The following is a 114,061-nucleotide window of genomic DNA, read 5'->3' as shown; positions in this document are numbered from 1 at the left end:
GCCATGGTCCTGCAAACTTTATTCTGTAAAAATGTAATTAGAAATCTTTTCTTTGGGATATTCTTGAGTTTCAACAAGAAAAAATTCTGTTACCAAATAGTCCAAATATCAAAGCAATAAACTGATGTGGTTTATGTTTTTGGTTATATCTTCAGCCCACTTGCCACGCCCCTTTCTGTGGGAAGCACACCCACATATCACATCATTGGAGTGGTTTTGCTATCACCTGACTGCCTTCCTGGCCATGGCTCTCTGTAGCCGAGGTGGACATGTTGCCCAGGGTGATGATTACAGTTGTTTCTTTGGAGGATTTAGAATTGGACTGAAACATAATCAATCTGCAGTTGACTGGTGTTTAAACATGTAAATTGGGAGTTATACAGCAGTCATATTCTGCCTGTAAAGCAGATTGGGGCGGGCGGTGAGAGTGGATCTGAAGAAAAGAAAAGGAACGAAGCAGGGAGGGAGAAGTAGAGACTCAAGACTGCTTCACTGTTCTTGGTTCCAGATCTTTTCAGTGGCCTTGCTTCATACCTGGCCTTTGGTGCTGAGAAAGCACTTCTCTATCCTTTAAAAATTGTCCTCTCTCCCTTTTTAAGCTAGCTCAAATGGGTTTCTGTTACTTATAACGAGAGTCCTAACTAATACACTAGAAGTAAATTGACTTATCGTAGAGTAGAAAGACATGGCCTCGAACTGCCTTACGGGGATTTAAAAAGAGCTGACATTTTGGTGCTGTAACTGGGAGACAAAAATTCCTCCCCTTTGTAAAATAAATTGCATGAAAGGTGTAGGCCAGCTGAGTGAACGTCAGCTTGTACAATGAGAACACGGGAGAGTATTATCCAGGTTAAACTATCATTTGTTTCCAACTGGGAAGGAGCAGGGAGGAGGAGGATGAAGAAAAGAAACTTGGATGAAAGGGAAGCCAGTGGAGGAAGAAAGGATAAGTCTGACATGGATGGGTGCCCAGAAAAATTTTATACATTCACATTTGGAGACTCCTTTACCTTTGAATTAAAAAACATACTGATCAACTGCCAAGTATTATTTTGTTAATTAGATTTTCTCCATGGAATTAGTCTTCTGACACATTTCCAACCACTTCTCTGAAGCAGACCCTCTGAAATTCTGACTCTCTCTTTTCAAGCAAGATTAAATGTTACGGCCTTGCGTTCTTCTCCTCACCCAGACTCTCAAGTTTCTTTGCCTTGTTCCTGCCTTTGTCATTCACTGTGAAGAGCAGAATGCGTGGTGCACAGAGGCTGGTGGGACAATGGGGCTGATTCATGCTTTGGGAAGACAGGGAATTGTCTCAGAGCAAACACTGACCCGCCTTTTTGCTGGGGGCACTACAATGTTTAGCTGACAGCAGCTTGTTTGGATTTGTCCAACCAACGGATAAGCATCTAAATGGCAGGGGCAATATGGGGTTCCTAAGGTCCCTGGGGGCCCTTAAAATAATCTTGGAAGATGCTGGTAGAGTTTGTGCTCTTTATAAACAAACAGAGAGATTATTCAAACAGCTGCTAATTTCATTAAGAAGCCTCATTTTAAGGTCCCAGAACGAGCATTTGTTTTTATGTTAGGATTATCTCTGAGTTTTATATTTGCATCTACTTCCGGTAGCTTAGCTGAGATGTCAGATACTAAGCTTACATTTGGATGGCTGTTTTGGCTTTGCCTTCAAGAAAGAATTTACCTTTAGAGGAGACTAAATTTGATAAAAATAAATTTGCTGGGTAATTTAGGACTATTTATACACATTTTTATTGGTATCATATTTATATACTATTTTGTGATCTTTTAAACTGAGCACTATAATATGAAGACATTAACTTGTCAACAAATTTTGATGTACATGATCACTTCTAATGGATGTGTTGTGCGTAACTGTATGAATGAACCATCACTTAACTAGTCCCTTGTTTTTAGACATATAGGTTGTTTGCAAGCTATAAGCCATGCTTCAGTAAAAATTATTGCAGCTAAATCTTTGCACATTTCCTTATTCCTCCAGGAAAAAAATCATGGGTTTTGATTGCTGGGTCAGAAGAGATGCATGTTTTTAATGTTTTTGACTCAGACTGAGAAACTGCCCTCCAAAGTACAATTTATACTTCCTGTAGGTATGAAAGTGCTTTCCTTCTCACACACCTTGGCTCTTTGGTCAAAACTTAATTTTGTTGTTGTTGTTTTTTAATTAACTTTCTTGGTTTTCCCAGGTAAGTAATCATGTAATCTACAAATAATGACTTTTAGTTTTTATTTCATTTACCAGATAGTCAAAAGTTGCAAGAATTTATAATATTTCATTGTTGGTGAGAATATGGATAAATAGATGTTCTCAAATCCTATGATTGTAAATTGGTAGGTAAATTTGAAGGATAATCTGAGAGCATCTGTGACAAGTTTTAAATTGCAAACCCTTTGACCTAGCTATTTCAACTCTAAAAGAAAGGTATTCATTAAAGTACTTGGTTTATGCCGAACCGGTTTGGCTCAGTAGATAGAGCATCGGCCTGCAGACTGAAGGGTCCCAGGTTTGATTCCGGTCAAGGGCATGTACCTTGGTTGCGGGCACATCCCCAGTAGGGAGCGTGCAGGAGGCAGCTGATCGATCTCTCATCGATGTTTCTAACTCTCTATTCCTCTCACTTCTTCTCTGTAAAAAAATAAATAAAATATATATTTTAAAAAGTACTTTGTTTATAATAGCAAAAAATTTTAAAATAACTTAATTCATCAGTAGGGTATAGTTAAGTAAGTTATGGCACATTTCTGCTATGAAATTCTGTGCAGCCATTAAAGAGAATAAAATAGATCTCTAGTACCAATCTGGAAATCAGTCCATGCTATTTTGTTAATTTTAGAAAATATTTTGCAGGATAATAATATATTATGATCCTAATTTTATTTTTTTTTCTGCCTAACTTCCAATTTATTTATTTTTATTTATTTATTTTTTATTGCTTAAAGTATTACAAAGGGTATTACATATGTGTCCATTTCCCACCCCCCCCGACCTAGACAGTCCCCTAGTCTCCCCTATCCCCCAGTGTCCTATGTCCATTGGTTATGCTTATATGCATGCATACAAGTCCTCTGGTTGATCTCTTACCCTCTACCTCCTGCCCCTCAACCCTCCCCGGCCTTCCCGCTGCAGTTTGACAATCTGTTTGAGGCAGCTCTGCCTCTGTATCTATTATTGTTCAAAAGTTTATAATGGTCTCTATTATCCACGAATGAGTGAGATCATGTGGTATTTTTCCTTCATTGACTGGCTTATTTCACTTAGCATAATGCTCTCCAGTTCCATCCATGCTGTTGCAAATGGTAAGAGTTCCTTCCTTTTTAGAACAGCATAGTATTCCATCGTGTAGATGTACCACAGTTTTCTAATCCATTCATCTACTGATGGGCACTTAGGCTGTTTCCAGATCTTAGCTATGGTGAATTGTGCTGCTATGAACATAGGGATGCATATATCCTTTCTGATTGGTGTTTCTGGTTTCTTGGGATATATTCCTAGAAGTAGGATCACAGGGTCAAATGGGAGTTCCATTTTCAGTTTTTTGAGGAAACTCCATACTGTCTTCCATAGTGGCTGCACCAGTCTGCATTCCCACCAGCAGTGCACAAGTGTTCCTTTTTCTCCACATCCTCTCCAGCACTTGTCGTTTGTTGATTTGCTGATGATAGCCATTCTGACAGGTGTGAGATGGTACCTCATTGTTGTTTTCTAATTTTATTTTTCAAAATCCAAGTATATACACTCAGAAATATATATATCTGAATATACATAGAGAAGTTTTGTTGAAGGTGCTTACCTCTGAGTCAGTGTCTTCCCATGCACCAAGAGGTCGCCGGTTAAATTCCAGTCAGGACACATGCGTGGGTTGTGGGCTCAATCCCCAGTGGGGAGTGTGCAGGAGGCAGCAGATCCATGTTTCTTTCTCTCTCCCTCTACCTTCCTTTCTCTCTCTCTCAAATCAATAAAAACATATTAAAAAAGAAAAAGGAAATAAACGACTGAATATACCCAACAACTTAGATCAATCTCCAGATGATTACGCTGAGTAAAAAAAGCCAATCTCCAAAGGACTGGCTTACATACTATTTGATTCCATTTAAATAACATTCTTAAATTGACAAAATTCTAGAGAGTGAAGAACATATTAGTGGTTGTCAGGGGTTAAGGGGCTGGGGTGGGAGGGAAGTAGATGTGACTGGTTATGGAAGGGCAAGGTGAGGGGTCCTGTTGATTGAAATGTTTTGTATGTTAATTGTATCAATGTCAATATCCTAGTTAGGATATTGTATTATAGTTTTGCAAGATGTTACTATTAGGTAGAGTATAAGGGTATAAAGAATCTTTCTATTATTTCTTATATCTATAATTGTGTCAAAATAAAAAGTTCAATTCAAAAATAAAAAAGACTGTCCCATCCAAAATACCTATAGAGGCCTTTTGAAAAACAAATACAATGAGATTTTTTTTAAATATATTTTTTATTGTTGCTAGTATTACAGATATCTCCCATTCCCCCTCCCCCAATGAGATACTTCTTAACCATTAAAAGATGGTGCTTTTGAAGATTATTTAATGACATGGGAAATTTTTGACTTTTAACCTTCAGTTAAAAACTATTAAGATTTAGGCCCTTGCCAGGTAGCACAGTTGGTTAGGATTTGATTTCCAGTCAGGCACATACAAGAAGCAACCAATGAATGCATAAATAAGTGGAACAATAAATCGATGTTTCTCTCTCCCTTTGTCTCTCTCTAAAATCAATAAATAGATATTAAAAGAGTAAAAAACAGGGAAGTTCTGTTTTTGTTTGTTTACTTTAAAAAACGTATGTGGCATTTTGTACAATATTTTGTTTGGAAAACTAAGCTTTTGAAAAAAAAAAAAGGAAAGTATGAAAACCATGATTTAGGGTATGTTTTATATAACTTAGCATTAGTGGTTTTCTGGACCATCATTTGGAGAGCTGGAATTCAGTCCTTCCTTTCTCTGTACAGTCAATAGTGGAAGGAGGGACAGTAGAAATAGCAACCGGGAGGGGAAAGGAGTGTGTTATTGAAAGGAATAGAGAAAGTTCTCTTTGGAAAAAGAAGGTTATTGGTTTATGGTCTTACACAAAGACAATATAGGCAGCTCCATAGCAAACAGGACAGACTAGCCTCAAGATCATCAAAACCTTCCAGTCCAAATGATCTTCCCAGACTTACAGCCCCCTCCACAACCCTCCATCTACCTCCACCCTCTCTCATACACTCTTTTTCAGCTACTATACTGGAGCCATTTCTTGTTCCCAGAATATGCCTTCCACATTTTTAACTTCATACCTTTGCTCAAACCATTCTTTCTATCTGCATTGCCTTCCCCCAGACCTGTACTATCCAATCTGGTAGCCACTAGTCACATGGGTTATTAAACACTTGAAATATGGTTAGTGTGGATTTGGATACACTACAAGTGTAAAATGTATACATTGGATTTTAAAAGAATATAAAAAAGAAAATTTCACCCTTTTCCTTTTTAAAATGTGGCTACTACAAAATTTCAAATTATAGTACATTCATGTTTCATAATATATGTCTATTGGGCAGTGGTGCCCTATACTATGAAACATAGTTTTACTGTTATGTATTGACCTCAAGGACATGTTGACTCATCATTTGTGAATCCATAAATTTTTTTTTTTTTATTGATTTCAGAGAGGAAGGGAGAGGGAGAGAGAGATTGAAACATCAAGGATGAGAGAGAATCATTGATTGGCTGCCTCCTGCATACTCCCTACTGGGGACCGAGCCTACAACCCAGGCATGTGCTCTTGGCTGGAATCGAACCCTGGGCCCTTCAGTCTGCAGGCCAATGCTCTATCCACAGAGCCACACCGGCTAGGGTGAAAAGTTTTAGTCAGAATTACACTAACTTCAGTGAATTTTTAGGGAAATATATTTATTAGCAGTTATACCACTTCCAACTTTCATTTTTATTTTAACTAAGTTATTCTCATTGAGATTGGTTTTCTTCCTGTAATAATTTTACAAAGGAAATTTGAAATATTTATCATGCTTTCTTAAGTCTCTTTTTTATGGTTTCTGTTACTGTGAAAGCCTTTTGTGGTCATGATTTTGACTACATGCAATTTTCCTGGGTTAAGTTTTGCAGATAAAACATTTTACTGTGTGAAATTTTAGCTGTTGACACTTATATGCGGTGCAAATCAGTTATAATAGTAATATTAATTTCAATTGGATAAAAGACCAATTGTTTATATTAATTTTGTTGTTAATCCTCACTAGAGGATAGTTTTTTCCATTGATTTTCTTTTTTAAAAATATATTTTTTATTGATTTCAGAGAGAAAGGGAGAGGGAAAGAGAGATAGAAACATCAATGATGAAAGAGAATCATTGGGCTGTCTCTGCACACCCCCGACTGGGGATCCAGCTGCAACCGGGACATGTGCCCTCCACAGGAACCGAACCCGGGACCCTTCAGTCCGCAGGCTGAGCTCTATCCATTGAGCCAAACCAGCCAGGGCTCTTTTTTAAAAAAATTTCTTTATTGATTAAGGTATTACATATGTGTCCTTATCCATTGATTTTCAGAGAGAGTGGGAGGGGGAGAGGGAGACACACACTCAGAGACTGGTTGCCTCCTGCACCAAAACCCAGGTATGTACCCTTGGCTGGGAATCAAACTCGCCACCCTTCGTTCTAACCACTAAGCAACACCAGCCAGGGCTATATTAACCTTTTAATTTATCCATAAGAAAATTGTGGGCCAATCTCAAATAATCCAGGATATCCTATTATCCAAGATTGCTTAATTGTATTGCTTGTCCAGTTTCCCCATGACTTTGTATCACTCAATGTCTTTGATGAGGCAAAGATCAAATATCCTTAAGAAATTATTGTTATCCTTGTAGGTGTAATTATGGTGCTGTGATTGTTTTTAAAGTTTTTTAAGGAGAGGTATATACTAAACTGTTAATGAGTGAAATAATGTGATATCTGGCATGTGCTTCAAAATAAGGGGAGACCTGGCTGGTGTGGCTCAGTTGGTTGGGCATTGTTCTGTGAACCAAAAGGTTCCCAGTTCAATTCCAGGTCAGGGCACATGCCTGGGTTGGGGTTTGATCCCCGGTTGTGGGTATGCAGGAGGCAGCCGATTGATGTTTCTCTATCACATTGATGTTTCTATCATCCTCTCCCTTCCTCTCTCTCTAAAAATCAATTAAGTAATCTTTTAAAAAATAATGAGGGGGAAATGAGTGGGAATATAGATTAAACAAGTTAGGCATGAGTTTATAATTGTGAAATCTGAGGATGAGTATATGAGGTTTTATTATTTAACTAAAGGCCTGGTGCACAAATCCGTGCATGGGTGGGGTCCTACGGCCTGGCCGGTGATTTGGGTCAATCAGGGCCAATCGGGGTCAGCTGGCTGAGGGACTGTGGGAGGTTGGCCTGCTGCGGGAGGTTGGCTGCGGGAGTGCACTGACCACCAGGTGGCAGCTCCTGGGTTGAGCTCCTGTGGTCAGTGTGCATCATAGCGACTGGTCAACCGGTCATTCGGTCGCTTAGGCTTTTATATACATAGATTCCGCCTACTTTCTTATATACTTGAAATTTTCCATATTAAAAAGGTAAAACAATATAACTGTTTGTTAAAAGCTCTTTCTTTTCTCCCTCCGTTCCTCCCTCCTTTCTTCCTTCCTTTCTTTCTTTCCTTTCTTCTTTCCCTTCCCTCCTTCCTTCCTCTCTTCTTCCCTTCCTCCCTCCCTTCCTTTCTTTATCCACAACTATAAAAATGAAATCCAAACTCCTTACTTTGTTCCCAAGGCCCTGCATGATCTGATTCCTATCTGTCTCTCTGATCTTATCTCCTGCTTTTTTCTCTGCTGGATTTTTCAGGGAGTAGAATATGAATGATGTCTCCTGGACCAGTCATGAGGCCTCCTTCCTCACCGTCATTTCACTCCATCTGCCTGGGCATTCTTTCATTTCCTGCCTCAGGGCCTTTGCACTTGCTGTTCCTTCATCTGGAATCCCTTGGCTACTCAAATATCAGCTTAAATCTCACTCATTCCTCAAAAATGCCCCTTACCACTAAGGTAGTCACTGTTTTTCTCCACCTCATTACTGTTTATTGCTTTTATAGCTTTGTCTCCTTTTCCCCTCATCCTCTGCCAGAATATAAACTCCAGGAGCTCAGGAATTCTGTTTGGTTCATTGTGCATACTCAGCATCCAGCACAGGGTCTGGTACTTAGAAGGCATTCAATAAATATACATTGAATGAATTAATTAAAATTTTAGTCATTTAAAAACTTTAGTCATTTTTAAAGGTCTGCTTTAAATCACTTCCTTCATAAAAACTTTAGGTCCATTAAGTAAAAGTTAATCTTTTACTTTATTAGGTATACAGGCACAAAAGGGAAGAAAGTTTTACTCCTTTGCCTCTTCTACTGTAGTGAAATCTAGAATGAATTTGATACATCTAATTCTTTTTTAAAATATATTTTATTGATTTTTTTTTACAGAGAGGAAGGGAGGGAGATAGTCAGAAACATCGATGAGAAACATCGATCAGCTGCCTCCTGCACACCCCACACTGGGGACATGCCCACAACCAAGGTACATGCCCCTGACCGGAATTGAACCCGGGACCCTTCAGTCTGCAGGCCGACGCTCTATCCACTGAGCCAAACCGGTCATGGCAATACATCTATTTTTAAAATATTTTTAAAATTGATTCTGGAGAGAAATGGAGAGGGGGAGAGAGAGAGAGAGAGAGAGAGAGAGAGAGAGAGAGAGAGAGAAACATCAATCATCAATTGGTTGCCTCCTGTACACGACCCAACCGGAGACTGAACCTGTAACCTGGGCATGTGCCCTCACCAGGAATCAGATCGGCCACCTTACAGTGCACTGGATGATGCTCAACCTACTGAGCCACACTAGCCAGGTTGATACATCTTTTTGTATTGTTTCTTTAAGTTAGCACTTTAAAATTATTTCTCTATATCTCTATATATACATACATATATATGTATATATATATATACACACATATATATACATATATATGTATGTATATTTAATTTTTTAGATTACAAGCTGCTGTTTCTAAATATTGCTTCAAGTCCAGGCTGGGAGTTTCACCTCTATTCTTTTTTTTAATGTTTTTATTTATTTCAGAGAGAGGAATGGATGGGGAGAGAGAAATAGAAACATCAATGATGAGAATCATTGATTGGCTGCCTCCTGCACAACCCCTACTGGGGGTTGAGGCCAAAACCCCAGCATGTGCCCTGACTGGGAATCAAACAGTGACATTCTGGTTCATTGGCAGATGCTCAACCACCGAGCCACATTGGCCAGGCTCACCTCTTTTAATACTCTTTGTTTCTTTGGCCTCCCAATGTTTATGACACATAAGGATGTCATGATGCTGAGATGGAGAATGACTGATTTAGTTGGACTTGCCCTCATTTACATGTCCATGCTTTGGGAAAATGCAAGTACATAATCAATTAGCTAAAATCTCCTGGAGTGAGTCTCTTACCAGTTGGGTCATGGCCTTCTTTCAAATGATACATATAACTTGTAGGCCTGAGAGCTACCTTCTCACCATTCAGTAATTGCTTCCTATCAAATATACACACACAACAATGTATTTGTCTATAAACAGGAGACAGTTTAATTATCAAAACAATATTTTAACATTTGTGTTCATTGTAAACAGATTTTAGCTCTGGAGCTACTTTTAGAAGACATTTTGTCCTCTCCCCAATAGCAATATTTTTGGAGTGTTTCTTCCAATCAGCTTATTTGCAGCACTGTTTAAACTAACACCAATTTTACTGCAACAATTAAAACAAATGTTTCCATTTTGGAAATGTTTACTTGAAAAATATAGATTTGCAATTCAAATGAATGGGGAGATTGTTAGTTTCAGATCTTTCCTTGGGCTGTAAGTAAAATGGATGTTTATACTTTTTTTTCAAGAAACATCATCTAAAATATTCATTATTAAATGTTTCCTGGTGGATGCATTCTTGTAGGACCTGTGTAAGTCCTTATGAATTATGATTGATAGCATAGATGTCCTAATTCTCCAGTCTCAATAGACAAGTGTTCAATAAGATAGAGCTATTATTTTAGCGACTGAAAAGAAAGTGCACAGAAGCAGAGCACATTGCTCCATATCAAGCATATAACAGTTTTATTTCTGTTCTGAAAAATTATTATTGAGGAAGAAAGTTTTTACACATTCCTTCCAAGCAGGTTTATTGGTGTATGTTTCTTAAGGATTGTTATAAAAATAAAACCTGGTCTCAATTTAGTACATAATTACATAATACAGATTTTAAAATATTCTAAACATATGAGTCTATGAACTCAAGGTTTATAGGGATTAGTGCTACCAATTTGTATTAAATCAGTGTTTATTAATGTGATCCTAATGTTATTCTGGACAATTTGTGTTGGCTTTTGGAACATTCATTTAAGACAACAAAGAGCTCAATGGGAGGATAAGGACACATATGTAATTCCTTAATCAATAAAGAAAAAATAAAATAAAAATAAAATATACATATTCTGGCTTAAAAAAATGAAATAAAGAACTGATTTACTCAGCCAATTAAATATTAAGAAGTGTGATATCAGGCAACAATAAATAATATTTTAAAAGACAGAAATGAACCGAAGGTAGATTTTTAGAACAAGAGATGTTAATTTATTTCATGTTTATTTCCTGTTACTGGATGTAGCACAGACTTCTTTATCCCTCGTTTTGTCCTTATCTAACTAGAGAACCCCTTAACTGTAAATCTGAAAAAGACCTTGCAGAGACCATTTGATTTCCTTCTCTGCCTTCATCAAGGAGAAAACCAAACCCTCCAGGCAATTCACTCCTGTTCCTCTTGAACACCTCCAGGGATAGAGACACCTTTTTTGATAAAAGGAAACCTGTTTTGGTACCAAGCTACAGTAACTGTTACACAAGTTACCTGTGATTCCTAACTAAGGCAGTCTACTGTACACATGCAGCACCCCCTAATTCTCACAAAAGCCTTACAAATTAGTTATTTACTAAGTCTATTTTATGAGAAGCCCAGGCCAGAGAGAGTAATTTAGCCAAGGTCATACTTCTGGTAAGCGGCTCATCCAGGATTCATACCCAAATTATTTCATTAACTCAGCTGCTTCTCCGAAGGCGGTGTATGTATTTACCGACATAAAGGGAAGTAATAAAATCAATGAACATAAACTTACATGTTTCAGGAAAAGAGTTTCCTTGGACAATGAAAATTATTGATGAAATAACCACATTAGATACCTGTTATTAAAAGAATATCCCATGTTAAATAATTCAGAACCTCCAACCTGGCCTCTTTTAAATCATACGTCTCTGTGTGAATAAACTGACTACAAATTCCCAGACTTCTTTGTTATCAGCATTTCAGCCCATAATTTAGCAAACACACACACACACACACACACACCTCGTAGGGGTAAAGTTCCAGATCTTTTCTTGGGCTTCAGTTTTGAGACTTTCAGATTCTCAGATGTGTGTGTGAGTGAGACTAAGGAAAAGAATAGCTGAATCACATCTAAAAGCAAATTGCCCCAATTAAAAATCTATAATAAAAATGAAGACAATTGGGCATTCCATCAGCCTTTTCACCTCAACGGCTCTTCTCCCCAAGCGAACCCAACCTACTTCCAACGCACAGCCCCAAACTAGGTAATAAGCTCGAAAGCTGGAGGTAGAAGGGTCGACGGCGTGGCCCAGAGTCGGCTTTATTTCGACTATCGGGGCCCCGGACTCCACGGATGCTCGAGGGTCCCGCTGTTGGTGGGCGCAACTGGGGAGATTGTTGTTTATCGGCAAGAACAGGGCGGGGAGTTCGTCATGGGCCCGAACAATCACACCAGGGTCTAGGGAAAGAGAACCGAGAGACTATTTCGAAGGTTACGGAGGCGCGCAGGGCGCGAGAAGCAGCGGCTCGTGCGCCACCTCGCTCACCGGCTCCAGGGTACCGCCGGCTCAGCGGAAGGCAGCGCTGCCCGGAGCCCGGCCCAGGCCGGCGCATGCGCCGCAGCTCCGCCTCCTCTCCCGCCCCCCTCCTTCCCGACGGGTCTGGGGCGGCGGCGGCAGCGGCGGCGGCGCGGTGACGTCAGGGCGTTGGGGCAGCTCCTGTGACAGACGGAGCTAGAGCGGCGGGGCGGCGGCGGCGGCGGCGGCGGCGTCTGTCGGCCGAGATAGCGAGTGAGCGAGCGAACGAGTAGCGACCCCGGGGTCTAGGGAGCGAAAAAGAGAAGAAGGGGAGCGCTCGGGCGCGAGCGAGAGAAACCGCGAGCGCCGGGCCTGGGTTCGCGCCCCGGAACGGCTGAGGAGCTGCCGCTCCCCTCCCCCTCCCCGGGCCCGGGCCCAGCGCGCCATCCTCCCCTCCCTCCTCCCCTCCCTCCCTCCTTCCTCCCTTCCCTCTCCCTCTCCCCCTCCCCGCCGGTGGATGGGAGTGAAGGACGGAAGAGGCCCTGCGGAGGCGGCGGTGCAGCGCTCGGGTAAGGCGACGAGGGTCTCCGCCCTTCTCTCTGTCTTCTCCGCTGCGCTCGGGCGGCTGCGGGCCGAGCCCGGCGGCCTGACGATGTGGCTGCGCCGGTCCCCTCCCTCCCATTCTCCCCTCCCCCTGCCGCCGCCTCCTTCTTCTTCTCTCCTCGCTCTCAAAATGGCGGCCGCGGCGGCCGTTGAGTGAGACACTCGAGAGGAGCGGGAACAGGCCGGGGAGGGCGCTGCCCTCGCTCCCCTCCTCCCCGACCCGGGTCCTGGGGTGCCCGGCCGCCGCCGCTCCACCCGCGGCCCTCCCCGGGAAGGGATCGCGCTCCTCCCTCGGTGACTTAGCAAGAAAAGTATTCTTGGGTAGGAAGGGCGTGGAGAGCAGGTCGCCCTCGGATCCCGGAGAAAGGGTTCGGCCCTCGTGTCCCCGGCCACGGAGGGCCCACCCCGCTTTCCCCACGCCACCCGCGGCGGGCGGCGGGGAGGGGCGCGGCCCCGGGCGCCGCGGCACCCACCGGCTTCCCGGGAGTCGCGTCCCCACCTGTCCTCGGGATGGGGTCGGGGATGGCCAGCCCCTTCCCCTGGCCTCCCGGTGCCGTGGTCCAGCCTCTGCATCCACTGAGCAGACAGCGGCCCGACCCACCGAACCATCTGCAGCATCCACCCACCAAATCGGGCAGGATTTTTTTTTTCTTTTTCCCTGCCACTGGCTCCTGAAACGGGAGTTGCCTTTTGACGTGGTAACCCTGAGCTTGGAGGCCCTCAGCTAGTCCCCTTCCTCCGGCCTCCCCATCCCTTGAGCGAATAGCAGTGCCTTCTTCCTTAGCCTCCCCGGGGAGAAATGCCTAAGAGGCGGTGGGCACATTTTCACTCTGTCTCTAAGCCTTCGAGTGGCGAGGAGGAGGAGGAGGAGGTTTCCAGGTTCTGAGAGGAGAGAGCAAGGTGCCTCGGCTTTATTTGTTGTTTTGCCTTTCTCAGTGACTTAGCAAGAAACTCCTTGGGAGGAGGGCAGGAGGTTTTTCTCTCGGGGTTGGGATTTGGGTCCCATTTATATCCGTGGGTTAGGAAACTGTACTTTTTAAGAGAAGCACCAGATTTGTTGTCTCGTTCTCAATGGGCGATGTCATGCCAAGGTCTCCCCCTCCCCCGTAGGAGGCAATCGGGAGAGAATAAAGATATTACTGTTATTCCGAGCGCTGCTTAAACACACAATCCTCGAGATTCATCACGTTTTAAAGGCTAACCCAAGAATGCGTGCCGTTTTGGGGAATTATATTTTTGATGGGAGGTGGATTGTTTTGTGTGATTTCTCTTCATTTTGAGGCTAGGGCGGAGGAGACAGTGCTTGGGCCTTTCATACCAGTAATGTCATCCCTCCCCATTTGTCACAGTAGTATTTGCTTAATTTTTATATTTTTATTTATTTATTTTATGGCGGGGCTTGATTGCTGCAGGGTTCAGCCTCTTAATCAGGAACATTTCCTGCTTGTGTATGTCGGTGGTGATATGTTAAATATATAAAAAGCTTTTACTTAAATTCTGATTTGGACCTAAGGCATTAGCTAGCTTTTAATCTCATGGGGATCTTTGAGGACACAGTTTTGAAAAAATAATTGGCAGTTGCAAATTGCAGTTTTTATTAAAGCAAAAGAGCAATTTGTATTTAGGGAGATTTATTCTTTCATGTTCTATTATACATTGTTTGGATTCTTCAGAAGGGCAGCATCTAAAACAAGTTTGAAGCTGTTATTTTTAAAATAAATAATTAAGAGAATAGAACCCAAATTTTCACAAAATATTTCTGAATATATTGATTTTGACGGAGCTAGCCCTATTTTGGCACCTTCCTGCCCCCTTTTTAAAAAACGGGCTAATATTTGTGGAGGCTATGAACAGCCATTGAGCCTAGGAGACTGGGTGGAGTAAGAGAGCAGAAGCTGTGAAATGCTAGATTTAGGTTGCCCTTTCATTGCATTTTGTTTCTGGCTTATGTTTCTAAGGTTATTTGGTACTAATTTATGCTACCACAAAGGCATTTCTCTGTGGTAAATCTTAAAAATCCCATGATTTTAGTTTCCACCTTTTTGGCAAGGTGGGAATTGAATAATTGAGGTAAAAAGCAGTGTCCTTGCTATAAAGCAGGCACTTATTGTCTGTATGTATCTGTAGATACACACAGACACACACACACATACACCCTTATTAATGTTCTTATTGTTTTAGTTAAGTAAGTATAAATTAATGAATGCCAGAAATATTTGGCAAGAATTAGTGGAAATATTGCAGAAATCTAATGAGAATACTACAGATGTTTTCTTTTACTTTAGTTTGCATTAAAACAGTAAAGCTGTGATTAAAAAAAATAATATCAAAAAGGAGTAAAAAGGATAAGATAATTAGTGTTAAAGGCTCTTGTGTTGTCCCCTTGAAAGGGTCCTTTCTGTAAGATACTACCATTAGAGAGGGTAGGTTACTTTAATATTTTGTATCAAGCATTCCTATGAATATACCTTGAAAAGAATGTCAAGTTGATGTGGTAATTGTGACACACTTATAACTGTCAGTGTGTGTTATATTTTTATGCTTTTGTTACTTTTAATGTGATTAGAAAAAAGTAGGAGGGTTCGTATAGTGAGGAATGAGTAAGGTTAAGAATGGCAAATCACTGTTAAATGTCTGACATATCCCTATCCCTAGTATTTATAGTTATAAAAGTGCATCAAGAGCAGTTTTTTGTTTGTTTGTTTGTTTGGTAGATTATTAGTGTATCTGATATTTGTGGAAACTTTTGCTTAATGTGATCCATTTTTAAAATTCTTCATAATCCTATATTCATAAACTTTTAATGAGATTGGGATAGATTTCATTTTTTAGTAGAATTACTTATTGTCTGTTTCTCCAGATAAAGAAACTCGAGTATATAAGAGATTTGGATATGTATCGTCATTTTTTGTTTTCTAGCTAGAACAACCATATTTCACAGTCTGCATTTTAGTCTTGTTCTCATCATATCATGTTTCATATGTACTGAATTACATATATAAAAAAGACAAAATATATATCAACTATATATGACTACTTTTTGTTTACATGTGGTTAGTATTATTCATAATTTATCTTGTTTTTTTCTTTTAATCCTCACCCAAGGATATTTTTCCATTGATTTTAGAGAGAGTGGAAGAGGGAAGGAAAGACAGAAATATCGATGTGAGAAAAACACATGGATTGGTTGCCTCCTGCACAGGTGTTGCAGGGCCTGGGCAGGGGAGGAGCCTGCAACTGAAGTACTTGCCCTTAACCAGAATTGAACCCGGGACCCTTTGGTCCACTGGCCTACACTCTATCCATTGAGCCAAACCGACTAAAGCAATGGAAAACTATGGAAGTTGTCAACATTGGGATGGAGATGTCTTAACAAATCCCAAACAAAATATTAAATATTAGTGCAATCAGAGTGAATTTTCCAATCCTTCCAGTTGAGTTCTAAAGCAGTGAATCATGCACACTGTTGCCAAAGGGACTTGAAACTTGGTTTTAAACTCAGCTGGCTATGTTGGCTGTGGTTCTAAAAGAGATTTTTTTTTTTTTTTACTTGTCTTTAAGTCTCTGTTGTGAAAATATTTCATAATGACAGTAACCTGTTTTATGTACATTGAAAAGAGAAATGTTAAGTTTGAATTGGAAATTCTTTGCCACTGTTCTATCTTATAAAACTGTATTTTTTAAGTTCTCTATTTAAAACTAATGGTATACAATATAAGTTTTGAAAAGAAAAAGAAAATCAGTTCCTGAAGATACTTAGTTGTAGAAAGACAAAATGTTTTGAGAATGTTTCTTCATGAAGAAAGATGCTGTGTTATGTAAGCCTAATAGCTAATTGCAGTGAAGGCTTTTTGCATTGTTTTAGCTTTGTTGCTGGTTTGGTACGACACTTTGGGCTAGTCATTTAAATGGAACTTTAATTTAGCTTCTGCTATAGGTATAATTTTTAAACTTGCCATGGCAGTTATAGCCTTAATTGATATTTGTGTAATGTTTCATACTCATAGGATATAGACATCATAAGGGCTTATTATTTTGATTTATTGTTTTTCTCTTTAAAAGATTGTGGCTTTTGGTGAAATTTACCTAGTTAGTATTGATATGTGCATTTGTCAAGGATACTTCTGGAACAGTATCCTCTGAAGTTGTTATTTAGCATTGTAATAAGCATTTCCCTAGAACTTTGTAAATATATTTAATGTGGTACTCATTTTCATTTCTTATGTCATCTACTTTTTGAGATAGGTTAGTATTTTTGTGGATGAGACTACTGAAACTCAGAATTTGGTTTACCTAAGGTCTTAAGACTTGGTTAGTAGCTAGAGATTAGTAGCTAGAATGAGGTAAATATTATAGGCACTGAACCACTTGGGTATTCCTTGTATGATCAAGGAAACTTTTTTTTTTTTTTTACAAAATGAACTTTTATGACTATTCATATGTTTGTTCATTTCTTTTCCAAAATGGTGCAAATCAGTGTCATTTATTACTTGCATCATTTAAATTGGCATTTTTCTTAAACATATGGTCTTGTATTAACTCTTTTGCCTGCATAAGGCCGTAGGAACTCTCAGAAAGTGCCTCATGTTGCTTTACAGTAGTAATAAGTAAATAAAGACTTGTTGCATGCATACAGCAGTATTCAGATAGTGTGAATAAAATAGTAACATTAATATTAAATTAATATTTAAATAAGAGTAGTGTTATTAAGTAGATACTTGTTGCATTTGATTGAGTGCAGGATTATGTGAAAGGAAATATGCTATCCTGTAGTTCTTTGCAAAAGCTAATTTCTAGTGATCTCTTGGGAAGTAAAGTGAAGGAGGGAAAAGTGTTTATACTTCCTTTACAGAGACTTGATGTTGTCCCAGGAAGCAGCAGCACACTTCTGACAGTTATATCAAGGTCACACAATTCCCAATGTTATAAAAAGTTAATTAGCCCTCACCAGTTTGGCTCCGTGGATAGAGTGTGGTCGGCCTGAGGACTGAAGGGTCCCAGGTTTGATTCCGGTCAAGGGCATGTACCTGGGTTGCGGGCACATCCCCAATAGGGGTGTGTAGGAAGGCAGCTGATTGATGTTTCTCTCTCATCGATATTTCTAATTTCCTATCCCTCTCCCTTCCTCTCTGTAAATAATCAATAAAATATATTTTAAAAAAGTTAATTAACCCAACTGAACAAGTTAAGTTACATTTGTGTTTTATAATTATTTGCTCTTTGCATTTTGATTATTTGCTCTTGAGCTCTTAGGTGTTGACAAGAATTTTTTTTTTTTAATTTTCACTTATTGATTTTAGAGAGACAGACATAGATTTGGTGTTTCACTTACTTATGCATTCATTAGTTGATTTTTGTATGTGCCCTGCACAGCGATCGAACCTGCAACCTTGGCGTATTGGGACACTGGTCTAACCAACTGAGCTATCTGGCAGGGCCTTGACAAGAGTTATTTTTTTAAAAAAATATATTTTATTGATTTTTTGCAGAGCGGAAGGGAGAGGGATAGAGAGTTAGAAACATTGATGAGAGAGAAACATCGATCAGCTGCCTCCTGCACACCCCCTACTGGGGATGTGCCCGCAACCAAGGTACATGCCCTTGACTGGAATTGAACCTGGGACCCTTCAGTCCACAGGGCGATGCTCTATCCACTGAGCCAAACCGGTTGGGGCGGCAAGAATTATTATTATTAAACTTTCTACAAAATTGATTGAGAGAGGAAGGTGGGAGGGAGGAGAGAAGAGAGAGAAACATTGATGTGAGACAGAAATATTGATCAGTTGCCTCCTTGTATGTGCCCTGACTCGGAATTGAGCCTGAAGCCCTTTGGTATATGGAAGATGCTCCAACCAAGTGAGCCACTCGGCTAGGGTTTGACAGGAATTATTGATAGTTAAGTAAGGCTGTTAAGGAATTTTCTGCAAGACTGTCTTTTGATAAGAGTGAAATTAAAAATCAGAAAAATTTTTAAGGAATTTGATTTTTTGAAGGCATTATACAAAGTTTTATGTTTAAGATTTTGCACATTGGTGATTAATCCACTATTTTTTAAAAATGTTGAAATCTTTTTTTTAATAGTTTATTGTTTTTTTTTAGAGAGAGATAAGGGGGAGGGGGAGCAAAAGAGAGAGAGAACCATCCATATGAGAGCTTAACATCCATCAGCTACCTCCTGCATCTCTTACCAGGGATGGAGCCAGCAACCTGGGCATGTGCCATGACTGAGAATTGAACTGGCAACCTTTTGGTGCACAGCACAACCAACCAACTGGCCAGGGTGATTAATTCACTTTTAATCTGTGGCAAAGATTAAACTGGTCAGGGCTTAAGGAAGAGAATTTAGCATACAGTTTAAACATATAAATATGGTTCTTACAGTTTTAAGTATATTTCTTAAGAATTAGTATTGGGGATCCTTTCCCCTTTGATATCAATTATGTGTATTCCAGTGATGGCTTCAGAGTTTCTTAGTAGATAAGAAGTTCTATGTAAATCAATGCCAAATGGAAAAATTCCATTTTAAATATAAAATTATACTGCAAATAAGCGTTTATTTAAACTGCAAAGTACAATTTACAGTTTTATTTTAGCGATCAGAAAATTTTTGTTTATACTTTTAAATATTATTTAAGAAACACATTTTGCTTTTTTGTTTTTTAAGAAACAGATATATGATTTAATGAATGGTTGTAAATGAATATCGGTTGAGCTATCACCCAGGTCAAACAATACAAGATTGCCAGCACCCAAGAAATCCCTCACATTCCCTTCCAGTCACAGTCCTCACCCAAGGTGACCACTAACCTAACTTTTATGTATTCATTTCTTTGTGTTTAAATTTTTTAAAAATCTTTATTGTTGAAAGTGTTACATAGAAAACATTTTTTAATCTTTTATTTTGGAATAATTTTAGATTTACAGACAGGTTGAAAAGATAAGGCAGTTCTTGTATATACTCTGCACCCAGTTTTTCCCATTCTTACAATCTTACATTTCTGTGGTACATTTGGAAATCTTGGTATTTACTATTAGCTAAACTCCAGACTTTATATGGATTTCACTAGTTTTTCCATTACTGTCCTCTTTCTGTTGCAGATCTGACCCAGGGTACCACATTGCATTTTGGTTATGTCTCCTCATTCTTTTCTAGTCTGTGACAGCTTATCTTTTTTTTTTTTTTTTTTTTTTTTTAATTACCTTAACAGTCTTGAGTAGTACTGGTCAGATAACCTATAAAACGTCCCCTAAACTGGGTTTGTCTGGTTTTTGTTTTTGTTTTTTCGTTTTTTTTCATGATTAGGCTGGGGTTATGGCTTTTTGGAAAAACTGTTATAGAGGGGAAGTGCACTTCTCATCATATCATGGGAGGGGCTATATGATACCTATAGAACATCACTGGTAGTATTAACCTTCATCACTTGATTAATGTAGTGTGGCCATTTTCTCAATTGTAAAATTACTATTTTTCCTTTCTCCTATTTTATCCTTTGAAAGAGAGTCAAGTTTTATGTCCTAGAGAGGGGAGTGTTTACATACATTATTTAGAATTCTTCAGTAAGACAGACTCATCTCCTCTCCCCCATTTATTAACACAATTTACATCTTTATTGTCAGAAAATTTTCACTTAGAATTTGAAGTACTAAATTAAATAACCCCAAGATTTTTCTAGTTTATAATAGTTTGGAAAATAAAGATCAGAGAGTCTTTTTTTAAAAAAAATATATTTTATTGATTTTTTACAGAGAGGAAGGGAGAGAGATAGAGAGTTAGAAACATCGATGAGAGAGAAACATCGATCAGCTGCCTCCTGCACATCTACTGGGGATATGCCCGCAACCCAGGTACATGCCCTTGACCGGAATCGAACCTGGGACCTTTCAGTCCGCAGGCGGGCGCTCTATCCACTGAGCCAAACCGGTTTCGGCAAGATCAGAGAGTCTTTGAAGAAGCTTATTTAATTGAATTATATATATCCCTCTAGAAGTTATTCTGAGAGTATTTAGTGTTGGAATTTTAAAGAAAAGCTCCCTATATTGGGGCTGGTTTAGGGGGTGACTGCTGTGATCTGAGAAGCAAGGTAAATAGTGTATCTTACTCATTGGTTCAGATCTAGTATTTGAACATACTGTCTTTCCTTCAAAAAGTTTTAAATACTACAACAGAAAACAATATCTTGATTGATTAGACTCCTCTTTTAAAAACAACTAGTTAGGTGCATTAGGTTGGTTTTTTTTGTTTTTTGTTTTTTTTTTGTTTTTTAGAAGGCACTATTATAGTTACAGTTGAGTCCTGGACCAAAATCTTTCCAATTCCATTCCCCTCCTCCACCTTCCCAGTGATAAAGTTCCTCTTAAAATTTGTGTATTTCACCCTGTTGAATGTTGCTCAGTTGTGAGAGCTCAGCTGCCTGCTGAAGAGTTTGGGTTTGATTCAAGGGCATGTACCTGGGTTGTGGGTTCCATCCCCACTTGAGGCAACCAATCAATGTCTCTCTCTCACATGGATGTATCTCTCACATCCATGTTTCTCTCCCTCCCTGTCTCCTTCTCCCTTTAGCCCTCCCTTTCTAAAAAAAATGGAAAAAATATCTTTGGGTGAGGATTAACAACAACAAAATTTGTATATTTCCCTTTTGTTCTGTTTTTTACCTTTTTATGTATCCGTAAACATTGTATAATAATGCTTAAAATTTACAGGAGTGTTACACTCTGTAATTTTACTGCTGGATTTTTTTTTCCACTTAAAATGTTTTCTAGATATATTACTGATAATGGTAGATCTAGCTTATTGTGTTGTATGGTTTCTTATATATGGTTATACTATAGAAAGATATCTGCAGAAAAGATGATAAAATTGTTTTTGCATTGCAGAATTCATTCTAAGGTTAATTAGTAACTTTTATGCTTTGAATTGATTAAATAAAATGGATAATATTGTTGACATCAATTTTAGACCATAAATTCAGTCTCTTCAACTATTCAAAAATCTGTATTTATTTACTCAGTACTGAGCCAAGGTTTGCATACTGGCAGTCTGCAGGCCAAAGTAAGTCTGTAAATGCATTTCTCTTGGCTGTGCATAGTTTAAAAAAATTTTGAGTCAATATTTAAAAATTAGCTATTTAAGTCTCTGTTTTTGGATTATCCTGAAAAATTAGAAGCTCTCACAACAGTGTGTCCCACATTTTGCCATGGCAACTATTGGCCTCAGCTGAGTCACAGCTGCCCTCTTATAGATGGGCACAAACTCTCCAGGGAAACAAAGCCCTACCATTCCCTGTTACTTTTATTGATTGTCCTTCTACTGTTGTTTATAGTGAAGAAATACTTCTTTATAGATATTTCTTTTTTTTTTTTTTTTTTTTTTTTTTTACAGAGAGGGAAGGGAGAGGGATAGAGAGTTAGAAACATCCACGAGAGAGAAGCATGGATCAGCTGGCTCCTGCACACCCCCTACTGGAGATGTGCCCGCAACCAATGTACATGCCCTTGACCGGAATCGAACCCGGGACCTTTCAGTCTGCAGGCCGACACTGAGCCAAACCGGTTAGGCTAGATATTTCTATAAAAATGGAAAAAATTACAGCTGAGCAATTGCAATTTTCAAGAAAGGAAGAACAGCATATTTCTCTGCAAATGAAGAATATTGTAATATGATTAGTATGCAAACAAAATGAGTCCTGTATGGAAAGATTACAACCTTGCCTGCTTTGCTCATTTATATTACCTGTATTGTTTTCTGTAGATAATTCGTAATCTCTCCATTTTTGTGCAAATAGGTCTGAGGGATGTCACACACAGTGCAGTTGAAGATAAAAAAGATAGGAAGAGAGTTGGTAAATTATGAAATTCCGTGCAAATGCAAGATGTTTACCTGCCCTCACTGGTTTGGCTAAGTGGATAGAGCATCAGCCTGGGGACTGAAGGGTTCTGGGTTCGATTCTGGTCAAGGGCACATGCCCGAGTTGCTGGCTTGATCCCCAGTAAGGGCCGTGCAGGAGGCACCTATCAGTGATTCTCCCTCATCATTGATGTTTCTATCTCTCTCTCCCTCTCCCTTTCTCTCTGAAATAAAGTAATAATAATAAAATAAAAAGATGTTTACTTGTTCTTTCAGCTGTGATATAAATCCTTGTTCCAGAAAAGTTTTAAGCAGAGGGGTTGAACACTGGTTTAATCTACATACACTGGTTTAATCTCCTCGACCATCCTACCTTTCAGCACTGTATTTTTTATTTTTACATTTTTTATTGATTTTTGAGAGGAAAGAGAGAAACATTCAATACTGTATTTAAAAATGTTTTTAAAGCCCTAGCTGGTTTGGCTCAGAGAGTCTCGGTTTTTATTACAATCAAGTGCACGTACCTGTACCTTGGTTACAGGCTCCATCCCTGGCTCTGGTCGGGGCCCATGTGGGAGGCAACCAATCGATGTGTCTCTCACATCAATGTTTCTCTTTCTCTGTCTCTCCCTCTCCCTTCCACTCTCTCTAAAAATCAATGGAAAAATATCCTTGTGTGAAGATTAACCCAAAAAAGTAAAATAATAATGTTTTTAAATTGATTTTTTTAGAGTGAGAGAAACCTTAATTTGTTGTTTGACTTATTTATGCATTCATCGGTTGCTTATTGTATATGCCCTGACTGGAGATCGAACCCCTAACCTTGGCGTGTCAGGACAACACTCTAACCAACTGAGCTACCCAGCCAACGCGCAGCACTGTATTTAAGTACCTTATCCAGAGGCTACAAGTGGATGGTGCAGAATCCAGACCGCAAATATGCTTAGTAATTTTTAAAAAATATGTATTTCTATTGATTTCAGAGAGGAAGGAAGAGGGAGAGAGAGATAGAAACATCCATGATGAGAGAGACTCATGGATCGGCTGCCTCCTGCAAGTCCCCCACTGGGGATCGAGCGCACAACCCGGGCATGTGCCCTTGACCAGAATCGAACTTGGAACCTTTCAATTTGCAGGCCGATGCTCTCTATCCACTGAGCCAAACCGTCCAGGGCTGATTTTATTTTTAATGGAATTCACTTAAAAAACTGAGTTCTACCACTGTTAACCTTATTTTTAGCTGATTCATACTTTTACTTGCCAAGTTAGTCTCTGTATTTGATTTGTAACCCTTTATTTAAGACAATTTATAAGTATAAACTACAAAATGCCACAGATTAAAAGTGAAGAGAAAGAAGAAACAAAAAGGATAAGGCTAAAATGGAATTAGAATCTAGGCCGAATAGCAATATTTTTGCTACAGGCACAGCACAAATTTGACTCTGAGTTTTCTATGAACTAGCAAGAGGAAAAAAACCTGTTAGGTTGTTTTCCAACAATGTTCTTTAAGGTAAAAAGAAACCAGTTAGTTCAGAAAGACAGCTACCCACTTGGCACTATAGACTAGAATTTCTCAGAGGAGTTCTCATAAAGAGGATTATGTGAAATTATTACCATTAATATCTCTAAGGTAGATGGATGTCTAGTATTTAACAACCCTCAATATGGAAAGACAAACTACATCATGTGAGGTCAGTCTGAAAGAGTAGATAGATTGTCCTCTGATGTCTAATCAGTGGATATAATTTCCCTCGACCCAGTTCTTGATATGAATTGAAATTATGCTCCTTGGCAAGTATCTAAAGTGTGGATATTCTATACATCAAGTACAGACCATTTATATATTATTTGTGAAAACCTAGTTTTACCCAAGTAGAATTTGTGAAAGTGCTTATAAGGTTGTTCTTAAAAAACTAGAGGCCCGATGCACTAATTTCATGCACGGGTGCAGTCCCCAGGCCTGGTTGGTGATGTAAGGGTGAACCTCTGGTGTGGAAGGGCAGGTCCCAGCTGGCCTCTGGGCCCTGGGCAGCACCTGGGCCCTGGACCTCTGCGCGCCCCCCTCTGCCTGAGTCATCTGGCCCCTGCCCAGCTCCCTCAGCACCTGGGAGCTGGGTGGTGGCCCTGCCCCCCACCGCCGCCGCTGGCTGGTCACCATCAGCAGGGCAATCAGGCCCCACTCGCACGCGTTGGCCTGGCGCCACCTGCTCACCTGCTCCATAATCCCTCCGCAGTCCTGTGTCCCGCTCTCGTTGGGGCCCATCGGGGCCGGCAGCATCTCCACTGTTGCAATCACCGACGCCTGCAATGTTCCACGCCGCCCCTGGTGGTCACTGCATGTCATAGCGAGTGGTTGAAGGGGATAGTTTGCATATGAGGCTTTTATTATATATGATGATAATTTTGACCATAGCCAGTTTGCCTCAGTGGTTGGAGGGTTGGCCTGTGGACTGAGGGTTGCAGGTTCGATTCCAGTCAGAGTGCACGTACCTGGGGTTGTAGGCTAGGACCCTGCTCCAGTTGGGGACCCTGCTCTAGTTGGGGCACTTGCAAGAGGCAACCAATTGATGTGTATTTCTTTTTAAATATTTTTATTGATTTCAGAGAGGAAGGGAGAGGGGGAGAGAGAGATAGAAACATCAATGATGAGACTCATTGATTGTCTGCCTCCTGCGTGCCCTCCACTGGGGATCGAGCCCGCAACCCAGGCATATGCCCTTGACTGGGAATCAAACCCGCCACCCTTCAGTCTGCAAGCCGATGCTCTATCCCCTGAGCCAAGCTGGCTAGGGCTGATGTGTATTTCTCAAATCCATGTTTATCTCTCCCCCTCCCTTCTCTCTAAAAAATCAATGGAAAATATATTTTGGGGGGAGGATTAATAATTTTTTTTTTAATTTTGAATTTGCTACATTCCTATCTTTTTGTTTGTCTTCTTTACCCATAATGGTAAAGTCATTAAGAAATATACACTTAAAGAAAAAAAGAGGCCACTACACAATCCTGTTTTATGCTCCTGGAAATTAATTGCTTCAGGAGAAGACCATTTCTATGCATCAGGACTCATGGTAGTTTTCAGCGTAGATTAAATGTGAGGAGGTATTTTTATTTATGTCTGTAATAAATATGGTCTCTACCCTCAAGAAGCATACTAATATACGGCTCTGCCTCTTCTTCACATTGTGCTCAAGACTCCCCTTTATTTAAAAGTAAGGAAGATTTTTTTTCTTTAGTCCTACTAGAATTGCAGCTCTTTATCTTATTGATGTCTGCTTTTTTTATTTCTCAGTTTGCCATCCTTAGCCTCAACTTTTCAGCAATACTGTATTTTCCAACTAATTAAAGTAATTTTGTGCCCTGACTGGTGTGGCTCAGTTGGTTGAGCATCGTGCCATGCATGGAAAGGTTGCAGGTTTGATTCCTGATCAGGGTACATATGGGAGGTAACTGATTGGTGTTTCTCAAATCCGTTTCTCGCCCTGTCCCTTCCTATCTCTCTAAAAAAAAAATCAATAAAAACATTTTTTTTTGAAAAAGGAAAAATTATTTTGTATTTGACTATTTTGTTGTCGTGTTATATTCATTATTTTCTCTTTATCCAAAACCTGCCTCAAAAAATTCCCAATCGTTTGTTTCCATCTTTCTTAGTCTTTCAGTTTTAAAAGGTGACTTGGTCAGTGCTCAGTTCATGTTATATTCTCTTTGTCACCTTCTTTCTAGTCCCTACCCTCACACCTCACTCTAACTAGATTATATATTTCCTTAGGGGTGAATTACATTGTATACATTTTTACTTATTTTAAAACCTTACAGACAGAACCTAGCGTAATAGTCAATGAATGAAAGGATATGTAAAGCTCACATCTTTTATTATATTTTAAGTTTCTTATGGACAGAGACTAAACATTGTTTTTATGTTACATGTAGGTTTCCATAGATGAGGCATATGGCATACAGATAAACGTTCTTTGGATGAATACTGGGTACTTGGTACATCTTCAGTAAATAAATGAATATATTGAGATCAAGAGTATACTTATTTCTCAGTTGCTGTTTCATTGGAGGTAGGTATTGGTGTGGATAATAATATAAACTAGAAATTAGTTCAGTTGAGATACTGCAGGTTTTCCAGTTGGGTTGCCATAACAACCTGGGCAGTTGTCCTTAGATATAAACAAGAGATCTGCCTTTAGGACTAAGATCATATCCTAGAGAAAGCCATCTTCCAAGAGCAACTAGTAAACTCTGTAAAAAAAAAAAAAAAAAAAAAAAAATCAGCCTTGGCTGAGTAGCTGAGTTGGTTAGAGTACTGTCCCTATATATCAGTGGTTCTCAACCTTCTGGCCCTTTAAATACAGTTCCTCATGTTGTGACCCAACCATAAAATTATTTTTGTTGCTACTTCATAACTGTAATGTTGCTACTGTTATGAATCGTCATGTAAATATCTGATATGCAGGATGGTCTTAGGCGACCCCTGTGAAAGGGTCCTTCGACCGCCAAAGGGGTCGCGACCCACAGGTTGAGAAGCGCTGCTATATACCAAGATTGTGGGTTCAGTCTGTGGTCAGGGCACATACCAAGAAGCAATTATTGAATGCATAAATAAGTGGAACACAAATTGATGTTTCTCTCCATCTCTCTCTTTAAAATCAATAAAATTTTAGAAATTCCACTTTTGCATAATTGCTATTTGACTGTAAAGCTTCCCTCCCTCCCCCAAATCATTCCAAATGCTTCCATCCTAGTCCAGGCCTCTGTCATCTACTTCCAGCCTCTCCATGCTTTAATATCATATATTATTTCCAAAATAATCACCATGAGCCCTATCTGGTTTGGCTCAGTGGACAGAGCATTGGCCTGCAGGCTGAAGGGTCCTGGGTTCCATTCTCTTCAAGGGCACATGCCTGGGTTGAAGGGTTCTATTCCCAGTAGGGGGTGTGTAAAAGGCAGCCAACCATTGATTCTCTCTCATCATTGATGTTTCTATCTCTCTTTCCCTCTCCCTCTCTGAAATCAATAACAATATATTTTTTAAAAATCACCATGAGCCCTGGCCGGTTTGGCTCAGTGGATGGGGCGTCGGCCTGCGGACTGGGGTCCCAGGTTCGATTCCGGTCGGGGGCGTGTGCCTTGGTTGCGGGCACATCCCCAGTGGGAGGTGTGCAGGAGGCAGCTGATCGATGTTTCTCTCTCATCAATGTTTCTGACTCTCTGTCTCTCTCCCTTCCTCTCTGTGAAAAATCAATGGAATATGTTTGAAAAAAAAAAAATAAAATAAAAATAAAAATCACCATGAAATAACCAGTTTTAGGACATTGTTCCCTTTTTTAAGTATTACAGTGATTTCTGCCTTGTAATTCCTTTGGGCTAACTGCATAGTATTCACCATACCTTATGCTTTAAAAATGCCCCTAGAACAGTATGTCTTCTGTTATTGTTTGTATGCTTGGAAATATTAGCAAGCTTTTTTTTTCTTGTTTTAAGGCAATGGATTTTTTTTGTGTGACGTGGTTTGACTTAAAAAAAAAATCAGATCTAAAAAAATAAAAATAATAAATAAAAATCAGATCTAAGAGCTGTTATAGCTATGTTTGTTTGTTGCTTGAAAATGTAGCATTTGTAGGCAGAAACCAGAAGGATAATATCAATGTTAAGGGAGGGTAAAAGTTCTTTAAAAAAAAAATTTTCAGTATAAAGTTAAGACAGCCAATTGATTTTTCTACAGGCATTAAAAATTGGCTTACTTTCTCTTATGTTAATTGGTGTTCAATCTGTATGTTTTTTGTTTTTGTTTTTATTTCAGAGAGAGGAAGGGAGAGGGAGATAGAGATAGAAACATCAGTGTTGAGAATCATGACAGCTGCCTCTTGCATACCCCCTACTGGGGATGGATTCCCGAAACCCAGGCATGTGCCCTGACCACCCTGACCGAGAATCGAACTGTGACCTCCTGGTTCATGTGTGGATCAACACTCAACCACTGAACCACACCAGCCCGATGGTGTTCAAGCTTTAAAAAGAAAAAAGTTATATCAAAACCAGTCCCATACAGCTGGGCTTGGATGTTTGCCCATATTTCAGATTTTGATTTTTTTTTTAATTTAACGAAAAGGATGAGAATAAAGTGATATTTTGCATCTTTAGTTCTGAAAACACAATAAATTTTTAGTTTTACTATGGTGTTTATTGTAGTCATTTAAAAACACTAGATATCTACTTGTGTGTTAATTACCATGATATTTGGTAGAAATACAACAAGGAATAAAGATGTTGCAGCTTTGGAGGACAGTTGTTGAGGAGACACTGTTAAGGCAGATAGTTAATTACAGTGTACTGTGAGAAGTTTTAAATATGTGTATGTACAAAGAACTATGAAATCACAGGAGGGAGTTACTCTGCTTAATTTTTTTGTCAAAACTATATAAATAACTCCTAGTTTTGCTATTTATGCTAGCTGCTGAGAACTTTGCTAATGCTGTTTAAATACCATTGATAAGTATGAGGTTGAACCTGTGTAATTACCGTTATTGGCAGTTTTATGGTTTAACTCTAATCGTATTTCAGTATGGCAGTTAAAACATTGTTAATTTCTTTTGCCAATGCTGTATGTCATTGTTGGATAATATTTTATTAAAATCAAACTGTGTTGACTGTACCATTTTTGGAAAGCATTTTTAAAAGTTTAGCTTGGTTTCTCTTTTGAAGAAGATAATATATATGAAAGAATTTATGAACTAGAAATTGCTATGCCCTTATAAGTTAGTTACTAAATTGCCTATTATTGTGGAAATATAATTATTTGGAAAGTCTTGCTTTCAAAGTTTGATTCCTTACAAACATTTATTGAGTGCCAGAACAACAAAGAAATTCAGTTCATGTTTTCTCCTAAGGAGGTCAGTCTGGTACTAAGCATAGCATGTATCTAGTTACAAAGAATGTGGGAGGCAGCACAGGATAGAATCAGTGATTTTTCAAATTTATCTTAGCACTGTAAACTTTTACCCAAAAACTCTTGCACAGAAACCCAATACATAAACAGATAAAAAGGGAGTCCTGCCTGTTTGGCCTCCTTTCTGTTCTCATTCCTGTTGTTTGAAACCATTGATGTGGGAGTAAAAACTAAACCTGGCTTAAATCTGGGTCCTGCTACTGCCTAGCTATTTGACCTTGGATACATGACCTGACCTTAGTGAAGTTGTTTCCTCATCTGTTAAATGAGGATATTAGTTTCTTTGCTGGGTGTTGGAAGAATTGAACATTGTAGAAGAGGGACTTAGAATGTAATGGCATTCAGTAAACATAGCTTTTAGGATTATATGGACATGACATAATGAGACTAAAGAAGAGGGTGCCTACCTCTGCCAAAGGGAATGGGCTGGCCAGGGAGGGCTTCACAGGAGGTGATTGGCCTCCTTCAGGTTGAATCTTAAAGGGGAATGGAAAATTGCAAGATATATGGGTGAGGGATATGTATACCAAAGTAAAACATTTTAATAATGAAGACTTCCGCATGTGGAATGCTACTTCATTATACCTGTCTGAAATAAATGGCCTCTCCTGCATTCTGTGTAGCTTTTCCTTAACATTCTTTGACTCATACTTTAGTATTAGGCTGGGTGAGAGTCTCTATTTACTTTTTTTTTTTTTTAATTTCTTTATTGATTAAGTTATTACATATATGTCCTTATCCCCACATTACCCACTCCCCCACCCCCCATGCCCTCACTTCCCTGTTGTCTGTGTCCATTGGTTAGGCCTATATGCTTGCATATAAGTCCTTTGGTTGATCTCTCCCCTTTACCCCCATCCTCCCCTACCTTCCCTCTGAGGTTTGACGTCTGATTGATGCTTCTCTGTCTCTGGATCTGTTTTTGTTCATCAGTTTATGTTGTTCGTTATATTCCATAAATGAGTGAGATCATGTGATATTTATCTTTCTCTGACTGACTTATTTCACTTAGCATAATGCTCTTCAGTTCCATCCATGCTATTGCAAATGGTAAGAACTCCTTTTTTACTGCAGCATAGTATTCCATTGTGTAGATGTACCACAGTTTTTTAATCCACTCATCTACTGATGGGCACTTAGGCTGTTTCCAAATCTTAGCTATGGTGAATTGTGCTGCTGTGAACATAGGGGTGCATATATCCTTTCTAACTGGTGTTTCTAGTTTCTTGGGATATATTCCTAGAAGTGGGATCACTGGGTCAAATGGGAGTTCCATTTTTAGTTTTTTTTGAGGAAACTCCATACTGTGCTCCACAGTGGCTGCACCAGTCTGCATTCCCACCAGCAGTGCACAAGGGTTCCTTTTTCTCCGCATCCTCGCATCCTCGCCAGCACTTGTCGTTTGTTGATTTGTTGATGGTAGCCATTCTGACAGGTGTGAGATGGTACCGCATTGTCGTTTTGATTTGCATCTCTCCAATGATTAGTGACTTTGAGCATGTTTTCATATGCCTTTTGGCCTTTCTTCTGTCTTCTTTTGAAAAGTATCTATTTAGATCCGTTGCCCATTTTTTGATTGGGTTGTTTATCTTCCTTTTGTTAAGTTGTATGAGTTCTCTGTAAATGTTGGAGATTAAACCCTTATCGCTGATAACATTTGCAAATATGTTCTCCCATGCAGTGGGCTTTCTTGTTGTTGATGGTTTCCTTTGCTGTACAAAAGCTTTTTATTTTGATGTAGTCCCATTTATTTATTTTCTCTTTAGTTTCCATTGCCCTAGGAGCAGTATCAGTGAAGAAATTGCTTCGGCATATGTCTGAGATTTTGCTGCCTGTGGATTCCTCTAGTATTTTTATGGTTTCCTGTCTTATGTTTAAGTCCTTTATCCATTTTGAGTTTATTTTTGTGTATGGTGTAAGTTGGTGGTCTAGTTTCATTTTTTTGCATGTATCTGTTCAATTTTCCCAACACCATTTATTGAAGAGGCTGTCTTGACTCCATTGTATGTTAATGCCTCCTTTGTCGAATATTAATTGAGCATAGTGGTTTGGGTCGATTTCTGGGTTCTCTATTCTATTCCATTGATCTATTTGTCTGTTCTTGTGCCAGTACCAGGCTGTTTTGAGAACAGTGGCTTTGTGATACAGCTTGATATCTGGTATTGAGATCCCACCTACTTTGTTCTTTCTCAGGATTGCTGTAGCTATTTGGGGTCTTTTTTTTATTCCAGATGAATTTTTGGAAAGTTCGTTCTAGATCTGTGAAATATGCCGTTGGTAATTTAATGGGGAGTGCATTGAATCTATAGATTGCTTTGGGTAGTATGGGCATCTTGATGATGTTGATCTCTACTTACTTTGACTAATTAAATTGACTAGTCACCTAAAGGAAAAGGTACTCTAAACCTGAATTTGTAAGCTGTCTTGGTTATAATGTAATGATGCATTTATAGACAAGTCCTTCCTAAAGGCAGTTGCATTCGTGTGTTGAAAATTAGGAATCTTTATGTCCTCCTCTGAGGTCTTAGTAAGTGTTTTTATTTGTTATTTTAATGCCTGAGGTTCAGGGTAATGGTACTAATGCTATGGTACATTACAGGTGAATATATTTACTTGGACCGTTTTTGTTTTTTAATCCTCACCCAAGGATATGTTTTTATTGGTTTTTAGAGGGAGAGAGGGGGGGGCAGGGGGGAGAGAGAAACATACATTACTTGGTTGCCTCCAGTATGGATCCTGACTGGGGATCGAACCCACAACCTAGGTATGTGCCATGATCTGGAATTGAACCTGCAACCTTTTAGTGTATGGAACCATACTCCAACCAACTTAAGCCACCAGGCTAGGCTACTTTGAGTTTTTGAGAGAGCTAGAAAGTTAGTTTCTAGGAAAAGCTAATGAGGCATAATTGCATACTTTTTCTGCCTCAACAGTGAAATATCTTTTCTTATAACAATCAAATTTTAGGCAAAACGTCTCAATGAGTTAGGCTAACACAATGAAGTAGTATTAAAGAAAATGATGAGACATAGAAACTAAGAGTGATGTATATATATAAAATCAGATAGTACTATGTACCAGGCACTCTTCTAAGTACATGGGTCAACTCATTTAATCTGCCTGACAAACTCTGTGAAATTATTATTATTATTATCTTTTTTGTCTAGTTTAGGAGGTTTGCAAACTATGGCTGGCAAGCCAAATCCTGCCTGCTACTTGTTTTTGTACAGCCTATGAGCTAAGAATGGGTTTTTTAAATAATTTTAGTGGTTAAAAAAAAGCAAAAAATATATATATATTGTACAATTTTACTTTATAAAGATTTTTATAAAATTTATTTTGTAAAATAGTTTGTAAAGTTAAAATTATAACTTATTAATTTCTAAAAATCATATGAAATTCGGCCCTGGCTGGTGGGGTCAGTGGTTAGAGCGTCATCCTGTGGTGCACTGGTGGGTCCCGGGTTCTATTCTCTGGTCAGGGCATACACTCCGGTTGTAGTTTCTATCTCCAGTCCAGGTGCTTACAGGAGGCAACTGATTGCTGTTTCTCTCTCACATTATGTTTCTTTCTCTCTCCCTCTCCCTTCTCTCTAGAATCAATAGAAAAAACATAACATTGGGTGAGGATTAAAAAAAATATGAAATTCACATTTTAGTGTCCGTAAAGTTTTATTGGAACAGAGACACACCTGTTACTTTACATATTGTTTATTGTTGTTTTCTTGCTACAGAAATTGTAACGTTGTCAAAAGTGGGAATATTTACTGTCTAGCTTTTTACAGAAAGTTTGTTGACCCCTGGCCTAGATACAAGGGGAAAAGATGAAAAGCAACAAAGTTAATATTACATGTAAATACATGTAAAAGAATGCATCTTTATTAGGACAAACCAGAAAGATTAGATAATTATATAATGAGAAAGCCAACTGTATTTTCTTGAAGGATTAAAAAAACTGTTAATAAAAGCTTAACTATAGTGATAAATGCTTACTTATATCATAATGTTGGCTTGACCTCTTTTTCCTGTTAATAGATCTCTTTAAGATATGCCTGCGTTGTAAATATTTCTTTGAATTTGAGTGACAGTAGTTGTAATTACCATTGAAATCTTAGTACTTTGGCCTCACAATTTGATAATTGTCTATGGATCCCAGTTAATACTTTCTGACACTGTCCCTTTGTAATATTGCTTTTTGACCCTTTAGGACTAGCTATGATTTGAGCACATGCATCAAAATCACCTGGAGAAATTTTAAAAATTTAGATGCCTCCTCAGAACCTCTGAGGGTAAGGCCCCATCATGATTATACTCAGAAAGTTTCTCGGGTGGTTGTGTGTGGGGAGTGGGGAGCGGGTGGATGAGGTGGTTTTAATGTATAGGTCTAGTTAAGATCCATAGTTACTTCCATCTTAAACTATTTTAGTAAATCCAGTTTGCACAATATATACATGTTCTCAGAGGTGTATATTTCTTACTGGTTTATTTTTTTATTTCAATATATTTTTTATTGATTTCAGAGAAGAGAGAGAGAGAGAAACATTAATGATAGAGAATCGTTGATTAGCTGCCTCCTGCACGCCCCACACTGGGGATAGAGCCAGCAACTCAGGCACATGCCCTGACCAGGAATCAAACTGTGACCTTCTGGTTCATAGGTTGATGCTCAACCACTGAGCCACCCTGGCCGGGTGAGACCTGCTTTCTTGATCCTTCTACTCTTCTGTTTTTCTTTCCTGTTTTCACTTTCTGCACAATGCAGTTTAGGTTTTGTTTGATCCATTATTTCACCTCTTGATTATGCATTCCTCCCACATACCTTACAAACCCTCAGCCCAACCCTAGATCTCTAAATATGCATATTTTCTGTGTCTGCAGCCAGACTGTACATACTTAGTAAAGAAAAATCACATGTCTTTGTACATTGGTACCACTAAAATTTCAGTCTCCCATCTAAACAATGTTCTTCCTGTTGCATTTCTTTGCTCTCCATAGCAGCTATTTCAAGCCTCGTAAAGCCTTCATCTTTACCCTGCCTACTCAGCAAATGACCTTACTTCCTTTTTTCCCCTGAAATATAAAAACATATTTGTGCCCTAGCCAGTGTGGCTTGGTTAGGTGTCATCCCATGCACTGAAGGGTTGCTGGTTCTATATCCAGTCAGGGCATGTGCCCAGGTTGCAGGCTTGATTCCTGGTTAGGGGGTGCAGGAGGCAGCTGGTCAATGTTTCTCTCCCTTTTCCCCCTTTTCCTTCCTCTCTCTCTAAAAATCAATTAAAAATCTTTTTTAAAAAAATTTGCATCTTTTTTTCTTTCTAACACAGTGGAAGAGGTGACCCATCTTTATGTGTAAGACTTGTACATGTGGATCATACTCCTTTCTCTTCCTCTTCCCTTAGCTCCTTGTTCCATTTTTTAAAAAAAATGTGTTGATTGATTTGAGAGAGAGAGAATATGATAAATTATTTGTTCCACTTATTTATGCATTCATTGGTTGATTCTTATATGGACCCTGACTGGAGATCAAACCTGCAACCTTGGCTTTATCAGGAAGACACTCTAACTAACTGAGCTACTTGGCCAGGACCTCCCTCTGCTTTAAAAAAAGAAAAGACTTTCATATAGAAAATACCAGACCCTTAAATAAAATTAGAGAATAGTGTGGTGAACCCTTTTTGTACCCATTACCCAGCTTCAACAGTTATCAACTCAAAGCCAACCTTATTTCATATATTTCCCACCATCTACTCTTTCCACCCAAAATTTTTGAAGCCAATTCAAGGCATATAATTCAACTGGTAAATTTTTTAAAAATACGTTTTTATTGATTTTAGAGAAGAGGGAAGAGATAGAAACCTCAATGATAAGAGAGAATCATTGATCAGCTGCTTCCTGCATGCCTCACACTATGGATCGAACCCACAACCCAGGGCATGTGCCCTGACTAGGAGTCTAACTGTGATCTCCTGGTTCATAGGTCAATGCTCAACCACTGAGCCACACCAGCTGGCTTAACTGATGAACTTTTTGTGTGTATTTCTAAAAGACTTAACCACAATACTATAAATACTCTTGAAAAGTTCACAATTATTCTTTAATATCATTAGACATCCGGTCAGTGTTCAAATTTCCCCAAATGTTTATTCACTTGTTTATTTATTTTATAAATAATTATTTTACAAGTGATTTTTTGAATCCAGATCTAACTAAGATCTGTAAATTGCAATTGTTTATCACTTCTCTTTTAATATATAGGTTTTCCTTTCTCTCTTTCTTAGACTATATTTAAAGAAATTGGGTCATTTATTTTATAGGGCTTTTCACAGTCTGGATATTGCTGGATATATCCCATCGTGTCCTTAACATATTCTTCTGCCCTCTATACTTCATTCAAAGTGGTAGTTGAAGCCAGATATTTGAACAGATTCAAATTTGATTTTCAGGCAAGAGTACTTTATAGGTTGTATAGTGTTATTCTATCAAAGAGTAGATAAATCATGTCTAGTTGTCTGCCTTTAGTTGATTAGGGTGAGAAAATGGTGATATTAAAATTCTTAATTCCTTTCTTCATTTTCTCTGTGTCCATTTTTTTCGTTCTACCATTACCATTTAAGCATCTTGCTTGGTTGAAATGGAAAAACACACACAGCAGCAACAACCAGAAAAATGGCTTTTCTACATTTCCACCTCTTTCTGAGATATTTATTTATGGTGTCATCTTTAATTCCTCTCTTTGTACTAGTCAACCCACTTAAGTATGGTTTTTGCCATGTTAAAACTATGTCCCTACCATTTTACTAAATCTGTTTTCATCAAAGTTATCAGTGAGCTCTATACTTAATGGAGCAGACCCATTTCATACCTCATTTTGCTTAATAGTTGGGTAACTTTAGATACTGTGGATTGTCTCTCCTGTTTTTATTTTTACCCCTTTATTGCTTTTTCTTAGCTTCAATTGTAAAGTCGAGGGTTTTGTTGTAGTTGTTGTTGTTGTGTTTAAGTGTTGGTGTTGCTCTGCCTGGCTCTGCTGCTCTTGCTGTACACATTCTCCATGGGACAATCTCATTCGTTGTCATGGCTTCAATTATTTCATCTCTAAGTTGATAAGTACTAAACCTTCATTTCTGTAAGTTGGTTCTCTTCAGACCTGACTTGTTTGTACAACTTCCTACTAGAAATCTCACAGGCACCTTGGAGATAACATATCTAAAATGGAATGAATCATACTTTCCTCATCCCCTCACAGATTTTTTTGTTCAACTTAGTTCTAAGCCAGAAATCTCTGGAAGCTACCTTAGACTCCCTGGCTGACTTTTCTTTCTCACTTTCTTGCCCACATCTAGTCACCAACCTTATAAGATTTCCCTGGTAAATAACTTAAATTCGTCTAATTCTCTTCAGATATTGCTGCTATGCTAGTGTGAATCCCTATCATCTATCATCTTCATTACTGCAAGCCTCCTCCTATCTGGTCTCTTCCTTTCCAGTCTTTCTGGTCCATTCTTCATTATAAAAGTGAGAATGATTTCTTCTAAAGACTCCCCATTGCTCCTAGGACAAATTGTAAAGACCTAAGCTTGTTTTGTCTGCAAGTTGTTTTTGAGTTTGACACGCATCTTCATCTAATAATGCTTGTAATTGTTGCTCTTCAAATTTTTTTGGTTGACCTGGACATTCTTTGTCTTTCACATCAAAATCATCACTTTTAAAGTGTTTAAACTAGCGTTCACAAGTATCTTGAGATGGAGCATGTTCACCATAAGTTTCCCAAAGTATACGATAACTTTTACTTCAAAATAATGAATTAAAACTTCCTGCAAATGCTCTTTTTTTTGCCATGAAATTTGACATTTTTAAGCTTAAAAATATCTATGATGTTAACACCTTCAGCAAATTTGACATATGAAGTTTTGAAGCTTGCTGTCAATACAACAAAATAGCGTACATATCAGAATCGCACATATATCAACATATGTGTAACTCCATCTACTGAAAAAAATCTGCATTAACTGGTACACCTAGTACATACATAGTGGATTTTTGCCATGTTCCTTTTTCATTTTGATTTATATTATTAATTCTGTCAGTGTATTACATACACTGTCCCAGTTAATAGAAACCTGTAGACAGTTCAAATAATCACTACCATCAAATTATTCTTACCCTATTGTGACCTTTGTCAGAGTGTATGAGATCCTAAATGCTTTAACTTGGTGACAATTAAGGCTTAGAAAAGTGAGGCTTAAATAACTAGGAATTGTTAAATAACAAAGATGGATGGTTTTCTGGGCTGTCCATTGTGTTTGGTTCTCAATCCCCAAATTTATTACTAACAGTCATATTTTGGTGATTTAGACATAGTGGTAGTGATGGTTTTTAGCTATCATTTTGAGCTAACTGGCCTTCAGGTTGGAAGAATCATTAAAGACAATAAAATCCCTGATTATATTTACTAGAATTGCTCAATGGAGAAGGATTTCCATTTAAATGGAAGCTGCCATGGGGAATATCTGAGCGTTCACTTTGTGATTCAGGACTCGTATTTAAAACCTGGGTTTGCTCATTTTTCCTGGACTAGCTTATTTACCACTGTATCCTCGGTGCCTGGAATAGTGCCTGCTAAGGCTTGAAAAATGTAGTAATGAAGTGCTCTTTCTCCTCTGTCCATGCTGTGCCTCTAGATATATTTATTGGTGGACCCACAGACCCTCTATTAGATGTTAATTTCATTTCATTTAGAGGATGATTTTCTACTTCTTTAAAGTGTCCCTTCCGATTGAATTTTGTATATATCAGTACTCTGGATTTTAAATAAGATTGTCTCAGATATATTTCCTAAATACAATAAAAATTCTACCTAGCTATTTTTATACATGATAAGACAAACTATTTTTATAAATTGGGAGATTTGAAGAATAATTCTTTAAGAAAGCTTGATTTTTCTTTTACCTACACTTACTCTAATTGAACTGATCACAATACATTGATTTTATAGTGTTATAAGTATAAAGAAGGGGCTCTGAAATACTAAGTAATATCTAAAAACTAGATTAGAGAATTAGATTATTGTGTGAGTACATAAAATCTAGGGTAGTTCATTCAGTTTTTTATTTTCTTTCTTTTTTTAAACATGCTTCTAAAGAACACAAAATAAAAATAATATTAACTTATTTCTTGATTATATGTATTAGTTAAGGGCATTAGATTACTAAATAGTTTATTTACATTGTAAATATCAGCTATTCTAAAATTATTGGTGACTAATATTTAATCTTGTAGGTTACTTCAGGTTGGTTTGGTATCTTTTGACACTTTATGAAATCATCTGTCATACCTTTTTCAGATTATAGCTTTTTTGTAAATTAGAATCTTTTTTAAAAAAATTAAATTTATTGCAGTGACATTGGTCAATATGAACATACAGGTTTAAGGTGTGGGTTTCTGTGTTACAAGGTCTGTATATAGCACCATGTGCCCACCACCCAAAGTCAAATCCCTTGTCACCATCCCCCTTCATCCCCCAACCCCTTCCCTCTGACAACCACCACAGTGCTGTTTGTGTTCACGAGTTTCAGTTTTATATCCCATATATGAGTGAAATCATATGGTTCTTAGCTTTTTCTGACTGACTAATTTCCCTTAGCATAATGTTCTCAAGGTCCATCTACATTGTTGCAAATGGCACTATTTCATCCTTTCTTATGGCTGAGTAGGAGTATTCCATCTTATATATGTACCACTTCTTTATTTTACTTTAAGGGCAAATTAAAATTATAGTCTTCTAGAGAAGTTATATGTTTTGTTTTTTTTAAATATATTTTTATTAATTTTAGAGAGTCAGGGAGAGGAAGAGAGAGAAACATCAATGATAAGAGATGATTGAGCTTGCATCCTGGGCATGTGCCCTGACCGACCAGGAATCGAACCATGACCTAGAGGTTGATGCTTAACCACTGGGCCACACTGGCCAGGCAGAGAAGTTATATGTTAATATTTGAAATTTAATAAAATTAGTATCAAAATCTGGTGGGTGACTGGTAGAGACTGGGTAAATTTAAAAATAGTGCTTCCCTAGCCAGTTTGTCTTGGTGGATAGAGCATCGGCATGTGGACTGAAGGGTCCTGTATTAAATTCTGGCCAAGGGCATGTGCCTGGGTTGCAAGTTTGATCCTTCCGGCCCTGGGGGTGCATGCAGAAGGCAACCAATCAACGTGTCTCTCACATCAATATTTCTCTCTTTCTTTTTCTCCCCCTCCTTTCTGTTCTTTCTAAAAATCAATGGAAAAATATCCTCTAGTGAGGATTAACAAAAAAACTAAAAAATAAATAAAAATAGTGCTGAAAACTATCCTATATAACAAAAGGCTAATATGCAAATAGACCACACAGTGGAATGACTGATCGCTATGATGCACACTAACCACCAGGGGGCAGATGCTCAACGCAGGAGCTGGCCCCTGGTGATCAGTGTGCTCCCACAGTGGGAGCGCCACTCAGCCAGAAGCCATGCTCACAACTGGCAAGCCTGCCCTGCCTCTGCAGCAGCGCTAAGGATGTCCAACTGACAGCTTAGGCCCGCTCCCCTAAGCCGTCAGTTGGACATTCCCCGAGGGCTCCTGGACTGCTAGAGGGCGCAGGCCAGGCTGAGGACACACATACACACACCCACCCACTTCTACACCCCTCCAGTGCACGAATTTCATGCACTGGGCCTCTAGTTAAAGATAATTTAAAATGCATAAGATACTATATATTTTTGGCATTGATTTTCATTAGTAGGTTGAAAATACCACCTACTATTCATATTAGCATCATAATAAACCTCATCTTTGAAAGTGTGTTGTATTGCAAGTAATAATTTAGAAGTAATTTAAATTCTAAATGAAGTAATCTTTTTTCTCTTTTTCCTTAGGTGGAATGAATCTTACTTGCTGAATATCTCCTGGTTACTGGTTGAATTCACTTATAAAAGAATCATCTTCCCCTGCGTGGAAGTCACTTAGTGGAATATTTAATTACAAATCCAGGGATTGCAAAGCCTTTTGATTTCCCAAAGGAAGGGGACATACCACTATATCAAATAAGCTTGACATTACAGCCAAAATGGTGCTGTCCCAAAGACAACGAGATGAACTGTAAGTTTCTCTTGTGTGTATGTGTGTTAAAATATTCTCTCATAAAGGACGAGGTAGTAAATTAAAATATAGCTTTAGGAGATCTGTTTTTATATTAAAACTGTTAGGAGTGTTTAAATATTGATGTGGGCATTTGGGTCTGATTTTAAAACCGAGTCTTACTTTGATATAGCACTATTTACTTTTGTGACCTTATTGTGTATAAATTTAAAGCAAATCAAGTTAGTTGGGATAAGTTTTATCTCAAGTTTGTCTTAATATATAATTATGTTCATTTGGAAGATAGGTGCTTCAAAACACTTCTAAATTATTTTGCCTAGATACATGTATTAGAATAGAAAAATGAAAGCTTTTTTGTTGTTGTTACTGCTAATGCCTTTCCTTTGCCTTATGTATTTTTTATCATCCTTTGGCTCTTATAGGATTTGAACTTTATGAGGTGGCTAACGTAATAGTTAATGCAAATGCATTAACTAGATAGGCATGAAAATGATTTGATCATTGCTATATAGGATCTTATGGCATTCTATTTTTTGTAGGTGAAGAATATAGTGGAAAAGATTTAGTTTTGTGTTCTAGGCTTTTAAAATTTTCAGTGGCTTTTTAAACTGTATAATTGGGAATAATTTCAAATTTATAGATTAGTACAAAGAATATTTATATACATTTTATCCAAATTCATATATTGGTAAGATTTTGTATCATTTGGCACTCTGTAGCTGTGTGTGTGTGTGTGTGTGTGTGTGTGTGTGTGTGTGTGTGTGTGTGTGTTGTGTGTGGGGGGTTGTGTAGACAGAGTAAATTGCATACATCAAGGATCTTTCTCTGAGATACTTTAGTACACAGTTCCTAAGAATAAGGATATTCTTATATAAAACCAAGTACAGTTAGCAATTTCAGTAAATTTAAAACATTGAAACAATACTTTTATTTAACCTATCTTCCATACTCGAATTTTGTCAGTTGACCCAATATAGTCCTTTATGGCAGTATTTTAATCCTCTCTAGTACACCATCCAGTGCAGGATTAGGTATTGTGGTCAGTTGTCATAAGTGTCATTTAATCTGAAACATTTCCTCAACCTTTCTTGCTTTGAAGACAATTAGATAAAAATATGTAGGGGTTTTTTTTTTTTAATAATCCTCACCCGAGGATATTTTTCCATTGATTTTTAGAGAGAATGGAAGAGAGGAGGAAAGAGAAATATCAATGTGAGAGAAACACATCAATTGGTTGCCTCCTGCAGGCACCCCAACCAGGGCCCAGCCAGGGAGGAGCCTGCAACCGAGGTACATGCCCTTGACTGGAATCGAACCTGGGACCATTGAGTCTGGAGGCTGATGCTCTGTCCACTGAACTAAACTGGCTAGGCCTCAACACTTTTATTCTTTCTACAGTTGCTAGTCAGCACTAAGCATTTTACTGTATTCAAGAGATCTTTTTCTCCTTTTTGTTGACTTTTCATTATTTGTATGAACTCATGGGTTCTTATATTTTCAATAGTTTCATCATTCACTACTATACTTACTGTTTCGATGTGTGAATTGTTCTAGGTTGTCCTCTCGGATAGCGGTCGCCAACCGGTGGTCCGCAGACCACTGGTGGTCCGTGAAGTCCGAAAGATTGGCGACCGCTGGTTTAAGGGAAATCTTTGGAGCAGCGATCTGAAAGGTTGGCGACCGCTGCTCTAGGAGACTCTTCCGTCGGCTCTTACATATGCCCCTATCATTTTTTATTGCACTTTCTTACTTTCTGGCATTATAAGATGTTCCAGGCTTGTTGTGTACCAATCCTGCCTTAAACCTAGAATCAACCATTTCTCCAACAAGCCCTGGTTCCTCTTAGTGGGGAATGGTATTAGAGATCAAGATATGGGCATTGCCCTAGCCGGTTTAGCTCAGTGGATAGAGGGCCTGTGGACCAAAGGGTCCTGGATTTGATTCCAGTCAAGGGCACATACCTTGGTTGCAGGCTCCTCCATGGCCCATGCTCTGGATGGGATGCATGCAGGAGACCAATTGATGTGTTTCTCTCACATCAGTGATTCTGTCTGTCTTTCCCTCTCTTCCACTCTTTCTAAAAGATCAGTGGAAAAAATCTTCATTGCTACTTATTGCTACTGGGTTGTCTTTGTTTCTAGATCCTTTGAGTAAACAGAACTAGGAAATACATGGATATATAAACATATACACAGACACTTGGTGTATATATATATGTACTAAGATTTCTCAGTCTTGACACTGTTGACAATTTAGGCTAAATAATTCTTTGCTGTGGGGCCTGTCATGTACGCTGTTGGTTGTTTAGCAACATTCCTGGCCTCTACCTCCTAGATGCTGCAATCAACAATGTCTCCAGATGTTGCCACTGTCTGTCCTCTGGGGGAGATGGGGACAAAATTTCCTCCAGTTGAGAACTGGTGTATAGATACACACACACACACACACACACACATATTTATTTTAGAAATCATTAGGCTACACTGATACTTCTAATTCCAGTCTATTTTCACAAGTTTCTTTCTTGTCTTTTCCTCTGTAGTACTTATTTTTCTCTTTTTATAGTGAGACCCTGACTCTCAACTCATTTGCTCAGTCCTTTAAAAAAAAAAAAAAAAAAAGTCATCTATGTGAAGATTCATTTGAGCTGTAACAAGGACTATTTTTTTTTTAATATATTTTATTGATTTTTTACAGAGAGGAAGGGAGAGAGATAGAGAGTTAGAAACATCGATCAGCCGCCTCCTGCACACCCCCTACTGGGGATGTGCCCGCAACCCAGGTACATGCCCTTGACCGGAATCGAACCTGGGACCTTTCAGTCCGCAGGCCGATGACGCTCTATCCACTGAGCCAAACCGGTTTCGGCTGCTCAGTCCTATAATACTTCTAAAATAGTTTCAGAATTATTATGTTCATACCACTTAAAAAAATGAAGAAACCCTGGAAAGGATTCACAATTTGTACAGTTTTCCCTCCATCTACCCTGCCCAAGACAGAGAGTATATAATCAAATACAAGCAGGTCCTCCAATAAGGTCATTTTGTTCAGAAGCATCTCTCTTCATTACAATGTTGATGAAATGTCATAGGAACTTGACTTTTGTTTTATATTCATTAGCCTATGGTAAAATTGGTTTCATTATCTGTCATTTCATTGCAGTTCCAAAGAACCTATTGATTATGTGAAGTGAGGGCATACTGTACTGTTATTGCAAATTACTTGGATTAGTTTTATTTTGTGTTTTCCCTCTTCATGTGGTTATATTATTCATTTAAAATACATTTGGGTTCATCTGTTCTACTTTTTCAGTTTTCTGCATCCTTCCCTTCCCATCCTTGTTAACAATATAATATTTTGAATATGCATAAGATTATCCAAAAAGTTATACGCAGAAGTTTTATTCTCTTCAGAATCCCTTCTAAGTTACCCATCCTTACCTCTTATAGGAACCAACCTTATAAGAGAGATATATGTATGTTTTCTGGTTCCTCCTTTCTTAATAAAAAGGTAGCATGCTATTTGTGTTCTTTTGTACTTTTATTCTTTTTCACTTAACATCTGTTGGAACTCACCCCATACCATTGATGTCCTCCTGTTTTTTCTTTTAATAGGTGTGTGTGTGTGTGTGTGTGTGTGTGTGTGTGTGTGTGTGAGATAAAATTGGTCAAGGAGGAAGTAGAAAACTTATGTGGATCATTAGCTATAGAGGAAATTGTAAGATAGTTACAGACTTGAAATCTAGATAGTTTTCAAACCTAGACTCTAATTATGTTGAATCTTTAATTACTGGTAACTTTCCAGATTATATGTCCTCTTCCAGAATAGAAAGAGATGGAAAATTTAGGATCTCATTTTATGAAGCTAGAATAACCCTGATAGCAACACTAGGCAAGAAGAAAATAATAAAATATAATAAGCTAATTTTAATATGAACTCAGATATAAAGATATTGAATAATATAACAAATTGAAAAGAATCAACAGTTAGAATGATTGAATTTAGTGTGGTGACCAGAAACAAGATGGCATACAATAATGAATTATTTCTGTTATTGAATAATGTAGTAGAAAATATTTATTTGCCTTTTTATGGTGAAAAATGAATAATTGAAAGATTACATAAATCTCAAATTATTAATAAAATTAAGTACAACCCCATTTAAAATTTAAACAGAATTTTCCATAAATTTGACCGACTTAATTCTAAAATTCATCTGGGAGAGAAAAATAGTTGAAAAAATTTTTTAAAGGATTAATAAGAAAGGAACTGCCAGGCTGGCATGGCTCAGTGGTTGAGCGTTGGCCTGTGAACCAGGAGATCACGTTTGATTCCCGGTCAGGGCACATACCTGGGTTGTGGGCTCAATCCGCAGCTTGGGGCATGCAGGAGACAGCTGGTCAATGATTCTCTCTCATCATTGATGTTTCTCTCTCCCCCTCTCCCTTCCTCTCTGAAATCAATTAAAAAAATATTTTTAAAAGAAAGGAAATGGCCGAAACCGGTTTGGCTCAGTGGATAGGGCGTCGGCCTGCGGACTGAAAGGTCCCAGGTTCGATCCCGGTCAAGGGCATGTACCTACCTGGGTTGCGGGCACATCCCCAGTAGGGGGTGTGCAGGAGGCTGCTGATCGATGTTTCTCTCTCATCGATGTTTCTAACTCTCTATCTCTCTCCCTTCCTCTCTGTAAAAAATCAATAAAATATTTTTTTAAAAAAAGAAAGGAAATGATTGTACCAAATATTCAAACATTACTGTAAAGTAATAAATAAAATACTGTGGGATAGGCAAATAAAGTTCACATCAATAGAGAAAAGGTGAGCTGTTTGGCAAAGTATTAGTATAACAGATTGTACTAAAAATAAACTTGAATTCAGATGAAACTTTTAAAAAAATTTTTATTGTTGAAAGTATTACATATGTTCTTCCCTTTCCCCCCATTGACCCTTTCTAGCCCATCTTCACCCCAGTCCCTCACCACCCCACTGTGTGTCCATGGGTTATGCATAAATGCATACAAGGTCTTTGGTTGATTACCTTCCACCCACCCACCCTCCCCGGCCTTCCCTCTAAGATTCCGCACTCTGTTCCATGCTCCCATGTCTCTGGGGCCACTTCGTTCATCAGTTTATTTTGTTAGTTAGATTCCACATATGAGTGAGATCGTGTGATATTTGTCTTTCTCTGACTTATTTCACTTAGCATGATATTCTCCAGGTCCTTCCATGCTGCCTCAAAGGGTAAGAGATTCTTTTTTTTTTTTACTGCTAGTTAGTATTCCACAGTATAAATGTACCACAGCTTTTTTATCCACTCATCTACTGATGGACACTTGGCCTGTTTCCAGATCTTAGCTATTGTAAATTGTGCTGCTATGAACATAGGTGTGCATACATTATTTCTGATTGGTATTTTGGGTTTCTTAGGATATATTCCTGGAAGTGGGATCACTGGGTCAAATGGCAGTTCCGTATTTAATTTTTTTACTCCATACTGTTTTCCATAATGACTGCAGCAGTCTGCATTCCCACCAGCAGTACACTAGGGTTCCCTTTTCTCCACATCCTTGCCAGCACTTGTCATTTGTTGATTTCTTGATGGTAGCCATTCTGACAGGTATGAGGTGATACCTCATTGTCGTTTTAATTTGCATCTCTCTGATGAGCAGTGACTATGAGCATTTTTTCATATGTCTCTTGGTCATCTGTGTGTCCACTTTGGAGAAGTGTCTATTTAGGTCCTTTGCCCATTTTTAAATTGGATTGTTCGTCTTTTGTTAAGTTGTATGAGTTCCTTATATATTTTGGATATTAACTCTTTATCAGATGTATCATTGCCAAACATGTTCTCCCATACAGTGGGCTTCCTTTTCGTTTGTTGATGGTTTCTGCTGTGCAGAAGCTTTTTATTTTGATATAGTCCCATTTGTTTATTTTCTCCTTATTTCCTTTGCCCTAGGAGATGTATCCATAAACATATTGCTACGAGAGATAAATAATGGTGTTGGGAAAATTGGACAGATACATGCAAAAAAAATGAAACTAGACAACCAACTTACAACATACACAAATATATGATTCATCAGACAGCAGTGAAATGGTAGCCATATATTATGACTTGACCCATACTAACTCCAAAGATATAAATTTATTATTAGCAGTATTTTTGATTATTTACTATTCTGCTTTTCAATGCAGGGTAAACACTGTGCTCCATCAACAACAAATAGAACCTAATATTTAGCCAGGTAATTGAAGTGTTTTGTTTATTTTAATGAAGCTGGTATAGATGTCTATTTAAAACCCATATCCCAAACCAAGAAGTACAAATAAGATGAAAAAGAACAGTATTCTATTGTACACACTTCTGCAGGAATAACGTTATTAACTGCTAATGAAAATTAGAATTTTTCTGGGATCTTCTGACAAGATTTTTCTTTGCTCTTAAAATGCTTTCTCTTCAGTTAAGCCATCTTTGGAATTAGTACTTTCACTTTATCTGTCATCTTTTTGTTTTGTTAATCCTTACCCAAGGATATTTTCCCATTGATTTCTAGAGAGAGTGGAAGGGACTGGGACAGGGGAGAGAATCAGTGTGAGAGAAACACATCAATTGGTTGCCTCCTGCATACGCCCTTCCTGACGAGGGCCAGGTATGGAGCCCGCAGTCCAGGTATTTACCCTTGACCGAACTCGAGACCCTTCAGTCTGCAGTCCGACACTCTCCACTGAGCCAACCTGGCTAGGGCTTATATGTCATCTTGACCCCAAGCTGATACTCTTCTTTTGGTCTAGATTTTAAAAGTAGCTTCAAGTTGAGGAAAGGTCATTTTTCCACAGTTCAGTTCTCTGAAAACTTCCATCTCCCACTGAAAGTCATAGTCCAGGAGTAAAGCAATCACATGCTAGAACTTCAGGGCCAATTAGAAAGTCATCATGCACATTTGCATTGGTCAACCTTATTTACCACAAGGCTGAAAATGCACAATCCTGGAAAAGGTGGCCTCCTATGCACACATGTTAACATTTCAAAAGAAGAGGGCAATCTGAAGGGGGCTGAGGTTTGATCACCAAAAGTCAGCACAATGAAAACAAACAATAATGAATAATGGGCACTAGAATTCAAATTAATAGATGTTTTAAAGCAGGGGTGGGGGCCTTTTTTCTGCCAAGGGCCATTTGGATATTTATAACATTCGCAGGCCATACAAAATTATCAATTTAAAAGCCTGGTATGGGTCAGTGATTGAGGATAGACCTATGAACTAGGACAGTGATAGCGAACCTATGACATGCGTGTCAGAGGTGACACGCGAACTCATTTTTTTGGTTGATTTTTCTTTGTTAAATGGCATTTAAATATATAAAATAAATATCAAAAATATAAGTCTTTGTTTTACTATGACTGCAAATATCAGAAAATTTCTATATGTGACACGGCACCAGAGTTAAGTTAGGGTTTTCAAAATGCTGACACGCTGAGCTCAAAAGGTTCGCCATCACTGAATTAGGAGGTTAGGGTTCAGTTCCCTGTCAGGGCACAGGCCCTGGTTGCAGGCTTGATCCCCAGTAGGGGGCAGTGTGCAGGAGGCAGCTGATCAGTGATTCTCTCTCATCATTGATGTTTCTTCACTCTCTCTCCCTTCCTCTCTGAAATCAATAAAAATGTAAAAAAAAAAAAAAAAAGTAGCCTGCTATTTTGGCCATTTAATTAACTCACCCCTAATGCCTTGGCAGGGCCAGACCAAATGATTTTGCCGGTCTTACATGACCCTCTGGCTAGACATTCCCTACCCTTGTTTTAAAGAGATGGAAGGGTGTGTGTGTGTGTCAGTTTTCAGTTCCATTTTGAACACCACATTACAAAAGAACTTTTTAAAAATAAATAAAAGATTGAGGGAAAATAAAAAAAATATCTAAACAGTTGAATGACCTTCTCATAAAACTTCAATCACATCTTCTAGCTCTGTTCCCAGTTCTTTTGGAGTGTGATTATCAGCAATTCTCTGACCTTCAAAGAGAAACCTTCGTGAATTCATTGGAAATCCTTGTCTTTGACACTGAATCTTTGCATTACTTGTGATTTGTTGTCATTTTTACTTTGAAGTGAATCTCACTGCTATACTGTCCAATTACTTTGAGTTTAATGTATTCTTCTTATCCTACAAGTCCTCAGTTGAAGGTTTTGCCTCCTGATCAGACATGGTTGATGGTGGCTTCACCCGGGGTCTTCGCACAGTTGTAGCCTCGGGTAGGCAAATCTCACTCCAGGGTTTACAAATCCATCTCTCTTCCCCATGGCACAACACGGAGTCCGGAGGGACTTCTGCTATGTCTCTTATGAGATGACCTGTTCTAAGGGATCTTCACTTGTATTCTTTAGGGCTTGACTTACTATGTGATGATTTTTCTTTATTTAGTTACTATCCTATCTAATTTGCTTGTATACTCCTGACAAAATATGTCTTTTTAAAATACCACTTTCATTAAACTGCTTTTTCTTACCTTGCTTTTCCTTAAGAATGTTTCTATCCTGTCTTTCCAGCCATTTCTCTCATCTTAATCTCATTTTCAATATTTATAGGTATTAAATAGATGGATTGCTTTTGGAACAATTTAAAATAATAATAGTGATTATAGGTGTCCTTGTCTTGTTCTTGACAGTGCAGATATTTCTAGGATTTTACTATTGACTATTATATGGTTGAAGTTTTGAGAGATTTTTTTATTTCTTTAGCGATTTTTAAAAAATTATTAATGAGGCAGTATCTTTTAAAAATCTTTTTTAATGTTAATGAAGACCTTTCCATTGTTAAGAAATGTTTTAAAATCAAGAATGTTGCCCTAATCGGTTTGGCTCAGTGGGTAGAGAGCGTCGGCCTGCGGAATGAAGGGTCCCAGGTTTGATTCCGGCCAAGGGCATGTATGTTGGTTGCAGGCACATCCCCAATGGGGAGTGTGCAGGAGGCAGCTGATCGATGTTTCTCTCTCATCAATGTTTCTAACTTTCTTTTTTTTTTTTTTTAATATATTGATTTTTTACAGAGAGGAAGGGAGAGGGATAGAGAGTTAGAAACATCGCCGAACCGGTTTGGCTCAGTGGATAGAGCGTCGGCCTGCGGACTGAAGGGTCCCGGGTTTGATTCCGGTCAAGGGCATGTACCTTGGTTGCGGGCACATCCCCAGTGGGGGGCGTGCAGGAGGCAGCTGATCGATCTCTCTCATCGATGTTTCTAGCTCTCTATCCCTCTCCCTTCCTCTCTGTAAAAAATCAATAAAAAAAAAAAAAAAGAAAGAAACATCGATGAGAGAGAAACATCGATCAGCTGCCTCCTGCACACTCCCCATTGGGGATGTGCCCGCAACCAACATACATGCCCTTGACTGGAATCGAACCCGGGACCCTTGAGTCCGCAGGCCGACGCTCTATCCACTGAGCCAAACCGGTCAGGGCAATGTTTCTAACTTTCTATCCCTCTCCCTTTCTCTCTGTAAAAAATTCAATTAAATATATTTTTTAAAAAAAGAATGTTGAAGAATTTGATTAAATATACATTGAGATCTCCATCATGTACTATTCTCATTTCCTTTCTCCTGCCTATAGTGCCTTCTTTTTTTTCTTTTTTAAGGCCAAATTCACATCTTGCCTTTATAAAAAGATTCCTCCATTGAATCTCATTTCTCTCTTTTTAAATTAGGTTTCATACACTTTGGTAACTTTGGTTTTGGTCCTCAGATCAATTTACAAGTTCCTACTGGATGGCAAGGGACCGACCTACAGTAATCCTCTTTTATTTTTCCTGGAATAAAGCTGGGAATATAACAGACATTCATCCTTTCCTCCTTCCTACTTTTATAGTGAAAATTTGCTGTACATTTAAAAAAATGTAAATTTTTAACTTTCTCAATACATGATAGTATATTGACTATTCCTATTGTACAGCCTAACTTTTCCTTATGGGTTTTTTAAGTATGCAAAATAATTTTTTACTGAATTCTAAATGGATCTCACAGTTAAATAAAATAAATGTCTTATAATTACTATAGATTTACATTAAGTTAGAGGGAAAGGGATAATATGTTTTACAAGTTGCAAATTGTACTGAGGAACTGAGGCAAAGTTTCCACCTCTCTGCAGACATTGCTGACCTTTGACTAATACTAAATCATGCAACTTCTTTTTAAATGTCAGTCAGTAATATGTATGTATATCATTAACTTGAAACAACATAATTGGGAGTCTAGCCCAGTTAGAGTGAAGTCACATAATATCTTCATTTATTTTATTTTACGATTGTAGAAAGTAAAGAAGCAAACATAAATAAGAAGGGAGTGGATCAAAACTGAACTGCTCAGAGGTGCCCTCTGTTTTGTGGTTTCATTACTCAAAAAATTTTGTCTAAATATGAGAATAGCCCTAGCTGGTTTGGCTCAGTGGATAGAGCGTTGGCCTGCGGACTGGAGGGTCCCGGTTCAATTCCAGTCCAGGGCACATGCTTGAGTTGTGGGCTCAATCCCCAGTAGGGGGCGTGCAGGAGGCAGCCGATCAATGATTCTCTCTCATCATTGATGTTTCTATCTCTACCTCCCTCTCCCTTCCTCTTTGAAATCAATTAAAAAAATATATTTTTTTAAGGAAATAGAATTGACTAGACTCTTCTGGGACTGAGTTGTAGACTTTATACAACACCAGTATGTTGTACAACTATACCTAATGATATCAGACTCATTTAAATTTTAGTTCTAGCCCAGCCAGCATGGCTCAGTGGTTGAGCACTGACCTATGAACCAGGAGGTCACGGTTCAGTGCCTGGTCAGGGCTTATGCCTGGGTTGCTCTACTGTGGTTGTGCAGCAGGAAGCCTATGAATGATTCTCTCTTATCATTGATGTTTCTATCTCTCTCTCTCTCCCTTCTTTGAAATCAATAAAAATATTTTTTAAAAATTACTAAATTTTAATTCTAATTTATTTGCTTTATTTTTCTACATATATATTGCTTTTGGGGGATTCAGTATTATATTATTGATCCCATCTGATATCTCTTTTCTTTTTCTAAACTTTTACATGTCATAATGTTATTAGCTAAACATTTACCTTCAATATAGAGAAAGTGGTCCATCACTGATATTTTTTATTTTTAAATTATATTTGAAGTACAATATTACATTCATTTCTGGTGTACAACCCTGTGATTAGATATGTAAATAACTTAAGAGGTGATCACCCCCAATAAATTGAGTGCCCATCTGGCACCATTATTGACTGTGCTGTACTTTATGTCTCCATGATTATTCTATAACTCCATTTTGTACCTTTAAACCTCTTCACCTTTTTCACCCATTTCCCCAACCTATCTCCCGTCTGGCAACTGTTAAAATGTTCTCTATATCTAAGAGCTTGTTTCTGTTCTGCTTGTTCTGTGTATTTTGTTTTTTAGATTCCACATATAAGTGAAAATATGTGGCATTTGTCTTTCTCTGACTTACTTCACTTTGCACAATACCCTTTTAGGTCCATCCATATTGTTGCTTCTGGCAAGATTTCATTCTTTGGTATGGCTGAATCATATCCATTGTATATATGTACCACTTCTTTATCCATTCATCTGCTGATGGACACTTAAGTTGCTTCCATATCTTGGCTATTGTAAATAATGCTACAATAAAATAAACATAGATGTATACATCTTTGATTTAGTGTTTTGAGTTTCTTCAGGTAAATACCCAGAAGTGAGTGGAGTTGCTGGGTCCTTTTTTGTCTCATTTTAGTTTCTGTTTTAATGTCTATTTTGTCTGGTAAAAGTACTGTTGCCCCAGCTTTATTTTGTTTTTGTCTTGTTTCCATTTTCATGATATATCTTTTTCCATCCCTTTACTTTCAGTCTGTGTGTCATGTAGACAACATATGTAAGGGTCTTGTTTTAAGTAATTGTTGATAGATATATTTATTGCCTTATTATTATTATTTTAGTCCTTACTTGAGGATATGCTTATAATTTTTAGAGAGAGGGTAAAGGAGAGAGGGAAAAGATAGAAACATCAATGTGAGAGAGAACATCAATTGGTTGTCTTCCATATATGTCCCAACTGGGGTTGGAACTTGCAACCTAAGTATGTGCCCTGACTGGAAATTGAACATGCTACCCTTGGTTACACAACCAATTAAACCACACCAGCCAGGGCTTATTATTAATATTTTGATTTTTTGATTTTTAAAAGACCCTTTAACATTTCTTATAAGACCAGTTTAGTGGTGATGGACTTTTTTATCTTTTTCTTGTCTGGGAAGTGCTTTATCTGCCCTTCAACTCTAAATGATAGCTTCGCTGGTTAGAGTAATCTTGGTTGTAGATCCTTATTTTTCATCACTTTATTTCATGCCAATCCCTTCTGGCCTACAAAGTTCCTGTTGAGAAATCAGTTGACAATCTTATGAGAGCACCCTTGTAAGTAACTATTTGCTTTCCTCTTGCTGCTTTTAAGATTCTCTCTTTGTCTTTAACGTTAGCATTTTAATTTTAATGTTTTTTGGTGTGGGCCTCTTCGGTTCATCTTGTTTGGGACTCTCTGTGCTTCCTGTACTTGTATGTCTATTTCCTTCATCAGGTTAGGGAAGTTTTCCATCATTTTTTCAAATGTTTTCAATTTCTTGCTCTCTCTCTTCTTCCAGTATTCCCATAATGTGAATGTTAGTATGCTTGAATTTGGCCCAAAAGCTCCTTACACTGTCCTTATTTATTTATTTTTAATATATTTTATTGTTTTTTTTACAGAGAGGAAGGGAGAGGGATAGAGAGTTAGAAACATCGATGAGAGAGAAACATCGACCAGCTGCCTCCTGCACACTCCCCACTGGGGATGTGCCTGCAACCAAGGTACATGCCCTTGACTGGAATCAAACCTGGGACCTTTCAGTCCGCAGGCCAACGCTCTATCCAGTAAGCCAAACCGGTTCAGGCTGTCCTTATTTAAAAACATTTTTTTTTCCTGTTCTGATTTGGTGTTTTTTCTTCCTAATATTCCAGATTGCTGATTTCTTTTCTGCTTCACCTACTCTATTGTTGATTCCCAGTAATTTATTCTTCATTTCAGTTCGTATATCCTTTATTTCTGACGGGTTCTTTTTTATGGTTTCCATGTCTTCTTTTTTTTTTTAATCCTCACCCAAGGATATGTTTTTATTGATTTGAGAGAAGACGAGGGAGGGAGGGAGGGAGGGAGGAAGGAGGGGAGAGAGAGAGAGAGAGAGAGAGAGAGAGAGAGAGAGAGAGAGATTGATTGGTTGCCTCTTATACGCACCCTGACTTGGAATCAAACCCACAACCTTTCGGTATACAGGATGACTCTACAACCAACTGAGCCACGCAAGCCAGGGCTCCATGTCCTTTTTTATGCTATTGAAGTTCTCACTAAGTTCTTTTGAGTATCCTTGTAGCCATTTTTTGAATTCTATATCTGATAGTTTGCTTGTCTCCATTTCATTTAGTTCTTTTTCTAGAGAATTTTCCAGTTCTTTCATTTGGGACCTATTTCTTTGTCTCTTCATTTTGGCTGCTTCCCTATGTTTGTTTCTGTGTATTAGGTAGAGCTCCTGCCTTTCCTGGACTTAGTAGAGTGGCCTTGTAGGTGTTCTGTAGGGCCCAGTGGTACAGCCTCCCTGGTTACTGGAGCTGGGTGCTCCAGGTGCACCCTTTTGTGGGCTGTATGCACTGTCCTGTTGTAGTTGTAGTTGAGTCTTGATTTCTCTTGGCACATTGCTGGGAGGGACCCTCCCCTGCTTCCCCCCGTACACACAACCTGATGGGCTGCGAGGACCAGCTGCTACTATAGTAGAGGAGCCTGCTGTGCAGGGGCTGACCCTATGGAGCAGAAATCACTTCAGTAGGGCTTTGTTGCCCACCGAGTTCACCCCTTGAATGTGTCGCTCATGGAGGTGGTTGGGTTATAATCCGGTGTGGTCTGAAGTTGTCCATCAAGTGCACTAGCGTTGGGGCCTTCCAGAGGGTGCAAGGTCAGCCACCATCTGTGCCCTGCCCTGGGCCACCTGGGGATCTGCAAATGGCTGCTACTTGTGCTGGGTTTAGAAGTGCTCAGGAGAGGCCAAGCTGTGAATCGAAACTGGCTGCCACTAGTGCCAGGCCTGGAGCCACTTAGCCAGAGGTATGGGTCATGCTGAGGCCAGATGCTGCTTGTTTGAAAGATTTTAGGAAAGTCAGAAGCATGAGCCAAGCAAGAGAGGCCATTTGTATGGAAAAGCCATTGGAAACAGCTTGGGTGGGCCCACAAGTTAGATCTCAGAGATTCACAAGGGCAGGAGAGCAGTGTTGGCCAGGTTGATGCTCTTTGCGGGGGGGGGGGGGGGGGGGCGCTGGGGGGGCATTCAACAAAGGAACAATGGCCTCTGCCAACACTTCTGTCTGAGAGAAAGCTTCCCCTCCAGCCCTTGTCCTGAAGCCAGACAATTCAGGTCCTTCCCATATGTCCCTGGCTCTTTTCCAGCTGCTGCCCCTGTGCTGGAATTCAGAGTGAGTCCGAGTAACTCAGTGCATAGTCAGTTTTATTTATTGATTTTTGAGAGAGAGGAAGTCGATTTGTTCCACTTATTTATACATTCATTGGTTGCTTCTTTTGTATGTGCCCTGGCCAGAGTGTGAACCCACAACCTTGGTTCATCTGGAGCAGCAGTCGCCAACCTTTCGGACCTCACAAACCACCTGTGATCCGCGGACCACCGGTTGGCGACCACTGATCTGGAGGATGCTCTAACCAACTGAGCTACTTGGCCAGGGCCCTCTCCCTTTTGAAACTCCACACATAGGTGTAGGGCCAGCCCTTTCTGAGTCTCAACCCTTCCTACAAGTCTCTACCAGTCTCCATGTGGCTTCTTCTTTATATCCTTTATTATAGAACTTGTGTTCAGCTAGATTTCAGGCATTCTAAAGGGTGTCAGTTCTGTAATTTAGTTGTAATTTTGATGTGGTGGTGGTAGGTTCTGAGCAGGGTGTTTACCTACACCTTCATTGTTTCTTGGTGTGTGTGTGTGTGTTTTAATCCTCACCTGAAAATATGTTTTTATTAACTTCAGAGAGAGAGAAACATCAGTGTGAGAGGAAAAACATAGATCAGTTGCCTCCCATATGCGCCCCAATTGGGGATTGAACCCACAGCCTATGTATATGCCTTGACTGGGAATCAAACCTGCAACCTTTTGGTGCATGGGATGATACTCCAACCGACTGAGCCACTGGGTCAGTGCTATGCCGCCATCTTTTACTGGAACTTCCCAGCTGCACCTTCCCAACTCCAATATTTTGCAGTGCTCATTGGAAACCTTACTGTGGAATGGAATACTGAGGCTTCTTTAAGTTCTGGAAATGTACTTGTTAAATTCAACAGGAACCTCTTAGTAGTAGCCAGATTGCTTGGATACTTCTTTTATTGTGGTTGTTAATCCTCACCAGAGGATTTTTTTTTTTTTTTTTGGCGAGGAAATGGGGGTAGAAAGAGAGAGAGACATAGATGTTTCTCTCTTTCTAAAATAAATAAAAGCATTTTTTAAAAAAGCTGTACATGCGCATACATGGTGATGTGGACATAATGGACATAGAACATGGCATGAGAAGACGGTGCTGAAAGAGGTTAGCAGTGGCAATTTCAAAGTATGGAATTTTTTTTTTAAATCCTCACCTGGTTATCTTTTATTGATTTTTAGATAGAGAGGATGGGAGAGAGCAAGAGAGAGAGAGAAACATTGATTGGTTGGTTACCTTCCACAAATGCCCAAATGGGGATCGAACCCAAAACCTTTAAGTTTACAGGATGAAGCTCCAACCAACTGTGCTACTGGACCAGGGCAAAAAAATATTTTTTTAAAGCCCATTAAGATTATAATCGCTGTAATTTGTGCATATGTAACATTTTCATATTACCTGTTATATGAGCTTCAGAGTTGTAAACTGTGTGCAGTGTGTTGAGGCAAAGTTTCAGGCATTAGGGCTTGATTGACCCTGAAGGTAGGAGTAGAACTAAGGAGCTTGTAAATATTTACAAGTACCATATAAGATTTGTTTACCCTTGACATTTTGCCCTTAATTGCTTGCTGTTCGTTTTTTAGGTGAATAAAATAAAGCTAAGAGATAGATGTCACTTGTTTCCCTTATTATTTGGAATATTCTAACCAATAGGAAATGTATTTTTGTTTAAGGTTTGTAATACAGGTTTTGGCAACACAATATTTGATGGAATGTTTTGAGAAAACCTTGCATTCCTATTTTGTTTTAGAAGGCCCAAGTAGACCTAACTACCTGGTAGAAATTAAGAAGTAGATCTCAGCTCTGTGTAAAGAAGATATTTCTTAATGAATCAAATGATCTTAGTGGAGTAGGCCAGAAGGCATAGGCTGTGACATGAGCAGCACATAGGCATAGACTCACAATAATAGTAAGAATTTACATTTCCTCAACTCCCTTATCCAGGAATATGATGTGCTGACCTTGTCTTCCACTAGTTATTGTGTTTTGTTTTTTAATATTGTTATTGATTTTTCACAGAGAGGAAGGGAGAGGTGATAGAGAGTTAAAAACATCCATGAGAGAGAAACATCGATCAGCTGCCTCCTGCACACCCCCTACTGGGGATGTGCCCGCAACCAAGGTACATGCCCTTGACTAGAATCGAACCTGGAACTCTCCAGTCCACAGGCCGACACTCTAGCCACTGAGCCAAACTGGTCAGGTAGTTATTGTGCTTTTTTTTTTTTGGAATTTTTTTTCTTTTTTATTTTTCCCGGCCCGCCTCCCCTCAGGTCCCATCCTCCATCCCGGCCTGATCCCCACAGATCCCATCCTCCATCCCGGCCAGCTCCCCTCAGGTCCCGTCCTCCTTCCAGGCCCGCCTCCCCTCAGGTCCCATCCTCTATCCCGGCCCGCTCCCCTCAGGTCCCTTCCTCCTTCCAGGCCCGCCTCCCCACAGGTCCCTTCCTCCTTCCCGGCCCGCCTCCCCTCAGGTACCTTCCTCCTTCCAGGCCCGCCTCCCCTCAGGTCCCGGCCCGCCTCCCCTCAGGTCCCATCCTCCTTCCCGGCCCACTCCCCTCAGGTCCCGTCCTCCTTCCCGGCCCGCTCCCCTCAGGTCCCGGCCCGCCTCCCCTCAGGTACCTTCCTCCTTCCAGGCCCGCCTCCCCTCAGGTCCCGGCCCGCCTCCCCTCAGGTACCTTCCTCCTTCCAGGCCCGCCTCCCCTCAGGTCCCGGCCCGCCTCCCCACAGGTCCCGTCCTCCTTCCCGGCCCGCCTCCCCTCAGGTCCCTTCCTCCTTCCAGGCCCGCCTCCCCTCAGGTCCCGGCCCGCTCCCCTCAGGTCCCATCCTCCTTCCAGGCCCGCCTCCCCTCAGGTCCCATCCTCCATCCCGGCCCGCTCCCCTCAGGTCCCGGCCCGCCTCCCCACAGGTCCCGTCCTCCTTCCCGGCCCGCCTCCCCTCAGGTCCCTTCCTCCTTCCAGGCCCGCCTCCCCTCAGGTCCCATCCTCCATCCCGGCCCACTCCCCTCAGGTCCCGTCCTCCTTCCCGGCCCGCCTCCCCTCAGGTCCCGTCTTCCATCCCGGCCCGCTCCCCTCAGGTCCCGTCCTCCTTCCCGGCCCGCCTCCCCTCAGGTCCCGTCTTCCATCCCGGCCCGCTCCCCTCAGGTCCCGTCCTCCTTCCCGGCCCGCCTCCCCTCAGGTCCCGTCTTCCATCCCGGCCCGCTCCCCTCAGGTCCCGTCTTCCATCCCGGCCCGCTCCCCTCAGGTCCCATCCTCCATCCCGGCCCCGCTCCCCTCAGGTCCCGGCCCGCCTCCCCTCAGGTCCCGTCTTCCATCCCGGCCCGCTCCCCTCAGGTCCCGGCTCAGGTCCCATCCTCCATCCAGGCCCGCTCCCCACAGGTCCAGGCCCGCCTCCCCTCAGGTCCCATCCTCCATCCCGGCCCGCTCCCCTCAGGTCCCATCCTCCATCCCGGCCCCGCTCCCCTCAGGTCCCGGCCCGCCTCCCCTCAGGTCCCGTCCTCCTTCCCGGCCCGCCTCCCCTCAGGTCCCGTCTTCCATCCCGGCCCGCTCCCCACAGGTCCCGTCCTCCTTCCCGGCCCACTCCCCTCAGGTCCCATCCTCCATCCCGGCCCACTCCCCCATTGTTATGGAACATAAAGAAAGATAATTTCCTGTTATCTTTATTCACTTTTTTATTTTTGTTTTTAACATGCCATTGAATTAAAACTAAGCAATTCTATACTACTAGAGTGTTTTTATTTCCTAAAGCATTAGGTGGCAATGGCATTTACATTTATACAAGGGTGGTCATAGCAGCATTGTTTGTAGTAGTAAATGCATGTTTCCATAGTGGAGTATAATATAGAAGAAGGCAGCTTTACATTTGCTAAAGAATGATTGCTACACTGGCCAGTGTGGCTTTTGGTTGGAGCATCATCCCATACCAAAGGGTCTTGGGTTCGATTCCTGGTCATGGCACATACCCAGGTTGCAGTTTTTAGAGATATCTTCAAGCCATTAACAGTTGGTGAGCCCTGTCCTGTATGTTCAGTGGTTAGAGCATCACCCCACACATCTAAGGGCCAGGGGGTCAATCCCTGGCTTTGTCAGGGTGCATACAAAAGGCATCCAATCGATGTGTTTCTCACATCAATGTTTGTTTCTTTCTCTCTCTCTCTCCCTCTCCCCCTCTCTCCTTTCCTCTCTCTAAAATCAATAAAAGCATATCCTTGGGTGAGGATTAAAAAAAGAATGATTGCTAAGATTGAGTTTATATAACATTGCAAGACATACTAGTATGTAATGTACTGCAGTTTGTTTTAAAAACAAGTATTGATTAGCTCTAAAAGACTACTCAGGGATGTGTGTTAATAGGTGGGTTATCTCTGAAAGGAAACACAAAACACTGGTAAAGTAATTGCCTCAGGGATGGAATATTGGGGGTCAATGGTGGAAAGAATGCTTATGTAAAATTTGTTTAAATATATATACACACATATACATACATACTAGTGGCCTGGTGCATGAAATTCATGCACTCATTGGGGGGGTCCTTCAGCTCTCGTGCAGTCTGGGAGCCCTCGGAGGATGTCTGACTGACACTTAGGCTGGCCTAAGCTGTCAGTCAGACGGCCTAAGCTGTCAGTCGGACATCCTTAGCACTGCTGCAGAGGCAGGAAAGGCTCCCGCTACCGCCACTGTGCTCGCCAGCTGTGAGCCTGGCTTCTGGCTGAGCAGTGCTCCCCCTGTGGGAGCGCACTGACCACCAGGGGACAGCTCCTGTGTTGATCGTATGCCCCCCGGTGGTCAGTGTGCCTCATAGCGTCGGGTGGTTCCATGGTTCTGTTGATTTGTATATTTGCCTTTTATTATATAGGGTTAGTTTTTTAAATTATTTAGATTGCTTTAAAGGAAATCCCAAGCAACTATTATATTACAGTGGATTTAAGGCTCAAAAATTGTTAGAGGAGTAGGTTGTCCTAGGAGGGAGGTAGCTGATTTTCTCTTTGAAGGAATATAAGGAGAGCTTGAAAAGGCATCTGCTAATTCAGCTTCAATTTCTTTCTAAATGAATGTTTTTAGTCCATGATGTTTTAGTCTAAGTTTATAGCTTATGCTCTTTTTTTTCACTCACTCTTTTTTTTGTTTTGTTAATCCTCACCTGGGGATATTTTATTCATTGATTTTTTTTTTATAATATATATTTTATTGATTTTTTTACAGAGAGGAAGGGAGAGGGACAGAGAATTAGAAACATCGATGAGAGCGAAACATCGATCAGCTGCCTCTTGCACACTCCCTACTGAGGATGTGCCCGCAACCAAGGTACATGCCCTTGACAGGAATCGAACCTGGGACCCTTGAGTCCGCAGGCCGACGCTCTATCCACTGAGCCAAACTGGCTAGGGCTTTTTTTTTTTTTTTTTTTTTTTAAGACAGAATGGAAGGGAGGGGAGAGTAAGAAATAGAGAAACATTGATGTGAGAGACACATAGATCAGTTGCCTCCCCCATGTGCCCCAACTGGGACCGGAGATTGACCCTGAAACCCAGATACGTGCTCTTGATTAGGAATTGAACACCATACTCTTCAGTGTGTGGGCCGACATGCTAACCACTGAACTACACCGGCTAGGGCACACCCACTCTGAATGGTTTAAAGATGTCTCTAATATTAAAATACTTACTAATTATAATTTTATCAGAACAAGTCTTTCTGCAAAACTAAACTTCAGTTGCTAGTTCTTGAATGTCTATAACAAGTAGTAAGGGAAGGCTAAATGTAAACATGAATAAAATTGGTGATTACTCTTATTGATACCTATTAATATAAGCCATATCTTGACCTCTGTAGAGTGCCCACAGCTTATAAGGTAAGCAACACATTAGAAACTTAAAGCAAAAAGCTCAAGAATAATATAGTACATATATTATTAAAGCTGTACTTTGACAAAGCTAAATGTTTTAGAGGCTTAGGTGGAGCAGGTCCCTTTTTTGTGAAATACTTGTGTTTTTTGGAGTCATTTGAATTTGTTTTCTTTCAGAAATCGGGCTATAGCAGATTATCTTCGTTCAAATGGTTATGAAGAAGCATATTCAGTTTTTAAAAAAGAAGCTGAATTAGATATGGTATGTTTTACTTTTTACAATTATAAGTGGATTTTACTGAAGTATCAGCAATTAACAGACACCTCAGTTATTCACAGATCTTATCATTTGTCATTTACGTGGCACTAAACTTGGTTTTCAACCTGTTATTAGTATAATAAGATTTTTAGTAGTATTTAGTTAGACTCAGGGACAAATGATCTGAATGGCTTGAACTATCATAGTTGAGCCATTTTTTAAAAGGTTCTCATTTTTTCCTCTAGAATGAAGAATTAGATAAGAAATATGCTGGTCTTTTGGAAAAAAAATGGACATCTGTTATTAGATTACAAAAGAAGGTAACTAAGTTTTTTCTTTAAAGTTGGTTGGTTATGTTTGGAATGTTCTTAAATAAACTTTCTGAAAACATTAACATAACTTTCTGAAAATATTAACATAAAATTAATAATTATATTTAATCTTGAAAAGGCAAAAGGGAATATATTTTCTATGCATTAAAAAATACTTTGACCCAAAAAGATCAGAGCTGATTCATGCTAACGCGTGCAATCTGGGTACTGGCTGGGTTGAATTTACATAAACCTGACTTCAGGGAATTGATACTTAAGAACTTGATCTTGTTTAGATGGGAAAAATTAACGGAGCCAATGTGATGCTGAGAAAAGAACATTAAAACGTGCACTTAGACAAGTTATTTTTATCTCTGAGCTTTTTTTTTTTAACATTTAAACTCTGTATTGTTTAAAGTATTACATGTGTCTCCTTTATCCCCCATTGACCTCTCCCCTGCCGCTCGCAACTCCCCCCTAATGCTCGCCCCCCCCCCCCCGCCCGCCCGCCACCCCACCCCACCCCCCGCCTGCCCAGCACATGCCCTTGCCCTCCTACTATCTGTGTCCATTGGTTACGCTTTGAGCTTTTATTTTTATGTGTAAAGTGAAGGCAATAAATAATATCCTGGTCCTAAAATTTATATTTTTAGTAGGCAAAACTAGAATGAATGAATAAATTGTTGTAAAATGAATTAATGCATCAAAATCTCTTATAAAAGTATCCAAAACATAGATATTAAATAAATGTTGGCTTTTATTATAAATATTACTAGCATGTATAATGTAAACTTGGTTTGGGAAGAGTTTACTAAGAGTAACAGACATAGAGAGACCAACACAGGTGCACTGCTCTTCCTCTAAATAGTAGATATAAATTGAAATTTTTGAGTTAAGTAGTTAAGACAAAGTTATACTGAATTTTTCTTAATTTTTGGTTTTTATATCACTAAAATTTTGATGGTAGATAATGAAGATAATTTTTAATAAACGAATGCTTTGTAAATTAATGAAAAATTTTAAAGTATTCTGCATATATGGACACAAAATAAAAGCAGTTTTTTAAAATATCAAATAAAACTGGAGTCTAACTGTATATATAACTATGTGTTCATTTTCAAGGTTATGGAATTAGAATCAAAACTAAATGAAGCAAAAGAAGAATTTACGTCAGGTGGGCCTCTTGGTCAGAAACGAGACCCAAAAGAGTGGATTCCCCGTCCACCAGAAAAATATGCATTGAGTGGTCATAGGAGTCCAGTTACTCGAGTCATTTTCCACCCTGTGTTCAGTGTTATGGTCTCTGCTTCAGAGGATGCTACAATTAAGGTAATTTTTAAAAATGAAAGATTTGCAATAGGGTAATTGTTAAAATCAGATTTAAATTTAATTGGGTGAAAGAAATAAAAACATCCTGAAAATGAGGACCTAGAAAGAGAGAAAATGTGTACCTTACTTTTAAGCAGAGGTAATAGATGAAAATACAGGATTACAACACTAGTAATTCAGCAGATGAATATGTTCTGCAAAAAAAAAAAAAAATTCAATAGAGAATTTATTTAAATTAGACTCTTCCTGATATGTTTAATATTGGCTTTGATTCCAAACTAAATAGTAATTCTCTCCATGGGTGTAGGAATGTAGGTGCTTATCACTTTATAAGTTATGTATTTCTTTCATTACCCCCCACAATAATCATAATACATTTTAATATTTTATCTTTTAATCAGAGAAAAGGTTGTTTTTGTAATTCCCTTTAATCCAGACAATGGCAGTTGTATAAACCACCTGCAAAAAGACAAGTAAAATACAGTTAAAAGGTTTAGGTAGGTTTCTCTGTTTTAAGGCTTATTCCAGTTTAAGTTTCATTTGGAGAGATTTAGGAAAATGTGGTTTAAGAGTATACATCACACGGCCGCAGTCTAACATAAAATGCAAGAAACAGTTAACTGTGACTTATACTTAACTTGTTCTTCATATTAAGCATTATTTTATGTTTTTCTTATGTGATTTCTTTAGTTTCTAAATCAGTGGCTTCCTTTTATCCTTTAGGCTGGCCATCCATGGGGCAGGCTGCAGAGTCATTGGAAGAGAGTCTTAAATTCACATGTGCATCATGTACTTCTGTAGGCTGAGATGATTACATACCTAAAACCTTAATATATTGCTATTTTTCAGATGTATGTAGATGTGTATGTAAATGATTGACTTAATGATAGTCTCCCTTATGTGTACTAAAAAACTGCACTGCTATCATGAGGCATAGGGGTAAAAGTAAACCTTTTTTAATAGATTGAATCCAGTCTTTTTTGTTGTTGTTACTGTTGTTGATCCTCACCCCAGGATATTTTTTCCATTAATTTTTTTGAGAGTAGAAAGGAGGGGTGTGGGAAAGAAAGAGCAACATCGATGTGAGAGAGACACATTGATTGGTTGCTTCCTGCACAAGCCCTGACCCAGGATCAGGCCTGCAACCCAGGTACATGCCCTTGACCAGGAATCGAATCTGGACCCTTTGGTCCTCGAGGTGATGCTCTAACCATTGGAAAACCCAACCGGTGTTCAGTATTTACTATTAATTTTGCAGTGGTAGTTGAAAAGCATAAACAAAACTGTAAATATGCTATCTTAAAATATATCTGTGGAGTCAACTTGAAAATATTACAAATGGTACATACTTGTTTCCCTTTACTTACCAGATAATTTTATATAAGTCCTGTTATTTTTAGATTGCCAAGGTTTATGTCATTTATATCTGTTTTATAACTGTGAATAAGTTTTCTATGGTTTGATTATAAAAATGGAGAACCTGCCTGGTTGGTGTGGTTGAGCATCAACTTAAGAACTAGGAGATCACTGTTCAATTCCCCATCAGGGCACATGTCTGGGTTGCGGGCTCAATTCCCAGTTAGGGGCAAGCAGGAGGCAGCTGATGGTTCTCTCATCATTGATATTTCTATCTCTCTCTCCCTCCCTTCCTCTCTGAAATCAATAAAAAGGAAAAAGAAAATGGAGAACCAACAAACATCATTTACTCCATGAACAAAATACTATAAAAAGAAGTTTTTAAATTTATATCTGTAATCAAACTATATATCTCAGCAACTACTTAACTTCTCTTCCATTTAGTCTTTATTTAATGTGCACAAATGTTTATTTCATTAATAACAAGCATTTGTGTTTTATTTCCTTTTTCGATTAAACATTTTAGAAACACCTTTCTTTGTTTCTAATGAATGATGATTTTTAATGATTTAAAACTGATTGTTTTATTTGTATATGGAGGCATTATAGGGTAGTTAATGGTCCAGAGCCCAGGTTGTAGGTTCAAGTACTGACCCAGCCATTTAATAATTAACGTGATCATGGGCAAATAAACTTTTTGTGCTTACCTTTCCTCATCTGTGAAGTGAAGATAATAACTATCTCAGGGCTTTAGGGAGGATTAAATGCGTTATTACGGAGAAACTGCTTGCCACAGTGCTGGTCAGATACTAAAGAAATACTTTGTGTCAGCACTGTTCAGCAACATTAACAGATCTTCCTTTGGATTTTAAGTTATTTTTAGTCATCTACTGTCATAAATAATGTTCTGTTTATTTTTATCCATAAAGCTTTTTTCTCATAAATTACTTCCTTTGATAATTTGTAGAATGAAAACAAAAAATTTACTCTTCTGTATATTTTCTTTCTTCAGTTGTGTTAAAGTTAGGTGATTTCTAAGTGTGCTGGTTGTGATAGAACTACTTTCCAAAAAACTGAAAGGAAAACACAAAGAGCACATAGAGCGCATGTAAGAGGCAACCATTCTTGTGACTATGCTGGGCAAAGGGATTATGTTTAAGGCTCAGTTATCTCGTTTGTTGGGAGGGGGCGTTAAAAATATGTCATAAGATTCTATTGCTTAAAATAAAATAATATATACATAATGTATGTAGTAAAGTGCCTGGCAAACTTAAATAGATAGATGGTAAGGGCTCAAAAAGCTGTAGCTAATGTTACAGTTATCAATAACAAAATTAAAATTATATTAATTTCTCTTGTATATCTGGTAAATACAGCAAGGTTGTGTTCATTTATTTTCAGGAATTTCCTTTTAGAACCACTCATTTACATTATCAACATTTGAACTATAATAATTTAGGAAAACTGATAGAGGATAGATATTTGGAATAGTTTATTATAGTATTTTTGTTTTAAATTAATTAATTTTAATTCTCACCTCAGGATATGTTTATTGATTTTAGAGAGAGAGGAAGGTGGGGGGGGGGGGGAGAGAGATCTACGTGAGAGAGAAACATGGATTAGTTGCCTTCCGTACACACCCTGACTAGGGATTGAACCTTCAATCTAGGTATGTGCACTGACTGGTATGTACAACTTTTTTTGGTGCACAGGAAGATGCTCCAGCCAACTGAGCCACCCAGCCAGGGGCTTCATAACAATATTTTTAATTGCACCATTTAAATTTTTGAAATATTTCTGGTTGTCATTTAGAACTAATTCTTAAATGTTTTAAAACATGAACAGCAACACAACAAAATACATTAAACTAATAAAGCAGATTAAGGATTGCCAACTTTAATATATAAACAGTTCAACCAATATGAAAAACAGAAATATCTCTAAAAATGGACTGTAGGACATAAAGAGGTAATTCATAGAGGAAGAAAACTAGCTAATTTGGCCTCAGTACTAATAGAAGAAATGCAAATTAAAATTATAATATGTATAAAATCTGTCAAGCTATTTTGCTTTTTAAAATGAGAATTCCCAGTGGTTGTAAGAATTTGATGAAGCAGGCATTCTCATTATTTTGATATAATCTAATGGGAAAACAGTTTAGCAGACTATATGAAGAGCTTAGAAAGTTTATACTTTTTGACCCAATTTTCTTTTTCCCATTATTGTGTGACGTAAGTATTGCAAAATGAGGACAGATATTTTTCAATATTCAAAGATTTTCACTTATATGTTTCCTATAAGAAAAAAAAATTTTAGCCAACCATAGGAATTTTTTTTTTTAAGAATGCTAAGGTTTTTTGTTATTGTTTTAAGAATGCTGTTTTCTGTTTTAGAAAAAGAGAGAGCGAGAGAGAAACATCAGTTTGTTTTTCCACTTATTTATTTATTCATTGGTTGCTTCTTATATGTGCCCTGACTGGAGATTGAACCCATAAATGTCATATTGGGATGATGCTCTAACCAACTGAGCTACCCAGCCAGGGCAAGAATGCTATAAGTTTTTAACAACATGGAAAAACTCATAAGAAGTAAAGGGAAAAATTGAGTAATGAAGTATACATAGTCACTATACTTAAAGGGCATAGAAAAAAATGGGGAAAAAACCATGCCATTGTTAGGATAAGGGATTTTTTAAATTTCTTTTACTTCAAGTACATTATAATTTGGTTTTTATCATGAGCATTATTTTATAACTAGAGGCCCAATGCACAAAATTCGTGCAAGTGTTGGCCTGCCTTCCCCCAGCTCTCGGCACCAGCTTCCCTCTGGACCCGGGACTCGGGTTTCCCTCGCAGCCCCCGCTTCATGTGGAAGTTTGTCCAGTCTAATTATCATATTATGCTTTTATTATTATAGATCATACAAAAGGTAAATATAAAGTAAACTTAATTCTTATTGACATTTATAAACTAACTGAAATGCCGTTTGCTCACCATTTATGAAGAAACACAGAGTTTGTTTTCTGGCTATATTTATTTTAGAGAAAATGTTTTAGTGTTACTTAATGAATACATGGAAAGAAAATTAACTGAAATTGGAATGAACTTCAAGATCACACCTTGCTCTAGCTGGTTTGGCTCAGTGGGTAGAGTATCGGCCCATGAACTGAAGGGTCCCGGGGTTTGATTCCAGTCAAGGGCACATACCTCAGTTGCAGGCTCAATCCCCAGCTCTGGTTGGAGTGCATGCAAGAGGCAACCAATTGATGTGTCCCTCTCACATCAGTGTTTCTGTTTCTGTTTCTCCCCCTCCCACTCTCTCTAAAAAAAGAAAAAAGAAAAAAAGATCACACCTTGTGTTCCTTTGAACTCTTGGTGTCAAAATTAAACACTTAAATAACAAAATAAGACCAAGGTATTACAAAAAACAAACTATAGACCAATATGTATGAACACAGATGTAAACTCCCTTACATATTATAAACAAATCGAATCCAGCAATTCATTGAAAGGATAATTATCACCAAGTAGGTGCACCCAGTATGCAAGAAATGGTTCCACATTTGAAAATGAATCAATGTGATACAACAACAACAAAAATAGCCCACCTGGTGTCACTCAGTTGGTTGAGCTTCGTCCCGTGCACCAGGAGGAGGTCACAGGTTCAATTCTCAGTCAAGGCCCATGCCCGGGTTACGTGCTCTATCCCCAGTAGGGGGCAGGAGGCAGCCGAACAAATACCTCTCTCACTGATGTTTCTCTCTCTTCCTCTCTCTGAAATCAGTGAAAACATTTAAAAAAAATAGATTCAGAAAAAGCATTTGAAAAATTCCAATATCCATTCATGAGAAAAACTGAACAAGCTAGAAGGAGAGGTAACCTGATAAAAGGTAAAGGTATCTGATAAAACCTACAGTGGTCCTAATACTTACTGGTGGAAACTGAATGCTTTCCTCTGAGATCAGAAACCAAGGCCAGGCAGGATGTCCAGTCTCAACCAGTTGTATACACTTTTATACTGGAGTGCCTAGCCAGTGCAGTAAGGAAGAAGAAGAAATAAAAGGCATACAGATTTGAAAGAAAGAAATGAAACACTTCATTTGCAGACACGATCTATGTAGAAAATTACAAAGAGCGTACAAAAAAGCCACTAAAACTATGACTGAATTTAACAGACTAACAGAATACACAGTCGATATACAAAATGTAATTGCATTTCTATAAACTAGCAATGAATAATTGAAATTTAAAAATGCAACTTATAGTATCATCAAGAAACCACAATTAAGGATAAGTCTAACAAAGTTCCACAAAATTAAACACATGTAGGAGTACTTAAACATTTACATGGAAAAAATTTGTTTATATTGGGAAGGGTACAGAAGCTTTCTGTTAAATATTTTTCAAAGATAGTTTTTCTTAGGTTCTTTTTTATATAATCATGTGTAATTTTTTTTTTACATTGTATGCATGTCATAAATTCATTATAGTTGCAAATTTTATATCTTAGCCATTCTACATTTCTCTAAATTGGTTGGTATATACCCTACCACAGATAAATTTGAAATTATTATGGGAAAAATGGAATTAATCATTTGACTTTCGAGCAGTATAATTGGTATTGGTGAAAGATTAACTTCACACTTGCATTTGGCCACCAGAATGAAAGTTCAGTATATTCTTAAGATGCGTTTCTAATATTTATTCTTGATAGCTCATTATTTCTTTATCTTAGAAAAGTTATCTTTAAAATATGTGACTGTGACTTTTTTACATCAGAATGACATTCTTTTGTTAATCTGCTTTTCATGGACAGTTACATCATGTGAAGTCTTTTCTTGGCCTCTTAGATATCTGAATTCCACTTATCTAGTACAATTGAGTACTCCTTCATTGTTACTTTCATTCTACATATAAATGCCTATCATAGCCCCCTGAAACTCTTTGTACTAAAATTTACTTATTAACATATCTGTTGCCTACTGTCAGATTGGGAAGGGACTTTGTCTTGTGGCTTTATATACTTAATCACTAGCATAAGTAGGTGCATGGTAGATAATGTGGTACTAGAGGTCCATTTTAAAAATTGCACCATCAATTTTCTCTCTTAGAGGAAAGACCAATTTATACTGAAGATGTGCTAATTTCTAAGACAGTGACCCTTTGTCACTTTCTCAGTTAATTAGTAAGGTGCCAGACTAGCCTGCTGAGTGCAAATGTGAAACAAAGTGATGGGTTGATATTAACCAGTTTTTTGTTCATGTGACAGGTGTGGGATTATGAGACTGGAGATTTTGAACGAACTCTTAAGGGGCATACAGACTCTGTACAGGATATTTCATTTGACCACAGTGGCAAGCTTCTGGCTTCCTGTTCTGCAGATATGACCATTAAACTATGGGATTTTCAGGGCTTTGAATGCATCAGAACCATGCACGGTAAGGAATAGAGGGTGGTATTTGATACTGATTTCTCACATGGCATTCCAGAAATAAGAATATTGTTTTCTTCATATATATATATATATATATATATATATATATATATATATACACACACACACACACACACACACACACACACACACACACACACACACACATATATGTATGTACTTTATTGATTTTTTTACAGAGAGGAAGGGAGAGGGATAGAGAGTTAGAAACATCAATGAGAGAGAAGCATCGATCAAGTGCCTCCTTCACACCCCCTACTGGGGATGTGGCCAGCAACCAAGGTATATGCCCTTGACCGAAATCGAACCCGGGACCCTTGAGTCCGCAGGCCGATGCTCTATCCACTGAGCCAAACCAGTTAGGGAAAGAATATTGTTTTCTAACCGTGTGCAGGTTCCCTTCATTCAATTCTTAGTTCTGTGTTGTTGAAGGACTGTATGATGTAGGTGGTCCATGGATAAGTCATAGTTGAGAGTTGTTTTTGTTATGATGCTTTAAGTATCTCTTATTGAAATAAGTATTTCATATAAAGTATGAAAATTGTTTTCACAAATATTTTTTAATATATTTTATTGATTTTTCACAGAGAGGAAGGGAGAGGGATAGAGAGCTAGAAACGTCGATGAGAGAGAAACATCGATCAGCTGCCTCCTGCACACCCCCTACTGGGGATGTGCCCCGCAACCAAGGTACATGCCCCTGACCGGAATCAAATCTGGGACCCTTTAGTCCGCAGGCCGACGCTCCATCCACTGAGCCAAACCGGCTAGGGCCACAAATATTTTTTAATAAGAAAAACTGCTAGGACATCTATCTGTTTTTGAGAAAAATGAAATTGTTAGTAGGATGTTTTTATTTGTCTTTTTTTTTTTTAATCATTTTTCTCAATTGGGAAACTGAAGTTGAGAGAGAGTGGGTATAGTAAAAGCTGGAATCCAGATTCCCTTGCTCACTTTTTAATATACATATACTATAGTCTTATTGTTAGGTTGTTGTCTGGGTTTTGTCATGGAGACTGTTCTCTGAGTCAGTTTAGCTTTGTGGAAAGAGCTTTGGAATCAGATATCTGGGTTTAAATTGCCTACTTGTTTACTTATGGCATTAGGAAGTTTTAACCTCTTTCATCTGCAAGATAGAGGTAATAATACCTCAATTACAGTGGGGCCTTGACTTACCAGTGTCCAGATTAACGAGTGTTTCGAGATACGAGCCGTCTCTCGGCCGATTTTTTGCTTTGAGTTGCGAGCTAAAATTCGGGTTACGAGCCAGCTTCAGATACCCCACCGCTAGTTGGCGCAGCGAACGTCACAGTGAACGCCACAACATCAGCCCAGCATCACGTGTCTGACTCGTTCACTTTTTGATTTGACATACGAGTAATTTGAGTTACGAGCTCCATCACGGAACGAATTAAACTTGTAAGTCAAGGCCCCGCTGTATAGGCTTGTCGTGAGGATAAAATGAGACCACATAGGCATACCTTGGAGATACTGCGGGTTTAATTCCAGACCACCACAATAAAGCAAATATCACAATATAGTGAGTCATGAATATTTTGGTTTCAGGACATATAGTAGAAGTTGTGTTTATACTACACAGTTCTATCAAGTGTATAGTAGTAGTCTGTATTTTTAAAAACTCAGTGTACATAACTTAATTTTAAAAAACGTATTGCTAAAAAGCGCTGCTCATCAATCTGAGCTTTTAGTGCATTGTGATTTATTTATTTATTTTGCTGGTGAAGGGTCTTTCTTTGTTGATGAAAACGCAGTATCTGTGAAGCACAGTGTAGTAAAGCACAGTAAAACAGGTTTTCTGTACTTGGTTATCTTGGTTTAATACCTGGCACATAGAAGGTGCTCAGTAAATAAGGGTTTTTGTTTCTTTGTGGGTTTTTTATTATTATTTATTTGTTTAGTTTAAAATATGTTTTTATTGATTTTAGAAAGGGAGGAAGGGAGAGGGATAGAGAGATAGAAACACTAATCGGCTGCCTGCTGCACGCCCCTCTGGGGATCTTGAGCCCACAACCCAGGCATGTTCTCTGACCAGGAATCGAACCAGTGACCTCTTAGTCCATGAGTTGAAACTCAAACACTGAGTGACACCAACCAGACTTGTTTCTTTAAACATGATGAAATTTAAATGTTTGGATTTTATATAATGAATACATACTGTGTTAGTAATAAAATATTTTTCTAAACATATTATTCAGAAATGCTAGCACTTGAGTAAGCTACATGATTACATAGAGAGTGTAATTTGAAGAGTGTGTTTTCTTCCCTAATTAAATGCATTCAAGGCTTACCAAGTAGAGGAATTCTGTTGAATCCTTTCATAAAATCTGCGGATTCCCTGGGGCTCTTTCCTTCAAGGATAACTGATTAGTTAGGATTGTGAATAATGTATATGGAATAATGCATTTTTTACCACCATGAATATCAACAAAAGATAATTTCAACCACTATTTTAAATATAGAATCATATCCCCATTTTTCTTACCTAGTCTTTTTAGCTTTATTTCTATTTTATGTCGTAGAATATGAACAGTGGAAATATTTGTGTGTTTTCCTAGTGTTCGTACATAAACATTCAGTATATTAATACAGGGGTGGGTAAAAGTAAGTTAAATTACCAGCCATCATTACCTAAAAGATAAATCATAAATAAGGAAATGAAATAACAACAATAAAAATATATAATACAATATTAATAAAGAATAATACAAGAATAAACTGTTTTGCATACTCACAGCTATAAACCTTCTTTTGCCCCACACTTACATATTCAGATACTGATGATATACCTTATGGTTTTAAAACAGTTGTACAGTTTGAAATTCATTCATAAATTGAGTTGGCTATTTATTGTGGATTATTTTATTGGTACTAGTTCCTTTTTTGTGTAAATCCAAGTTTTTAATCAAATTTATAATAAAGCCCAGTGTATTTAAAGTTGCTGTGTTATTTAAAATCCCATGGTGAAATCTTGTGGTAAACAGGTGAAATCTTGTGGTAAATTGCTCTTGGTGGCATATTATTTAATAATGTTGCTGTGTTATGTGTTTTAGGCCATGACCACAATGTTTCTTCAGTAGCCATCATGCCCAATGGAGATCATATAGTGTCTGCTTCAAGAGATAAAACTATAAAAATGTGGGAAGTACAAACTGGGTAAGTAGATTTAGATGAATATCTGGTAAAGAGATATTAAACAAAATTGTATTCTGAATGTTCCAATAATTTTAGCTTTTACCCATAATGATGGTCATGGTAATTTTATTATGTACTTTCAAACTAAGTTTTGAAATCTAAATGTATCTTCCCCCAAAAAACAGAGAAATTATAAAAGAAAATCTATGTCCTTCAAAGCCATCTTCTCTGTAATGGCTTATTTTCTCTGTGGTCTTCTTTTAGGTTATCTCTCTGTGGGTTGAAATAAAATGTAGATAACATTTGTACAGGTATGCCCCTATTAGGTTTAATTTGGTTGTGCTTAGAATTATATGATTGTTAAAATAGAACCTTAACCTACTGGTTTTACCCAGATTAGTAGAGCATGCTTTTCCCCCAACATGGCTAGAAATATTTTTGTTAGGTTTATTGTGTGTGTTTAATTTTGAAAAGATTTCCTCTCTATATTTTACTTTTTAGATTTTGTTGACTTGGTTAGCTCCTTAATGATTCTCCCATAAGCTTATTTTAACTGATGTTTGACTTTCCAGCCTGTCCCCATCTTTTATTAACCAGGAATGTACATTTATTCTGTTGACTTGCATATGATTTCACTAACTTGTTGTCATTCTCTTCATTCCAGTATACATTGTAAGTTTTGCATTGCTTCTGGGAAGTGTCCCAATGGATTACTATTCACAACATAAATTATTACTTATTTTGACAGCTACTGTGTGAAGACATTCACAGGACATAGAGAGTGGGTACGTATGGTGCGGCCAAATCAGGATGGCACTCTGATAGCCAGCTGTTCCAATGACCAGACTGTGCGAGTATGGGTCGTAGCAACAAAGGAATGCAAGGCTGAGCTTCGAGAACATGAGCATGTGGTAGAATGCATTTCCTGGGCTCCAGAAAGCTCATATTCTTCCATCTCTGAAGCAACAGGATCTGAGGTAACTATGATTTATGTGTCATTTCATGAGTTTATTTTATTGCTGATAGCTCAGAACCTTAGGTAACTTTTCTGATGCTCAATTTCAGAGCCATTAATGCATTTATAAATCTGTATTCCAGAATTATGAATCTTATCATTTTTTACTCTTCAACTTGCAGGTGTTTTTATACACACACACACACACACACACACACACACACACACACACACACTAGTAGCCCTGCGCACAAATCTGTGCGCCAGTACCTCGCCAATAGCTCTCTGCTGTCCTCCAGTAGCTCTCTGCCCGCTGCCCTGCCCTCCTGTACCTTCCACCCGCCCATAGCTTGCTGCCCTGCCCCCTCCTGTAGCTCTCTGCCTCCCACTTGTAGCTCGCTGCCCCCTCCTGCTGATTCGTGATCTGGTCATTACGCAGTCGGTCATTACACTTCACAGTGTAATGACCATTTGCATATTACATCTTTATTATGTAGGATGTAATTTTTTTTTAAATATATATTTTTATTAATTTCAGAGAGGAAAGGACAGGGAGAGAGAGATAGAAACATCACTGATAAGAGTCATCGATTGGCTGCCTCCTGCATGCCCCCTATTAGGGATTGAGCCTACAATCCAGACATATGCCCTGACCAGGTATCGAACCATGACCTCCTGGTTAATAGGTCAATACTCAACCACTGAGCCAGGGTGGCCGGGCGTGTTTATATTTTTAAGCCAGTTTTTTTTTTAAATATATTTTATTGATTTTTTACAGAGAGAAAGGGAGAGAGAGAGAGTTAGAAACATCGATGAGAGAGAAACATCCATCAGCTGCCTCCTGCACATCTCCCACTGGGGATGTGCCCACAACCCAGGTACATGCCCTTGACCGGAATCGAACCTGGGACCCTTGAGTCTGCAGGCCGACGCTCTATCCACTGAGCCAAACCGGTTTCAGCTAAGCCAGTTTTTATTAATGCTATCAGCTGACCTGTGTTGTCTAATGGGGGTAGGGGTTCTCCTAAAGAGGGAAAGTGGTTATTCAGATTATTAGAAATGCCATTGTTTTAAGAGTATACCAGTGCAGAATAAAACTTACGGAAAGGTTAAAGTTATCTTTTAGAAAAATCACCTTTTTTAATGGACATAATTATTTTTGGTGGAATGCAGTTTAATATTTCTCACTCCCTCTCCCTTTCTCTTTGAAATCAATAAAAATATATTTTTAAAAAGTATTTGTTTAAATTAAGAATATTTCATAAGGAGGTCTCTGATACCCTTGATCAGACTTTTCTATTACAGATTTTTTCCTTAGAGAGAGAGATCAATGTGAGACAAACATCAATCAGTTGCCTTCCAAAAGCACCTCGACCCAGATAGCCTGCAAACTGGGTATGTGCCCTAACCAGGTAATGAACTGGCAATCTTTTTCAGTGGGTGCACAGGACAATGCTCAACCAATTAAGCCACACCAACTAGGGCACTGTTGTGGATTTTTAAAAATTACAAGTGAAGGGCCCAAACCAGTTTGGCTCAGTGGATAGAGCATCGGCCTGCGGACTGAAGGGTCCAGGTTCGATTCCGGTCAAGGGCATGTACCTTGGTTGCGGGGTACATCCCCAGTAGGAGATGTGCAGGAGGCAGCTGATCGATGTTTCTCTCTCATCGATGTTTCTAACTCTCTATCCCTCTCCCTTCCTCTCTGTAAAAAAATCAATAAAAATACATTAAAAAAAACAAGTGAATGAGGAGAATCTTTCCTCTCCCCCACCCTTTCTCCATTTTATTTCTAAATGGAGCTTCTATTGTAATCTCTGTTTTGGCTGGCTGGTTGCATTTCGAATTCTTTTTACTGCCCTCTGGTGGTAGCTACATACAATATGTCATTAATTTGATTCTATCTGGACTTTAGATATAAATGCTAAATTGTATAGTTGTAAGATCCTTCTTTTTTTTTTAAATATATTTTATTGATTTTTTACAGAGAGGAAGGGAGAGAGATAGAGAGTTAGAAACATCGATGAGAGAGAAACATCGATCAGCTGCCTCCTGCACATCCCCCACTGGGGAAGTGCCTGCAACCCAGGTACATGCCCTTGACCGGAATCGAACCTGGGACCCTTGAGTCCGCAGGCCGACGCTCTATCCGCTGAGCCAAACCGGCTTTGGCATAAGATCCTTCTTGATTACAGATGTCTTGAACATTAAATTTATCAGGTTGATATTGTACAAACTAAATTTTTAAATTTTTATTGGTTTGAGAGAGAAGAGGAAGGAAGAGAGAGAAACATCAATATTTATATTATCTGGGTCCTTCCTTGTAGCCTCTGTAGGTTAAAAGATGTGTGCTTTTTTTGGTTTGTTTTTTAATCCTCACCTGAGGGTATGTTTTACTGATTTTAGAGGAGAAAGGGGGGGGGGGGGGAGAGAGAGAGAGAGAGAGAGAGAGAGAGGAGAGAGAGAGAGAGAAACATACATTAATGTATGAGAGAAACATCCTTCGATTGCCTCCCATGGGGGGTCGAACTAGCAACTTTTCGGTGCACAGGATGATGCTCCAACCAACTGAGTTACACCAGCCAGGACAAAACTTGTCCATTTTGATACAGTAAAACAAGATGAATAAGTCCTGAAGATGTACTATACAGCATACTGGAAATTTGTTAAGGAGGTAGTTCTTAAGTCTTCTTACCAATTTTTATTTGTTAAAAAAATCATTTTTATAAAATTGGAAATACAGATCATTAATAGATAAAAGTCATTTGAAGTCCTTATGTAACTTCTTGCATGGGAAACTTAATTTTTATGTTTTATATAGACTAAAAAAAGTGGCAAGCCTGGGCCATTCTTGCTATCTGGATCCAGAGACAAGACTATTAAGATGTGGGATGTCAGTACTGGCATGTGCCTTATGACCCTTGTAAGTTTGAATAACCTCACTACTTCTTTGTTTTCTTTCCTTTTCTATTTTTAAGTTTTTTGTTGTTTTATATGGCTCACTTTTTTTTTTCTTTTAGTAATTCTTGTTGAAAGTATTACATATGTCCCCTTTTTTCTCCCATTGAAACCTAGATTTCAATATGAGGGTGTGTATGTATGTGTGTGTGTGTGTGTGTGTGTGTGTGTGTGTGTGTGTGTGTGTGTATATGATAGTACAGGATTGTGGACATTCCTGTTTGCCTAAGAGATTTCCAAGAGGATCTGTGGACATTAATCCAAGAAGCATTTTTTGTAACTTGATAAAATAGCTGTTAGTTTTAGAGATTCCTTAGGTGCTAACTATACTTTGAAGTTTATGATAAACACATGGAAGTATCATCAAGAATTAATTAGAAATTTAAACTCTCCTCTAGTAGTGTTCTGAGCCAAGTTCTGATATACAATATTGCTGTTAGAAAAGGTGGTCCACATTTAAAATAAAAAGCATGTGCTCTCCTCTTCTGTAACAACACAGGTCACTATTAATTCCCCTCGAAGTTTCTGGCTCCTATTTTTCAGTTGAAGGTGGGGGGAGGGGTATATCTTTTCTGCTTTATTTTGGTGCAAGCAACGAAATGTGATTTGACTTTTGTTGAGGCTTCTACCTCTAGTGATTGGTGGCTTTACTATAAGAGAATAAAGTTTTATAAATAAGGCAAAAGCAGAGTAAACCAAAGCAAAGGACATGTCATCTTGGTTGTCTTTTTTATCTGCACTGTCCAATAGTGTAACTATACTAGCCTCATGCAGCTAATGAGCTAATGAAACGTGGCTAGTGAGACTGAAGAAGTGAATTAATTGATTTAATTTTGGTTTATATTTAAATAGCCCCATGTGATATTTTCTTACATTATTCTGTAGATGAATTTGGTGGTGTTTTTTAAATTAAAATGTTATGCTTGTACATACTGCTTTGTAGCAGACTTTGTTTCTGTTTTGTAGCAAACTTAATTTAGAAGGTATATGACACTTGCTCATGTCATTAGATTCACTATACATTAATTACATGCAGTGTTTTGATGAACATCTTTGTTAACTAAATCTCTGGGCCTGGTTTTAATTATTTCTTAGGCTAAATGGAAAGAAATGGAAATGCTGCAACGGGGATTAGGTGGATGGGTGAATAGATATATGAGTGACTGTATACCCTTCACCTACAGTCACCAGTTTTTAACCTTTTTTCTCTGTGTGTGTGTGTGTTTACCTACATTTTTTGAACAATTTGAGTTACTTGACTTGTAAACATGACAACATGTGTCTCCTAAGAACAAGGGTATTCTACCATTAACCACAATACAATTATCACACTCAAGAAATTTACCATTAATGTACTAATTCTCCAATTATCCCAGTAGTGTTCTTTATAACTTTGTTTTGCCTCTAGGAGTCATTCAAGCATCACTCATTGCATTTACTTGTTAGTTTCCACTTGTTTTTTTAATCTAGAAGAATTCCCTAGACTTTTTTTTTTCTGTTTGTCTGTTTTTGGCTTTTTTTTTATGTGTGTGTGCATGTAGTTTAAGTGGGCTTTGAGTTACGACTTAGTGTTTTCATAGATATGACAGTATTTTCATAGATGCTATTTAAGTAATTTATCCCTTCACTAAGTCAAATACCTTTTTGTTTTTAAGGTGGGTCATGATAACTGGGTACGTGGAGTTCTGTTCCATTCTGGGGGCAAGTTTATTTTGAGTTGTGCTGATGACAAAACCCTACGTGTATGGGATTATAAGAACAAACGATGCATGAAGACCCTCAATGCGCATGAACACTTTGTTACCTCCTTGGGTATGTATGAGTTATGAGGTTTTTTGAGCAGATAGATTTTGGAGTGCCAGGTATAACAAGTTTTATGTAATAACCATGTGGACTTTTCCAGGTAAGAAATGACCATGGGCCCTAACCGGTTTGGCTCAGTGGATAGAGTGTCAGCCTGCGGACTCAAGGGTCCCAGGTTCGATTCCGGTCAAGGGCATGTACCTGGGTTGCGGGCACATCCCCAGTAGGGAGTGTGCAGGAGGCAGCTGATCGATGTTTCTCTCTCATCGATGTTTCTGACTCTCTATCTCTCTCCTTTCCTCTCTGTAAAAAAATCAATTAAAAAAAAAATTAAAAAAAAGAAAAAAAAGAAATGACCATGGCTTTTAGGTCAGAATAGATTAAAAACTTAGTGAATTCCTGTCATTTGTTTTAAATTCTCCTTTCCTTAATTCTCTCTCGCCATTGTCAACCTTATAATACAAAAATTACTTTCTCCATTGCACAATTTTGGTTCTGGAAACTAGAATTGTGAAGAGGATGCTTACTGATGACTCTAATAGGTAATTTTTCTCTCATACTAGTTTTAAATTTCTCAAAGGAAATATTACTCAGCCCTTTCCTTCTGGCAGTTATAAGTTATCATGTACTAGAAGCTCAGGGAATGCTATTTAAGTTTAATAAGCATCTTTTAAAATATCTATATATATATGTATATATATATATATAAAAGCCTTGCCGAAACCGGTTTGGCTCAGTGGATAGAGTGTCGGCCTGCGGACTGAAAGGTCCCAGGTTCGATTCCGGTCAAGGGCATGTACCTGGGTTGCGGGCACATCCCCAGTAGGAGATGTGCAGGAGGCAGCTGACTGATGTTTCTCTCTCATCGATGTTTCTAACTCTCTATCTCTCTCCCTTTCTCTCTGTAGAAAATCAATAAAATACATTTTTAAAAAAAAAGCCCAATATGCAAAGTGTCTCCTCGGGAGTTCTACCAACTGGGAGTTCGATCACTTCCTGTGATGTGCACTGACGGCTGGCACAGGGGAAGGGAGGCCCCAGCCGCCAGCCACTAGGGACCCTACCCATGTTCGAATTTCGTGCACTGGGCCTGTGTGTGTGTGTGTGTGTGTGTGTGTGTGTGTGTGTATTGATTTCATAGAGGTAGGGAGAGGGAGATAGAGATGGAAACATCAGTGATGAGAATCATTAATTGGCTGCCTTCTGCAAGCCCCCACTGGGGATCACGCCTGCAACACAGGCATGTGCCCTAACCAGCAATCTCCAACTGTGACCTCCTGTTTCATAGGTCGACGCTCACCCACTGAGCCACGCTGGCTGGACTAATAAGCATCTTTACTATCATCTGGACCAGATTCTAGAAGTGAAGAAAGTGAATACATTAAAATATAATACATTAGAGTATCATGGATCTAATGGTGAAGGCAAAGCCTCAGCAGAATAGGGCGAATCCACGTCACAAGATGGTTACAAGGATTTAACATGAATTGAATATAAACCATTAGTATTTAGCTTGGGACATAGTATATGTTCAGTAAATGGAGACATAGGTTATCCTTGTAGACTTGAGTGTTTATTCAGCTTCATTTGGGATGGTGGTAGTGGAGGTAGGTTTGGGTATTTTTTTTGAGTTGGTAATAACAGGTTTTAATCATTAAGTCTTAGTTTCCCTAATCTAGTTCATACCTTCCAAGGGTGGGTGTGTATAGAAAAACGTAGGGTATTCCTGGCCCTTGGACTTGCATGTGTTGTGGCTTATTAAAAATTTTATCTGTTGCCGAAACCGGTTTGGCTTAGTGGATAGAGCGTCGGCCTGCCGACTGAAGGGTCCCGGGTTCGATTCCGGTCAAGGGCATGTGCCTGGGTTGCAGGCATATCCCCAGTGGGAGATGTGCAGGAGGCAGCTGACTGATGTTTCTCTCTCATCGATGTTTCTAACTCTCTATCTCTCTCCCTTCCTCTCTGTAAAAAATCAATAAAATATATTTTAAAAAAAAATTTTATCTGTTTCAACCTGATTTTACAAAAGCCTTTTCTTTTTCTTTCAGATTTCCATAAGACGGCACCATATGTGGTTACTGGCAGTGTAGATCAAACAGTAAAGGTGTGGGAGTGCCGTTGATTGAGTCTCTTTTGGCCCCTCCTCCTGATTTTCCTCTGGATGCACTCTGATGATACCATGGTTACCCTATTGAGCTCTGTTTAAATAAATATTGTCCTTTCATGTAAATTATTCTGGATGTAGATTGAGCTTATTAAATGTTACACACAAAGTATTCATGCATGGTGAATCCAAATTGTATACTGTAAATTTACATACGTTGTCTAGAAGTACCATAGGGTTTAAAAACCTGGGCTGGCATTGGTCACACCAGGCCTAAGAAGGCAGAAATTGAATAATTGAACTAGGGCACTAAGCTGAATAAATTGACAGTGTCATTTTATGTTGGATTATTAATTCCTGTTTTTCTTTCTGCTATCTGTTGGTGCCTGACTTAATGGCCTCATTTGGGGGAAAGCGGTGGTTATTAGGGTTTTTTTCTGAAATGTGTATTTATGTAACATCACTTAAGTGTGCTTAATAAATCTTTAAGGATGTTAGATAGATAATAAGGCTACAATTCAAAATCTTCTGAACCATCTATGTAATTATTGAGGATTACACATGGAATTTTTGTCATGACACATTTGCCAAATCAATAGGATACATTTGTTTTGGCAGCCTATCAAGCAAAGGCTAGTGGTATATTTGTGTAAGAAAATGAGTGTAAATCTCAAATAAGAAAAATTTCAGCAGCTAATAGCAAATCATTTATTTCATTTGGGTCTTAATGCTTTGTAAGCAGATTAAAAAATACTGTAATACTGTAAGCTTCTATTCTCCACATTAAACACACTTCTAGTTGTATCCTCCATACTACTAGACTGTGTAGTGATGTGACTTCCAAGTAGAATTTAATCTTCCCATTGAGTGTGTCATGATACAAATCACTATTCATTTTTGATGTTTTTTAGAGATGTGCAATGTGCATTACATAATGACAGAAAGATTGAAAAGCTTATGTATGCTCATTTTAAGGGAGAGGGAGAATATAGCAGTTTTGTTTTTCAACAGGAATCTGACCAATTTGAACTGTGTTTAACTTGCAAGTTAAAAATGACAGGGTTTAATGGAGCGTGCATAAAATGTACTGTGTTTTCACCTTTTGTTTATATATAAATGTTTATAAGCATATGGACCTATCTATTAAGTGGATAAGTCTGTATATGTATATCACACACATACAACCTCCATGTCCTTGGGCCCTGGGTTTTTGAAGAAGTGCTAAAATACACAAATAGAATAAATCTTGCTGAGGAATACCGTGCTTTAGAATAAACCCTTTTTGATCTTAACGCTTCTGAAAACTAGGTCTGAGTCTATGGGAATTTTTCCCACTCACAGGAAAATCACTTCTGCCTAGCCAGTGTGGCTCAGTGGTTGGGCCTCAACCTATGAACCAGGGGGTCCACCCAGGTTTGATTCCAGGTCAGGGCACATGCCCTGGTTGCGGGCTCGATCCCCTGTGTGGGGCATGCAGGAGGCAGCCGATCAATGATTCCCTCTCATCATTGATGTTTCTCTCTCCCTCTTCCTTTCTCTCTGAAATCAATAAAAATATATTTTTTTTAAAAATAACTTCCATTATCTGCCTCTACCCCCAATTTGGCAGTTCAGCATTTTACATTTCCCTGATACATTGTGTATTGTGATCCAAAGTTACTACAAGTAAATTTAAGAGAATTTTTGTCTATGACTGGAAATAATATTCCATTACAAATTATTAAAAAATTTTATTGCTTAGCTAACCAGGTTTTTTTTTTTAATGGTTATTTGGAAAGTTAATGAAATAACAAAAACAGTTTAACAAAGAAATTTATTCTGAATTTCATTTTATTCATTTGTTTAATGTGGTTTTTAAAACGTTCCTTTTAGTATTTAATGGAAATTTGGTTTCTGGAAAAGACAAAGGGTTAGAATTAATGTCCTGTAGATACACAGAGAATAGATCGTATATTTACTAAAAGTTTTATGTCTAGCTTGTGTATTTTTGTTTGTTTGCTTATTTGTTTTTAATTCCTGAAAGACCTCTCTGGAAGGAAAAGTGTTTTTGAGAACTAATGGCTATTTTTGAGGACAAAAATTACAACTTAAGCTAATTTCTTAAACTCAGTAGAATAACTTTCAGGACAATACTGCCTCACAACCCTGCTCACACTGAGAAGTCTTTTTTTGTTTGTTTGTTTTCTCCTTAGCTGTTCTGACTGGATTTTTCTACAAAAGCTATGGAAAATATCTTTGTTCTTGTTTGCTGCTATTTCCTGCCCTGTTTTGAGAACTATACCTAGAAATGGTGCATCTTAACATTTGTTTGTACATGTATAAATGTCTTGTATTTTAATTCATTTTTAGCATGTAGCAACACAAATTGTTGAAGGGTAAGCCACAACATCTAGAAATCATTCATAGATACAAACAATAAAGGAAAAAATGGTACCGATTTAGGAGGAAACAAAGCTGCTGTCCACTGGGTTCTTCTCCCGCAGCATACAGTGACTCTTGTTGACAAAGAAGGAGAGACGTTGTTACTCTGTAAACAAAGTTTCCTTCCTTGGGAGATTGCCACAGCCTGCTGCTTAGTTGAATTACCAGACATCCTCCATTTAAGAAGCAGCGAACATTGAATCTCAGGGATGGTCCTCAACTGGATCCAAATGTAAGGAGCCCTGTTTGAATAATGAGGGGGTGGGGGAGAGTGATCCATCCAGAATCCGATTTTCAGAGGTTTCCTGTACTATTGTTTGAAACTGCCCTGTTGATGCCCTTTCTTCCCGTTTTCTCTGTCTGCTGTCTAACCCTGTGCCTTGCCTGGGATAAGTACAATGATGAGGTTACTGGTTTGGATTGTAAGTAGAGGAATTTATTAATTGGTTTAGAGGTTCACTGCTGCTTTGTCACTTTCTCAATCAAATTGGCCATTTATTTATGAAATAAAAAGCTGGTAGAATCGCATCCTCAGATGATTATTGACTTGTGTCTGTGTGAAAAGACATTCCAGTGCCACCCTAATATAATGTGCCCAAGAAGTCCTCGCTGCACTCTTGGAAGTGCAAGCCACGGAAACTGGTTTAGACATCACTTGGAGAATAGTTGCTTTTTGACATGGCATCTTGCACTTTAGGAGACTAAGACCGTCCAGTTTCGTCCATGTGTGGTGTGACCAATGGTGTGCCCAGAGCACTGCTCTAAAATCACTAGTGTTAGCAAGTCGTCCGGGCCATGGGGCGCTCACTGTAGTCCTTGGAAGCTTTGGCTCTAGATCACCAAGCCCAGTCTCCTTACTGTCAGTGCCCTGCTCTCCTGTTTGCCTCTTTCTGTTTCTGTGTGAACTTCCAGGTAATAATCACTCATTAAATAGTTTTTTGTAAATTTATTTAAAGAAAAACTATTTAAAAGTAAAGGATATTTTGTTTGTTGACAGTGGTGGCTTGATAATCCTTAAGCAACTGACGTTAAAAGTGTTGGATTGAAGGACAAGGCACTTAAAATGGTTCCTCTTTCTGTCCAGCTGTATATAAATCCAGTGTGTTAATCAAGATGATGCAAAGAAGACTCTCCTGGTAGAGAAGCAACATGTACAAAATTGGTGGAAAGGGCTTTTTTGTTTTTGTTTTTTTCCAGTGGGGTGGGGGGAGGGCAAGCTGGATTTACAAGTCACGACTGGACTGAACTGGCCTTTTTATCTTTACACTATTATCATGTAAGTAGCTGCTTTCTTGTCCTGCCTATCCTTCCGTCATCCCTAAAGCTCACTCTGAAGATGACAAAAATAAACACAAAATCTTCGGGTTAGAAGTTGATTCTGACCGACTGACACGAAGGCAAGCATTGATTTCATGAACGTTTCAGAGGTGGTGTTTGGAGAAAACAGTTCCCCAGATTGTAAGAGTTAACTGAAGATGTTGACACAATTTTAAAAAATCAGTAAAGGAATGTATATAATATTGCTCTTGTGTTTTACAGTAAGATTTGTTGCTCTCAGACTGTGTAAAACAAAAATTTATTCATGTTTTCTGCATATTAAAAAATCTTATTGTACCAATTGGTAAACTATTAAATGCCTATAAACCTAGATGTGATTTTTTTTTTGTCTCCTTGTGCACAGCTTTAAAACTTTGAGTCCTCATAGGAAGTGGGACTGTGTTAAGCCCAGTCATAGAGGAAGACAGATGGGTGGCAGGGCCTTGATGAAAGGCTTTTTTTCCTTTAATAGTGTCAGCACTACCTTTGCTGTCTGCTTCGTCCTCACTATTTGGAGCATCAGCTGTAGGGGCTCTTGTGGAATCTGCCAGCTGCAGACTGTTTCCAAGGACCCTCTCCTCCTCTGAGCAGGCACCCTTCCCTCCAGCAGCCTTTTCTCACGGTGTCTCTACAGCTGAGGCCAGAAAGCTGAAGCCAAGAATGACCTATTATAGCCCCTCGTAAAAAGACTTGGCCTTCTTATGGTGATCAAGGCCCAGAGACGGTTTTGTTTTACATTTTGAATGATGTGTGCCAAAAGAGTGTTCACCCTTGCCCCAGGAAACCCCACAGCTTTCTCTGTGCTTTAAAGTGCTTTGTGTTTTATTTTTTAAATTATTTTAGACATTGATTTTTGTAGTTTTGCTTTGTGCATTTTTTGCTTGATTTTCCTATTGAATTTATAGGGGTGACACTGGTTAACAAAATTATATAGGTTTCAGGTGCACAATTCTACGATACGTCATCTGTACACTGTACTGTGTGTTCACTCCAATTTTTGTATGTTCCCTGACCAGGGATCAAACTGCAACCTTGGTGCATTGGGATGATGCTCTAACCAACCAAACATGTTGGACATCCTGCCTTTCATCCCCAGTCTACTGCTCAGCGCCCAGTGTCTTTAGGACACACGAGAAGTCTCCAGGCATTTTTATGGATAAAGGACTTGGTGAATGCTGGGGTGGCTCTTACAGCCCAGTTGTTTCCCTGCCTCCTACCGGCAGTAGCCTCTTCCCCCCAAGTGGGAAGCTGGGCCAAGAGCACCAGAGTAATTTGAGGTTACAGTTCCCTGCCGTTTCCTTGCAGGGCTTCTCTTTCCCTAGGCTGAGATCCAGATGATGAGCCTGACCACTTTCCCTAGGGGTGTTCTAGCCTTAGGAATTTAGCTGTTCAAAACCTGTTGAGTGACTCACTGACATGTCACACACACATCAAGCTTGCTTCTGAGATTCAAGGTTATGTCTCCCTGATGAAGGATGAGGGATAGGAAAGGGGAAGACTTGGTGGAGAAATGGTGTTGCATCCATGTACTTAAACCAGGTGATGGCTGCTGTCTTTGTTTAGTCTTTGGTGAAACGACTTTAATACAGACACAATTCTCAACTGCTGGCATGTAAGAATTGTCTAGCAAGTGATTCTCCAATGTTCCCAGGTTAGCAGCATCAGCATCACCTGGGAACTTGTTAGAAACGCCAAGTTCTTTGGCTCCATCTCATACCTACTGTACCCAGAACAGGATGGGACCAAGCAAATACATCTTCACAAACCATCCAGGCAGCTCCGCTGCAGGCTCAAGTCCGAGAACCACTTCTCTAAATGACTCAGCTAACTTCTCGTTGAAGGAGAGATTTGGACAAGTCACTAGTCCCTGGGCCTCACAGCTGGGGTTGGAACTCAGTTCTCTTTCAACATCACTTCGACACATGGAGTTTGTTCCTTTGTAAAGACTGAGCATGGTCATCATTCCCACTTAGTCACCAGCCCTCTTTTTTTTTTTTTTTTTTTTAATACATTTTTACTAGAGCCCCAGCGTGCAAAATCGGGTGGGGGGTGGGGGGGTACTAAGAGGTGCTCCATGCACTTTCTGGTGACTGGTCATTTGGTCCTTCCAGCATTTCGGCGTTCCGGCCACTGGCCTTTTATAATATAGAGTGATTTGAGAGGGAGAGGGAGGTAGAAATATCAATGATGAGAATCATTGATCGGCTGTCTCCTGCACACCCCACACTGGGGATCGAGTCCACAACTCAGGCATGTGCCCTGACGGAATCAAGCCATGACCTCCTGGTTCATAGGTCAACACTCAACAACTGAGCCACACTGGCCGGGGCCAGCCCTCTTAGGGAATTACCTGCCATTTGAATGCCTGTTAGGTGCCAACACTTACCTTATTCTCAATATACACCTTTATGCTCACATTACTTCCTGGTGGTAGATATTAGCACACTTTCAGGAACTAGAAAACGAGCTCAGTTAAGTCATATGCCAAGGGTATTAAGCTAATTAAAGGGTGAGTTGGGATGAACGCAAATACACTTGCTCTTTCTCTTATCTGGTTCTGCTTGTATAAAACATTTTATTCACTATTTTAAATGTAAGAAGGACCTTCAATTTTTAAACTTAGTGATGCAAGAAAGGCCCTCATCCCATCCCTGAGCACCTTGCTCACATTACAACCCTCCTGCTAACTCCACTGTGGGATGGCCATTAAGAACGAGATGGCTATATAAAATTAAAAGTTAAAATTAAAAAAAAAAAAAAAAGAACGAGATGGAGCCCGCCAGGAGTGACTCAATTGTTAAGCATCTACCAATGAGCCAGGAGGTCATGGTTGGATTCCCAGTCGGGGCACATGCCTGGGTTGCTGGCTCAATCCCCAGTGTGAGAGGAGTGCAGGAGGCAGCTGATCAATGATTCTCTCATCAATGTTTCTATCAATCCCTCTCCCTCTATAAAAATCAATAAAAACATTTTTTAAAAATGAGGTGGAGGCTGGGAATGCTTAAGCAAGAATCAGGTTGCCCACACTTGCAATTAGGAAGACTCATCCATCATTTTACATGAAATGACTTTGTTCTCAGGATAACTGTGTATTGGTCTGCATCTTTTTATTTTTAATTCTTTATTGTTTAAAGTATTACATGATTCCTTTCCCCCATTGACCTCTCCCTCCTCATTCCCACCCCCCTCCTCTTTTTTAAAAAAATTTTTATTGATTTCAGAGAGGGAGAGATAGAAACATCAATAAGAATCATTGATTGGCTGCCTCCTGTACACCTCACACTGGGGATCAGGCCTGCAACCCAGGTATGTGCCCGGACCAGGAATCCAACCGTGGCTTCCGGTCCGTAGGTCAATGCTCAACCACTGAGCCACGCCGGCCGGGCTTCTTCTCTTCTTTAAATATATTTCATTGATTTTTTGCAGAGAGGAAGGGAGAGGGATAGAGAGTTAGAAACATCGATGAGAGAGAAGCATCGATCTGCTGCCTCCTGCACACCTACTGGGGATATGCCCGCAACCAAGGTACATGCCCTTGACTGGAATCGAACCTGGGATTTTTTCTTTTTTTTAATCAATAGGTTTGCCTACTTAATGGGGGTATTTCACTTTCCATTGAAGAGGGTCACCTGCCCTCTCTGTGTCCTGATTATGCATGCTTTATTTGATCTGCTAATTTAGACTCTTAGGGATGAGGAAATACATCCAGATACCTTATTCTCAGATATTTAAGAATTCCTCAATAAAGTCTGTTTTCTCAGTATTCATATTTAACAATGACAGCTGGAGGGTAGGAGTGCAGACAGGTGATACCTTAAAAGTTTAATGTGGTTATAAGCCTTTAAAAATATTTTTAAATTACAAAAGTAGTATGTGTTAAAAGAAATCAAAAACAGAAGAAAAGCCCTAGCTGGTTTGATTCAGTGGCTACAGCATAGGCCTGTGGACTGAAGGGTCCCGGGTTCAATGCGGTCAAGGTCCTGTACTTTGGTTGCAGGTTCCCCGGCCCTGGTCAGGGTGCGTGCAGGAGGCAACCAATCAATGTCTCTCTCACATCACTGTTTCTGTCTCTCCCTCTCCCTTCCATTCTCTAAAAATTAATGGAAAAATATCCTCAGTGAGGATTAACAACAACAAAAGTGAAAGACCAGCGTAGGGGACAGAACACATGGTGGGTATGGCTCACCATTTAGTGAGACTTCATTTCCATCTTGAACAGCTGCCCATCCACACAGACCATGATCTAAAAGGTGCCAGTTCTCTCACTAACCCTTCCTGTGGATACCACTACTCACTCTTTTTTGAGTCTGTAGGCTGACGCTCTATCCACTGAGCCAAACCGGTCAGGGCTACACTCACTCTTTTTTGAAAAACTGAAGTCTGTTGACTAGGGGAAGGAGAAAGGGTTAATTTCACACCTAGAGCCTCTTGTTACCTTGAGAAAACAACAGCTCCTTGTCATTTAGTTTGTTAAAAGGTATCTGACACCACTAATATGCTTAAGGAACCAACCATGAAAAATGGGCCTTCTCAGGTGACTAGCAGGTACAGTAGGAATTAAGCCTGATCCATTCTCAGCTTCACAAGATGATGCCGCATTTCTGGAAGTGCTGTGAAGCAGGTGACCAGGATGAAGGTCACAGGAAGGCCTGAGACTGTAAAGGGGACATGGGGAGGGGTGTCGGCAGCATATGTCAAGGTACCCAGGGCAATCTTTCACTTGAAAGAAAAACCTCAAGGCAGGGATGTCCTTTTTCCAGTTGGCTTAGGAAAACTAAGACATTAGGGTTGCAATTATTTTCTTTTTAGAATGTCAAAGACACAACGCTCCAAGTATTTAAAAAGGCACTCAAGCCCAGCCGAGTGTGGCTCAGCAACAGAGCATCGATCTAGGAACCAAGGGGTCACCAGTTCGATTCCCGGTCAGGGCATGTGCCCAGGTTGGGTCAGGACATGTGCCCAGGTTGCGGGTTTGATCCCCAGTGGGGGGTGTGCAGGAGGCAGCCAATCAATGATTCTCATCATTGATGTTTCTATTTCTCTTTCCCTCTCCCTTACTCTCTGAAATCAATAAAAATATATTTAAAAAAATAAAAATAAAAAGGCACTCAAGCCCTAGCTGGTTTGCTCAGTGGATAGCACGTCAGCTTGCAGACTGAAGGGTCTCAGGTTTGATTCTGATCAAGGGCACATGCCTACTGGCTTGATTCCCCAGTAGGATGTGCAGGAGGCAGCCAATCAATGATTCTCTCCCATCACTGATGTTTCTATCTCTCATTCCTTCTCTCTTCCTCTCTGAAATCAATAATAAAAAGCACTTAAGAGTGCAGGAGTCCAAGGGCTTGCCTGCTCCGGAAAGGGATGGCCAAACAGCAGCCACTACCTGTAATGAGACTTCCCCTCTTCAGACAGGTCCTCTCTACCCCCAACACAACTTCCACTTCACAGCCCTGCCCCTCAAGCAGCCAGGGGGGATTCTCCTTCCGGCACCTCACTAAACCCCGCCTTAGCATGGCACTATAGCCAGCCCTGAGTGCTCCTAGCTTTCCTGGCCTGGGGATGCGACCCAACCCTCCCTACTCAAAGGGACAAGGACAGATGCCTGGAGTTCGGTGCTCCGTGACCTATCAGGCCAGCCCAGGGCCTGGGCCACCTTAAGCACCCTTCAGTCCAACTGGCCTTCACTCCAGCCTGTGTCACATGAAACTCCATGGAGGAGCGCTTCCCAGCTTTTCATCTTACCATGGCAGCCAGGTGAAAACCTAGCCAGGTGCCTGTGATCCACCCCCTTCCCTCCCACTTACATGACATTACGATAACTTTGAATTTGACCTAATTTTTACACATTCAAGTGCTTTAAACTCTTTTACTAATAACATTTCTGACAACCCTCACAATCAAGTGAGGCTGGAACAGAACACACCGGAGGGGCTGGGGCAGTAGGTTTCAAAAACTCACTTTATTCCAATGTGAAATGAAGACGTGATGGTTTAAAAACAAGAAAAAGTTCTTGATCAGCTGTGGGGATGCTTCGATTACTCGCTCACGCCCACTCCCTTTGAAACAAGGTGTTTGGACAGACCATACCCATAAGCAGCTCCCCCAGGCAGAGGTCCCACCCCTGGAACGGCTCCCCCAAGCTCACAAGGGTGGCGACCTCCCCCAGTCAGGGCTCCAACAGCAGGCACAGAAGCAGCACAGGCAGGCGGGAGAGGGAGCAGCCGGGCCTGTGGGGCCACCACCTTTGTGCCTCCCCATCTTCCGCACCCAGAGGTACTCTCTGTTGAAGGTGCTTGTGTGGCCAGGACCAGGGAGGGAGCTGGGCTCCACAAACAAATGACAATCACTCCCGTACCTGGTAACTTACTCCCAGAATCCATGATTCAGCCCCAGTTCCCCTCGGCCCGTTCCCTACCCACTCCCACTGTGCGTTAGGCAGCTCAGGTTAAAGTGGTGAGAAGTATACATTCAGACTGCAGCCCCCCAGGGATCCCCAGCTGAGGAGTAGGGAGGCAGACCAGTGGGCCTGGGCACAGGGTATCTGGGAACCACCCTGCCCCACCCCTGCCTTCCCCAAGCACAGCCAGGCCAGGCCCAACCATGACTAGTAAAGCCACTGCAGCTCTCACCTTGCCACAGAGCTAAAGTGCACCCCAGCTCTCCAGCCCTGCCACAGAGCTGACTCCCCATCCCAGTACACAGGAAAGCACCCCTCTTTTGGCTTCAAACCTGGACTTTTAGCCAGGTGGGGCCCAGGGGTAGTGGCAGCAGAAGCAGCAGCCGTAATGTCAAACATACAAATGACCTGAGAAATCGCATCTGCACGTCACCCACTCCGAACTGACTCGGGCTATGTACAAGTTAGGAAGGACGGATCAAGACGCTCGCTCACGGGCATGGACACACTCGCACACACCTGCTCGAGGATGGGGCGCCTGAGGGGCACCTGTCTCCCAGCTGGGAACCGATGCCCACACACTCCACTCAAGTGTCTTCAATTAGGCCTCTCATCAGCATTTTCATTGAACCAGTGCAAAAACATCTCTCGGGGGGCAGACAGGCCAGGCCAGGGTCCCAGGAGGATGCTGGGGGGAGGGTTAGGGTTGGAAATGTGGAAGAATAGGGACTCGCTTCCTCTCCGGATCTGCAAGGCGTGCCCCCTCCTCCTGGAGTCTGGATCACTGGGTAATGGGGCAGCTGACTGTCCATCTGTCTCTCCCTTTCTACCCCTGTAAGCTGGGGGAAGGAGGGTCCTTGGCGGCCTGGGGCTGGGAGGCCGCATCCTCGGGGGCCCCTGCGGGCTCAGGCTCGGTGGCCATGGGCTCTTCAGCCTTGTCCCTGTTCCTGCTGGCTTCCTGGAGCTGGTGCCGCCGCGCCACCTCAGCTTTCAGGTTCTCCAGGTCTTTTTGGCTGAGCAGAAGGATAGGGGTGAGGGTGGGGGTCAGAGCAGACCCAGGCCCCCCATCACCTCACTGGCTCTGCTTAAACTTAAACCTGGGACAAAATCAGACTCTGAGCTTTGTTCGGAGAGAGACAGGCGTGAAACAAGTGCCTCCCTTCCCTCCCTGGAGCAGAAAGGCCCCGAAGTGCTGAAAAGCAAGGAACTCCATGCACCTGTCAGAGCCCTCAGTACGGCCTGGCTCCCACTCTCCCTTACACCCAGTTCAAACCTGCTGCAGCTGTGGCGGCTGCCACAGGAGATCACCCCCAGAAAGCGAGTGGGGAGGGTGTGCCACACAGAGAAGGTCCACTATTAGCTCCCTAACCACTGACTGACCAACCCCACGTCCCCCGTGGGAGGGAGACAGCAGCGAGGGGCCGGTCCTGAGGCACAGACCTACGCTGGGATCGCAGGAAGCCAGAGAAAGAATGAAGCTACTCTTGACCGATTTGGAAAGGGCGCCAAGATACATTAAGTGCAGAAAACACACCTATGTGCATGGTTTGCTACTCTAATTTTGTGTAAAAAAAGCGGGGGGGGGGGGGGGGCACAACTGTTTGTTTGCTCAATTAGGTGGCGTATTTCCAGAAGGATTCACAAGGAACTTCTCACCCCTGGCTGTATTTCCCAGTGTTGAGCCACGTCAGTGTATTATGTTTTAAAAGACTAGAAACTAAAGGCCAATTCCCCATGGGGCGTGGGGACAGGAGGAGGGGCCTCACCTGAGTGGAATGAAGAGGATGCCGTTGATAACATTGAGCTGTTCCAAGACACTGGCCATGCTGGGGGCTGTGAACTGAGGGTGCCAGGGAAGATGAGCCACTGTGTGGGCACCGGGAGGCTGGGGAGGGGGCCCCCCAGCTCTGTCCCGGACACACCTTGAGGGGCGGGATGTTGGCGCTGGAGCCATTGCGGTAGATCTCGTTCATGGTGCGCTGCAGGGCCACGGCCTGCTGGGTCAGGCACTTGAGGTACTCGGAGCTCTCCTTGGTCTTCTCATGGTCCTCGCCCAGCTACAGGGGCAAGAGCGGCACAGGCAGGCAGGGGTCAGGGCTGCCCAAGAGCCCAGCTGCTCCCCACATCTCCTGCCCCCCTCCCCGCCCCCCCCCACCGGCCCCTGCTGTGGCCCACCTGGGTCTTATAGATGGTGTAGCCATCTTTCTCGTGCTGCAAGGCTGACCGGAACTCGGCTTTGCTCTCATAGACCCGTGCGACAAGATGGTGGCTACAGGAAGCATGGTGTGGGGGGCACAGGAAGGACAGGAGTGGGCCGGGGCAGTGGCGGCCTAACAAGGGTATGCAGACTAATCTAGGTCCTGCTCTGGAATCTACCCGGGGCGAACCATCAAGCCCAGGACTCGGGGGGAATAGAAGGTGAGGGAAACTTCCTCAGGAGCCAGACCGAGGACAGGCAGCGCTGGGTCCCGTGCCCGTGCTCAATCCAGGTGCTTCCTGGGACCCTGTCCCTATGGCTCTGGGCCCCCCACCCCCTAACCCAAGGCAGCCTCACCTGAGGGCCACTTTGAGGGACTTGGGCCCGTGGTACTTGGTGCTGACAGCCAGCGCATTCTCCAGGAAGCGCAGCGAGAGGTCATACTCCATCACCCCATGCAGCACCAGCCCGATGTTGTTCTAGGGGCAGTCGGGAGGGCCCTGGTCAGCTCCCGCTCCCCTGGGACTGAGGCTCGTCCCGCCACCCCTCCTCAGCACTCACGTCCAGCAGTGCCATCTCAGGGTGGTCTTCTCCAAACACGAGCAGTGTGAGGTAGCGGGCGCGGTACAGCAGGCTCAGGGCGGTGGACAGCTGGCTGCTGGCAAAGCAGTACAGGGCCAGGTGCATCTGCAGGGGCAGCCGTGTCAGGCCAGGGTGGCCACGGGCCCCACCCAGCTGTGCAGCCCCTGCCCCAGGGGCCACTCACATATTCCTGGATGGTGTTGGGGTGCTCGATGCCCATCACTCGCTCGCTCATCAGCACAGCCTTCTGCTGGTTGCTCAGGGCCTGGAGAAGCGGGGAACTGTCACCCGGGCGGGTGCCCGTCCCACACCCATCTGCCTGACCCTGCTCCCTGAGCCCCCGTCGCTTGGCCGTGGTCCCCTCTGGCTGCACTTTCTATGTTTACTTTGGGCAAAGCCAGCAGAGAAGGGGTCAAAACTCAGCTGCTATGACCATGGAAGTCTACGCCCCACTCGGAGACTGTTTCACCTTTAAAAACCTGTCTTAAGCCCTTTTTTCTAACAAAACCTATGTAAATACATATATATAAATCTAAAGTTGTGCTAAAGTATCAGTAATAATTTTTAAAAGCCCATACATAGCCCTAGCCCAGTGATGGCGAACCTTTTGACCTCGGCGTGTCAGCATTTTGAAAAACCCTAACTTAACTCTGGTGCCGTGTCACATATAGACATTTTTTGATATTTGCAACCATAGTAAAACAAAGAGTTATATTTTTGATATTTATTTTATATATTTAAATGCCATTCAACAAAGAAAAATCAACCAAAAAAATGAGTTCGTGTGTCACCTCTGACACGCATGTCATAGGTTCGCCATCACTGCCCTGGCCAGTCTGGCTCCCTGGACAGAGCACCGGCCCACAGGCTGAAGGGTCCTGGATTGGATTCCAGTCAAGGGCACGTGCCTGGGCTTAATGGGAAGCAACCAATTGATATGTTCTCTCTCTCACTTCCATGTTTCTCTCCCCCCCTTCCACTCTCTCTACAAATCAATGGAAAAATAGCCTCCGATGAGGATTAACAACAAAACCTACATAGACAAAAGCCTCTGATAGCAGGGCAGTGGGGCGCTGACGCCCGCCCGCCCAGGAAGCGGCCTTCTAAAGCCCTGGGCCGACCAGGCAGGTGACCACCACCAGGCCACATGCTGGTGGAAGACGACGGCAGGGACACTCCTAGCAGCTCCGCGGAGCGCTTACACGGTCCTAGGGGAGTCCCAGAACTCCTCCTTCCCATCGTCCCTGTGAAGGGAGGCCCGGCCTTCACCCCACTTTCATGGCAGCTCCCCAAGGATGTAACTACCCAGTGGTGGAGATGGGGAAGGAAGCCCAGGCAGAGCAAGTGACCCCGGGGTCCCCCCGGTCTCTGCCTGCTCCTCCCTGTGCCCCTGCCCCTACCACGTAAGTAGGGCCTCCAGTTCCTGCTGCTCTGGGGGCTGAGAACACAGGCCTGGCTCCCTCACTTGCCAGCCCCCAATGCCAGGCCAGACCCCACAGCCCAGCGGGTGCTCAAGGCCCACCTCGGCGTAGTCGCCCATAATGTAGTGGAGACGGGCGAGGAGGCGCAAGCAGGCGCAGATCTCCACGTGCATGGCTCCATACACGTTGTTGAACAGATTCAGGGCCTCGTTGATGAGCTCGCAGCCCTCCTTCAGGAAGCCTGCAGGGCACGGAGGGGGGCGAGGTCAGGGCCGAGCCAGGAAAGCCCCTCCCCCCGGCCACACCTGGCCACGCACCCTGCTGTACTTTGGCCTGTCCGCTCTGGAAGAAGTGGAAGGCATCCGAGGCCTTGGGGTTGACGTGCTTGACCACGGGGAAGATGTTGAGCACATCCTCCTCGGTGAAGGCAGGCTTGTGGCGGCTGTCGAAGCTGTACTCCTTCAGCAGGATCTGGGGGCGCAGCCAACACCCAGCGCAGCCTCAGCCCGGGGTCACATGGCCAGCACCTCCCACCCGCACGCAGCACATGTGGGGAGAGCCCGCCCCCACAGGCACGGAGGGACACGGCCCCGCGCCTACCTGGATGCCGGTTTTGAGGGAGATCTCCCGCAACAGCGTTATCTTCTGCAGCCCGTAGGTCTCCACAGCCTGGTCCACGGACTCGCTGGGGGAGAGTGGCAGACGGCTCCCAACTCTGCCCCTTCTCAACAGCTGCCACTCCCCCTGAGCCGCCGCCTTTGCTCTCCAGGACTCAGCTCTCAGCCCCATTCCCCAAACAGCTCCCTCCCCCTCCGCTGTCTGCCCTTGGGCTGCCAGGGGTCCCAGTGCCTGCCACCCGCTGCCACTCACGCACCACTCGAGGGTGAAGTCAAAGTAGTTCTTGGCCTCCTGGCAGATGTTCTTCCAGAGCTCCTGGGGGGTCATGACGGCCCAGGCGGTGTTGTCTGCCGCCCCTGGAGGCCGGTTTCTCCTCCTCCTGTTCCTCTTCTTGGAGACCAGCTCATCGGCGGGCAGATGGGCCACAGGGTTGGGGTAGGAGCTCAGGAAGCAGTTCAGGAAGTGACTGATGGCAGCTGACAGGCCTGAGAGTTCGACTCCCTACAAGTTGGACCAAAGTCATGAGGCCCTGGGCCCCCCCAGGCTCCTCCTCAGGACCCCGCCCACCCGCTGGGGGGAGCGGTACCTGTAAGTACGTCTTGAAAATGTGCTTGGCAGAACGGGTGATGAGCTCGCCGATGCCGATTTTCTACAAAGGTTCCGAGAGGAAAGTCCAGGTTGGTGCCAGGCCTCCAGCCGGGCACCAGCGACTCACCTCCCGCCCTGAGCACCACTCACGTAGATGTGGTCCAGCTGGTCTCGGGCCGGGCTCCGGAGCACCAGGTCCAGCACCTTGCCCAGGTACCGCATGTTGATGCCACGTTGGCGCATCACCTCAGACAGCGTGGCCCCGTCCATGGGCAGCACCACGTGGTCTGTGCAGTCCTTCACCTGCAGGCTGCAGCATGTCAGGCTCCCCCGCCCCGCCCCGCCCCGCCTCCTCCAGCCCTGGGCTTCCTGGGGGAGCTCACACGATCACGAGGCCCCTCCAAAAGGGAAGCAGGGGGCGAAGACCCCAGCTCCCAGTGGGGAAGAGGGAAGGAGACAAAGCAGCAGCAAGGACCAGCAAGGAGGTGAGAATCTGCCCCCAGCCTTTCACACAAGCCAAGGAAAATGGGTGACCGCCAGGCCCACTTGTTGGGGAAGCGGGGACGGGGGAGCCCTGCTGGTGCTGAACTGAGAGCCCTGTGGGCAGCAAAGGCTCCTCTCCGACCAGGAGGGAAGGAGCAGAGGTGACCCCTTGGGACCAGGGTAGCTGGCACAGCAGGCTCAGCTCGAAGGTCTGAGGCAAGAGCACCACCTGGTCCCGGAGCTGTCTCTGTAGGAGCAAACATCCCGGCACCCACGGGGCCGCCACGTAAAGCTCGAGAGGGAGAGGAGGGCAGGACCCCTCACCTTCTCTCCCAGGTGCCCCCGCCCCTGTCAGCCATCCGTCACACAGGGGCTCGGAGGCCCAGACCCCCGCTGCTGGCCACACGGAGGGCACGGAGGAGCGGAGCCTGTGCCCGAGGCCCCCCTGGGCTGCTTTGGGTCAGGCAGGGACACGCACTTTGCCCCGCCTGCCTCTCAAGTCAGCAGGTCTAGAGAAGTCACTCCTGTGAAGGTCCCACCAGCCTCCAAAATTTGTACCAGCCCCGCCCGCAGCCCCCGCCCCTGCGCCCAGTCCCTCACCAAGCCCGGGATCTGGCAGGAGAGCAGGAAGGCAGCAGCGTCTTTGAGCAGCTGTTTCTGGTCCCGCACTTCCTCCTGGCAGGACTCGGGGAAGCGGACCCCTGCGGGAGGGGGAGCACGGGCTTGAGCCGGGTGAAGGGAGGTGGGGGCAGCAAGGCAGATGCCATCGCTCAGGTCGGGGAAGGGCCCACCAGCATCGAGGCCCCAAGGTGACCCCAGATTCTGCCCACCCCTCTCCACCACCTGCCTGGTGAGAAGATGTCCGGGTTGAAGCGGACGTCGAAGGCCGTGCTGCTGATGGAGCCGACTGCCTTGCACGCGTTGCGGATCACCTCCCGGCTCCGTGGGTCTGCTGTGGAGACATGGCCCGCTGGGAGGCAGCCCATCCACATCGTGGCCAGCTGTCCCTACCCACTCTGTCAGGCTCACAAGACCCGCCCGCTCCCCGAAGAGATGAATGCCTGCCTCTCTTGGGACTGGGTCTAGAGCTGCCCGTGCAAGCCCCCGCTGCCAGGACAGGTCTGGGGCTCCCCCAGCACCCACAGCAGCCCACCTGTCCCGTCGTCCGAGGCGATGGTCTCTGCCAGCTCCTTCACCTTAGCCAGGCCACTAGCATTGCCTCCCTCCTCCTCACTTCCCTCGGGTCCCAGAGGGTCTTCAGACTTGGACTCCAGGGAGGGTGGGCTGCCGTTTTCCAACGAGGTGGAGTTCTCCATCTTGCTGGCTTTCTGCTGCATCAGCTGCAGGGCAGCCAACTTCATGAAGAGGAGGTACCTGGTGCAGCACATGGGGCAGAAACAGGATGGGAAAGGGGTCGGTGGCAGCTTCCCTGGCCTTCAAGCTGCCTTCTGGGACAAGAGCCAGGCTCCAGGCTCCTCGCCTCCTGGGGTTAATGAATGTTGGGGCTGGAGCCCTGACGGCAAGGGAACACAACCTGACGTGTGCAAGTACCAACACATCCATGCACATGCCAGCCCAGCAACTCTACCAGGTGGCAGCAGGTCACAGCAAAACCCGAGATCCTCCCCGACAGGAAGAGGACAGCTGGGGTGGAGTGCGGGCCAGGGAGTGGCTCACCACACAGGCCAGGGCTCTCAAGACTGTCAGGAACCCACTGGCATGGTGAGAGGGAGAATTACTCGTGGTGCGGGACATTTGATGTGGCCGACTCTTACGCATTAAATGCCAGCAGCCTCGACACCCCCTGCCCCTCCTCCAAGCCACCCCCCCGCCCCCAGCAGATTTCCACATGCTCTCTAAGGGAACAGCGCCCCTTCGGTTGAGAGCACTGCTAGCTGATCACTGGTTTGTGAGCCTGACAGAGTGGGTAGGGCTAGAGCTGCCTCTGTAATGACTGTGGCCAGGGCTGGCTCGTCTCCACTTTCCAAAGCCACTCCCATCAAGATCCGGCCCAGAAGCACCCACTGCTGCGAGCAGCCTGGCCCGGCCGCCCCACCAGCCTCGCCCCTCACCTGTGCTCCACGAAGGCGTCCACCAGCTCCTGGCGCAGGCAGCACAGCTTGTGGCGGTGGGTGCGGGGGAAGCCCGCGCGGGTGCACTCCTCGGGCAGCCGCTCGCCGGGCACAGGGAGGAAGTTGAGGTCAGGGGGGAAGGTGCGCAGCAGGTCGAGGATGTAGTGGCGCCCATCGTTGCCAATGATGCCCTTGCACTCCACCGAGGAGCAGAGCTCCACCTCCTCGTCGCGGTCGTTGAGCACCCGGTGCCTCAGGATCTTGAGGGGCCGGCTCGTGCGCTCCAGAAGCTCCAGGTATCTCGGGTGGGACACCACCGTCTTGCCGAAGTCGATGGAGCCATAGATGACACTCTGCTCCTGGTCCCGCTCCAGGATGCCGGGGATGATGGACTGGGCCGTGACGCGGTAGCCGCGGTAATCCACCACCACCGTTCCCAGCGTGTACAGCCCCTCCACGTCCACCGCGTTGTACGTGCGCACACCGTTCAGGTCATTGGCAGGAGCCACGTAGGCCGCCACGTCGCCGCCGAAGTCCTTGTAGTGGTCGCGGACATCGAAGCCCAGGCTGAAGAAGATGTTGTTCCAGATGAACATCTGCATCTTGGTCTCCTCGCTGGGGTTGATGGCCATCACATTGCCATCGATGACTGCCATGGCGCCCCGCGTGGCCGCTGCCGTGAAGTCGCTGTGCACCTGGGGGGGGAGGGCCGAGGTTGGCAGGGTCCCACCTGGCCAAGCTCACTGTGGTGGAGGCTAGCAGGCTCCCTTGGGGGCCGAGGGCTCTACGCTGTTTCCTCGCATTTGGAAAAGGGCAAGAAACCCCTTTTTTGAAAAAAAATCACTTATGCTCAGACTTCAAAACTTAGCGCTTAACAAGGAGCGGGAGGACTGGCACGGGTGTGGGGCCCACCGATGGCGTGCCAGGTGACTCAGGTCAGCTCGTGGACTCATTCTTTGGTCTACAGAGCAGGGACAATAGAATATGGAACTTTACAAGCTGTCTGAGAGATGACAGGCGGTCAGGCCTATGAAACACCTGGCACTGACCCTGACAAAGTTAGTACCCAAACATTTAGATCTTATTTTCACCATCATCATCTCTAGGCGGTAAGATTATCAAAGACTTTAACTTTACCTGTTTTTTGAAAGCACTGTTTTTCCTCAGGTCTCTTATCTCAGTAAAAGCACTAATAACATTACAGTGGGGCATCTGTACCAGGCAAGACCCTGATGGCAGTTAGTAGAGGGCAGAGAGCTGGAATGGACCTGGCCACTCAGCCCATGTCGAGGGCAGGCCCCACCCTGCCTGTGGGCTCCAAGTCTCAGAGAGGCAGGAAGAGGAGCTGGGGGAGAGAGGGTCTGCCAGGAGGCAGAGGCTAGCAGAGCACACTGCAGGGTACCCTGTCAGCCCACCCGGGTTCCCTCCTTCCGCAAGAAAACCAAAAAAGAAGAAAAAGAAAGAAAAGAAAACCAGCAACGGTGCAGGTGGGCCTGAGGCTGCAGTCAGGCACGAGGGACATGGGCACCTTGAATATGGCTCTTTCCCGAAGCAGCCGCTCAGGCAGGTTCTTGCGGGGCAGCTCCCTCGTGGTCTGCAGCTCCTCGTTCCAGTCCCGGGTCTGGAGAGGGACCAGGGAGGGAGACACTGGCTCAGCCTGTGCCCCACAATCTGTGCTGGGCAGCTCCTTCCTCCACTTCCCCATGGACAGCCCCACAGGCTCCCAAGTGAGCAATACAGAAAAGCAGATGGAGCATCCAGGGAGGCGCACAGAATCCAGCCCAGCACCCACCAAGGGGTGGGGGGTGGGGTGGGGGGGGGTTCCTGGGGATGGGGAGGGCCAGGCCGCAGGCACCTGTCCAGGAATGTGCTCCTCGTAGCCCAGCCTTGAGGTGTAGGCATCCTCCGCGCGCACGCAGTCCATGGCATGCTCTGCCTGGGGGGCCGTCCAGCTGTACACCTGGAACGGGGTGGCAATCCTCTCGAACGGGTGGCGCTGGACCCTATGGCAGGCAGAGGAGGGGAGATGGCCAGCCCGCCAAACTCAGAGCCCTGCCCTGGCCCCCTTGTTCTCTGCGCCCCCCACCAGCTCCGGTGTCTCCTTCCCTGAGACCTGCTCTGGAAGGCCTGGCTGACAGCGCTCTACGGGAGGCTCTGGGGTGCTTGGGGGCACAGCTTCTTAGGGCAGACATGCTCGCGTTCAGGCTGGTGGGCCATGAGACCAGGGCGGAGGCGAGGCGAAGGCACTACCTTTTCTTCTGCAGCACAGCGAAGTTTTTTTTGAAGGTCGGGCTGATCTGGTTGAGCAGCTCCACCAGGGAATGGCTGAGGAAGCGGGGGCTGGCGGGCTTGGGGTTGAAGTGATACGCTGTGGACCTGCAGAGAGGGTGGTCGCTGTGTAGGGAGCTCCCAGCAGCCGCCCAAGGACCCAGACGGGCTCGCACAGACTCACTGGTTCAGGTAGAAGCCCCGTGTGGACGCCGTGATGCTGACTTGCCGGTCCTCAGCTGTGATCACGAACAGGTACATGAGGTCCCCATGCATCTTGCGGTTCCCAGGGGGCGGGTTCCAGCCACTCATGGTGAGCACTTTCAGGCACTGCAGGGGCTGCAGGAGTGAACAAGCATGAGTGGGCCGGGCCTCCTGGTGTGGCAGCTCCCCACCCTGCCAGAGGCCTGTTCCCCGCTCTCCTCCGGGAATCCCACCTTCCAGTCACGGTTCTGGGGCTGTAGGGGACACAACGGCCGCTCCCGGCTCCCTGGAAGGATGTACTCGGGCGGCGTGCAGTCAATGGGGTCCATCTCCAAGCCCTTCTTCCGCTTCCCGCTGTCTGAGGGACCCGAGGCTGGTGGTCAGCACAGGGCCACCCATTTCCCCACCTAAACTGGCCCCACTCTGCATGCCTCTGACCCGCCCCTCCAGGTGAGATGGCCTGGCCCTCAGCCCCTCCGCCGGCCCCTGGCTATCTTTTTCTTTTTTAGAAATATATTTTATTGATTTCAGAGAGGAAGGGAGAGGGAGAGAGAGACAGAAACATCAATGATGAGAGAGAACCATGGATCGGCTGTCTCCTGCACGCCCCACACTACGGACCGAGTCCACAACCCAGGCATGTGCCCGACCCAGAATCGAACCGTGGCCCTCTGGTTCCTAGGTTGACATTCAACCACTGAGCCACGCTGGCCGGGCAGCCCCTGGCTATCTTGCTCCTGGCCCCCCTGCCCAACCTGGGCCCCACAATGCCTCCTTCACCTCCCAGGTCGCCATCGGTAAAGACGCTCAGGAAGGACAAGGAGTTGCAGTCAACCCCGTTGAAGGCATCGGACGGGTCCAGGCTCTTGAGCAGGTCTCGGACGTGACGCACATGGATGCGGGCCTCGCGCACTGTGTACGGCTCTGTTGGGCGGGAAGTGGCGGGGTGTGACCAGGGCTCTGCTCCCTGCAACACCTGCCCAGCAGAGATGGCTGGCATGGTGCGACCACCGTGCTCTTAATTTTTCAATTTCAGGCTTCCACTTACAAACTCCATTATAAACACATAGGCTGGAGCTCTGGTTTCAGCACACACACACCCGCCTGCTGGTTGGCAGGAATCCTTGTTTGCCAAGAACCTTCTGCCAAAAGGCACAAGAAATGCCTCGGGAAGTGCACACAGGCCTCGGGGAGCCCACAAAGCCCCTGCTCTGCTCCCAGTGTCCGGGTGAGCAGCCTGCAGACTGCGGGGCCCCAGCAGCCCTCACCCAGGGGTGCCCCGAAACCGACAGGATCCAGATCACAACCCTGCTCCCTAGTATGTGTTCTGTGAAACAATAACGGGGGCTCTTTGGGGGGAGGAGAGAGGTTCCATGATCAAGCAAGTTTGGGTACAGTTGGGCTACATTTTTTCCACATTTCCTCTTAATAAGCTGACACACCTGGACCCTCTGAGCCACTTCTCAGGAGACCCAAATTCATAGGAGCTTTTGTTTTTACAAACAAACCATCCTTACCACACCAGCTGATCACTCCACACTGGGCCTGACTTCCCAAACTTTAGTTTCCTTAAGAGTTTTCACTTTTATCTCTATAGAATCAGATTGGACGGATAGCAAGCCTTGCTTGGCATTCTGTTTGTTTTTAATCAGGGGTCTGGTATTTAAACCATGAAGTTGAAGGGTGCGCAGGTGACAGCCTGAGAAGCAGACTGTGCTCCTATACTGCCTCTATAAGTTTGAGAGCCCCGGAGCCTCCACACGCTTGTCGGTGAGCAGAGTACTGCCTGGCCCTGCCTCCATGTGCCCTCCCCTTGTAGGCTGCCCAACTTCCAGACAAACCTTCCACCACGCGCAGCACGGAGCCCTCCTGCAGCCCCTCGACGCTGCGCAGCTCTGAAAAGTGGTCCAGCATGTTCCCATCCAGGTGCAGCGAGAAGCAGGTGCGATGACACGTGTCTTCACGGTCCATGAGCACCTGGTGGATCTCCTGTACCATTTCCTGAGGGGACACCTGCCAGAAAAAAGCCCGATTACCCTGGTGAGGACATACCACCTTCACCAGCCTAAAGTACCTGCGACCCTAGAATCAATGCTCCAAATATTCAGTTCCCCACCATTTGGCTTGTAAACTCTAAGCCCTGTCCGGACATACATGCCCATCTACACTAGTGTGCATGTACAGGATATATGCACATGCTCAGGACAGAGTCTGGCCCTATTACCCTCAGGCCTAAACTATTCCTGCAGTTAAGAGCAAGCCCTGAGCAGAAGGAGATAACAGTGGGGGAAAGAACACAGCAATCTTGCTTTCTCCCTTGACCAATGCCAAGGTCCCCAGGGCAAATGGCTTCCCTCTTCAAGAAGGGTGCTCTGGGTCCTGGCTGGTCGCTCAGTGGTTAGAGCGTTGGCCAGAGGACCGAAGGGTTGTGGGTTCAATCCCTGGCCCTGGTCGGGGTGCATGCGGGAGACAATGTGTCTCTCACATCAATGTTTCTTTCTCTCTCTCTCTCTCTCTCTCTCTCTCTAAGAATGAATGAGATAATATCCTCAGATAAGGATTAAAAAAAAAGAAGAAGGGGTGCTCTGGGCTCAAGCCTCTGGGTACAGAAGACTTAAGGGGGCATTGGTTCCCCAATGAGTTAATACTCTGCAAGACCTCTGGGTTGGCTCTGCTCTTGGAGACCACCCAATACCACTCTCCTCTCAGGCAAATGGTAAAAACACAGCCAGAGAGGTGACTTCCCTGCGAGTGCAGAGCAGAGGGCTGGGAGCCCTGAAACCCCACAACCACCCAGCCACTACGTATCTCTCCCCAACAGTCCCAGCTGGCAGCTGTCCCCCAGCAATGGGACAATGACGGGAACCCGACCCCCACCTCCACCAGTCCAGCTGAGTGACCGTGGGCAAGGCACAGGTAGGTTTCCTGCCTACAACATGGGGCCAGGACGAGCAAAGGCAAGGTTTGTCTCCCACCCTTGTCCTCCCCAAGAGACCTGGGTCTTGGTCTCCAGCTCCTCTCCACATCTCACCTGCAGGGAGAAGGGCTCAATCCCCGGGGCCAGGATCTTCACCGAAAAGCCGGTGTCCTGAATGACAATGACTTCCTGTCCAGTGGTTTCCTCCCCCGGCTCAGCCTCATCCAGCCCATTTTCCTGGGGCCGTTCGGTGGGCCCCTCTTCCTTCTTCAGGCTCTCCGGACAGTCCCCATTCAGTAGCATGACTGACGGCAGCTCTGTGGGCAACAAGAAAGGAGCTGAGCAAGAGGGGCCTCGCTGGTCAGATGGGGTATCCACCTCACCCACCAGAGTGGGCACATGTCCTACAGGGTGGTGCCTGCTTGTTCTCCAAGACTCAGCCCTAGTCCCACCTCACCCTGAGCACACAACTTCCACTGCGGGCCACTTCCAGAACCTCCCACACTCCGGGCCCTCCCTCCCATTCGCTCCTCAGTCCACCAGCCCAGCTTTCCTCTGAGCACGCTATCCTAACCACTCTCCCCAGAGTCACCACGCCACTCCGAGAGCCCGACCCAAGGGCCTCCTCTGGCCTTAATGTGCCCAGCTTCTCAGCAGCATCTCCTCCCAGCTCTTCTCCTCCTCGTCCCTGATGGACACTGACACTCGTGCTGCCCGTCGCCAGCCCCATCCTCTTCCAGCAGTCCAAACTGGGCCCCGCCACCTCATTCTCATCTCACCCTCTCCCACGCTTCAGGTGCCCTTAGGCCTCAGAGCTCACATGGCCAATTTAGGCCTTGCTCAAGCATTTCAAAGTGGCCATCCATCAGGCATCACCAAAGACCATCTCATCAGCTTCCTCCACAAACCGGCCCTGCTCCATGAATATCCCCGACCCCAATCTATCACCGACCTAATCTCACCGACCTGGCCATTTCCCCTATTTCAGGAGCACTACTCAGAACCCTCAATACTCCCCACTGCCCACAAGACCCAAGCTTCTCGGGCCAACACTCTCAGGCACAGCCTTACGTCCTCAGCTGCCGCCAGCTCTCCCTGTCAAGGTGTAGCTACACCAAACCATTCAGAAGCCTGAGAACAGGCCACACATCTTACCTCCCACCTGTGCCTCTGCTCATTCTCCCCCCATATCACATTCCATTGGGCAAACTCCTACTCATTCAGTAAGACCTAAGTGAAATAAACCCTCTTCTCTGAGGAATTAGCACCTCCCTTTATCCCCACCTCCCAGGGCACTTGATCTGCTGCACTCTGGGTGGCTGCTCACACCAGCTCTCTCTCTTCCTCCTTCTGTCTTGCCCAGGCCCAATAGAAAGACAACAAATTAATGAACTAATTACTGTAAGCAGGTAGTTAAGTTTAATATTTGTGAAAAACTCCCAACTCACATGCTGCTGAGAGAGGGGGAAGAGGTGACAAAACCTTCCATTTGTACCCGGGTACTAAGGGGGACAAAGGAGAGCCTCCTGGGGAGCAGAGGCCCTCACAGAAACCCCCCAGCAAACCCCAGGACTGCCTGGTGCTCACTGAGCCCACGGAGCCTTTCACCCAGCGTCTGCCCGGCAGCCAAACTGGCCCCTTGCTTGCCTGGGAGCTCCAGACAGGTCAGCTCACCCAGCCCTGCCCTGGAATCAACCCATCCCATCCAGACGCCCCCCCCTCTTCCTACCCAGCTGTTAGGAACGGGGCTGGGGTGCATTTCCCCAGAGCTGTACGGACCCTACCGAGACCCACAGAAACGTGGAACAGGGCTCTTGGGAAAGGAGATAAGCCCAGCACTGAAAGGCAGGCCAGGGGGACATCACAAGAAGCCACTCCCTCTTCCCTAGGTCCCCTCAACTTAGTGAAAAACAGGGTCACTAGGAGCTCAGACAGTCTCCTCCTCCATCCCCCAAATTAGGATGCATGAGGCCCAGAAAAGTTCAGAGCCTTGTCCAAGGTCAAGAGACAAGCGTGAACTCTGGATTCTTGCACCACCACGCCACCGCACTGCCCTCCACCCTGGCCACCTTCAGTGACCATCATCACCCAGTCCCCATCCCCAGCACACCTCTCCAAACCAGAAATGGAACTCCCAGAACCACAAGGACATACAAGGACCTCTCCTTCCAGGGAGTGCACAGTGCAGCAAGCCCCCAAGCCCCTAGAAAGTGAGCAGCCAAAACCAAAGGGAGAACTTGGCTATGACAAAGCAGGCCGGGACAGGAGGGCGGGGAGAAGGGCAGTGGTTGGTCAGCTTTCAAACGGCAGATCGAGGGATGGCAGAAGATACCAGGAGGCACTTCCCCCACTGAGTGTCTGAGAAAAACTTTGCAGGCCGGTGAGCCCCCAGGATGAGAAGAGATAAAGGGAGGGCTCCCCACCCAATATGGAACAGCAGCCTTGAGGTCTGAGACCCCACAAGCGGGAAATCAGGGGCCCAACTCAGACAGGTGGCCTGTACTCCCTGAGTCTAGGCTGGGAGGACAGGGAGGAAGGCAAGGAAGACCAGGCCAGGATGGCTACAGCTCCCACTTCTCCTTCTGCAGCCCAGGGAGCTTGCCCAGAAGGCACCCGGCACCAGGTTCCCACCCCAGGGGGTACCCAATCCCCTATCAGATTTCAAAGGAATGTGGCTGGTTCCCAGGGACCTCTACTCCCCAGAACAAGGAGACCTACCCTTCCTCCTTCCCTTAAGGGATCCTGAAGGTCTCCCTACCACTAGACGAAGGCCAAGTGATCTCCCCACAATAGGCTGGCCACCTGGCTCACTGCCCCCACAGCCCACCTGGTACAGTCAGCGGCTGACCTCTGCTCGACTCTGGAGTCCCTTGACCGCCATCGCAGCGAGGCAGCCAGCGCTCCGGCTCAGGCCCGGCACTGTCTGTGTCCCTCATTCCGGCCTCCTCCACCACCCTTGCCCCCATGCAGCTGGTCGGCCCGGGACTGGAGCTCTGGCTGGCTTCGGGTTTCAGTGGGGCCAGGCCTGCCGGGGCAGCCCTGGGAAGGGCACACTCCCCCTGCCTTGAATCCTGCTCAAGGTCGGCCAGAAGGACAGCTGTGGGCCAGGAGGCCCTGGTGGCTCCAGGACCCCAGTTGGAGCTGCTACCAGTGCTCAGACCCACCTCCCTGCACCCCCTAGAAAGGGGGTCACTGCTGACAAAGCTGTTAGGGGGACAGGAGAACCCAGCATTTGGGGTTCCTGGGCCCCTCAGGATTGAGGGCCTTGGGGACTGGCTGGCAGAGGCAGAGCCCAGCAAGGGGGTTCTCTCCTCTGTCCCAATCCCAGTGGGGGTGGGCAGGACTGCTTCAGCCAGCTGCCGGCAACAGCTGGTGCAGACCCAGGCCCAGGCCCAGGCCATGAGGTGACCGCCCCCTGTCTACCAGTCCCAGACGCTGAGACCCTGCTTGCCTCCTGGGTCAAGGGGCCGGCTGGGGCCTCTTCATGCTGCCCCCTGCAGGTGACCCTTCCTGAGAGCCACTGGTTCTGGTGGGAGGAGGGATGGGCTCCCAGTCTCCCAGAGAACAACTGCACCCGTGCCCCAGGCCTCCAGCTCACCAAGAAGCTGGCAGGCTCTGCCTTCCCTTCCCAGCAGCCCCTGCTCTGCCAGGAGAAAACCAAGTCTCTCCCGTGGGGAGGGAGACGGAGCTGGCAGCAAGAGGCCAAAGGCTGTTCAGCTGTAAAGAGGGAACATGTGGAGAAAACATGCCCAGCCTCGCCACGGCGCCTTCCCAGGGCATCTGACTTGTTGCCACGGCCCAGCCAGAGCTGCTCCGGCATCCATACTAACCAGGTGGGGGTGGGGAGCCAGACTCACTCCAGGCCCCCTTCCCTCCAGTCCAGTCCCATCCCAGGTGGTCCTGATGGCCCAGCATGGGCCAGGCCCTCAGCCTCTCCATAGCCCCCACCAAGGGTTTCAGCCTACACACACCGGAGTGGGGCAGGCGACGGCCCCTGAGTGGCAGGGACAACCACCTCCATTCTTCTGGTTACCATAAAGCTAATGCTCACTGTAGGCCCAGCCCACAGCAGTTCCCTCATCAGCCTGACCACCCATCTTACTTGATGAAACTGAGGTTCCAGATGACTGGTAAGCAGGCCGCCCAAGGTCACAGAGGCTCAGGCAGCCAAGCCAGGTCAAAAAACACACCAAAAGCCCAGGTCGCCCAGGTCTGTCAGACGCCCAAGCTCCTGCCTCTGAGTGCAACTCCCCAAGGCGGCAGCACCCACAGGTACTCCTTTCTCCTCCAGGCCTCAGCCAGGAGGCACATCGATCTCCAGCCATAAGCTCTCCCCACCCCATCTCTACACCCCTGGGCCAGCGCTTCCTCATCACAGGGAACATCCCTGGGTATTTGGGCTTTAGGGAAAGGGGGAAAGGTGCCCAAATATCACTGCATACATACACCCCCCGTTTTCACTGGCCAGATCAGAATGAAGAGATAAAGCGTAGCCCTGCCCTGACCGGGAAGCACAGGGACCCCATGGCCAGCAGAAAGGAGGGGTTAGAAAAGAAACTAGGCCATCTCGGGTGGCCTGTGTGTGCCTTCCCCAGCCTGGCATGGCCTCACTCAGTAGACTGTGCCAGGGCCAGGCCCCGCCCCAGCCAGGGCCTTAGCAGGTGAGGCTCCAGCAGGAAGTAAGGCCCCAAAAGACATAGCACTGCAACCCAGGCACCTAGGCCTGCAAGGGAAGGGGGTGGGGGCAGGCAAGCAGCCTGTAGAAGACCCCCAGGATGTGGGCACTTCTGTTTCCTCCTTCCCGCTCCCTCAGGCCACAAACAGGTCTGCAAGGTCTGGGGACAGTGCAGTGCTCCTCAAGCTACCCTACTCTGACCTACCCAAGAGAAGAACTTTGGGATGCTACCAGGGAGCTCCTCTAAGCCCCCAAACTCCTCCCCAGTCTGCCAGCCCTTCTTAGCTCCGGGCCCCAACTCCAAGGAGCCCTCCCCTAAACAGAAGGAACTAGACACACCACTGTGAACTTGAAAAACCTGCCTGTTCTCTTAACCCCTAAAAGTAGCTTTATTCCCAAGAAGGTAACTGACCTTTGCTTCCCCCCCCCCCCCGCAGCCCCCAAGAAAGGCCTGGATCCCCTCTTCAAGGAGATTGGGGAGCCTTCCAGAGCTGGGTCCTAAGGTAAGGAGCCTGCTGGGGGTGCCCCCTCCTTCTCTGAATAGTCAGGCCGGCTGTAATTCAAGTTCTACCTCTCTATGCTAGCTTCCCAGAGACTCAAGGAGCCACTGTTCCACCTGCTAGTATGCTCCCAGGTTCCCCAAAATGAACAGCTGTGCCCTTCCCCTCACTCAGGTGGCTCCAGACAGCCTCTCAGCGCACAGCTGAGCAGGGGCTTCACTCAGCCCTCAGAGAAACCCTCCGACAGACTCTCCCTCCTTAGCCCTCACATTCACAGCACATGATCCCAATCAGCATGCACGTCCCACCTTCTTCTGGGAGAGGCAGGGCAGCCTTGGCATGCTGGCCTTGAGCTGCAAATCCAAATGCTCTCAACAGCTAAATCGTTGTGTGACCTTGGGCAAATCACTTCATCTCTTCAGGTCTCTTTGCTGGCGGGGAAATCAGCCAACCCCTCCAATGCATGTACCTACTCTTGTCTGGCCCCTCTAGTCAGAGCCACATCAGGGCAAAGCCTGGAAGGCCGGCGTCATCAGCATCTGTCCATCAGCCCAAACCTTGGCCATGTCTAGGCAATCAGCAAAGCTGCCACAGTACCCACCCCCTAACACAAGGTAAACCTGCTGTGACAGGTGGCAGCGTCAGAGGGCTTACCTAACGCTGTGCCCATCCTGACTCACCAGAAGCTGGGAAGGAAAAGGAAAATGGCAAGTCCCGTGGAGGAGGGTTGGGGGGAAGTGGGAAATAAGGGTCATTCTGCCCTCCCGCGACCACCCAGGGCAGAAGGGGACCAGAGTGCAGCGCTGAGGCTCTGAGGAAGATTTGAAGATGACACCTGACTGGCTGGGGTGGAGCTTCAGCCTCAAGGCTAGACTCTGAGACATGATGGAAGGGAAGAGAGAGGCCCAGGAGAAATGGGAGATGGCTGCGGCCACTCCCAAAGCCACCATCGCACAGTCCCCATGGGGAAGAGCTGGGAGCTCCACTCCACACTGATGACCTTTGCCTTAAAAACTGCAACTGTGGGCCGACCCACTTTTCGCAATAAGGCGGGTTAATGATCAAGTTCTGGCACAAACACCTCTTCCTGCCAAGGAGCTTGGCTTTGGGCCCATGCACAGGCAGACCCCCTGGTCTGCCGACCAGGCCATTCCCTAACCCGGCAGCGAGCAGAGCGTGAACACCTGGGGTTAAAGCCTTACCTCTGAGAATGAACCCGAGAAACCCCCTCGCAACACTCATCCTAACTACCGCTCTCCCCACAGACCAAGCCTGCAAGTCCCAAGTGGAGCCTTCCTTGCAGGACTGCACTGTGTGCACAGGGGACGCTTGGGATCCTGACGTGGAGGGGTGCCTGAAGGAGCAAGTGTCAATGACCCCAGACCGCAGGGCTCCCCAGTGCCGGGGCACAGAGGGGGTGGGGCCGCCGATTCTGTCCACCTGCGGCGGCGGCAGCGGCGCACCCCGAAACCGCGTGTGCGCGCACGTGTCCCCGCGATTTGACGCGCGTGTCCCCGCCGCCGCTGCCCTCTCTGGGACCCCAGGTGCGAAGCCCGGGCCGCAGCTGGGGGCGATAGTAAAGGTGACCTTCAGGGCGGGGGCGGCCCGGTAGAGGGCCCGGCGAGATGCCACCTAGCCCGACGCGGAAGGAAGGCGACGGTGCCCGCGGAACCCCGAACCAGCCACCCCGCCCGCTCGGCCCAGTGCAGCCTACCCCTCCTGGCTCCCCGCTGGCCCCAGCCCCGCTCACCGGCCGCGCCCGGCCGCCCCTTGCCACCAGCCTGAGAGCTGGGCTCCCGGGCGCTGTCGGCCGGGGCGGCCGCCGGTAACTCGTCCGTTTTGATGACCATGGCGGCGGGATCCGGCGTCCGGCTCAGCTGTCCGCGCCGCCCGCCGCGCCACTAACCCAAGTGCCTTGCTCGCCGCGGCCGCTGCGGGAAGGACAGAGTCACCGGCCCACGTGGTGCGCGTTGTAACCTTTGACCCCACCGCCGCTCCCCTGCCCCGCCTACGCGCCCGACCCGGCCCACGGCGGCCCACAAGGGACAAAAAGTACCGCGCCTGGTTGGCCGGCCACCAATGCGATGACTTTCCTGAGCGCCTTAAAGGGAACGTACCCTGATTCTGAGAAGAGAGAGGCTTCGGGTCCCCTGGAGGGGCGGGGCTTCGAGGAGAAGTCCTTGTGGTTCGCTGCCCGTTGGGCGGGCACCTTGACCTTGAGTGGAGACTCCTCTAAGGCTGCCATTGCCAACCGTCCCCTCCCCCAATGGTCCTCTGCTTCCAATTGCAAATCTGCCAAATGACCACGCGGTCTCTAATCTGTGATGTTAGCGTGACCCTCAGTGCCCTCCTCCCCAGCTTGTCCTTTGCCGCCGAAGGGGTGGGGCTGGGGGGCCTGGCTTCTTGAGGAGGGGGTGGAGGGCAGCTGAGGGCTTGGTCACTAGCGGCTGGGGTGGAGAATGGCAAGTGGTGAAAAGTGTCAGAAATGGACCCACCAAACTTTGTCCTGTGCCACAAAGGGCTCCTTCCTGCCAGCAGCTCGACTCCCCCACCAGATGAGTCCTCATTTCCACACATTATCCCCATTTTACAGTAGGGGACGCTGAGACCAAGGTCTCACAGAGAGCAAGAAGTAGAGCTCTGTCAGGATGAATCCACAGCCTGGGCATTTAACAGTAGTTCATACTTTTTCAGGTGTTTGGGGCTTGGTGGGGACTAAGACCTGAGGTAAGAGAATGCTGCCTAGGTGACGTATTTCCAGGTCTTGCCAGGGAACGGGCATATTCCAGCTGCAGAGAGAAAGGGTCTTCCATGCACAGGCCCAGGATGCCACTGGGAAGCACTCAAGGCATATTCTTGACATTTTTGGAGATCTAATGGGAAATGGGAAGATGAAGCTGCAGAGGTGGGCTGGGGCAGGCCTTAGGGCCTCATGGAAATTGCAGAGGAACCCTGGCTGGTTTGGTTCAGTGGATAGAGCGTCAGCCTTCGGACTAAAGGGTCCCAGGTTTGATTCTGGTCAAGGGCACATGCCTGGGTTGCGGGCTCCATCCTCAGTATGGGGCGTGCAGGAGGCAGCTGATCAGTGATTCTCTCTCCTCATTGATGTTTCTCTCTCTCCCTCTCCCTTCCTCTCTGAAATCAATAAAAATATTCTTTTTAAAGATTGCAGAGGGCCCTAGCTGGTTTGGCTCAGTGGATAGAGCGTCAGCCTTTGTACTGAGGGGTCCCAGGTTCGATTCCAGGTTGCAAGCACATCCCCAGTGGGGAGTGTGCAGGAGGCAGCTGATCGATGTTTCTCTCTCATCCGATGTTTCTAACTCTCTATCCCTCTCCCTTCCTCTCTGTAAAAAATCAATAAAATATATTTTTTTAAAAATTGCAGAGGAAAGTGGACTTTTTGGAGTATAGGTGGTGGGAAGGGGAGCCAGTGAAAGGCTTAGAGCATTTAAGCAGGAGGAAGAGAAGTGAGCAATGCTCTAGCTGCTGGGAGAGGGTGAGGGTAAGAGGGACTGAGCTAGACCAGTGTGAGATGAGTTAGGACTATTGCACAAGAAAGCTGGAAATAAAGCAAGACCAGACTACTGGATGTACATAGAAGGCAGGCAGCAGTGGTAGTGCATGAACCTAACACTGGATTTGATTGGAAATCTGCCTCCTGCAATCACTACCTTTACTCTTTTTGTAACCTTAAGCAAGTCTCTTGACTTTCACCCCAATGAAACTCAGGTGATTCCTCCATCAAATAAAAATACCCAGCTGTCTAGCCTCACTAAGCCTTTGGGAAGAGCTGGTGGTAGCACTTGCAAGAGCTCAGTGCTACAGGAAGATCAGAGGTGAACTGGACCCAGTTCCTGGGAGGAAAAGTTTCAGGCTGGTGGATAAGATGAGATGTGCGCAGCAACTTCATGTGCAAGGCTGCAGAAGAAAGGCCTTTAGAGAAGGCTGTTCTGAATGTGCAGAGGAGGCTGTCAGGGAGGGCTTCTTGGAAGAGGCTGCTCTGAACTGAGCTTTGAAGGGTAAAAAGGATTCTATTGAGCAAGTCAGTGGAACCACATGGGCAGGCACAGAAGGAGGGACTTCTGGGAACTTATTGACTCAGTTATATTTTCTAAACATTTTTTAATGTTGCTTGTCATTTTGAATAGGTAATAAAGTCACATGGTTCAAACTTCATTAAGTATAAAAGATGATACAGTACAATTTCTCACCTGCCCTCAGACACCTAGTTTACCTTCCCAAATCACCAAGGTTATCAAATTTTTAGTATTCTTCCAGAGATGTTCTTTGCATATAAGAGTATGCGTGTGTGTGTGTGTGTATAACCCTGAGTTACACAATGGTACTATACTATACCTGCTATTCTTCACCCGAATTTAATTTAATTTTTAAAATTTATTTTTACGGGCGCCAGGACCAACGATCACCAGCTGCCCAAGCACCAAAAAATTATGCTTCCGAAATCTCTTGATGTCGATTCTGCACGGAGAGCAATCAGGCTGCTCTACGTGTGTCGCTCACAACAGAAGCCCTTTTTGCTCTTCTCCACCCTAATTTTTAAAAAAAATTAATACATTGATTTTAGAGGGAGAGAGAAAAAAAATTTTGATTTGTTGTTCCACTTGTTTGTGCATTATGCATGTGTATCTGTCTCCCCACCCCCAAGCTTGCTGCCCCCAGTGTTAAAACTGAGCTATGCTTCTGGTTATGAGTAATGTCACCAACATGAAGGAGGCTTCCGACTTTAGCGACACTGGACTTGGTACAATTCTCCAAGTTCCTTG

General features: G+C 43.1%; 2 protein-coding genes and 1 non-coding gene across 5 annotated transcripts; 1 reads left to right on the top strand and 2 right to left on the bottom strand.

Annotated features, from left to right (window-relative positions):
- The first annotated feature begins 12,280 nt into the window (after positions 1-12,280).
- Positions 12,281-84,686, top strand: PAFAH1B1 (platelet activating factor acetylhydrolase 1b regulatory subunit 1). 2 transcript variants are annotated; one of them, XM_059669120.1, is made up of 11 exons: positions 12,281-12,299; positions 40,338-40,560; positions 61,113-61,197; positions 61,440-61,514; positions 62,628-62,834; positions 69,459-69,627; positions 72,716-72,818; positions 73,546-73,774; positions 76,574-76,675; positions 78,366-78,522; positions 80,562-84,686. In XM_059669120.1, the coding sequence occupies exons 2-11, from the start codon at positions 40,529-40,531 to the stop codon at positions 80,633-80,635; spliced, it is 1,233 nt and encodes a 410-aa protein (XP_059525103.1). In that variant the 5' UTR covers positions 12,281-12,299; positions 40,338-40,528; the 3' UTR covers positions 80,636-84,686. The 2 variants fall into 2 exon arrangements, with proteins under 2 accessions (XP_059525103.1, XP_059525102.1); XM_059669119.1 differs by having other exon boundaries at positions 12,286-12,595.
- A 5,609-nt stretch (positions 84,687-90,295) lies between these two features.
- Positions 90,296-111,249, bottom strand: CLUH (clustered mitochondria homolog). 2 transcript variants are annotated; one of them, XM_059669117.1, is made up of 26 exons: positions 111,028-111,249; positions 104,217-104,419; positions 103,027-103,198; positions 101,966-102,109; positions 101,419-101,543; positions 101,166-101,320; positions 100,964-101,089; positions 100,569-100,716; positions 100,242-100,334; positions 98,714-99,408; positions 97,795-98,015; positions 97,489-97,593; positions 97,242-97,342; positions 96,309-96,461; positions 96,157-96,219; positions 95,827-96,071; positions 95,553-95,637; positions 95,270-95,423; positions 95,054-95,193; positions 93,716-93,796; positions 93,511-93,636; positions 93,307-93,428; positions 92,928-93,021; positions 92,675-92,809; positions 92,519-92,592; positions 90,296-91,765 (listed from the first exon to the last, which is right to left on the bottom strand). In XM_059669117.1, the coding sequence occupies exons 1-26, from the start codon at positions 111,125-111,127 to the stop codon at positions 91,579-91,581; spliced, it is 4,047 nt and encodes a 1,348-aa protein (XP_059525100.1). In that variant the 5' UTR covers positions 111,128-111,249; the 3' UTR covers positions 90,296-91,578. The 2 variants fall into 2 exon arrangements, with proteins under 2 accessions (XP_059525100.1, XP_059525101.1); XM_059669118.1 differs by having other exon boundaries at positions 97,489-97,590.
- Positions 111,250-113,680: 2,431 nt separating this feature from the next.
- On the bottom strand, positions 113,681-113,814 carry LOC132219463 (U11 spliceosomal RNA). The gene has a single exon (XR_009449470.1). It is a non-coding gene; the product is annotated as a U11 spliceosomal RNA (small nuclear RNA).
- Between the last annotated feature and the right edge of the window lie 247 nt (positions 113,815-114,061).

This window comes from Myotis daubentonii, chromosome 16 (assembly GCF_963259705.1).
Source record: "Myotis daubentonii chromosome 16, mMyoDau2.1, whole genome shotgun sequence".
Lineage (NCBI taxonomy): Eukaryota > Metazoa > Chordata > Mammalia > Chiroptera > Vespertilionidae > Myotis > Myotis daubentonii.
The sequence above is the reverse complement of the archived record's forward strand: the minus strand, read 5'-3'. Positions and strand labels throughout refer to the sequence as shown.

Bases quoted from the DNA above. Each gene is read 5' to 3' on its own strand.
- PAFAH1B1 (XM_059669120.1), top strand. From the start codon at position 40,529: ATGGTGCTGTCCCAAAGACAACGAGATGAACT. The intron at 61,198-61,439 runs GTATGTTTTACT...TTTTTCCTCTAG, and splicing joins AAGAAGCTGAATTAGATATG to AATGAAGAATTAGATAAGAA. The intron at 72,819-73,545 runs GTAAGTAGATTT...TTATTTTGACAG, and splicing joins ATGTGGGAAGTACAAACTGG to CTACTGTGTGAAGACATTCA.
- CLUH (XM_059669117.1), bottom strand. From the start codon at position 111,127: ATGGTCATCAAAACGGACGAGTTACCGGCGGCCGCCCCGGCCGACAGC. The intron at 93,429-93,510 runs GTGAGTGCTGAG...GACTGCCCCTAG, and splicing joins CTGAGATGGCACTGCTGGAC to AACAACATCGGGCTGGTGCT. The intron at 92,810-92,927 runs GTGGGCCACAGC...TTGCCCCTGTAG, and splicing joins ACACCATCTATAAGACCCAG to CTGGGCGAGGACCATGAGAA.